The sequence below is a fragment of the Loxodonta africana genome, chromosome 22, assembly GCF_030014295.1.
Source record: "Loxodonta africana isolate mLoxAfr1 chromosome 22, mLoxAfr1.hap2, whole genome shotgun sequence".
In the NCBI taxonomy this organism is placed as follows: Eukaryota; Metazoa; Chordata; class Mammalia; order Proboscidea; family Elephantidae; genus Loxodonta; species Loxodonta africana.
The window spans coordinates 4,117,575-4,261,753 of NC_087363.1; the positions used below are offsets into that span (position 1 = coordinate 4,117,575).

General features: G+C 37.9%; 1 pseudogene; it reads left to right on the forward strand.

Moving 5' to 3' along the window:
* Positions 1-42,284: 42,284 nt before the first annotated feature.
* On the forward strand, positions 42,285-101,253 carry LOC135228538 (olfactory receptor 6C3-like; annotated as a pseudogene).
* The last annotated feature ends 42,926 nt before the right edge of the window (positions 101,254-144,179 follow it).

The following is a 144,179-nucleotide window of genomic DNA, read 5'->3' on the forward strand; positions in this document are numbered from 1 at the left end:
CATGGGACCTCGTCCTGGGAGTGCACAGGCTCAGGACCTCAGTGCAAAGCAGCTTCATGAAGCAACTCTCCCTGCAGCTTCTGTTGTGGAATGCCAGGCTGGTGGAAAAACAGTGCAAGAAATTCAGGCTGACAAAGGGGTCACATGCAAGAGGAACTGCTGCCAGGGCTTGGCCTGTAAGCACCACTTCACCCTCCCCGTGCGGTGCTGCAGCTCTGGGAGCCTGGGGATCCCCACAGTCTGATCGTGGCCTTCAATCTAGGGGTGAGCCCTTGGGAGGACTCTTCCCAGTGCGGTGCAGGTGGTGAGTCCTGACTGGAGAGAGGGTCCACCTGACAGTGTGGCCTCTTTGGCCTGGCCTTTTCCTCCTGGAAGTGCACCCCCCGGGGTTTCCTATGGATGGATTTAGAAACCCATGTGTGATCGCAACTCACTCACCCGTGCCTAGCGTCCTAGGGATACCCGACAGCTGACTGATTCGCAGCGGAAGTGCTGCGGGCCCGGCGGTGCACGCGGAGCTCCTGAAGTCCAGGTTCTGGGCCACCCCCTCCGTGGCATTGGCCTCCCCCTAAATTTTAGTGGTAGCAATGAGGAGACTGGTGGGGGAGACCCAGAGGGATGAGGGCAGGGGCTGAAGCCTGGCTGGCAGGCAGGTATGAGGGGAGCTGGCCCTTCGCCAGAGGCACCGGACCCCAGGCTCAGGTCCTCTGCCAGCCCTGCTGGGCGCAGGACTCCGTGACGCCCTGGAGCGCTCCTCTCCCCGCGCGCAGCACCCACTGTGGTTGGCCCAACCGCCCCAACTGCCTCTTCCTGCCTTTTAGTTTCACAATGTGCGTGCGTGTGTGTGTGTGTGTGTGTATAACATTTTTGTGCTTTAGGTGAAAATTTACATAGTAAATTAGTTTGCCATTCAGCAATTCATACACAAATTGTTCCCTGACATTGGTTGCAATCCCGGCAATGTGTCAGCACCCTCCCCATCCCCACCCTCCTGAAAAATGTGTCCTTTTGATGCCCACATGCAGCTGGACACCACAACATACCACACACAAAGGGAATCTCAGCTGGGTTTCAGACCCAGACATGAAAAGCACAACTTTAAAACAATTACAATACGGTATGAAAAAGAAATTAAGTAAAGACAAAAATAGAAAATAAAAGAATATTTGAAGACAGTATCCTCCCTATTTTGGACTCAGGAGCCTGTGGGCACGACACTGCTTGGGTAGCACACTGTTCATTTCTTTTCAGAAAATACAAAGTCTGAGAGGAGGGAACTGGTACCAGGAGTGGATGCAGGAAAGGACCTTTGTGGAAATGGGGAGAATCTGGGATTGATAAATGGGTTTGGATAAGGCTGAAAAGAGTGAATATCCACATAATCTTTAAAGATGGGTTTCTAGCAGCCTAGAGCACACATTGGAAACTTCTCTAATAAATTATTGCCAGGAGATTCCATGAAGCAAAATGGATTGTTGTTGTCGCTACTTGCCGTTGAGTTGAAAATGGATTAGAGTTAAAAATCTTCCTGCAAAGATTTTTGGCTCTCAGATTTCATGAAGCATGCAAAGAACAGTTAATTTTGGTCTTAGACAGGATCCATCAAAGAATAGATGAAGATGAAACTCTCCCCAACTTGCCCACGAAGCTAAATGCAATCATGGTCGGCAAGGTCAATGTGTTTGTTATCTACTGGTGCGCAACGAATTATCCCAAAACTTAACAGATGTGGGATAGACTACAAAACAGTCCATTCATTTTGATAAAATTCGCAACTAAACAAAGATAGCTATAATTACTTCTATCCCAGAATATAGTTTTGACGGTGAATGAATAAGCCAGAAATTTTAAATAACGAGGGTAACTATTAAAAGATTTTAAAACTTTTTTAATGCTGATATAATTGCAAACCTAGAGGACGAATATAAAATTGCTGATAAAGTGGCAGGATATAGGACATATATACCAAAATCAGTGCTATATTTTCGACCAGAAATAAGCACCCAAAAAAATGGAAATGGGAAGGATAGACCATTCTTTTTTCTCTGCTATTTGATTGTACCAAATAGTGTCAAAAACAATAAGATACTTAGGGAAATGTTTTGATAGAAACAGTAAGGAACCTATATGAAGAAAATAATCTACTGAAGTAAATAAAACAAAACCCGAATGAACGCAAAAAAATATGCCTGTTCTCCCAAACGTGAAGACTTGTAAAACAAGTCAAGTGTTTCAAAGCTAAGATATATATATAATGTGATTCCCATTAGAATATCAAAATAGTTGTCTGTTGAACTGAATACAGAGTAGAACTGCCACTTAGGGTTTTTTCTGAGGGGGAAGGAAGGGGGCTGTAATTTTTACAGAAGCAGATTCCCAGGTCTTTCTCCTGTAGAGCTGCTGGGTGCGTTCGACCCGCCAACCTCTCGGTTAGCAGCCAAGTGCTTAACCATTGCACCACCAGGGCTCCTTATACCAAAGAATAGACAATTGAAATATGAAAAAGGATAGTAAGTGCAGCCTTGTTTCATTGAATAATAGAACATATTAATACATTATACTAAACCAAAAAACCAAACCCATGCTGTCGAGTAGATTCTGACTCATAGCGACCCTATACGACAGGGTAGAACTGCCCCATAGTTTCCAAGGAGTGCCTGGTGGACTTGAACTGCCAACCTTTTGGTTAGCAGCCATAGCTCTTAACCACTGCCCCACCAGGGTTTATACTAGGAACTGAGAAATACACCAATGGAACAAAATAGAAAATTCATAAGGAGATCCTAATAACCACGAAGACAGAGTTGATATTTCAACTAGGCAAAATTATGATTTACATAATAAATGGTGCTGACTCAGCTGATTGTCCTTATAGAAAAGTGTGCCAAAATACCACATGGATTTACAAATTTAATGTATAAATCAACAACAATCTTAACAGAAAATTAGGAAGTTACATGTAAGATTTTCTTAACCTATATAGGAAATTCAGAAATTATAAGAGAAAAGGTAGATGTAATTGAGCATAAAACATTTCAATTATTGAAGAGAGGAAAATATCACTCGCAAAAAAAAAAAAAAAAAGAAAAGATAAACAAGCAAAAGATTTAAAAATTTGAAACGTAGATGACAAAGGACTAATAACTATTCCTACTTTAGATGAAGGAGACACAAAAATTTGGCATTTGGAAAATGAGCAATGATTTTTTTTAATGATATTTTATTATGTTTTTGGTGAAACTTTACGCAGCAAATTAGGTTCCTGTCTGACAATTTCTACAAAAAATCATTCAGATCTTTCACAGCGTGTCAACAGTGTCTTTAATTGTGTTCTGGTTGTTCCATTTCCAGTACTCTAGTTTCCTGCCCCCTTATCATCTCGTCTTTGCTTTAGAGTAATGGTTGACATTTTGGCTGCATATAATGGCTTTTTAATGGAGTGCTGTACTGATGGATAATACCCTTTATTTTGTGTGCCAGTCTGCTATTTCGCTAAAAGATGAACTCAGGGAATAGTTTCAGTACAAGGTTTAAAGAGTATCTCAGGGTGATAATTTCAGGGAGTCCTCTAGTCTCAACTGGTCCAGTAAGTCTGGACTTTTTAATAATCTGAGTTCTGTTCTTCATTTTTCTCCCACTTTTTCAGCATCTATGTATTGTGGCCCTCATCAGAACTGTCGGTAATGAGCAATTACCGACCATTCAGAAACTATCCAAATCCCCCATAAAAATAATCAAAGTTTCAAAAACACTGATAGTTAAGAAAATGCCAATCAAAATCCCAGTTAAACTGGCACAATTTAAAAATCAACACCACTTATGGCTGGGTGGGCTGTGGGAAGAAGGATGCCCTCAGACATGGCTGGAAAGGTGCTGTCATGGATGGAATTATGTCCCCTCCAAAAGGTATATATCAATTTGTCTGGGCCATGATTCCCAGTATTGTGTAATTGTCCTCCACTTTTGATTGTAATTTTACGTTAAAGAGGATTAGGGTGGGATTTTAACACCCTTACTATGATCCAGTGTAAATGGAGTTTCCCTGGGATGTGGCCTGCTCTACCTTTTACCTTACAAGAGATAAAAGGAAAGGGAAGCAATTGACCTGAGATTCCCACACTGAGAAGCTCCCAGACCAAGGAAAGAGTGATGACAAGGACCTTTCTCCAGAGCTAGCAGAGATAGAAAGCCACCCTGCATTTGGATTTGCAGCCTACTAGACAGTGAGAGAATAAATTTCTCTTTGTTAAAGCTATCCACTTGTGGTATTTTTGTTATAGCAGCACTAGATGACAAAGACAGGTGCGTTACTACAGGCTTTTAGGGGAAAGACATAGACATGGCTCTATACTTTTTAAAACATTCTTTGAACTGGAAATCTCACTCATTAGAATCTACCCGACAGATACAAATCCTAGAGTATATAGTAACCCTACAGGACACAGTAGAGCTGCCTCATACAGTTTCCAGGGAGCAGCTGGTGGATTCGAACTGCCAACCTTTTGGTTAGCAGCTGGGCTCTTAACCACTGTGCCACCAAGGCTCCATGTAGTATATGCAAAGGATGGTTATTGTTAAAGACAAAAAAGGAAAAATAAAATTATTGCCCATTGATGATGTGATATTATAATAAAATTTTAATACATAATATTCAAATATTCCAGTAATATTAGAATAATAATATAATAACCATATCATATAATAATATATGGTAGCCATTAGAATGAAACAGAGCTATAGAAGATTAGTAAGTGAAATCACTGTGAAGTATCATTGAAGAAAAAAAAGCAAGACAGAGAGAAGTATATATATAAAGTGAGCCCATATGGGTAAAACAATAACAAATAACCAAATGTATTTGAATATAAGCATATAAAAATTTTTTTTTATATGTATATATATATATATGTCCATAAATGAGTAGATGTGGTTATTTGCATGTATGAGTATGATAGTTAAGCAAGAATAATACGATAGAACACTTACCTGATTGTTGATATGAACTATCTTAGATTCAGTTATGGGAAGGGACAAGGGGTGGGGAGCTAGAACATACTGAAAAAACTATGCTTAATCGACTCAATGGCAGTAGATTTTTTTAAAGATCATAGCTGCTATGTGTTTTCATTTCTGTAGAGTTATATGAAAGTGCACATTGTCATTGTTCCCATTTATTTACATTCTTTGTGTATAAATACGAGTTAAAAAATTAGAAGAACCAAACAGCATTAGTTCCATATCTATTGACTTACAGGGGAGCCATGATCAAATGTCAAGTGAAAAAAGGGGCAAGGAGCAATGCGGGTAGACTGTGTTGAAGGTTCTGTAACAGCAAACATGCAAATAGATCTACATGGATATGTACAACTGTCACATGTGTCCCAGAAAAGAGAAATGTAAGGAAGGACACACATGTGTCTTTGAACACTGGACACCTTGGGAGAGCAGGAGCATCATACATATGTAGGGATGGCTTGTATTATAACTTCTTTACAAATTTGTACTGTTACGTATGTCATAATAAGATTATAAGATATTTGCAAGTCGTAAAATATGACATATATGTTTTTAAAACTATTTTTTTATGTTGTTGTTGTTGTTAGGTGCCATCAAGTTGGTTCCGACTCATAATGACCTTATGTACAACAGTAGGAAATACTACCCCATCCTGCACCATCCTCACACCTGTTGCTGTTTGATCCCATTGTTGCAGCCACTGTGTTAATCCATCTTGTTGAGGGTCTTCCTCTTTTTCTTGTAGGAAAAAAAAACAATCTTTAATGTCAGATCAGAGATTTTAATCCCTGGATAGAGAACACAAACACAGACTGTACAAAAGTCAGACTCTGCAGATTTCATGTTTGGTGTATGGAGTCAGTGACCTCTTCTGATCTCTATCCCTAGAAAGGACCAAAAAGAATTCTGCGAGGCTCAATATAGTAACTCTTAATGCATGTACACGTGTATACGCAAAGATGAGGGCTGAACACCATGTGCAATGTGCAATTGAGTAGGTAACGCAAGGCACAAAGAAGAGTCTCCTTGTCAGGTATGCTATTACCATCTTCCTCCCCTCATTGCTCTACTGGAAAACCCACCCTTGAGCACTCCAGGCCTTTTATCAGGACTCAATGGCAATGGGTTTGGCTTTGGTTTAAACTTAGAGGAAGTTAACTGGGAAATTGCTGCTTTTAGGATAATGAAGACTATGGCCATAAGTCTTTAGACAGGTGGACCTCTTCAGACACCTCTGCCCACCTTGTAAACATCAGGCCCCTGGCAGTTCTGTACCTCTGAGAACCATAGGCTTTCCTTTTTCATCCTCTGGTACTGGCAGAATTAATCCTGTCTCAAAGCTCTCGCTTCTGTCTGCCTCTGACCCCGTCCCTCGCAGGAGCCATTACTGTCACTGAGAAATATACACAGGGCAGCCTGTGGATGGAGATGCCCGTCCTGGAGGCCCTGCCCTCCCTTCCTTGCTCCTGAAGGCTTCCCTGTGCCATTTGGGGTCTTATCTCCCAGGAGGGTCAACATGCCCCTGGCACCTGCAGGGCTTCCCAGGGCGTGGGACATGATGATGTGTCTAAGACTTGGGCTTTTCTGTTCATTATACAGTCTGGGCCTGAATCTGCCCCTTGCTGGCCTCACCTCTAACCATCTGCGTTCTCCCAGGGTTAAGAGGCCTCGTCTGCCTTTGTTCCTATACTTCCAGCCCAGTCTTTTTCTTCCCACTCTCTGACCTCAGGATTGGCCAAATTGTACCACAGAAAAAAAGAAAGAACAAGCTAGTGTCATTGATATGTGCAAAATCAAACAGAAAAAGCTTTTTTAAAAGAAAAAAAAAAGTTCCCTTACATCCTAGGAACTCATCCTTTGCATGAGTTATGCAGACACTACTAGATCTACTGTTATACAGAAAAGGGACACCCAGGAGAGTTTTTCTAAACCATCTCCCACTCCAGTCCAAAGAGGCCCAGTACCCAGTGCCGCCAAGTCAATTCTGACTCATAGTGACCCTATAGGACAGAGTAGAACTGCCCCATAGAGTTTCCAATGAGTACCTGGTGGATTCGAACTGCCGACGCTTTGGTTAGCAGCCCTGGCACTTAACCAATACACCATGAGGGTTTCCTCCAAAGAGGCAACACTAAATCACAGCAATAAACCCAAATTCCCCCAGCGAGGGCAGTAGACTTGAATGCGGTGAGCTCTTTATTTCACCACCTCCTCCTCTTTGCCCAACCAGGACCTCTTCCTTTCTATGCTTGGAGGATGATAAGAAGTGACCCAGTGTCCTTGGTTAGGGCCTTATGCCCACTGCTCACCTACAGGCAGGTCTCCCCACAGCCTACTGTCTCTCTGGTTCCTTCTATGCAAAAAACTCAGTGACACCCCATTCACCAGCATACTTCCCTTGGAGCTGTCCTTCCAGGGTCCCCCTCAGCCTCCCAAGTCCCACTGAAATCCCATTTCTCCCCCCCTCCTTATGCTGTGCTCATTCTCAGGGTTCTGAGACCTCACCGTCCAGATCAGACCTGTCCTCTCCTCTCCTAGTTTAGGGGAACCTCTGAGCAGACCTGGTGTCTGCAGTCAGGTGTCCTGGGGCTCCTTCCATCCAGGTCCCCCTAGGATTGCAGCTCTCCATGCACTTGGAGTAGTTGGGTTGGGGCACAGGCTGGGAGGAGAGGTTCTTACAGGGCAGGTGGGTTAAAGGAGCCTGAACAGAGGCCTTAACAGAACAAAAACCTACTGTCTTGTTGATTTCAATGCATGGTGAACCCAGGTGTTTCAGAGTAGAACTGCACTGCACAGAGTTTTCAACGACTATGATAGTACAGAAGTAGATTGCCAGGCCTTTTTTCCGTGGGCCACATATCTTTTGGGTAGCAGCTGATGAGACAACCCACATTTCCCAGCACAAATGCCCTGCTCCTCCCAGTCCCAAGATGCTAGCAGGTCTTCAGGCTCTTCCTCCTCTGCTGTGCCCCCACCCTCTGTAGCCTGGCCTCCTCCCTCTGCAACCTCACCAGCTGGTGCCTCAACCTCCTCAGCTGCTCTCTCTGCTTCTCCAGCTGCCCCTCCAACTCCTGCAGATGGCACTCCTCTCCCACACGTCCCTCTTCTTGGAGGCCATCAAGTGGCCTTGGCCAGCTGGTGGCCGCCTCTGGGCTTGCGTGGGGGTGAGGGTGGCAGTTCCTTTTCCAGCAGCTCTTCACAGAGGACCTGGCAGCTGAAGCCCTGGCACACTCCATGCTCCACGTGAGCCACCAGGGCCTACTGGGACTTGAACAGAAGGCAGCAGGCCAAGCAGCGGAAGCTGTGCTCATGGGTCACTAGCCACTCCGGGGTGGCTGCGTGGGGGCTTTCCCCATGCTCCTCTCCTCAGATGCTGGGCTCGGTGGTGCGGGCCTGGGGCCCCTCCTTCCAAGTCCCCAGGGTGCTTACCAGGGACTCAGTGTTGGCCAGACTGGGGGCACAGCGACAGTGCTCTACTCAGAGAGCTCGGCCTCAAAGACTTGGGGCATCTGTCCCACGGGGGCAAAGGAGGTTTTGGTCTGCCAGGCCACAGCCACCCACTTGACCGTGCGCACCTGGGTGAAATATGCACACTTTACTCATCGCTTCTCTGGGGTAGCCCCTTAGCTGGGTGAATGAGATGTCTGCTCAGCGGAAGCTGAGGGAAAAGGCCTCTCTGATGGTAGTGGAGTCTTCCCGGCCCTAGAGCTTGGGTTTTTTGCTTGAGATATTGTGGATCCTTGGGCATTTTCCTTTTGGATAGAGACCTCTGAGAATAGTTAATTTATATGAGCTCTCATGGCCCTGATCTTCATATAGGAGCCCAAGGCTCTGGTCTCAGGAATCCCTGGAGGCCTCTCCATCACCAGCATCCTCCACCTCTGCAGACCTCATCCCTTCTCTCTTTCCACAGAAGCTACCATATTTTTGGGGGCATTGCTGTGAGCAATAAAATCTCTGCAAAATGGTACCAATGATAATAGCCATTTCCAAGCAGTGGATTCTGACTCATGGCTATACCATGTGTTACAGAGTAAAGCTGCACTCCATAGAGTATTCTTGGCTGTAATCATTATGAAAGCAGAAGCAAGGCCTCTCTTTCAGGACGCACCTGTGTGAGTTGGAACCACTAACCCTTCGTTTATCTGTAGAGCACAAACGGTTTGTGCCACCAAAGGTCCCCTTCTAGTGATAGTAGTGCCTTGTAACAAAAGTTCACGCCCTTTGAAAATAGTATTGTGGGGTTTCATATTTGTAAACAAAGAATCTTCAAGTTAATTTTTTCGTGGCATTGATATGTTGAATGCCAAGTGAATTCCCTCCTTTGGAACATGTAAATGTCCTCATTTCCCTGAACCTTTTTAACAGTCTGAAACTTCTCCTAAAGATTTCTTCTATGCCGGTGATTTTCTTACCATATTTAACAAGCAAACATTCAAACAGGAGAAATGCTCATCTCTTTTAACTCTCTTTGAAGGGAGGACTTTTATAGAGGCGCCGTACCTAAAGAGAAAGAAAAATTTGTATACTTTGTGAAAAATCTTACATGTATACCTCTTCCTTGTACCCTTCCTAAACAAGCAACAGAGGGTTAAACTTATCTTTCTGTAAACAGAAGTCCCCTCTACAGGTCCATCTTAGATGAACTCTTTCAAGGTCCTCAGGCAGAAAACAGATGACTGTATGTATCTGAGAGTCTTGATTCCACAGACGTCAGTGGTCAAATACAACTACCTCACCTGGGTGTGTCTGGGTGGGTTGTCCATGTCAGCCTAAAGGTCTGTAGGTTTTTCTGTATCTGAGGGAAGGACTGGAGAGCTCAGAGAGAAGAAAGAGATGGAGGTAGGTTGTGTGAGTTGGATGGACAGAAAACTCCAAGGTGAGATACAGGATAGAGAGGAGGGACCTCCCAGGAGTATGTTAGAGAGATACAGAGACCAAGGAGGGAGCAGAAAGCAGGGCTCAGCCACTGTGGGGCAATACAGGAGAAAAGCAGAGAAGAAAAAGGGGTGGGTGGTGGAAGAGGTTATAGTATCAGGGTGTGCCACCAGGATTTACAGCATAAGCTCAGGTTCAGTGTGGTAAAATTTTAAAACTTCAAGTCTAAATAGAACTTTAGAACTTGGAGGAAAAGGGCAAGTCCCTGGAGCTCAGGCAGCAAGTCGTGCCCAGACCTTCTGCTGCCTGAGTCCAGGCTGGGAACTGTTGGGGCTCACAGTGACCGGCAACTCTGGGTCAGCGTGGGGTTCTGTGTTCTCTCACACCACCCACTCCCAAAACTCCTCAGATACCTTTATTTCTTTTAGTTCATCACATGACTTATCAATTCGATCTCATTAGAACATATTAAAAATAAGTACAAGTCTCCATAACCACCCTTCTTCCTGGCCCTTCACCCACTGCCCTAGGTGACCACTTGCCTCCTTCAATCCCAGAGATAGAAGCATATGCCTAAAATATTGAGTGTCTTCTCCTCCCTACTCTGAAAAACCCTCAGGTTACAGTACAATTTTATGATTAACGCATTTATTCCTTCACATTACCTACTTTGCTTAATTGTCTACTAAATGGCAGGAAGTACTTTCCCAACAAAAACCTTAGTGAGCCCAGTCATCCCACATCAAAGGTTTCATCTTCTCTCCTTGTGGCCTTCTTTTTCAGGGAAATACAACCCCTCACTGCCAGCTCTAACTGATTGGGAAGAATTTTTCTCCCACCTCAATTCTTAGAGAAAGGCCTCTTCATTGCATTCCGCTGCTCCATCCCTGGGTGAAGATGAGCCAAAAAGGATGGTTTTCTGAAGGAGGTTTCTCCCTCCTCCCAGTTAGAGAAGATATCCCAAACTCTCACTAGCTGGACGACTCTGACTTAGGAAACACTCTCTGGCAACTGGTAGCTTAAGTCGCTCTCCCACAGAAGACCTCAGATCAACAACCTCTCCAAAGAGCCGTTGGGATCTGAGTGAACACCATGGCTTCCAGTAACTCTTGTGTGACATCATTGTTGACATATCTCAGTTCCAAGGGCCCATTGTGAATCCATACACGGCAACAAGAAAAATGTGGCAACTCTTCTGGCAGGGGTTAGGAAGTTATTTTAAGGGAAATAATATAGAAAGAATGAATTGAACCCTTCCCCTGCCCTTAAACAGGTTAATATCCACTGGGGTGACTTGAGAGTCCAGGGAATGATAACAGTATAAGGGCTGTTGTTCCCCAAGCCACTCCTCTGACACTGTTTGAACCACTTTGCTCCAGTCCTAGAAACACATGTCCACTCTGAAGCCCTCTCAGGCCTCCTTTGCAGCTGAGGCTTCACATAGGCTGTTCCCTTTGGATGGAAGATGTTCTCTCCCCTCCCTTCTTCTCCGTGGTGAACCATGATGGTGAAGACAGCAGGCCCCAGCCAAACTCCTGGGCTTGAGTCCCAGTGTCTCCATATACCTGCCATATGACCTTGGATGAGGCATTTAACCTCTCTATGCCTCACTTCCATCACCTGTCAGATTAAGAGAACTCTATCCTTCTCATAGGGTTGTTGAGAGGATGCCACCTTTAACAACAGTGACTGCTACAGACTAAGATTGTGTGAATGCTCACTGTTAGAGGAGCCCTGGTGGTGCAATTGTTAAGTGTTGGCTACTAAGGAAAAGGGTGTCAGTTCAAACCCACTTAGTGGCTTTTGGGGAGAAAGAGCTGGCTATCTGCTCTCGTAAAGATTACAGCCTTGGAAACCCTATGGGGCTGTTCTACTCTGTCACATGGGGTCAGTAGGAGTTGGAATCGAGTTGATAGAACATAGCAACAACAACAACATTGTTATACTTCATGTCACAGCTTGCTGAGTCTGCCTAAACTACTTGATATTCCTGCTCTAAGTATATCAGATCACTCTGTAATCCCTACATGATAACACTCCCCCTCCCCACCCCACTCAACTGTTCACGTGAGATCCTCATTTAAAAATCTATCTCCTTTAGAAGGATTATAAGCAACTTAGGGGCAAACACAAGGTCTGCCTTATACGTGTAGTCCTAGAAAGTAGGATAGTACTTGACACATAGTAGATACTTGACATATATTAGTTGGATCAATGAATGATGAATAATTAGTCCCCCAAAAGACCCATCCTTTATAGAAAATCAGGGCAGAATAGAACTCTTTGATGTGGTGCCTAAAAGCACCATCACTCATGGGTAGGCTGTTGACCCAAATTCATTGACCTTCCTGGCTCTGAGCCCCAGAATATGGTACACTTACCCCCTTCCCATGCTTTCTCTTGGGCCTTCTGGAAAAGGGTTAGCATTATGGCCTCACAGAAAAGCAATGAGTATAAGGACCTCCATGGTCAACCCACATGGGAGGCCTAGCAGAGCCCTCAGGAAAAAGCCCACTGTTCTCTGCTTTGCTGCACATTTGATTTTGTTCTAGAGCGCTGTTTAGAAAAGCAACCAGTAAAATTGTTGAAACCATTTGAGAAGGGGTTTTAGAAAGTTTTATTGGTGAACAGAAGGGAATCTGATAACTTGGGGGAAAACGGAAGGTCTCAGATGAGGAGGAGAGGAGGATTGTTTTGTGTGACTGCAAAGGGTAGAACCGGGACAAGCATCTCTAAACACAAAAGGACAAAAGAAGATCTTTCTTGCTCAGAAATGCAGCAAAAATGCCCCAATAGCTTCACCCTGTCTCCTCAGAATTTTTACGTTCATGATACCCATGCACTTGCACTGTGGCCTCAGGAGAATACTTGGGGTTTCCTGAATATATTGGGCCATTTCCTGCTTTTTAACCAGCTAGTGATATTTCCACATTTGGCTCAGCATCACTTCCTGGTAAACCCTTCTCTGACCCTACTGCTGGTATAACTCGTCACTCCCTGCTGTGTACTCCATTGTGTTTTAGAAACAATTTGTCATAGCTCAGAAACTTGATTGTATTTGCTTCTTGTGATTGATGGTAAAAGTGGCCACTCATTCTTGCTATCTCTGTACCTGTGCCCTTTTAATGTTTCAAGCATCATTTCTTTGTTGAAGCCTTTCTTGACACTATTCCTGGTAGCATATCCTACTCCCTGTTGCTGTTGTCTTTAGGTGCCATTGAGTCAATTCCAACTCATAGTGACCCTATGTACAACAGAACTATGTCCCACTCTGGGAGATTCTTGTACTCAAGAAATTCCTTACCATAGTTCAGAAAACACTCAAGTGCTTTTATTTATTGTACCTGAATACAGTATGGCCATATATTTTTCCTGTTTGTTTTCCATGCCTTTGGAAAATGACCTGGAAGCTGCTTTCATCAAAAGCAGAAGTCTGTCAACCTCTTGAATTGTGACTGAACTTATGACAGCTTTGGCCATTGGCCAATACCAAACCTGATAGAAGTAGAGAACTGAAAGGACTTGGGCTTTGGGGCTTGCCCTATAGCTGCTCTTCAAACCCTGGAAACTCATGGGTTTGAGCCAAGGCCAGTGTGCTGCATGATTTATGTCTTTCATCAAATTTGGATAGTGTCCGGCTGTTATTTTTGCTTCTGCACCTTTCTCTCTATCCTCTATTTTTGGGATGGCCGTGATGTGTTGCCAGGAAAAAAATATGGCAGTCTGCTCCCATAAAGATTTACAGCCTTGGAAACCCTGTGAGGGTGGTTCTACTTTGTCCTACAAGGTTGCTATGAGTTGGGATCGACTCAACGGCAATGGGTTTGGTTTCGGTGTGATATGTTTACTGGCGTGTTTGATGTCCCACAGGAAACTCAGGTTCTGTTCGTTTTTCTTATTCTTTTTTCCCCCTTCAGACTGGATAATTCCAAATACCTTGTCTTCAAATTTGCTGACCCTGTGTTCTGCCTGTTCAAATCTGTCATTGAGCCACTCTAGTGAATTTTTATTTCAGCTGTTGTGTTTTCAGCTTCATAATTTCCATTTGGTTCATTTTTATAGTTTCTATTCCTTTATTATAGAAACTATGTCATCATGAGTGAGACTATATCATAGAAACTATAAAAATGAACCAAATGGAAATCATGAAGATGAAAAGCACAACAGCTGAAAAAAAAAAGTTTCTGTATCTTTATTAGAGCCCTGCTGGTGCAGTGGTTAAGAGTTTGGCAGCTAGAATCCACCAGCTTCTCCTTGGACACCATATGGGGCAGTTCTCCTCTGTCCTATAGGGTCACAATGAGTCAGGTTCAACTGAATAGCAACCGGTTTGATTTATACCATTGTGGACATTTTCTGTTTGTTCATACATTGTTCTTGTGATTAACCTCTTTATTCATGGCTTTCTTTATTTCATTGAGCATATTTAAGATATTTGATTTAATGTCTTTAACTACTACTTCCAATGTCTAGGCTCCCTCAGAGATTGTTTCTGTCAGATATTTTTCTTTACTTTATATGAGCCATATTTTTCTGGTTTTTTGTATGCTTTGGAATTTTTTGTTGAGAAATGGAAATTTTGACTATTAAAATGTGGCAGTTCTGGAAATTATATTCTCTCCCTCATCATGGTTACTGCTGTTGCTTGTTGAGGGCTTCAGCCATCCATTTGCAAAGTGGATTTTTAAATTATGTATGTAATGTCTTTATTTCACCTGTGAGTGGTCAGTCAAGCATCTGTTCCGTTATCTCTGTGGTCAGTTTGTGACCTTACAGATATTTCCTTAAATATGGAGATTTTTTTTAAGGTGTGTATATCTCTTTAGAAACCCTGTTAGCACCGTGGTTAAGAGCTCGGCTGCTAATCAAAAGGTTGGCAGTTCAAATCCAACAGCTGCTCCTTGGGAATCCTATGAGGCAGTTTTACTCTGTCCTATAGGGTTGTTGTTGGTTGGAAATGACTCTATGGCAACATGTTTTTTTTGTTTGTATCTCTTTCAGCCACTGGATCCTGAAGGGGCTAAAACAGGGCAAAAACATCCTCAGTGTTCCCTCAAGTAACCACCTGACCCACCAAAATGTACAACTCCAAATGTTTGGAGGACAAGGTTCTTATAGTCCATGCTGGCATCAGTTAGCCACTCTAAGAATAAAAGCTACTGCCCGTATGTCTGTGGTCATGCTGAGGAATGGGTGCTGGTAGCTCGTTCCCCCATGTTGCTCTCTTACTAAGGCTCAGCAGCCACTCTCTTCATCAAGTAGTTCTCTGGTTGCCCTAAGTATCTGATTAGGTTGCAGAGCACTGCAATAGATGATTCTGACTTTTTTTTTTCAAGCTTAGCGCTGTTTTGCTGGAGAGACCAATACTTGGTGCTTTCTACTCTGCCATTTTCCATTACATTAAGTTTTTTCAACTATATTGTTTTTCGCATCACATTCACTGTCACTTCAAAAGTAGGATGAGGTTTCATTATTTCCTGAGCCTTTTTGGGTATTTACACTACAAATCAGGTCTCATGCCCTACTGACAGCTCAGGAATCAATGTTCTTGGTTGCCTCTCCCAGTCTGATACTTGCATATTAATTCCTTTAAAAATGATTTTTCTATGGCTATTTTTTATTTTAGTGGACTTTAAGGAATTAAAGGAGGTAAGTATGTGTATTCAATCTTCTGTCTTAAAGTGGAATCATTGACCTTGCCCATTTATTAATTGGGGATTTTATAGTAACCCATATTGATGTATTGCTTCTGTTTATTTAACTTTAAGTTTGCCTTTATGAGTGATACATTTTTATTTTGCTTTAGGTGAAAGTTTACAGCACAAATTATTTTCTCATCCAAAAATTTATACACAAATTGTTTTGTTGCCGTTGGTTGCAATCCCCACTATCTATTAGTATGCTCCCACTTTCCCTTTACACCTCAGGTTTCCCGTGTCCATTCCTCCAGTTGTCCTGAACAGGTGATGCCCATTTGGTGTCATACACTTGATTGAATTAAGAAGCATGTTCTTCATGTGTGTTATTGTTTGTTTTATAAGCCTGTCTAATCTTTGGCTGAAAGGTAGACTTTGGGAGTGTCTTCAGTTCTGGGTTAGCAGGTGTCTGTGGGCCATGATCTCTAATCTCTGGCTGAAGGGCGCACCTCAGGAGTGACTTCATTACTGAGCTAAAAGGATGCCTGGGGACCATACTCTTGCAGTTTCTCCAGTCTCTGTCAGGCCAGTAAGTCTGGTCTTTTTTTGTGAGTTAGAATTTTTTCCTACATTTTTCTCCAGCTCTGTCTGGAGCCCTCTATTGTGATCCCTGTCAGAGCAATCAGTGGTGGTAGCCTGGCACCATCTAGTTGTGCTGGACTCAGTCTGCTGGAGGCCATGGTAGTTGTGATCCATTAGTCCCTTGGACTAATCTTCCCCTCGTGTTTTTGGTTTTCTTCATTCCCCCTTGCTCCTGAGGGGTGAGACCAGTGGAGTATCTTAGATGGCTGTTCACAGGCTTTTAAGACCCCAGACGATACTCGCCAAAGTAAAATGTAGAATATTTTCTTTATAAACCATGTTATGCCAGTTGAGCTGGATGTTCCCTGAGACCATGGTCCCCAGGTCCCTCAGCCCAGTAATTTGGTCCCTCAGGGAGTTTGGATGTGTTTATGGAGCTACCATGACCCTGAGTTATACAGTTCTGCTGGTTTCCCCAGTGTTGTGTACTCTTTTATCCTTTGCCAAAGTTACTACTTCTCTATTTGGTTATATTTTCTTACACATAACTTATCACCTTTCTATTTTATGACTTTGAGTATTTTAGAATGCACTTCCTCCTTATCAGTTAAAAAAATAAGCAAAAATGCCATAGTTTCTTAAAAAATTTTATTTTTTGTATTTTAAATTTAAATATGTGATCTAACTGGAAATAAGTAGGTGTAAGCAACAAGTCAATGGATCAAAATATTTATTTTTAGAGGTTATTGTTTAGGTAGTTACCAAATTGCCCAGAAAACTACTTCTTGAATAAACCGTCTCGTTCCTCTGCTCCCCACCATCAAACAAATTGAAAAGCATTTTCAGAAAAAGGAAGCCCACCATTCTCACCATTTCATTTTAAATATATTGCTTTGGTGCAAAATATACCCTTTCTCTTTTTTTTTATTTATCCATCTGTGATCTTTTCTCTATTAAACTCACAAAAATTTTGAGGTGTGCGGGATTTTTGCAAAACTAACAAGCAAGGGTGATTTCATAACTGGGTCTATGTGTTCCAGCCTCAAAGCAGGAGAGGTGTAAATAGAAACCACAAGGATGTCTTAAGCCATGAGAACATGATTCTCTGGGATTTGCTATTTTGTTCTACAAAGGGCTCTAGATTTTTTCCATATGAAGATGAATCTGTATATCAACTTTACTATCCACAGGGAATAACACCCTAAGCCATAGGCATTTCTAAGGAATATATTCATGCCTTGGAGGATATTTACAAGTATATGTATTTTGGTGAACATATATTTTCATTTTTGATGGGTATTTGTCTAGAAGTAAATTTGCTGAATTATAAATTATAGATAGCTTCAAATAATTGTTTAAAATGGTTGTACCAGTTTACACTCTCCCCTGCAGTAGATTAGAGTTCCAGTTCCTCCATTCTACTCAAAATTTGGTATTTAGTATCTTTTTCATTTTACCCATCCTGGTTGGTATGGGGTAGTATAATATTGTTGCTTTATATTTGCATTTGCATTTGCATGATGACCAAAGATGTCTAGCCCCTTTTCTTGTGTTTATTGCTCACTAGGCAGGCCAAAGTGGGAGGTGAGAGTGAGGGCTGGGGTAAAAAAAGGAGTCAGAAATAATCTGCTATTTTTCCTTGTAGATCATATACTTCTGTCTGCTTTCCTAACTGGTAGCAGCTAAGCCCTGTATTAGAAATACTCCCACCACCATTCTGCTTGACTCTTTTAATGATGTTCTATTTTCTTTTTCCATACATATCTCCTGACCCCTGGTGGTGCAAAGGTTAAGAGCTCCCTGCTAATTGAAAGATTGGCAGTTCAAACCTACAAGGCACCTCCATGGAAGAAAGACCTGGCAATCTGCTTCCATAAAGATTACAGCCTAGAAAAACCTATGGAGCAGTTCTGTTCAGTCATATCAGGTCACTATGAGTCAAAAATGACTGGATGGCACCTAACAACAACAACTTCCTCAGTTTCTGACTAAATAATAGTAGTCAATTGATGAGATTTCCCTTTTAAGTATACTTTTCTCTAGTTTCTCGTTTGTTTCAATAAACACTCATTACTGTTAAGTCAGAGAAAATAAAACTTTTGCAATGTTAAAAGTGAATAATAATACCTATCTCACACACTGTATCAATCTAAGGGTGAAATGAGGAATGACATGTGAACATAGCAGAGGGCCAAGCCTCCTATGTCACTCAGGGAATGTGTTCTTCTCTCCTCTGGCTCTCTCTCTTTTCCTTATTGCTCTACTAAGACCTTGAGGGCTACATATGGCTACAGGGTTCATGACTTCGCAATTCTGTTTTCCATACCAGTGCACCGTAATCTTGGGCTCATGGGCAGCCTCTCCACAGATGTAGTGCTTCCATTTCTATTCACTTATTTATTAAGTCAAGGTTCCACCTCCAGCCATTTCAACTCCTCCTGGGTCCAGACTTATACTCAAATGTCAGCATAAATCTCTGTATCAACCTCTTCATGTATAAAATGTACATTATAATGATACATTCCTCATACAGCTATCATGCAGAACAAATATCGTAAGAAAGGAGAAGCCTTCACAAGGGTCCTGGCACCACCAGTGCATGTACTCAATAAGTGTTAGCTGTTAGTATCATTACCTGACATCTCCAGGTGGACGTCTAACAGTTATCACATGTTATCAAGGCCATGAAATAATTCTTGGTCCCAAGCCCTATTCTACTTTTATTAATGCATTTCTCCAGACTTCCATAATGGTAGTATGTGTTTTCTTCCACACAATGGATATGTTTAGGAAAGTTTGGCCGGGTCTTACCTAATGAATTGCTCAGACATTTGAATGGGCAAACTTTGCTACGAGCTTTAGCCAACTAATGTAGCAAACAATTAGAATCATCCTCAGCTGCTCCTGCTAGGACTCTCAATCCAGAATATCTGGTAAGACTATTGTTACGGACTGAATTGTGTCCCACAAAAATGTGTGTTGAAATTCTAACTCCCGCAATTGTAAATATGACCCAGCTTGAAAATAGGGGGCTCCCTTTGTTATGTTAATGAGGCCATAACAGTGTACGGTGGGTCCTAAACCTATTCACTTCTGAGCTATGAAAATGTGTGGAATAGACACAGAAATACACACGGGGCAGAGGAAGGCAGACGGTGGAGGGTGGAGACAAATGCCTCTACAGTGCAGGAACTCTAAGGATTGCTGGCAGTTTCTAGAAGCTGAAATAGAGGAGGAAGGACCCTCCCCCGGAGCTATGCTCTGAATTCAGACTTCTGGCATCCTGAACTGTGAGAAAATATATTTCTCTTTTAAAGCCACCCAATAGTCACTTTGTTTTTGTTGTTGTTATTGTAACTCCTACAGCTACCAAGATGATAAATTTAGCCCAAACTAAAGTAATGTTCTTTCCTCCTTGGTATTCGTTGTTGGTGTTAGCTGCTCTTTACTCAGCCCCTGACTAATGGTGATGCTATGCATAACGAGATGGGACTGTTGTGATTCGTAGTGTGTTCACTGGCTGATTTTCAAAAATAGATTGCCACCTCTTTCTTCTTCATTCGTCTTAGTCTGGAAGCTCTGCTGAAACCTGTTCAGCCTCACAGCAACAAGCAAGCTTCCTCTGGCAGATGGTGGTAACCGTGCGTGCGGTGCATGGGCTGGGAATTGATTGGGGTCCCCTGCATGGAAGGCAAGGATTCAACCACTGAACCACCCTGCCCCCTTCCTCCTCGGTGCGGCCCACCAGAATCCTGCTCTTTCCCTCTCAGTGTCCTCTGCTCTCACCCGAGAGCCTTGGCAGGGTCAGCTTCGTGCTGATGGATAGAAATTTGATTGATTGATTTTTAATTGTGGTGAAAATACATATTCTTATTTTATATTTATGATTACCTACTGCTTTCCAGTCAATTGCAACTCGTAGTCACCTTGTAGGACAGAGTAGAAGTGCTCCATATGGTTTCCAAGGCTGTACATTTTTACGGAAGCCGACTGCCACATCTTCCTCCTGAAGAGTGGCTGGTGGGTTGGAACCACCCATCCTTCACTGAGCAGCCGAACACAGAACTACTGGGCCATGAGGGTTCCTCATATGTATGATTAATTTTTATTAATTACAATACATTATATAGTTTTGAATTTTTTTCTATGGAGACTGCTCTGTAATCTACATATGATAAGTTATGCCTTTTCTTTCTTTTTTGTTTTGTCTTATTGTATGAGTTTGATCTCCATTTTAAATGTTTAATAAAAATAATACAAAGCATTCTTATTTTATTGCTAATTTTAAAGGAAATGTCCAACATTTCCCATTAATACCATATTAATTATAGTTTTCCAGGTCAGGCAACTCCTTTCCTGTTTCATGTTTGCTCAGAGTTCTTATCTCTCACAGTGACTGGATTTTATCAACTGCTTTATCCCATCTCTTCGGGTGACCCTATGTCTTTTCTTCTTTCACCTATACATGTGGTGAATTAAATTATTAAATCTTTAATGTTCTCTCAAACCTGTGTGCCTACAATAAACCATCTTGATCATGGCATATTATATGTTTTATTCTGTGCCGGATTTCCTTTGCCAGCACTTCACGTAGGTTTGTGCATCTCAGTTATTTAGTGTGCTTGTCCTGTAACTCTTCTTCTACCATCCTTCTGTAATTGGTTATCCTTATTAAACTAGCCTTAAGATCCAGTTGGAGGAGTGTCTCATGATTTTCTATTCTTTGTTGCCTATGTACAAGTTTAAAATCACCTGTTCCTTGCATGTTTGATGGTAACCTGACTGAAAATTATCTAGGCCCATTATTTTCTTTGTACAGAGATCTTGAACTATTGATCCATGTTGTTTAGTGATTAAAGGCCTCTTCTGGTAGTAATTAGAAAAATTTCTGCTGCCTGTTCTAGGCTACTAGAATTCTATCTTTAAATATTATCTTGATTTTCATGGTTTTCAGCCTCATTCAGACCAACTAATCAATGCCAAATTTTCCCCCTTTTCCCAAAGTCAGCCTCTGCAACTATTCCTGGCACCAATCCCCTTATCTAAGTCTTATTTCCAAAGAAAGATATCACAGTATGCTATCCAAGCAGTTTTGTGTGCACAGGCTCCGTGAATCCATAATGTGAGCATATAATCCTCTAATACTTATTTTTCTAATTGTTCTTTTGCTAAAACTTTTTTTCTTTACTTTCTTTTTTCATCCCTTCCCTCCTCCTCCATCTGGTAGTATTAAAGTTGTGGGTTTTATGTTCAAGTCTTCAACTCAGGTGGGATTGACTCTGTGTGCAGTGCGGTGCCCAGTTGCATCTATGCAGCAAGAGAACACACTTCTAGAACCAGAAGGCGGGGAGGGCGCCGCTTGGGCAGTTGGGGGGGCGGGGCTGCGCGGAGAGGGGCGCGAGGGTGGCGCGAGGCCCGGAGCAGCCCCATCGCAAACCCGTGGGGCTGCTGGACAGAGCTCGGCCTGCTGTGCCTTCTGGGACAGGCCCAGCCAGTCCAGCACCTCAAGGCCCCAGACCCCCGCCAGGCTACAGGTCCCACCAAAACTTGGGGAAGCCTAAGGCCACGGAGGGCAAGGCCCAGGGTCTGGCCCTGAGGACTTTTTCTGCCCCGCTTGATCACAATGCTCATACTGGGAAGGAGGGAAGGAGGCCTATCAGGACATGGGTCCAGAGGAGGACAGGAGGCAGGGCAGTGAGTTGTGGTCACCCATGGAGTCAGGGTCCTCCCATGGGAAGCCCACAGGGTGCCCTTCCAGGAGGAGAAATCAAAGCCACAGAGGCCACACAGCCTGGCCGCAGCCCCAGGCTGGACTCACTGCCTGCCCTGCTGCCCTAGTACAGGAAACAGCAGAGCCTGCTCTGGCTAAGGAATTTGTTTCCTCCCCTCTCATCACTGGCTGTGAGCAGACTCTTCTCTGTGCAGACAGAAGAGGAATTATCAAAATGAGCTACATACTCCAGATTTAAGTTAAGGATCATAAGTTAACACAGAGAAATACGAGTTTAGCAACAAATGCCTGCTTGGAGTCTGAGATGCATTAAAAAAAAAGAAGAGGGAAGAAGCGGGGAGAAAGGGAGGGATGGAGGGAAGGAAGGAAAGAAGTGACAGAGGGAGGGAGGGAGGAAGGGAAGGGAGGAAAAGCAGGAGAAAGGAAGGAAGGGGGAGGGTGTGAGGAAGGAAGGGAGGAAGGAAGAAAGGACTACTCAAGACCGCAGAGGGAGTGATAGGAGTCTCCTCCTTTTGCCACCCTCCCATGGTCCCAAGCTTTCTCATCTCCCACCTCTTAAGACTATATCAGCTGCTTTGAGAATTTTAGAATAAAGATCCTCAGGAATATCACTGCTCTCCCCCCTTAGGGTTTGCCCAGTGCTGGGTGAAACTAGGACTGAGAATCTTCCACAGGCTTCCCCCACCTGTGTATTGGGCAGTCAACACACTGAAGTTTGGAGCCACTTAAAGGAAGCTGAGACTTCTGGACAATGACCCCCCGCCCAAAGTTCTGCCCATCTGGGTCTAAGGATCAGTCAGGCCATCGTGTACCCTCAGCAATGTTCCTACTGAAGGACACTTAAGGGCACTGTGGGTTTGCTCCCTCAGCGGAGAGCAAGGAGCTACTGAAAGGACACCATTGAAACCCGCAGAAGCCACAGCCCAGGGTGCTGGGGGAATTTGGGAGGGAGAGATGAGGATGAGTTCAAAAGGCAGGTTGTGAAGGTGGCCAGGGGCCAGTGACCTGAAGCCACAAAGCTGACTTAAAGAGAAAAGCCTCACACCTGCCCCTCCTGGGCCCTTTGCTCCTTCAAAGGAGAAAGTCTTTTTCCGCAGTTATGCAACTGGGCAGTAATAGTCCTTGAGTTATGACATGAACGAGTCTCCAAAACCTCTTGGGGAGAATGATGGTCAAGGAGGTTCTGACAACCCCACCCTGTCCTTCTCTCAGGTCAGAGGACCAGAGCTCCTCCACTGGTCTAGCGATTTGAAACAGGATTTCACTGGAAGGCAAACCTGTCACAGACTGGAAATACTCCTTGGGTTCATCTTCTTATAGCTCATTGTCTGGTGCTATTACACAACTTAGATACGGGACCAGGAGAGGAGTTTGGAGCTTGACCCCTGACATCTTAGCACCAGTTCCTGTTTCTTGAGGAGGGAAGAGGTGAAAGAAGACAGAGTTTACTCTGTTCTTTTTTCTGAGCTGCTGGAAACCCTTACAAAGACCCTCTCAGGTAAAGACTGATGGGAAATGCCTTGGTTTACTATAACTTTGTCTTTGAGGCACTTGTTTATGTCATTTGTATAAAATGCTTTCCTCTCAAGGAGGCATTGTAATTCTTAGCTAGACTGTCTACAGAATGACTATATGTTAACCACTAAGCTTGGTACTTAAGCAAGTGGTTACCCTTCAGAGAAGGCCAGAGGAGAGGTATATAGCCTTCATTCCCTGATGCTGCCATTGCTCCAGATGTATTTGAAATGCCTCCCTGGGGAAGGCCTTCAGAGCCGGCTCATGGGCACATGGGAATTCAGACTCATTTTGTTTGTTTGCTACCATCTTTCATTTGGTGTCCAAAATGTTATTATCCAGTTTTTCACCAGATGTGGCTACAGACATCTCTCATATTTTCAAAGTAAATTTCATTCTCTAGTACTGATACGCCACCAAGAGTGTATTCCAAAGTGTTTGCACCAAGCTGTAAAGACTTTCCAAAGAGGCCAGTCCTGCGCCATGTTGTGTAGTGACAGCAAGGTTGGCATAGAATGTTCACCCAGATACTTAGCACTGTGCTGCTTTCTATAATTCCTGAAATTCCGAGTCTGCCACCTGAAGAACTTCCTTTAGTGCTTAAACTAAGTCTGGTGGTTATGAATTCTCTTTGGAGTTCCTTCAGCTGAGAATGTCATTATTTTCCTTTATTCCTGATGGATATTTTCACTGGATATAGAATTCTGAGTTAACGATTCTTTTCTTTCAGCACTGAAAAAATGTTGTTGCAGTCTTTTGATCTCCATGGTTTTGGATGAGAACTGTAGAGTAATTGAAAAATTTTTTCCCCTTTGTGAAATGTGTTGTTTTCTCTCTAAACTTCTTCCAAGGCATTTCATTGTCTTTGCTATTCTACAGTTGATTATAACTTATTTGGGCATAAAGTTCTTTGAATTTAACTTGTTGGCATGTCCTGAGCTTCTTAAATTCGTAAGTTTGTCTTTCACCAAAATTGGGAACTGTTCAGCCCAGATTTTTTCAAATACTTTAACACCTACACAGAATACCATCTACATTCTGCTATTGAGCCCATCAAGTGAATTTTTAATTTCTAAAAAAAAATTTTTTTATTAGTGTATTCATACCTAAATTTTTCTCACATCAAAAATTGTCATTTGTGAATACCTTCTTTTTCTTTAGTGATAATATTTACATTGCCATTTGTTTTAAAAAAAAAAAAAAAACTCTTCCTGTTACTTCTTAGAGCACGGTTACAATACCTTTTTACAATTTTTCTGTTATGCCAGTGCTGTGAGTCCTGCTTTATTTAACCTTATGGAAATTGTCATTTTTTTGTTTGCTTGTTTTAGCAAGAAATAGACCCAGTTATGTTCAGGCTGCAAGTTCTGTCTCATCTCCTGTATGCTGTGGCTCAAATGTCTTTTGAATTTTCAAAGCTTAAGAGGACGAAAATATTTTGAGGACTTATCTATGTGAGTGCCACTCAGTCTGGGACCTAGATGGTGTTCTAACCCATAATACAGTGCTCAAAGGTTTACAATGCTTCTTAGGATCAGATCTATGCATGTGCAACTTACGCATTGCTGTCGAGTCAACTTAGAGGTGACTTTATGTGCGACTTTATGAAATCCCTGTCTTGAGCTGCTTCCTCTCTATATCTGCCTTCTGAGGGGCTACCTTCCCAGTCCACTGGCAAGAATGTTGGGGCTTTAATCTCTTCATTCTGCCACGCGGTTAAGTGACTGGGTCTGTCTATGGGGCCAAATAATGGTATGATAGAGACAGAAAACGTAACAGACATTCCTCTACACTCTTTGGACTTAGAGTATTAGGTGTTTGCCCCCCTGCCTGCCTGCCCATGTCTCTCCTTTACAGACCGTCTTCCCCCCACATGAGAGAAAGAAGGATTGTCTTGGACCTATTTCTATCCACAACCTGAGTGTAGTTATGAGATTTGGGCTCATTTAATTTCAGCCTCTGGAATATTCATACTTTATATTCTGGTTTCCTCCCCCAGCCACCTTCAACCACTTCCTTTGCAGAGTCCTGAGATAGCATCCCATGCATTTGTCCAGATACTTAGTTGTCAGATACCAGCATAGCCACCGGGGAAGTGTTGGTTGTGGTTGGGGGGAGGGACTGTACACTGAAGGAGCTGCAAGACCTGGCTGCCTTGTGTGAGCAGGACCGGGGTGTGCTGAGGGACGAGTGCTGAAGGTGCTGAGTCAAGGGGAGTTTAATGTAAAGTTGGGTCAAGAAGAGTTTGTTGATATGGGGGAACTCTCTCCTAAAAAGGATTTATTGCCATTGTGGGGGTTCTGGAAATGGGTTTAATATGCTACAGGGATTGCGCTTGGAAGCTTAGAAAAGGCAATGGTCCACATTCTATGAAATCAAAATGCCGTTAGTGCTGTGTCAGATGTTGAAAAATGGGGGAAAGTCTCCAACACATGGACATCCAGAGTGAGTTTTCTTAAGACCATTTTTGAGAAGTCCTGAAGGACACTCCTCTCATCAGAACAATAAGGAAGACACGGTGGAGGGGAGAGGCAGCAAAGTGAAACTTAGCAATGTCTGTCCTCTGGAGGCTTCGGTTGTGGGTAGGAGACAGCTGCCTAGTAGCAATGGGAATAATGGGGTCCCAGAGCAGCAGAAGCCAGGTGGAAGCACTTAACTATCAGAAACAAGGTGTATGTCATTATTGTAACGGTCAGCAGGTCAATATATTATCTACTGGGGCATAAAAAATTATCATAAAACATAGTAGATATTAGATAAATGGAAAAATACTCCATGCTAATAAAATTTCTAAGTAGACAAATATACTGTTATTACTTTTATGACCCAACGTACTTTTCTAGGTGAATTAATGAGCTAGAAAAGTTAAGGAATGAATTAAATATTAAAACAGATTTTCTTCTTTTTATGATGATAATATAATTGCATACCTAGAAAATGAGAATAAAAATTTTGGTAAACTGACAAGCCAAATATACCAAAATCAATGACTTCTCTCCAATCTAGACACAGTGCCCAAAATTGGAAGTTTCAGGGTGGGAGGAATAAAGACAATTTTCTTTACTACATGATTGCATCAAATTGTGTCCAAAACCATAAACTACTTAGGAAAACATTGTTTTGACTGGAACAGAAAAGAACCTATTTGAAGTAGAGGAGGAAATAAAATTAAACCTTAATAATGCAAAAAATATGTTTTATCAAATGGGAAGTCTTGTTTAATCAATGACAGTCCCCCCAAATCAACATACAAATGTATTGCAATTCCCATTAGAATATTTACCTAGTTATTTGTTGAATTGTATACAGTGACCTTAAGATGCAAATAGTATAACAGATACGAAAGAACAGACAACAAAAACATGAAAAAGAAGGAGGCTGCTTCATCAACTAACGGAACAAATATTACATAGCATAGGAACTGAAAGCTAGACCAAGGAAACGAAGTAGCAAATCCACAAAGATTATCATAATAACCGTTAATACAAAGGTGGTATTTCAACTCAGGAAAATTATGGTTTATATTATAAATGCTGCTGACTCAACTGATCATTCTGGGCAAAAAAAAAAAAAAAAACTTCTAAGAATGTGTTACATCAGCGATGGATTTGGGAAATTATGGGAAATGTCGATGATAAGGATTAACAACTATTTCCATTTTATACAAGGAAGACAAAAATTGAGGACTTGCAAAATGAGCAATGAATTCAAAAGACCGTTCAGAGCAAATACGAATGGCCAATAAGCATAATCAAAGTTGTTCAAAAACACTGGTAGTGAAGAAAATATCAAAGTCCCAGTGAAACTGGCACAATTTAAAAATCTACACCACCTATGGCTGGGGCCAGGGGGTGCTGTGGGGAGAAGGATGCCTCAGACATGGTTGGAAAGGGGCATTATGACAGCCTTTAGGGGAAAGACATGGACATGGCTCTGTAATTTTGAAACATTCTTTGACCTAGAAATCTCACCCTTTGGAATCTATCCCATGGAAGCAAATCCTCTAGTATACAAAGGACGGTTATTGTTAATAATGGCAAAATCGACTGCCATGGATGGTGGAAAGATAGATAATTTATGGTAGAGCTAAATCAATAAAATTTAGGAGTCATTGGAATGAAAAAGAACTCTGGTAGTTAAACAGGAGAAATCTCTGTGAAGTATTATTGAAGGAGAAAATCAAGGTGCAGAGAAGTATGTATAAAACGAGCACATTAGGGTAAAGCAATAGCAATTGTTTGAGTGTGCTTGAATACCTGTTTGTGTTTATGTGAGTTTATAAATGAGGAGACGAAGATACATGTATGTCTGTGTGTGCTCGTATAAGCAAGGGTAAGAGAGACTACTTACCACATTGTTAACCTGAATTACCTTGGATTCACTTCTGGAAAAGGACTGGCGGGGGCGGGGGGGGGGAGTTAGAACATGCAGGAAGAGCGGACTTAGAAAGCACTGGTGATATGTGTTTCCACTGTAGTAGTGCTATGTATGAGTCTAGATAGTGTATACAGTAATTGTTCTCATCTATTTAAATGCTTTATGTGTAAATATGAGTTCAATCTTAGAAGACCCAAAAAGGCAGTGTTAGTGCCATACCTAATGACCTTCAGGGAATCAGCAATTTACAGAGCACTGTGGGTAGAGTATGACCCAATTTCCATTAAAGCAAACAAACCAGGGGATCTACTTGCGAACCTGTGACTGTGTGTATGTGTCCCAGCTGAGAAACGTAGGGAAAGATACACATGTGTCTATTAACATTGGACGCCTTGGGGGTGCAGGACCAAATTACATATGAGGGTGGGGCCATGACTGTAACTTTTTCCTTATACAAATCTGTACCCTTAGAGGTGTTATACAAAAGACTTTCGGAGCTTTGAAAGTTGATAAACATCATCATAGATACATTATTTTAAAAACATTTTGTTGGATTTTTTTTTTTTGAACAGGGGGAAAATATCTTTAACAACAAAGATTTTAATCACTGGAAGAAGAGCACACCACAGACTGCTCAACAGTCAGACCCAGCAGTTTTCTTGCTTGTTCTTGGAGACAATGAGCTCTTCTGGTCTCTACACCTGGAAATGACCAGCGAGAATTTTGTAAGGGTCCATGAAGTTACTCCTCAAACATCTCCTGCAAGTACATGTCTACAAATAAAGGAAGAAGGCTGGACACCACATGCAGTTCACTAGGTAACTCATGTGCCTCTAGAAGATTCTCTTTCCCTGATATGCCACTACCACTTCCTTCCACTTGTTGCTCTGCTGGAAAACGTACCCTTTGCATGCTACGCCTTTTCCTGGACTGAACATAGAGGAAGTTAACTGGAAAGATGCAGCTTTTAAGGAAAAATATTTTGACCAATAGCTCTAGGGACAGTAGGACCCCCTCAGCCAGCCTATGGCCACTGTGGGAATGCCGGCCCCCTCACTCTCTTGTACCTCTGAGCATCCAGGGCTTTCTGTTTGATCATCAGAGACTGCAGAATTCACCTCGCCTGAAAGCCCTCACTTCCTCCGCCTCTGACCCTGTCCCTCGCAGGAGAGTCTGTCACTCTGAGAAGTACAAACAGGGCAGCCTGTGGTTGGAAATGCCTGTCCTGGAGGCCCTGCCCTCTCTTCCTTGCCCTGAGGGCTTCCCTGTGCCACTTGGGGTCTTATCACCGAGGGAAGGACATACCCCTGGCACCTCCAGGGTTTCCCAGTTCCTAGTACTTGATGTTGTGGCTGAAACTTGGCCTTTTCTGCTCATTGTCGAGTCTGGGCCTGAATCTGCCCCTTCTCACCTTCACCTCTGATCATCTGTCTTCTTGCCGTCTCTTTTGCTATTTTCATCTCAGTCAGGCTTTTTCTTCTAGTCCTCTGATCTCAGGACAGGTCAGGTTATACCACAGAAAGAAGAAAAACCAAAAAATGTCATTGACATGTTCACAGTCAGAGGGTAAAACCTGTTTTAAAGAAAAGAAAGAGTTCCAAACTTCGCCCCTAACCTCCTGGGAGATGCTGTGCAGGAATTACCCAGTAATTACTGGATCTACAGTTTTCCAGAAAAGGAGGCCACCCAGTGGAATTTTCTATACCATCTTCTACTATACTCGCCCAAAGAGGCAACAACAATGCATCCTAATCATCAACCCAAACTCCCCTGTGAGGCCAGTAGTGGATGGGGTGAGCTCGCTTTACCAGTCCTTCTCTCCTCCTGAAAGGCCCTCCTTCTCCTTTGCCTGGAGGCTGCTGGGAAGGGAAACTGCAGTCCATGGTTGAGGGCTTTATGCCTACTGTTCACATGCAGGCAGGTTTCCCCACAGCCTGCCAGCTCTCTGGCTCCTCCTACTGTGAAGAACTCAGTGACACCCCCTCCACCATCACACCTCCCTTAGAGCTGTCTTTGCAGGGCCCCCTCTCAGCCTCCCAAGTCCCACTGAAACCCCATTTCTCTTTCCCTACTTACACTGTACTCATCCTAAGGGTTCCAAGACCTCACCATCCAGATGAGGCATGTCCTCTCCTCTCCTAGGCCAGGCGAACCTTTGAGTGGACCTGGTGTCCGCCGTCAACAGTCCTGGGACTTCTTCCATCCAGATCCCTCTAGGGTTGGAGATCTCCGTGCACTTGGCATGGGACAGTGGGGACATAGGGACAGGAGGGAAAGTTCTTACAGGGAGGTGAATTAAAGGACCCTGAATGGAGGTCTTGATAGACCAAAAACCTGTTGCCATGGTGGTGATTACCAGCTCCAGGATGTTCACAAGGGACTCTGTGTTGGCCAGACTAGGGGCAGAGCTGATTGTGCTCTCCTCTGAGAGCTCAGCCTCAAAGACCTGGAGCATCTTGCCCACGGGGGCAAAGGAGGTTTTGGTCTGCCAGGCCATGGCCACACCCTTGACTGTGCACACCTGGGTGAAGTAGGGCTCCTGACCCATTACTTCTCTGGAGCAGACCTGTAGCTGAATAAGTGAGAGGTCTGCTCAGCAGAAGCTGAGGGAAAAGAGCTCTCTGAAGGTTGTGGAATCTTCCTGGGCCCAGAGCTTGGGCTTTTTGCCGTGGACGTTGTTGGCTGCATGGCACTTTCCTCTTGGTTTGAGACCTCTGAGAACAGAGTTAATTTACCTGATCTCTGGGTCTTGGGAAGACTCATCTATGAGCCCAAGGATCTGGTCTTAGGGATCCCTGGGACCTGTCCATCACCACCATCCTCCCATCAATTCTCCCTCTGTCCTGGGACCCCTCGCTCCTCTTGGGGGCGCTGCTGTGGGAGACAGAATCCCCTGGGCACAGTGACACTAATGATAGTAGTACCTTATAACAAAAATGTTTACTCTGAAAACACTATGTCTTGGGATTTTATATTTGTAAATAGAAGATCATCCAGTGTGCTCCCTCCCCCCCTTTATTTGCTGAATGCTCAGAGAATTTGCTCCTTTGGAACACGGGAATGCCTTCATTTTGTTGAACTTTTATAATATTTTGTGACTTCTCTAAAAGGAGTTTCCTACGAAAGTGATTTTCTTAGTAAATTTAAACACGCAAATGGGAGAAACTTTCACCTCTTTTTAAGGGAAGCCTTTTCATAGAAGGAATTATACTTAAAAGTTAGAGAATAATTTGTATATTTAGTTAAGACCCTGACAGGTATACCTCTTCCTTGTACCGTTCTTAACCAAGCCACAGTAATACATTAAAATTGTTTTCTTTTGAAAACAGTTGAACAGAATCCCCTTACCATGTCCTTATTAGATGAGTGACTTCAGAGTGATGCAGAAAACATATGTTTGGCCGAAAGCCTTGATGCCACAAACCTGAGAGGCTAAGACACAACCACCTCACCTGTGTGTATCTAGGAGGGTTGTGTGTGCCAACATAAGGTCTATCTATGTACATTTCTGAACATGAGGGAAGGATTCGAGACCTCAGGATGAAGAGAGAAAACAGACGGAGCCAGGTTGGGTGTGTGAGTGTGGTGTGGGGTGGAAAGTAGCGAAAGCTCTCAGAAGCAAGTTAGTGGCCAGGCAGAGGACCAAGGAGGAAACAGGAAACGGGCTGGGGAGGTCCAGGGCAGCATGGGCAAGCAGCTGAAAAGATGGAGGAGGGCAGACACTGGCTGATGAAAGGGTGCAAAATTAGGAACCACAGAAGCTCAGGTTCAGTTTGTTGTTGTCAGTTGCCATGAAGTCGATTCTGACTTGTGGCGACCCCATGTGTTTCAGAGTAGAACTGCTCCATTGGATTTTCTTGACTGTAATCTTAATAGAAGCAGATCGCCAGGACTTTTCCTCCCAGTACTCCTACTTTTAGGTGAGCTGTCGAGCACAAACTGCATCACCTAGGCACCTTCACCTCCTTAACCTATACTTCAAGCTAAGTAGAGTAGGAATTTAAAATGCTATCCTGAAGTGAGGCTTTGCTGTGACTGGGTGTTAAGCCTTGGAAGAGGAGAAGGGAAGTCCCTGGATCTAGGGGGATGGGGTCTGTCCTGACCTTCTTCTGCCCAAGCCCAGGCTGGGGACAGCATAGCTCACAGTGGTACAGATACAGTGCTTCCTCACGCCACCCACTTTCATAAGCTCCTGAGAAATTTTACTTCTTTTGTTATTCCTGACATGACATATTAATTCAATCTTATTTGAAACTATGATACAAATGAATAACTGATCTTCCTAAACACCCTTTGCCCCCGTCCCAGTTGCCCAGTGGCTTTCTCAACATAAAGTAGGAGGTTCCCAAGCCCGAACAATTGAGTAGCTAGTCTGTGCCTACTCAGAAAGGCCCTTAGAGTTACAGTAGTGTTCTTTGGTTCACTCACTCATTCCTTTATTCACATCACAGTTTTGTTGTCTACTAAATGACAGCAAGTACTTTCTCTGGGAGAGCAACTTCATCTCCTCACTCAAAATCCATAACTTGTCTCCAAATCTTGTCTGGTGAAATCAGACTCTTTGCCACACACCTCCCGTCAATCAGGAAAAAATTTTTCTCTCACCCCTACCTCGAGTCTTAGAGGTTTCTCCTTCCCATATTGCCATTTCATCCTGCCTGGATGAAGGTAAACCAAAAAAAAAAAAAAGGTCCCCCAAGGATGTTCAGCCCTCTGTTCCAAGCTCTCATGAGTTGGGAACTCCGACTGAGGAATCGCTCTCTGTGAACTGGTAGCTTAAGTTGCTCTCCCACAGGAGATCTCAGATCGACAACCTCTCCAAAGAGAAGTTGGATCTGAGTGAGCACCAAGGCTTCCATAACACTTGTGTGACATCATTGCTGACATTGTTCAGTTTCGAGGGCTCAGTTAGAACCTAAACAAGACAAACATGGCAGCTTTTGGAGGTGTTGGGAGGATTGGGGGAAACTTAATAATAAGTATGTAATAAAAATGAATTGAAAGTTTTCCCTGCCTTCAAAGAGGTTATCATTCTATTGGGAAAAGAAATGTGAGTTCAGGGAATGATAATGGAGTGTGATGGGCTGTGGTTTCTCCCAAACCTCTTATCTCTGAATTTTAGATGGCTGCTTACTAGCTTTGAAGACCCCAGGTGCCATTCACCAAAATTGGATGCAGAACACTTTTCTTAATAAACTTTCTTATGCCAATTACCTACAAGTCCCCCAAATCCATGGTCCCCAGACGACCGCCCCTGCTATCCCGTCCCTCAAAGTATTTGGTTGTGATCAAGAAACTTCTTAGCTTTTAGTTTAGTCCAGTTGTGCTGACTTCCCCTGTATTGTGTTGTCCTTCCTTTCACCTAAGATGATATTTGTCTACAGTTACTGTTAAAAAACTGTCTTTGGAATTGGAATTGGGATTGCATTGTATCTGTAGATGGTTTTGGGTAGAAATGACATTTTCACAATGTTAGTGAATTTTCCTCTCCCTCACTCCCCACACTCTTAACCATCAAAGAATGTTTTCTTCTGCGTTTAAACTTTTTCATGAGTTCTTATAATAGTGGTCTCATACAGTATTTGTCCTTTTGTGACAGACTAATTTCACTCAGCATAATACCTTCCAGATTCCACCCAAAGTCCAGCTTAGGCCTGGACACTGCCACCAGGTGGACAGACGATGCCTGATGGCCACCAAGAAGAGGGAGGTAAGGGAGAAGAAAGAGGTCTGCAGGCACCTGGAAGAGCAGCTGGAGAAGCAGAGAGAGGAGCTAAAGAGGCTGAGGGACCAGCTGGAGAGGCTACAGAGGCAGGAGTTCAGGCTGCAGAGGGTGCAGACGCAGCACCAAGGCCAGAGGGGGAAGCACCAGAAGACCCTCTAGCATCCTTGGACTAGGAGGAGCAGGGCCTTTGGGCTGGAAGTGTGGGCCCTTCAGGAGAGACCTCCATTCAGTTTCGTTTAACCCAGCTCCCCTGGAAGATCCCCACCCTCCCACCCCAAGTGCACAGAGAGCTCCAGCCCTAGGAGGATCTGGATGGAGGAAGCCCCACATAGCTGACCGCAGACACCAGGTCCCCTCAGAGGCTCCCCTGGCCCAGAAGAGGAGAGAACAGGCCTCACCTGGATGATGAGGTCTCAGAACTCTGAAGATGAGCATAGCATAAGTAGGGAAAGGGAAATGGCATTTCAGTGGGACTTGGGAGGGTAAGGGGTCCCTGCAAGGACAGCTCTAAGGGAGGTGTGACGGTCATGGGGTGTCACTGAGTTCTTTGTAGGAGAAGGAATCAGAGAAGCCGCTGACTGTGCGGAACCTGCCTGCAGGTGAGCAGTGAACATAAAGCCCTAAACCAAGGACTCTGGGTCCCTTCCCAGCAGCCTGCAGGCAGAGAAAGAAGCAAGGCTTGGGAGGAGGGCAGGAGGGTGGGGTGGAGGAAAAGGAGCTCACCCCGGTCATGTCTTCTGTCCTCACAGGGTGAATTTGGGTTTATGGTTAGGATTAGGGGAGTGGAAGGGGGAGCTGGTGTAGCAAAATCCTCCTGGGTGTTTTCCATTTCTGGATAAGAGTTGATCCAGTGCGTGCAGGATATTTTCTGTATAGCATGTCCTAAGGTAAGGAGTAGAGCTTTGGAACTTTTTCCTCTCCTCTAAATCAAGCTATTCTTTCAGGTTTTTGACATGTTAATGAAACTTGCTAATATTTTTTCTTCTTTCTGTGGTCTAACCTGACATGTCCTGAGGTCAAAGAACTGAAGAAAAAGGTCGACTCAGATGAAAGAAGCAGAGGGCAGGCTTCTAAACCCAGAGAGAACAGCAAGAACACAGGTGATCAGAGGTGAGGGTGGGAAGGGGCAGATTCAGACCCAGACTAAGTAGTGGACAGAAAAGCCCAAATCTCAGCCGTAGCATCAGGTCCCAGGTCTGGACATGACAAGGGCATAGCCATCTCCCTGGAAGATGAGACCTCTACTGTCACAGGGAAGCCTTCGGGGACACAGGAAGGGAGGGCAGGACCTCCAGAATGAGCACCTCCAACCACAGGCTGTCCTGTGTGGATTTCTCATAGTGACAGAGACAGCTCCTGCATGGAACAGTGTCAGAGGTAGAGGGCAGTGAAGGCTTTCAGGACAGGTGAATTCGGCAGTCTCCTAAGGATCCAAAAGGAAAATCAGAGACTCTCAGAGGTATCAGAGTGGGAGAGGCTGGCATTCCCAGGTTGGGGAGAGGCTGGTTGGGGAGGTACTGCTTTCTGAAATCTTTTCATCAAACTCTCTTCTCTTCTTCAACTATCTCTCAGTTGATGTCATCTATGCTCAGTCCTGAAAAGGGCCTAGAATGCACAAGGTAGGTTATTCAGTGTGGCAAGATGGGGAGGAGGTAGTGGCAGCATATCCGGGAAAGAGAATCTTCTAGAGGCACATGAGTTACCTAGTTAATTGCACATGGTGTCCATTCTCCTTCATTTAGCTGTGGACGTGTGTTTGCAAGAGGTGATTGACTTCCCCAAATTATTTTTGGTCATTTCTAGTTACAAACACCAGAAGAGCACGTTGGCTCCAAGAACATGCAAGAAATCCACTGATTGTGATTATTACCGTCTGTGGTATGCTCTCCTTTCAGTGATTAAAATCTTTGTCTGTCACAGAGAATTTTCACCTATTTAAAAATATGTATCTATGTCATTTACTAATTTCCAAAGCTATGAAATTCTTTTTTATTACATGTCTAAGAATACAAATTTGTATAATGAAAAAGTTAACATGCAGAGTCCCACCCTCATATTTTGCTCCTGCTCCCCCAAGGTATCCAAAGTTAATACATAAATGTGTATCCTTCCCTAAGTGTCTCTGATGGGACATATATACACAGTCACAGGTACACAAGTAGATCTGATGGGGTGTTTGCTTTTATGGAAACTTGGTCACACTCTACCCACATTGCTCTTGCCCCTTCTTTCACTTGACATTCTATCTTGATTCTCTGTAAGTCATTAGATATAGCACTAACTCTATATTTTTATGTCTTCTAAGTTACACACATAATTTAAACAGATAATAACAATTTTAGTACACTTTATCTAGACTTAGACATGTTGTTAGGTGCTATCGAGTTGGCTCTGACTCACAGCGACTGTATGCACAACATAGCAAAACACTGCCTGGTCCTGGTTGCTATATTTGAGCCCACTGTTGTAGCCACTGTCAGTCAATCTCATTGAGGGTCTTCCTCTTATTCGCTGGACCTCTGCTTTACCAAGCGTGGTGTCCTTCTCCAGGGACTCGTCCCTTCTGATAACATGTCTAAAGCCATCCTTGCTTCTAAGGAACATTCTGGCTTCTTTCAAGACAGATTTGTTCATCTCATACATAACACTACTAAAATGGAAACATTTCATCACCCAAGCTTTTTAAGTCCACTCTTCCTGCATTTTCTAGCTCTCCTCCTCCTGTTCTTTCCCACGAGTGAAGTCAAGGTAATTCATTTTGACCATGTGGTAAGTAGTCTCTCTTATCCTTACTTAAATAAGCACACACAGACATACATGCATCCTTTTTTGTTCATTTATACACACACATATATGTGAACAGGTATTCAAGCATATTCAAACAATTGCTATAAAATTCTACACAAATGTGCTCATTTTTTTATGTACTTCTCTGCACTTTGATTTTTTCAGTAAACTTCAATAATACTTCACAGAGATTTCTCCTACTTAACTACTACAACTCTTTTTCATGCTAATGACTCCCTATGTTATTGATGATGTAGCTTTACCATACATTCTCTATCATTCCACCACCAATGGACAGTCAATGTTTTGTCGGCATCAATAATAAACATCGTTTGTATAGTACAGGATTCGCTTCTGTGGAGTAGACTCCACAGAGTGAGATTTCCAGTTCAAAGAATGTTAAAAGTACAGAGCCATGGCCATGTCTTTCCCCTAAAGGCTGTCATAAAGCACCTTTCCAGCCATGTCTCAGGGTTTCCTTCTCCCCACAGCCCACCCAGCTATAGATGGTGCTGATTTTTTAATAGTGCCAGTTTCACTGGGACTTTGATATTTTCTTAACTATTAGTGTTTGTACTAGTGTTTTTGAGCAACTTGGACTATGTTTACTGGGCATGTGCGTTTGCTCTGAATGATCTGTTTGAATTCACTGCTCATTTTTCAAGTGCTTAACTTTTATCCTTCTTGTGTAAAATATAAATTGTTACTAATCCTTGTCATCTCCATTTCACATAATTTTCCAAATCTATGATTTGTGTTTCACATTTTTGCAAGCTTTGTCCCCCAGAACAATCAGTTGAGTCAGCACCATTTATTAAATAAATATAATTCTCACACCACCTTTGTATGAATAGTTATTGTGATTTCCTAGTAGGTTTTCTATTTCAGTTGTTTACCTGTCAGTTTGTATGCTGTGTAGTATTGATTTGCTCTGTTACTTGATGAGGTAGACACCTGTTACTATTCTGTTATTTCAGGTTTTTCTTGTCTATTCTTTGGTAATGCAGCCCTGGTGTTGCAATGGTTAAGTGCTTGACTGCTAATTGAAAGAAAGTTTGGCAGGTCAAACCCACCCAGTGGCTCTGAGGGAGACAGACCTGGTGGTCTGCTCCCATGAAGATTACAGCCTATAAAGGCCTACTGGGCAGTCAGACGGGAGGGCTGTGAGTCATAAATCTTGTCCAAGGCTCCAACAACAACATTCTTTGTTATCTATTGTACTACTTGTAGCCTATGATTAATGTATACAATTAAAAACAACTACATGAATATTCTAATTGGAAATGCATTCCATTTATGTGTTAGTTTTGGGAACCTCCATTTAATTAACAAGGCTTCCCATTTGGAAATATGGCCTATTTTTTGCACATATTCAGGTTTTGTTTTATTTACTTTAATACATTAGTTTTCTTTATATATGTCCTTCGCTGCTCCAGTCAAAACTATGTTTCCCTAAATATTTTATAGTTTTGGACACAGTTTGCTAATTTTTTTGCTACAGTCAAGTAATAGGGGAAAGAGAACGACCGCCTTTCCCATCCTTGCTAATTTTAGTCCCTTATGTCCACATGGGAGAGAAACCATTGATTTTGATGTATTTGTCTTTTATTCGGGTATGCAATTATATCATCATTATTTTGAAAATCTGTTTTTATACTTATAGCAGTTATTTAAATTTTCTAGTTTAACCCTTCACCTTAAAAGTATGTTGAGTCTTATCAAAATCTTTGTCTAGTTCCAAATTTATCAGCATGAATTGAATATTTTTCCATTTATCTCTCATCTGCTAAGTTTGGGGATAATCTATTATGCCCCAATAGGTAACTAATACTCTGGCCTGCTGACCGTTATTGTAATCACGAACAACTTGTTTCTGACAGTTAAGTACTTCTACCTGGCCTCTGTTGGGCTGGGATCCCATTACTTATATTGGTATGAGGTAGCCCAGCTCCCACAAACAATCTCAGCAACAGAGAATTGTTGTCGTTTGTTGCTGTCAAGTCATTTCCAACTCATGAGAACCCCATATGTGCAGCGTAGAATTGCTCAATAGGGTTTTCCAAGGCTGTGACCCTTTAGAAGGAGATCACCAGGCCTGTCTTCTGAGGCACCCCTCGGTGGGTTCAAACAGCCAACCTTTCAGCTGGTAGTTGAGCACTGAAATGTTTGTGGCACCTAGGGACCCCCTAGAGAAGACAGATATCAGTCAGTTCAGTGTTGTTGCTGCTCCCCTCATCTCTGCATTCCTTATTATTTTGATGAAATGGGTGTCCTTCAGGACCGCCAAGGAATGGTCTTATAGAAACTAACTCTGCCACGGCCACATATTGGAGACTTTTGCCTCATCTTCCCACACCTGACACAGCAGGTCTGGCATTTCTATTTCGTAGATAGTGCGCCATTGCCTTTTCCATGCATCGAAGAACAATGCCACAGCTTACGAGACCCATTTCTAGAGCCCTTGCTATGGCGATAAATCCTTGTTAGGAGAGAGTTCCCCCATATCAACAAACTGTCCTTGACCCAACTTTATATTAAACTCCCCTTGACTCAGCACCTTCAGCACCCATCCTCAGCACACCCTTGTCCGGCTCACACAAGGCAGATCTTGCAGCTCCTTCAGTGTACAGTTCCTCCCCCCCTTACCACAACCAACACTTCCCCCGGTGGCTATACTGGTATCTGACAACTAAGTGTCTGGACAAATGCATGGGCTGCTATCTCAGGACTCTGCAAAGGAAGTGGCTGGCAGTGGTAGGAAACCAGAACATAAAGTATAAACATTCCAGAGCCTGAAATTAAATGAGTCCAAATCATGTAACTGCATACCAGCTGTGGACAGAAACAGGTCCAAGAGAAGCCCTCTCTCATTTCAAATGGGATAGAGGGTCCGTAAAGGAGAGCGGTGGGCAGGTAGGCAGGTGGGAAGAAACTTAAAACTCTGGAGGAAGAGATTCCTTCTCTCTGACCAGAGTATGTAAGGGCCCAAGAGTGTGGAGGAAGCTCCATTACCTTTTCTCTCTCCCTGTCTGCTGTTAGTTGGCATTTAGTCAATTCTGCCTCAAAGGGTGTGACTTTTCGAAAGCAGATCACCAGGCTTGTCTTCTGAGGCGCTTCTTGACAGGCTAATGCTGCCAACCTTTGGGCCGGTTGTGGAGTACTTTGGCCCCATAGGCAGAACCAGTCACTTATGTGCATGACAGAATGAGGAGATTAAAGCCACAGGATTCCTACCAGTGGGCCAGGAAAGCACTCCTTCAGAGCTCAGAGAGCATCAGAGAAATACAGAGAGGAAGCAGTACAAGAAAGAGATTCTTCAAACTTGCTATGAACTCCTGGTTCACCCCCCCCCCCATACATATGCCTTGCCCAAAAAGAAAATGGCGTACTGTGCTTAAGACAATACCTGGGAGGGGGAAAATGCAGTTGACAAAAAGAGAAAAATATATATAAAATGTGCATTATTTGCATAAAAATATGATATATCATAATCAATGGCAGAATAACAAAGACCAAGAAAATACTCAGGAAGAAGCTAGACAGAAAACAACACACTTCACATGGGAAAAATAATTCAAATAACTCTATAGTCATTATCAGAAGCCATGGAAGCCAAAAGATTGTGAAACATTTTTTCAACACAAAGAGGGAAATATTAATCTATATAGATATACAATTCTATATCCAGTCATACCTTCAGGAGTAAAGCAAAAGTAATGCCATTCTTAGGGGACGGAAAACTGAGAGAATTCATCACCACCAGACTTCTGCTAAATGAAACACTGAGAAAATTGGTTCAGGTGGTAGACTTGGAATTTCAGTTGTATTTAAGGAAAGCAGAAAACGTGGGAACTATGTGGGTAAATATACTATGTCAACACTGTAGTCACTGCACAACATGGCGCTGGACGTGCCTCTTTGGAAAGGTTTTCCAGTCTCTTGGAAATGCCTGGGAATACACTCTTGGTGGCAAATCATTATTAGAGGAGGGAATTAATTTTGACAGTATCTGAGAGCTGGCTGTATTCAAGTCTGGTGAATAAACTGGAAAATAAATTTTTGGACCCAAAATAAATTGTGGTAACAAAAAATGAGTCTCAATTCCCATGAGGCCATGAGCTGGTTCTGAAGGTCGGCCTTTCCCAGAGAGGCATTTCAGGCACTTCGGGAGCAATGCCTTCCTGTTGTTATTGCTAGGTGCCATCGAGTGGATTTCTGAGTCATTGTGGCCCAGTGTGAAAGGAGAACTGTCCCCACGGGGTTTCCTGGTGTGTAATCTTAAGGGGAGCAGGTTGCCACCAGATCTTTATTCCTTAGAGACTCTGGGTGGGTTCAAACAATTCACATTTTGGTTAGCAGCTGAGCACTTAACCTTTGCACCACCAGGGCTCCTTGGAGCAATGGCAGCACCACAGAATTTGGTATGAACCTCCCCATAGACCTTCTCTGAGAGGTAACCCCTTGCTTAAGGACAAAGTTTAGTTTTCATATATACTCATTCTGCATAAAATCTAGATAAGAATTAGAGTGCTTCCTTGAGAGAACAATACTTTATATGTGGTCATCAACAAAACATGTCTCAAGGGCAAAGTTTAAGAATAAACCAAGGTATTTCCCATCAGTCCTTACCCGAGAGGGTCTTCGTGAGGGTTTCCTGAGACTCCTGGAAAAGGACGTGGTAGACTCAGCCTTCTTTTTACCTCTTCTCTCCTAAACAAACAGGAACCGCTGCTAAGATGTCAGGTGTCAAACCCAAACTCCTCTTCTCAACCTGTATGAAACTTGTGTAGTAAGACCAGAAACCAGGCATTCAGCTGTGTGAAGAGAACCCAGGAGTATTTCCCAGCTTCCAAAGTTTCGAGCTCCGGTGAAATCCTGTTACAAGTCACTAGATCAGCCCAGGAGCTGGAAGACTGAAATTCTTGGTCCTCTGCCAAGTGGGAGCAGCAGGGGAGGGGGCGTGTTGGGCAGAGCCTCCCTGACCATCACTTGCCCCAAGTGGCTCTGGAGGCTGCTTCAGTTTATAAGTCAACGGCCCTCCCAGCCCAGTCGCATAAGTGCAGGGAAAGACTTTCTCCACTGAAAGAAGAGAGGGGCTCAGGAGCTGCAGGTGTGAGACCATTCAGCTTCTTGGCTTCAGGGCATCCTGGCCCCTGGCCACCTTCACAACTGGGCCTTTATAGCCTCTCCACCTCTCTCTCCCTCCCAGTTTTCTCCCAGTGCCATGGGCTGTGGCTTCTGCTAGTTTCAGTGATATCAGTGTTTCAGTAGCACCTCACCCCACTCAGAGGAGGCAGGTTTGCAGGGTGGGGGGCACAAACCCATAGTGCCGCTTAGGTGTACTTCAACAGAAACTCTCCAGAGGGGACAAGTTGGCCTGACTGATCCTGAGACCCAGATAGAGGGAACCCAGGGGGAGGGTCTTTGGTTGAGAAAGTGTCAGCACCCTCAGGGTCATGTCCCTGGGGTCATGCCTAATTGCAGGAAAAATGAAGTGGCTCTGAAGCTCAGTGTGTTGACCACACCAGCCCCAGGAACCTCTGGAGGATTCTCAGAATTTAGTCTAATCCAGCACTGGGGAAATCCTCACTGGATGAGAACAGTCATATTCCTGGCGATCTTTATTCTAAAACTCTCAAAGCAGTTGATACACTCTTGGGAGGTGGGAGATGAGAAAGCTTGGGGCCACAGAGCGAGGGTGGCAAAAGAAGGAGGCTCCTATCACTCCCTCTGGGGTCTTGTTCAGGTTTTATTTATTTATTTTTTTTGTAATGCAACTTGGGCTCCAAACAGGCATTTATTGCTAAAGTTGTATTTCCCTGTGTTAGTTTATGATCCTTCAATCAAATCTGGAGTTTCGAGCTCATTTCAATAATTCCTTCTTTAATCTGTGAAGACAGGAGTCTGCTATCAGCCAGTGGCCACAGTGCAGGAAATAAAGTCCCTAGTCCTGACCTGGGTGGGCTCTGCTGCTCCCCAAACTAGGGGTGACCTCCCTGGGGAGCCCTTCTGAGGGAGAAAGGGGGTGAGTGTGTGTATGTACAGTGTGGCCTGTGTGGCTTTGCCTTCTCCTCCCAGAAGTGCAACCTCGGGGCCTCCATGTGCGGACCCAGACTCCGAGGGTGACCACAACTCTCCCACCCTTCCTGGGGCATCCTCTAGACTGAAGTCCCATATGCCTCCTCTGCCCTCCTATCCCAGCATAAGCGCTGTGATCAGGCTCAGGTATGTACACTGGGTCTCGCTCTCTGTGGCCTCAGGCTTCCCCTAGTTCTGGTGCCACCTGTGAGCCTAGGGGGTCTGAGTTCAGGGCAGGGATGGGTGGGCTGGGACTGTCACAAAAGGCTCCTGGAGCCAGCTCCATCCTGCTGCCCGCGAGCTTGAGGTGGGGCAGCCCTGGGCATCGAGGATCCCTCAGGGCGCCCCTCTCTGTGCAGCCCTGCCCCGCCCCCACCCCCCCAACTACCCAACCTCCGCCTCAGGCCTCCTAGTTCTAGAGGCGCCTTCTCTTGATGCCCAGATGCAACTGGGCACAGCCCCTCCCCGCAGAGTCAATCCAGCTAATGACCTCAACCTGAAATGCACAACTTTAAAACTGCTAGATAGGTGGGGAAAAAAAAAAAAAGTAAATGTGAAGCACTTAAAAAAAAGAATAATTACAAAGAAGTTACATTATGTGGGACTGACTGTATTCTCACATCATAGACTCAAAGGAGGCTTGGTTGTATGTTTCTTTGCAAATAAGTCTTAGGTAAGGGAACTGGTACCAGGAGTAGATACGCAGTCTGACCTCGGGAAAATGGAAAATCTGGGGTTGATTAATTGGCCTGGACGAGGCTGAAAACAGTGATAACCGCATAATATTTAATGATGAAATCCTAGCAGCCTACAACATGCAGTGGAAATTTTTCTAAGTAAATCAGCACCAGAAATGGCCTTTAATCACCATACAAAATGGGTCAGTACTTCAAGATCTCCCTACGAAGAAGGAATCAGCTCGATGGCCACACGGTTTCCGGTTTGGGAGACCACTTTCAGGCAAGTTCCAGCAAACATGCAAAAAACAGATCATCTTAATCTTGTACATAGTCACCAAAGAAGAGAAAAATATGAGATGCTCTCCAACTTGATCCTTAAGGCTACTTTAATATTGATACCGAATTAGAAAAGAAAGGTATAAGTAATTGAGATGCAAAAACCTACATAAAATGCTGGCAAAGAGATCCAGCCAAGTGTAAACCATGTAATATGCCATGATCAAGGGGGCTTATAGTCAGCATGCAATCTTGAGTGAACATTAAACATTTAATAACTTAATTCACCACATGTGTAGGTTAAGGAAGAAAAGACAAGGCTCACATAAAGAGATGGTGAAAAGCAGTGAGAAAATCCAATCACACTGAGACATAAGAACTCTGAGCAAACTAGGAACAAAAAAGGAGTTCCCAAACTTGGAAAACTACAGTTAGCACGATAGTTCATGGCGAAATGTGGGACATTCTCTTTAAAATTAATTAGCAATAAAACAAGGATGCTTTCTCTTATTATTTCTATTAAATATTTAACAGTGGAGGTCGAAGCTAGAACAAAATGACAAGAAAAAGTATAACTGTTATTATTCATAGATTATACGAATGTCTTCACAGAAAAATTTAAAAGCCATAGAAAACACTAGAATTAATACTAGTTAATAAAAAAAAATTTTTTTAATCATAAATACAAAGTAAAAAATAAAGTGAATTTCTATGCCTCAGCATCAAGCCGGCTCTTTTGTAGCTCTCAGTGAAAGCAGAGGACACTGACAGGGAAACATAGAGATTAAGGGTAGAATACAGAATGTATAATTTAGAATATAGAAAAAATGGAACAAAGAATGTAGAATAGAGTACAGAATAAACAAATGGGAATAAAAGAATAATACACAAATGAGAATAGAGGAGAATAAAGAATATAGAAGAATTTAGAATATAGAATGTAGACTATAGAATACAGACCATAGAATATGGAAGAATATAGATTATACAACATAGGAGAATATTGAATGTACAATATAGAATATAGAAGAGTATAGAAAACAGAGCACAGAAGTATATAGAATACAGAACATAGAATATAGAATATTGACTATGGAATATAAATATAGAGTACAGAAAAGTATAAAAAACTACAGAAAAATATAGAATATAGAACATAGAACATCAAATATGGAACATAGACTACAGAGTATGGAATACAGAAAAATATAGAATATCAAATATAGAAGAATATAGAAAATAGAAGAATATACTATATAGAAGAATTTAGCACATAAAATGTAGAATGTAGAATATGGAATATAGAATACAGAAGAATATAGTATATAGAAGAATTTAGGACATGGGACATAGAATATAGAATACAGAATATAGATCTTATAGAATAATATGGAATATAGAAGAATATAGAATATACATTATAGAAGAATATAGAATATTGAAGAATAGAGAATATAAATTTTTAAATATAGAATATAGATGAGAGACTACAGAATATAGAAGAATATAGAATATTGGCAAATATGGTATATAGAATATGAGATATAGGATATACAATATAGAAGAATGTAGAATATACAAAGTAGAAGAATATAGATTATAGAATATAGAAGAGTACAGAATATAGAATGTAGAACATAGAATATAGATTACAGAAGAATATAGAATGCAGAGTTTAGAAGGTAGAATAAAGAATATAGAATTTAGAAAAATTTAGAATATAGAATATAGAAGAAAATGGAATATAGAATGTAGAACATAGAATAGAGAAGGGTAAAGAATATAGAATTTAGAACATAGAATGTAGACTGTAGAATATAGAGGACAGAATATAGATTATAGAAGAATATAGAATGTAGAATGTACATTATAGAATATAGAAGAGAATAAAACACAGAACTTAGAAGAATATAGAACATAGAATGTAGAATATCAAGTACAGAATGCAGAATATAGAATGTAGAATATAGAATATGGAATGTAGAAGATATAGAATACAAAATAAAATATATAAAATATGCAATATAAAAGAATATGGAATACAGAATATAGAATGTAGAAGTATACAGATTATAGAACACAGAAGAATATATAACATAGAATTTAAAATGTAGAATATAGAGCATAGAATAGAGAATATAGATTATAAAATATAAAAGAATGTAGAATGTAGAATCAGAATATAGAAGAATATAGAATATAGAAAAATTTGGAACACAGAACTTAGAGAGTATAGAAAATGGAAGAATACAGAATGAAGAATGTAGAATATAGAAGAAAAATGATTATAGAAAGTACAATGTAGGATATAAAAACAAAATAGAAACAGAATATAGAATAGAGATAATAGAAGAATATAGAATGGAGAATATAGAATATAGAAGGATATAGCATATAGTGGTATATAGAACATTGAACATAGAATAAAGAATACAGAGTATGGAATATAGAAGAATATAGAATATATAATGTAGAAGGATATAGAATTTGGAAGAATATACAATATAGAATTTAGTATGTAGAATATAGAGGATTATAGAATGTAGAACATGGGATATAGAAGAATATAGAATATAGAAGACTATAGAGATTTTAGTATGTAGAAAATGGAATAAAGAATATAGAATTCAGAAAATAATATAGAATATAGACAAATTTAGAATATAGGATGTGGAAGAAATATATAGAAGAATAAAGAATGTAGCATATAGGATAGAGAAGAATAAAGAACATAGAAGAATTTAGAATATAGAATATAGAACAATGAATATGGAATATAGAATACAGGGTATGGAACATAGACTATAGAAAAACATAGAATATAGAAAAATATAGAATATAGAATATAAAATGTAGAATACGAAATATAGATTATAGAATATAGAAGATTATGGAACATAGAATGTAAAACATAGAATATAGAATACAGACTATTGAAGAATTTGGAATATAGAATATGGAATATGGAGTATAGAATATGGAATATGGATTATAGAATACAGAAAAAAATAGTATATAGAAAAATACAGAACATAGAACATTGAATATAGAATACAGAACACAGAGTATGGAATACAGAACATAGATTATAGAAAAAATACAATATAGAATATAAAAGAATATAGAATACAGGAGAACATAGAATATCAAATTTTGAATAGAGAATATAGAATGTAGAAACAGAATATAGAATATAAAATATAGACTATAGAAGAAAGTAGATTATAGAATATACAAGATTATAGAATATAGAACATAAAATATAGACTATAGAAAAATATAATATATGGAATTTAGAAGAATATAGAATATAAAATGTGGAATATGGAATATAGAATACAGAAAATATAGTATATAGAAAAATATAGACTATACAACATACAACATCAAATATAGAATATTGAATATGAGTGTGCAATATAGAACATAGAATAAAGAAAAATATAGAATATAGAAAAATATAAAATATAGAAGAACATAGAATTTAGAATGTAGAACACAGAATATAGAATATAGAAGAATTTAGAAAATAGAATGTAGAATATTGAGTATAGAACACAGTATATAGAAGAACATAGAAGATAGAATACAGAATATAAAGGAATATAGATTATAGAAGAATATGGAATATGGAGTATAGAAGAATATAGAATATACATTATAGAAATAGAGAATATTGAAGAATAGAGAATACAGAATATAGAATATAAAACATAAATTTAGAATAAAGAATAGAGAAAAATATAGAAGACAGACTACAGAATATAGAAGATAGAATACAGAAGAATATAGAATATTGACCAATATGGTATATAGAATATAGGATATACAATAAAGAAGACGTAGAATATAGAAAGTAAAGAATATAGATTATAGAATATAGAGGAATATAGAATGTAGAATATAGAAGTGTATAGAATATGGAATGTACGATATAGAACATAGAAGAAAATGGAACATAAAATGTAGAACATAGAATACAGAATACACAAAAAAGAATAGAGAATCAAGAAGAATAAAAAATATAGACGAATTTAGAATATAGAATGTAGACTGTAGAATATAGAATATGGAAGAATATAGATTATAGAAGATAGAAGAATATAGAATGTAGAATATAAAATATAGAAGAGTGTGGAATACAGAACAGAAGAGTATAGAATATAGAACATAGAATATAGATACAGAAGAATATAGTATATAGAAAATTACAGAATATAGAACATAGAACATTGAATATGGAACATAGAATACAGAGTATGGAATATAGAATATAGAACATAGAAAAACAGAATATAGAAGAACATAGAATATAGTATTTAGAATACAGACTATAGGACGTAGAATGTAGAATCTAGACTACACAATAAAATATGGATTAAAGAATATAGAATATAGAAGATTATAGGTTATACAATATAGAAGATTATGGAATATAGAATGTAAAATATAGAATACAGAAGAATATCAATATGGAATATAGAAGAATATAGCATATATAATATGCAATATGGAATATAAAATATAGAATAAAGAAAAATATAGTATGTAGAAAAATATAGAACATAGAACATCAAATATAGAATTTGGAGTACGGAATACAGAATATGGAAAAATATGGAATATAGGACATAGAAGAATATAGAATATAGAAGAACATACAGTATAATGTAGAATGTAGAATAAGACAAAACCACACCAAACCTGCTGCCGTCGAGTCGATTCCGACTCATAACGACCCAGGTGGCATAGTGGTTAAGTGCTATGGCTGCTAACCAAGAAATCAGCAGTTCGAATCTGCCAGGCGCTACATGGAAATTCTGTGGGGCAGTTCTACTCTGTCCTGTAGGGTCGCTATGAGAATGTAAAATGCAGGATACACATTATAAAATATAGAAGAATATAGATTATAGAATATATACGATTATAGAACATAGAATGTAAAATATAGAATATAAAACATTGAAGAATATGGAATATAGAATAGGGAATATGGAAAATGGAATAAAGAATATAGAATACAGTATATATAAAAATACAGAATATACAACATCGAATATAGAAAAATATAGAATATAGAGGAACATAGAATACAGAATGTTGAATATTAAATGTAGAATATGCAATATGGAATATAGAATATATAATACAGAAGAATATAGTATATAGAAAAACATAGAATATAGAACATAGAACATCAAATATAGAATACAGAGTATGGAATATAGAATAGAGGGAAATATAGAATATAGAAGAACATAGAATATAGAATGTAGAACATAGAATAGGGAATATGAAAAATGGAATACAGAATATAGAATACAGAAAAATACAGTATATAGAAAAAGATAGAATATAGAACATAGAACATCAAATATAGAATACAGAGTATGGAGTATAAAAAAATATAGAATATTGAAAAGTATAAAACATAGAAGAACATCAAATATAGAATTTAGAATACAGAAGAATTTAGAATATAGAATATCAAATATAGTATTTATAGGATAAATTATAAAATTAATTTATATTATAGAATATAGAACACAGAATACAGAAGATAGAATACAGAACATAAAAGAATACAGAAAATGGTAGAATATAGAATATAGAAGAGTACAGATTATAGAAGATACATTACAGAATAATATAGAATACAGAATATAGAATAGAGACGAATAAAAATATAGAATTTAGAATATAGAATGTAGACTGTAGAATAAAGAATGTAGAATACAGAATATAAAATATAGACCAAAGAATGTAGAATATAGACAAATATAGATTATATAAGATTATAGAATACAGAATGTAAAATATAGAATATAGAATAAGGAATGTAGAAGAAAATAGAATATAGGATGGACAATGTAGAATATAGAATATGGACTATGGAAAATGAAATAAAGAACAATAAAGTATATAGAAAAATATAGAGCATAGAACATCGATTTTGGAATATAGAATAAAAAGGTATAAGAATATAGAAGTATATAGAATTCAGAATATAGAGTGTAGAATGTAGAAAACAGAATATAAAATATAGATTATAGAATTTAGAAGATTATGGAATATAGAACGTAAAATATAGAAGAATACAGAATAAAGAATGTAAAATATAGAATATGGAATATAGAATATACAGTATTGACAAATATGGAACATAGAATATAGAATATAATATGTAATAAAATATGTAAAATGTACAATATAGTAGAATACAGAATATAGTGTACAGAATATAGAATGTGGAAGTGTATACAATATAGAATACAGAAAATATAGAATTTAGAATGTAGAATATAGAAACTAGAACAGAGAATACAGAATACAGAAGAATATAGATTATACAATACAGAAGAATATAGATTATACAATACAGAAGAATATAGAATGTAGAATATAGAATATGGAATACAGGATAATATAGAGTGTAGAATATAGAATATAGAACACAGAATATAGAAGAGAGAAGAATAAAGAATATTGAGTAATTTAGAATATAGAATGTAGAATTTATTATACAAAATATAGAATAAAGGTTATAGAATATAGAAGAATATGGAATATACATTGTAGAATATAGAATGTGGAATATAGAACACACAAGAATATAGTACACAGAAGAATATGGAACATAGAAGATAGAACACAGAATAAAAAAGAATATAGAATATAGAAGGATATAAAATACAGGAAACTGAAGAATACAGAATATGGAAGAATATAGAAGAATTAGAATATCGAATACAGGAGAATATAGAATATACGTTGTAGAAGAATATAGACGATAGAAGATTATACAATACAGAATATAGAAGAACATAGAATATAGAATTTAGAACATAGAATATAGAATACAGAAGAATACAGATTATAGAATATAGAAGATGATGGAATATAGAATCTAGAATATAAAATATAGAATATGGAATATAGAGGAATATGGAGTGTCGAATATAGCATATAGAATACAGAATATGGAACAGAATATAGCATACAGAAAAATATAGTATATAGAAAAATTTAGAAGATAGAACATTGAATATACAATGTGGAATACAGGGCATGGAATATAGTACCTAGAATATAGAAAAATATAGAAGTAGAAAATAAAAGAATTTAGAATGCAGAATATAGAATACTAAATATAGAATATGGAATAGAGAAAATAGAAAAATATAGACTAGAGAAGAGTATAGAATATAAAATTTAGACTATAGAATATAGAATGTACAAGAATACAGAATATAAAATACAGAAAAAAGAACATAGAATATAGAAGAATATAGATTATAGAATATAGAAGATTATGGAATATAGAAGAATATAGAATATGGAATATAGAAGAATACAGAATGAAGAGTGTAGAATATAGAATATGGAATATAGAATAGAGAAAAATATAGTACATAGAGAATATAGGATATTCAACATAGAACATGGAACATCGAATATAGAATTCAGAGGATGGAACATAGAATATAGAAAAATATAGAATATAGAAGAACATAGAATATACAATTTAGAATGTAGAATACAGAATATATAGAAGAATTTAGAATACAGAATGTAGAATATAGAGTATGGAATATGGAATGCAGAATATAGAAGAATATAGTATATAGGGGAGTATAGAATATAGAACATAGAAGATAGAATACAGAATATAGAAGAATATAGATTATAGAAGAATATGCAATATACGAGAATATAGAACATACATTATAGAAAAATATAGAATATTGAAGAATATACAATACAGAATATAGAAGAATATAGAATGTAGAATATGGAATATAGAATATACAAGAACATAGAATATAGATTACAGAAAAATATAGAATATAGAGTTTAGAAGGTAGAATATAGAATAAGAAATATAGATTTCACAATCTAGAATAAAGAAGTATATAAACCCAGTGCCGTCGAGTTGATTCCGACTCATAGCAACCCTATAGGACAGAGTAGAACTGCCCCATAGAGTTTCCAAGGAGTGCCTGACATAGAATTTAGAAAAATTTAGAATATAGAAGAAAATGGAATATAGAATGCAGAATGTAGAACATAGAATATGGAATACAGAATAGAGAAGAATAAAGAAGAGAGAACAGTAAAGGATATAGAAGAATTTAGAATATAGAATGCAGACTGTAGAATATAGAATTTGGAATGTAGAATAGAGAATGTAGAATATGGACTATGGAATATAGAATACAGAAGTATATAGTATATAGAAAAATACAGAATACAGAACATAGAACACCAAATATGGAATATAGGATACAGAGTATGGAATATAGAATATAGAAAATACAGAATAGAGAAGAATATAGAACATAGAATAATATAGAATTTAGAATGTAGAAAATAGAATACAGAATATAGAGTGTAGAAGAATATGGAATACAGAATGTAGAATATAGAATATGGAATATAGAAGAATATAGTATATAGTAAAAAGAAGAATATAGAATAACATGGAATATAGAATATAGAAGAATGTAAAGTACAGAATATAGAATATGGAATATAAAACAGAGTATAGAATAATACATAATATAGAAAAATATACAACATAGAATATAGACTATAAAAGAATATATATATTGAATATAGAAGAACATAGAAAAAAGGATATAGAATATAGAAGGATATAGAATACAGAAGATTATAGAATATAGAAGAATATAGAATATACATTCTTGAAAAATATACAATACAGAACATAGAGTAAAGAATGTAGAGGAATATAGAATGTAAAATATAGAATATAGAGTATAGGAGAGTTTCAAATATAGAATACAGGAGAATATAGAATGTAGAATATTGATGAACATGGTATATAGAATATAGAACATATGATATAGAATATACAATGTAGAAGAAAGTAGAATATAGATAATACACTGTTGAAGAATATAGAATATGAAATATAGAAGATAAAACATAGAATATAGAATATTGATGAATATGGTATAAAGAATAAAGGATAAAGAATATACAATATAGAAGAATATAGAATGTAGAATACAGATTATAGAATATTGAAGAATACAGAATATTGAATACAGAATGTAGAATAAAGAATATAGGAGAATACAGAAAATAGAAGATACATTATTGAAGAATATAGAACATAGATACAGAACGTAGGAGAATATAGAATAAATAATAGAGAATATAGGGTAATATAGAAGAAAACTGAATATTGATGAATATGGTATATAGAATATAGCATATAGAATACACAATATAGAAGTATATAGAATATAGCATGTAGGAGAATACAGAATTTAGAATGTAGAAGAATATGGAATATAAAATTTAGAATGTAGAAGAATATAGTATATAGAAGGATATAAAATACAGATTATAGAAGAATATAGAATATACAGTTTAGAAAGTAGAACATGGAATACAGAATAGAGAAGAATAAAGAATACACAAGAATTTAAAATATAGAATGTAGATTGTAGAATACAGAATATAGAATATAGAAGAATATAGAATACACAGAACAGAATGTAGTATATAGAATATAGAAAACAGAACATAGAAGATAGAATATAGGATATTGATGAAAATGGAATATAGAATATAGAAGAATATACTATATAGAAGAATATAGAACGTTGATGAATATGGCATATAGAATATAATCTATCAAATGTACAATATAGAAGAATATAGAGTACAGAATATAGAATGTAAAATATAGACGATAGAATATTGAATATGGAATGTAGAATATAGAATATAGTATATAGAAGAATATAGAACATAGAACAAAGATGAAAATGGAATATAGAATATAAGATATAGAATTTAGAATATAAAAGTACATAGATTATAGAATATAGAAGAATACGTAATGTAGAATGTAGTATATAGAACAAAGAACGTAGAATATAGAATATAGAAGAATGCAGATTATGGAACATAGAAGAATATAGAATATACAAATATAGAATATGGAATATTTAATATAGAAGAATATACAATATAGAATATTGATGAATATAAAACATAAGATATAACATATGCAAAATAAAAGAATAGAGAATAGAGAATGTAGAAGTATATTGATTATAGAATATACAAGAATATAAATTATTGAATACAGAAGAATATGGAATGTAGAATATAGGATATAGAATATAAAAGAATAAGGAATACAGAATATAGAAGAACATAGTATACAGAAGAATATAGGATATAGAACACACAACAAAGAGAATATAGAATGTAGAATACAGAATATAAAAGAATATAGAATATAGAGTACACTATAGAAAATAGAATATAGAAGATAGAATATAGAATGTTGAATGTAGAATATAGAATACAAAATATAGGATGTAGAGTATAGACAAATATAGAAAAATATAGAGTAGAGAATATAGAGGAATATAGAATATAAAAAATCAAATATAGAAGAACATAGAATGTAGAATATAGAAGAATACAGAATATGGAAAATAGAACATAGATTATAGAATATTGAAGAATACGGTATATAGAATATAAAAAAATATAGAAAATAGAAGAATATGGAATATAGAATGTAGACTATAGAATATGGAATATAGTATATAGTAGAATATAGAATATAAAATATGGAACATAGAATATCATATATAGAATACGGAGTATGGAATATAGAATATAGATGAACATAGAATTTAGAATGTAGAATATAGAAGAATATAGAATGTTGAATGTAGAATATAGAATATGGAATAAATAATACAAAATATAGAAGAATATACAACATAGAAGATAGAATACAGAATGTAAAAGAATATAGATTATAGGAGAATGTAAAACACAGAATACAGAAGAATATAGAATATCGAAGAATATAGAATGTAGAACATAGAATATATGCCAGAATACAGAAGACAGAAGATAGAACATAGAAGAATATAGAATATTGATGAATACAGTCTATTGAATATAGAATACAGGATATAGGACATACAATATAGAAGAATATAGGATATAGAATGTAGAAGAATACAGATTAAAGAATATAGAAGAATATAGAATGTAGAGTATAGAATATGGAATATAGAACATACAAGAATACAGAATATAGATTTTAGGATGTATAGTACAGAATATAGAATAGAGAAAAATATAGAGTATAGAAAAATTTAGAATACAGAAAGTAGAATATAGAATAATACAGAATGTAGAATATAGAATACAGAACACAGAATATAGATGAGAGAAGAATAAAGAATATAGAAGCATTTAGAATATAGAATGCAGACTATAGTCTATACAATACAGAATACAGAATGTAGTATATGGAATAAAGAATATAAAATAAAGAAGAATATAGTATATAGAAAATATAGAATATTGACAAATTTGGAATATAGAATATAATAAGTAAAATGTGAAACAGAACATAGAATACAGAATATGGAATGTAGAGGTATATAGATTATACAATACATAAGTGTATAGAATATAGAATACAGAACATACAAGAGAGAATATAGAATTCAGAAGAATATAGATTATAGAATATAAAAGAATATAGAAGTATATAGAATATAGAATGTAGAGGGAGAATATAGAAAACATTAGAATATAGAATGTAGAATATAGGATATAGAAGAATAAAGATTATAGAATATAGAATGCACAAAGCAGAATATAGAAAACAGAAGAATATAGAATGTAGAACAAAGAATATAGAACATAGAAGAATATAAAATATACAAGAATTTAGAATATAGAATGCAGAATGTAGAATACAGAATATAGAAGAATGTAGATTATAGAATGTAGAATATAAAATATAGAAGAATATGCAGTATAGAAAATAGAATGTAGAATATAGAATTTGAAAGATAAAATATAGATTATAGAAGAATATAGTATAGAGAAGAATATAGAATATGGAAGAATATAAAATAGAGAACAATATAGAATAGAGAATGTACATTATAAAAGAATATAGAATACAGAAAAATACAGAATATAGAAGATAAAAGAAGGTAGAATATAGAATAAAGATGACAGAACATAGAAGATAGATTATAGAAGAATATAGAATAGTGATGAATATGGTATATAGAATATAGGATATGGAATATAGAATGTAGAATACAGATTATAGAATACAGAAGAATATAGAAAATAGAACGTAGTATGGAGAATGTAGAATATAGAATATAGAAGAATATAGAATATAGAGTTTAGAATGTGGAATATAAAATAAAGAACATAGAATTCAGAATATAGAATATAGAGGAATATAGAATACAGAAAAATTTAGAATAAAGAATGTAGAATATGAATATACAATATAGAAGAATACAGAATATAATATATAGACCGTAGAAAATAGAATACAGTATTTAGAATATAGAATATTGAATATAGAAGGATATAGATTATAGAACATAGAAGAATATAGAATGTAGAAAGTAGAATATAGAAGAATATACAATATGGTATATAGAAGAATACAGAATATGGACTAAGGAATATAGAATATAGAATAGGGTACATAGAATATAGAATACAGAATATTGACAAATATTGAGTATAGAAGAATATAGATTTTAGAACACAGAAGAATATACAGTATAGAGAACAGAATATAGAATGTAGAATTTAGAACACAGAAGATGGAATATAGAAGAATATAAGATATTGACAAAAATGGAATATAGAATATATAAAATGTACAACATAGAAGAATGTAGAATATAGAACACAGAACATGGACTGTAGACACACATAGATTATAGCATATAGAAGTATATAGAAAATAGAATTTAGAATGTAGAATATAGAATACAGAAGAATATAGATTTTAGAATATAGAAGAATAAAGAAGGTAGAATGTAAAATATAGGATACAGAATATAGATTATAGAAGAATATAGAATACAGAAAAATTTAGAATGTAGAGGAGAGAATATAGAAGAATATAAAATACAGAATGTAGAATATAGAAAACAGAAGAATTTAGAATGTAAAATGTAGTATATAGAATATACAATATAGAATAAAGAATACAGAACAGAATATGGATTACAGAATATAGAAGAATATAGAATATAGAGTACGGAACACAGAATATAGATCATAGGAGAAAGAAAACAGAAAATATAGACTATAGAACATTGATGAAAATGGAATATAGAATAAAAGATACAATATACAAGAATACAGAATATAAAGTTTAGAAGTATATAGATTATAGAATATCAAGGAATATAGAATATAGAATGCACAATGTAGAATATAGAATATAGAAAAATATAGATTATAGACTACAGAAGGATATAGAATGTAGAATATACAATATAGAAGAATATAGAATACAGATTGAAGAATGTAGAATATAGGATATAGAATACAGAGTATGGAACATACAACATAGAATATAGAATATAGAAGAATATACTATATAGAAGAATATTGAATATGGAATATAAGATATAAAATATCCAAAATAGAATACAGAATATAGAATGTAGAAGTATATTGATTATAGAATATAGAAGAATATAGATCCTAGAATATAGAAGAATAATGTAGAGTATACAATATAGAATACAGAATATAGAAGAATATAGAATATACAATTAGAACATAGAAGATAGAATAAAGAATATAGAAGATAGAATATAGAAGAATGTAGAATATAGAACATAGAATATAGGATATAGAATATAGAAGAGTATAGATTATAGATTACAGAAGAATATAGAATATAGACGATAGTATAGAAGAATATAGAATAGAGAATATAGAATAGAGAATATAGTATATAGAATAGAGAAGAATAAAGAATATAGACGAATATAGAATGTAGACTGTTGAATATAAAATATAGTATATAGAATATTTAATATAGAATACAGATTATACAATATAGAATCATGGAATATAGAGAACAGAACATAGAATATAGATTATAGAATATAGAACACAAAGATAAAAGAATATAGAAGAAGGTAGAATATTGGATATTCACGAAAATGGAATATACAATATAAGATATAAAATAAACAATATAGAAGAATATAAAATATATAATGTAGATTATAAAATATATAATATAGAGTGTAGAATATAGAACATAGAATATAGAAGAATATATATTTAGGAATTTAGAATTTAGAATGTAGAATATAGAAGAATATAGATTACAGAATATAGAAGAATATAGAATGTAGAGTATAGAATATAGAATACAGCTTATGGAATATGAAATATAGAATGTAGAAGAATATAGTATATAGAATACAGAATTATGACAAATATGGAATACAGAATAAAATATATAAAATGCACAATATAGAATATAGAACACAGAATACAGAATGCAGAAGTATATAGATTATAGAATCTAGAAGAATTTAGAATATAGAATGTAGAATATAGAAGATAGAATAGAAAATATGGAAAACAGAAGAATATAAATTATAGAATATAAGAGAATACAGAACATAGAGTGTAGAATGTAGAACACAGAACACAGAATATAGAATATACAAAAATTTTGAATATATAAGGTTGAGTGTAGAATATAGAGTATAGAATACAGAATATAGAAGAATACAGAATATAGAATGCATAATGTGGAATATATAATACAGAATAACATAGAGTATAGAAAATAGAAGAATATACAATTTAGAATGTAGAATATAGAATATCAAAGAATATAGAATATAGCATATAGAATATACAAGAATATAGATTAAATAATATCAATAAATATAGAATGTAGAATATAGAAGAATATAGAATGTAGAGTATAGAATACAGAATATTGAATATAGAATACGGAAGAATATAGTATATAGAAGAATATAGAATATAGAACAGAACACAGAAGATAGAATACAGAATATAAAAGAAAATAGAATATAGAATAATGTAGAAAATAAAATATAGAATATAGAGAAATATAGAATACAGAAGAATATAGTGTATAGAATATAGAAGAATATAGAATATCAAAGAATATAGAATACAAAATATAGAATAAAGAAAATAGAAGCATATAGGATATAAAATATAGAATATACATTATAGAAGAATATAGATTATAGTATACAGAATATAGAAGAATAGAGAATATAAATTTAGAATATAAAATATAGAACAATATGGAATATAGAATATAGAAGAATATAGAATATAGGTGACAGTATACAGAAGATAGACTATAGATATTGATGAATACGGTATATAGAATATAGGATATAGAATATACAATTTAGAAGAATAGAGAGTATAGAATTTAGAAGACTATAGAAAGTAGAATGTGGAATATAGAATACAGAAATAGAAGAATAGAGAATGTAGAATCAAGAATCTAGAAACTAGAATATAGCATATAGTAGAATATAGAATATAGAAGAGTATAGAATATAGAATTTACAAAGTAGAATGTGGAATATAGAATACAAAATATAGAAGAAATTAGAATATAGATTGTAGAATATACAAATTAGAGAAATATAGATTATAGAATATGGAAGAATATAAAATATAGAACATAGATTATAGAAAAATATGGATATAGAAGAATATAGAATGTAGAATATAGAAAATAGAATATAGAATACAGAAGAATATATTATGTAGAAGAAAATAGAATATAGAACATAGAATATAAAAGAATATAGAAGAATATAGAATTATATGGAATATAGAGTATAGAATGTAGATGTGTATAGAATATAGAATACTGAATATACAATATAGAAAATTATAGAATATAAAAGAATATAGAATATACATTATAGAATTTAGAATACAGAAGAATATACAATACAGAATGTAGAAGAATATAGAATATGGAATATACAATATAGTATATAGAAGAATATGAAATATTGACAAATATAGAATTAGAGATTTAAAATATACAATTTAGAATAAAAAATAGAATACAGAATACAGACTGTTGAAGTATATAGATTATAGAATATAGAAGAATATAGAGTTTACAAAGTAGAATGTAGAATAAGGAATATAGAACAAAGAATATAGAATATAGAAGAATATAGAATATGGAATATAGATTATGGAATACAGAATATAAAAGAATATAGAACACAGGACATAAAACATAGAATATTGATTATAGAATGTAGAATATAGAAGAATAAAAAATACAGAAGAATATAGGATATAGAATAGAGTATAGAAGAAAATAGAATATAGAAAATAGATGTAGAATATGGAATACAGAATATAGAAGTACATAGAATATAGCAGAATATAGAATAGAGAAGAATATAGAACACAGAAGAAAATATAATATCAAATATAGAAGACAATAGAAGATAGTACATAGAAGGCAGAAGATGATAGGAGATAGAAGATTGAACACAGAACATAGAACACAGCACAAAGAATATCGAATATTGAATATAGACTATACAAAAAAAAAAGTACAGAATATTTAATATAGAAGAATATTAAATACAGAATGTAGAATGTAGAAGAATATAGAGTACAGAATATAGAAGATAGAATATTGAAGGATATGGAATATAAGAATATAGAATGTAGGATACAGAATATAGAAGAATATAGAATATATAATAACATAGAGTATAGAGTGTAGAATATAGAATATAGAATACAGAAGAATGTAAAGTATAGAATGTAGAATATGAATAAAGAATATAGAATAAAGGAGAATATACAACATAAAATCTAGAATATAGAAGAATATAGATTATAGCATATAGAGGAATATAGAATGTAGAATGCAGAATACAGATATACATACAGAATATAGAATAGAGAAAATAGAAGAATATATAACATAGAATGTAGAATATAGAATATAGATTTTTAGGATATAGAAGAATAAAGAATGTAGAGTATAGAATATAGAAGAATAGAATATAATATATATAAGAATACAGAATACAACATAGAATATTGAATATAGAATATGGAATGTGGGATATAGAATATAGAAAAACAAAGAATATAGAGGTATATAGAATATAGAAGAATATAGGATATAGAATACAGAAGAGTATAGTATATAGGAGGATATAGAATATACAAGAATATGGACTATAGAATAATATAGGATATAGAATAAAGCAGAACATAGAATATAGAAGAATGCAGAATGTAGAATAGAGCATATAGAAGAATGCAGAATATTGAATATAGAATGTAGAATAAAGAATATAGAAAAAAGAAGAATATAGAATACAGAACATAGAATATGGAATGTGAAGTGAAGAATATAGAATGTAGAATATAGAAGAATATAGATTATAGCATATAGAGGAATATAGAATATGGCATGTAGAGCGTGGAATATAGTATATACAAAGCGGAAGAAAATAAAATACAAAAAATAGAAGTGTATATAATATAGAATGTACAATATTGAATATAGAATATATAAAATAGAACAGTATAGTTTATAAAATATGGAATATAGAGTACAGAATATAGAATAAAGAACATAGAGGATAGAATATAGAAGAGTATAGAATATAGAATATTGGCGAATATAGAATATAAGACATAAAATATACAATATAGAAGAATATAGAATAAAAATATAGATTATAGAATATAGATAAATATAGAATGTAGATTATAGAATATAGAAGAATATAAAATATAGAATGTAGAAAAAGGAATATGGAATATAGAATATGGAACATAGAAGAACAGTATTTAGAAGAATATAGATGAATATGGCAAAAAGACTATAAAATATACAATATAGAAGAATACAGAATACAGAACGTACAAGTATATAGATTATAGAATATAGAATGTAGACTATAGAATACAGTACACAGAATAGAGAATATAGCAGAATATAGATTATAGAATATAGAAAGTAAATGTAGAATATAAAATATAGAATATAGTAGACCATAGAATACAGAAGAATATAGAATAAAGAATATGGTATACAGAAGAATATAGAATATAGAACAGCAAGCATAGAATATTGAATATAGAATGTAGAATATAGAAGAATGCAGAATAAAGAAGAAAACAGAAAGTTGAATGTAGAATATAGAATGTAGAATACAGAGAGTAGAGTATAAAATTTAGTATATACAATATAGAAATAGAAGAATATAGAATATGGAAAAATACAGAAAAAAGAAGAATATTGAATATAGAACATAGAATGTAGAGTACAGAATATGGAATACAGAAGATAGCACATAGAAGCATACGGTTTTGGAAGAATATAGAATACAGAATATAGGACATAGAATATAAAAAAATATAGAATATAGAAGATAAAATATAGAAGAATATAGAATATGGCATATAGAAGAACATAGAATATAGGATACAGAATATAGACGAATAGAGAGTAGAGAATATAGAATATAGAAGACAGAATATAGAATAAGGAATATTGAATATGAAATATAGAATATAGGATTTGGAATATAGAATATAGAAGAATATAGAGTATAGAATATAGAAGAATATAGAATACAGACTAGAGAATATAGAAGATAGAATACAGAAGAATAAAGAATATTGACAATTATGGTATATACAATATAGAATAAAGAATATACAATATAGAAGAATATAGAGTATAGATTATTGAGGAATATAGAGTTTAGAGTGTAGAAGATAGAACAAAGTATATAGAATACAGAATAAAGAAAAATTTAGATTATAGAATGTAGAATATAGACTATAGACTATACAGCCATATACAATATGGAATGTAGAATATAGAGAATACAGAATAGAGAATAAAGAAGAATAAAGAATAGAGAAGTATTTAGAATACAGAATGTAGACAGTAGAATATAGAATACAGAATATGAAATATAGAGTATAGAATGTAGAATATAGATTATAGAATATAGAAGAATATAGAATATAGAGAACAGAATATAGAATATAAAATATAGCATATAGAACATAGAAGATAGAGTATAGAAGGATATAGAATACAGAATACAGGATATTGACAAAAATGGAATATAGAATATAAGATAAAATATACAATATAAAAGAATATAGACTGTAGAAGTATATAGAATATAGAATATAATATATAGAAGAATATGGAATACAGAAGAATATAGAATGTAGAATATAGAACATGAAATATAGAATATTGATAAATATGTAATATAGAAGAATATAGAATATACAGAACAGAATATAGAACATAGAAGATAGAATATAGGATATAGGATAGAGAATATGGAATACAGAATATAGAATATTGATGAATATGGAATGTAGACTATGATATATAAAATGTACAATATAGAAGAATATAGAATATACAAAACAGAATATAGAATGTAGAAGAATATTGAATATAGAATTTAGAATGCAGAATATAGAATAAGGAACATAGAATAGAGAATATAGATTATAGAATATAGAAAGCAGAATATAGAATATAGAAGAATATGGAGTATAGGAAAATTTAGAATATAGAATGTAGAGTGGAGAACATAGGATATAGAATACAGAACATACAAGAAAATAGAATATAGAATGTAGAATATAGATATAAAAGGGAGAAGTTAAAGAATATAGAAATATTTAGAATACATAATGTAGACTAGAATATAAAAAAAGATTATAGAATATAGAATGTAGAATATAGAATATAGAGGATAGAATATAGAATAGAGGATATTCAGGAAAATGGAATATAGACTATAAGACAAAATATACAATATAGAAGAATATAGAATAAAGAATGTAGAATGTAGAATATAGATAGTACAATACAGAACATAGAATAGAGAATATAAAATGTAAAAGTATATAGATTATAGAATATAGAACCTAGAATATAGAAAACAGAAGAATATAGATTATAGAATATAGAAAGTAGAATACAGAAGTATATAGACTATAGTAGGATATGGAATGCTGAATATGGAATATGGAATATAGAATATAGAAGAATATAGTATATAAAAGAATATAGAAAATAGAATATTGATGAATATAGACTATAAAAAAATTAGACATAAGAAATACAATGTAGAAGAATATAGAAAACAGAATGTAGAAGTATATCAATTATAGAATATCAAAGAATATGGAATATATACTGTAGAAAGTAGAATATACAATATAAAACACAGAATACAGAACATAGAATATTGAAGAATATAGATCATAGAATAAGGACGAATATAGAATGTAGAAAATATAGACTGTAGAATATAGATTATGGAATATAGAATACAGCATGTAGAAGAATATAGAACATAGAAGATAGAATATTGAATATAGAAAATAGAATGTAGATTATAAAATACAGAAGAAAAAATATATAGATTATAGGATATAGAGTATAGAATGTAGAAAAATATAGAAAAGCATAGGATATAGAAGAATATGGAAAATAGAATATGGAATATAGAAGATAATAGACTATAGGACACAAAAGAATACAGAAAATAGAAGAAAATATAATATAGAATATGGAATATACAATATAGAAGAAAATTGACAGAATATAGATTGAAAATATTAGATAGAAGCAGACGATAGAAGACAGAAGATTGAACACAGACATAGAACACGGAACATAGAATATCAAACATAGAATATGGAAGAATATGGAGTATAGAATACAGAATATAGAATTTAGAATGTAGAATACAGAAAAAAACTACAGAATATAGAAGATAGAATACAGAATATAGAATATAGGATATAGAATATAGAGTAGAATGTAGACTATAGAGTACAGAATGTAGAAGATAGAATACAGAATATAGAACATAGGATATAGAATACAGAAGAAAATAGAATGCAGAAGAATATAGACTATAGAGTGTAGAATGTAGAATATAGAAGATAGAATATGGAAGAGTATGAAATATATAATGTAGAATATAGAAAATAGAATTTAGAATATACAATATAGAAGAATATAGAATAATACAGAATAAGAATAATATAGAATATTGTTGTTTGGTGCTGTCGAGTCAGTTCCGACTCACAGACACCCTATGCACAACAGAAGGAAACACAACCCAGTCCTGTGCCATCCTTATAACCGGTGTTATGCTTGAGCTCATTGTTGCAGCCACTGTGTCAATCCACCTCGTTGAGGGTCTTCCTCTTTTCCGCTGACCCTGTACTCTGCCAAGCATGATGTTCTTCTCCAGGGACTCATCCCTCCTGACAACATGTCCGAAGTACGTAAGACGCAGTCTCGCCATCCTTGCCTCTAAGGAGCATTCTGGCCACACTTCTTCCAAGACAGATGTGTTCGTTCTTTTGGCAGTCCATGGTATATTCAATATTCTTTGCCAACACCAGAATTCAAAGGCGTCAACTCTTCTTCGGTCTTCCTTATTCATTGTCCAGCTTTCACATGCATATGATGTGATTGAAAATACCATGGCTTGGGTCAGGTGCACCTTAGTCTTCAGGGTGACATCTTTGCTCTTTAACACTTTGAAGAGGTCCTTTGTAGCAGATTTGCCCAAGGTAATGCGTCTTTGATTTCTTGACTGCTGCTTCCATGGCTGTTGATTGTGGATCTAAGTAAAATGAAATCCTTGACAACTTCATGATGTTGCTCATTGGTCCAGTTGTGAGGATTTTTGTTTTCTTTATGTTGACGTGCAGTCCATACTGAAGGCTGTGGTCTTTGATATTCAGATATAGAACATAAATGTAGAATATAGAAGAACACAGATTATAGCATATGGAAGAATATAAAATATAGAATGTAGAATGTGGAACATAGAATATAGCATATGGAACGTAGAATATGGAAAACAGAATACAGAATATAGAAGACTATAGAAAATAGAAGAATATAGAATATATAATGTAGACTGTAGAATATAAAATATATAATAAAGAATATAGAATATCAATTACAGAATATAGAAGAAAATAGAATGTAGAATATGAAATAGAGTATAGAATAAAGATGAATATAGAATATTGAATGTAGAATATATAATATGGAATATAGAATATGGAAGATAGGAAGTAGGAGAATATAATATACAGAACATAGAGTATTGAACATAGAATGTAGAATATAGAATACAGAAGAATAAAGAATATAGAAGTATATAGAATATAGAGGAATATAGAACACAGAATATAGGATATAGAATATAGAACAGTATAGCATATAGAAGAATATAGAATACAGAAGAACATAGAAAATAGAATATGGAATACGGAATATAGAAGAATATAGAGTACAAAATGTAGAAAATAAAAGATAGAATATAGAATATTGAAGAATATGGAATATAGAATATAGAAGAATACAGAATACCAAAGGATATAGAATATAGAAGAATATAAAAGGATATAAAATATAGAAGAATATAGGGAGAATGAAGGGAGAAGCAGAGAGAGATTTCATAAAGACACAAGCGGAGATGACAATGTGACCACAGAGGCAGAGACTGGATGATGCAGCCACAGCCATGGGATAGAGACAGCCACCAGAAGCTGGAAGAGGCAAAGAACAGATTCTCCCCTGGAGCCTCTGAAGAGTGTGTGGTGTGGTTCTGCCGTGACACCTTGATTAAGGCTCAGGTATTTTGGCTCTGACTTTGGATTTCTGGCCTCCTGAGATGTGGAAGAATAAATTTCTGTTGTTTTAAGTCACTCAGTTTGTAGCGATTTGTTATAACAGACACAGAAAATGAATTAACTGACCAATGAAAGATGTGGTAATCTATGCATCATTATAGGATTGTAATCTGATGAGGGTGGGTCCTGCCCGGCACGACCCCTTGAGTCAACTGAGAGACACCAGGCCTTTGAAAAAGAGAAAACAGACTTTATTGCAAGCCGGTCAAGCAAGGAGCTCAGAGATTAAGTCTCAAATCAAGCTCCCTGAGGTTGGGGATTCTAGTGCAGTTGCAGGGTTTGTGATAGGGAACTTATGCATGATTCACGAAGTTTCTGGGAACTGGCAGACAATTTCAGGAAATTAACACATGCAGGGGTGCAGTAGGGGGTGCAATATGGTGGCTGGGGGCCTGTGGTTTTTAGAGGGGTATGAAACATGAAGTTTATCTAAGGACAGCTTTGTGGCTTATTGCTCATGTCCAAATGGAGTGGGGGGAAGGTCGGTGGGTAGCAAAGCAAACTTGAGCAGAGAAGCAGTAAGATGGCCTTGAGCTGCTACACAGAATTTCTTATCAAAAGTGTGTGATGTGACCCAGGTGTGATGGGAGGAGGGGAAACATTTAACCCTGTTGTTTATGGTATCAATAATATATATTTTTTAAAATAATTTTTATTGTGCTTTAAGTGAAAGCTTACAAATCAAGTCAGTCTCTCACATATAAACTTATATACACCTTACTACATACTCCCATTTACTCTCCAACTAATGAGTCAGCCTGCTCCCTCCTTCCAGTCTCTCCTTTCATGACTGTTTTTGCCAGTTTCTAACCCTCTCTACCCTCCCATCTCCCCTCTAGACAGGAGATACCAACACAGTCTCACGTGTCCACCTTGATACAAGTAGCTCACTCCTCATCAGCATCTCTGTCCAACCCACTGCCCAGTCCAATCCATGTCTGAGGAGTTGGTTCCTGTCCTGGGCCAACAGAAGATTTGGGGACCACGACCGCCGGGATTATTCTAGTCTCAGTCAGACCATTAAGCCTGGTCTTTTTATGAGAATTTGGGATCTGCATCCCACTGTTCTCCTGCTCCCTCAGGGGTTCTCTGTTGTGCACCCTGTCAGGGCAGTCATCGGTTGTGGCCGGGCACCATTTAGTTAATAATATTTTTAATAAAATATCTAGACTTAAAAACTTAAGGAAGGAGAAGGCAGATGTTATGGGTTGAATTGTGTCCACCAAAAATGTGTGTCAACTTGGCTAGACCATGATTCCCAGTATTGTCTGATGGTCCACCATTTTGTCCACTGATGTGATTTTCCTACACACTGTAAACCCTACCTCTATGATGTTAATGAGGTGGGATTACTGGCAGTTATGTTAATGAGGAAGGACTCGATTTACAAGATTTAAGTCAATCTCTTTTGAGATATAAAAGAGAGAAACAAGCAGAGAGACAGGGGGACATCATACCACCAAGAAACAAGAGCCAGGAGAATAGAGTATCCTTTGGACCTGTGCTTAGGATCTCTTGACTGGGGAATATTGATGACAAGGACTTTCCCCCAGAGCCAAGAGAGGGAGAGGGCCTTCTCCTGGACTAGCACCCTGAATTAGGACTTCTAGCCTGCTATGCTGTGAGAGAAAAAATTTCTCTCTGTTAAAGCCATCCATCCACTTGTGGTACTTCTGTTATAGCAGCACTGGATAGCTGAGACAGCAGGTATATTGAAAAATACATTTCTGGCACAAAAAGCCTCAAATTGCTGAAAGAAATTAAAAATATACTTGTATTTTTGTATATTTGTGTGGGTATACGTGTGTGTGTGTGTATATATGTATATATGAGCTCTGGTGGGTTTATATATATATACACACCTATATATGAGTTCTGGTGGCACAGTGGTTAAGTGCTCTGATGCTAATCAAAAGGTAAACAATTTGAACTCATCAGCCTATTCCACAGGAGAAAGGAGTGGCAGTCTGCTTCCATAAAGATTTAGAGCTTTAGAAGCCCTAAGGGGCAATTCAACTCTGTTCTATAGGGTCACTATGAGTTGGGATTGACTCAGGGGCAACTGGTTTAATTTGGTTTTATATGTATGTATATATGCATATATATATATGCTGTAAGATGAATGATTGAGCTACTGGAAAAGTAAGAGAAATCTGCACTATCTAGAAAGGTATTGTGAATGAGTCCTGAAAAAGGTCAATACAGGTGACAGACATGAAAAGGTGTTGATATAGGTATTGGACCTCACCAGAACTCATACAATGGGGAAAGGAAGCCAAATTAAGTTCCATGCACACTGGTTAGTTATTGCACATGCAGAGATATCAGGCTGGGACCAGGAAAATTATTTTCTTAAAAAACTGAGTAAGAAAAAGCTACATCAGAGATAAATGAGGACCATGACTTCCCTTAACCATGGATGTCTGTGGAAGGGAAATAAAATTGCTTTTCTTAAAATTTCTATCCTCATTCCCACACTTAGTTATATTTGGAAGTATACTGCATACCACCATGTACCTTAAATATCACCACCTCAAAATTTAGTTAACATAGAGTCTGAGTGATGAGCAGCCAGTTACTGAGCAACTGTTAAGGACAATTCTCTTATTAGGATTCAAATATAGACATAGATAAATTTCTAAATGATATGACCTCAGAATGAAATATCTCATATTATATGTTTAACAGTATCGCTCTGGGCAAATTTGCTACAAAAGACCTCCTTAAAGTGTTAAGAAGCCAGGATGTCACTTTGAAGACCAAGGTGTGCCTGACCGAAGCTATGGTATTTTCAATTACCTCATACGAACGTGAAAACTGGACAATGAATTAGGTGTTGGTGAAGAATATTGAATATGCCAGTGACTGCCAGAAGAATGAACAAATCTATCTTGGAAGAAGTACAGCCAGAATACTTTTTTGAAGCAAGGGTGCCGAGACTTTCTTTCACGTGCTTTGGATATGTTATCAGTAGGGATCAGTCCTTGGTGAAGGACATTATGCTTGATAACGTAAAGGGTCAGTGAAAAAGAGGAAGACCCTCAAAGACATGGATTGACACAGTGACTACAACAATGAGCTCAAACATGGCAATGATTGTGAGGATGGCACAGGACTGGGCAGCTTCTCGCCCTGTTGTACATGGTGTCACTATTAAAAAAAAAACAACAACCACCATTGTCATTGAGTCACTTCTGACTCATAGCGATGATGGCAACTAACAACAACATATTTTTTTCCCAAGTATTGGGATGGGAAACAACCAAGGAAACAGAATCTTGATATATTGCCTAATAGAAAAAAAAAAAAAATTTTTTTTTTTTTTTTTGCCTAATAGAGACAAGAGAAAAGTTCCTTTTCGAGTTAAACATCTGACCAGTAAAATTACTCAACAGCCCCATTGGAGTTGAGAGTAGATTGCATACCACTACATAACTTAAATTATTACCATCTCAAAACGTATTTAACATAGGGTCCGAGTGATGAGCAGCCAGTTACTGAGCAACTGTGAAGGACAATTCTCTTATTACAATTCAGATATAGACATAGATAAATTTCTAAATAATATGACTCCATGGGAGTGGAATAGCAGAATATCGCTGGCATCTTATATAGTTTAAATCATTTCTGGTTATCTTTTGGGAGAATGTCCCCTCAGTTTTGTATTTAAAGCAATTGACAATTCTCTCTCTCTCTCTCTTTTTGTTTTGTAGGTAATTGGTAGACCTGAACACCAGTCTCCACAGGAGATTTCTTTTTCTTTTTTCCTTTTATTTCATTTAATCCCCTCGAGTCTTTTATGAGCAAACTGATAAAACTGTAGCAATTGTGCAATTTGTGCACAATTGCAAAAATAGTCATTCTTTGTTATGAAAAGTGGGTTCCTGTAATCTGAGAGCTTTCCTAAAATATCCTTCCTTTCGAGAATAATATTTTCATTTAGGTTTAAATATTTAAGGAAAAAACTGCAGAAAAGTTCTAGTAGAAAGAGTATTCTATTATCTGTAATAACTATGTCCTGTGATTTTTGTGGAAACCCTGGTGGCATAGTAGTTAAGAGCTATGGCTGCTAAGCAAAAAAAAAAGTCAGCAGTTCAAATCCATCAGGTGCTCCTCAGAAACCATATGGGGCAGTTAGTTCTACTCTGTCCTGTGGGATCACTGTGAGTTGGAGCTGACCCAATGTCAAGGGGTTTCATTTTGGTTTCAGGTGATTTTTGTAGTGAAATTGCATATACTTTCCAAATTGCCCCTCTGATTCAAATTGTGCTTAAGAACAGCATTGTAATTAAACTTCTTATTTAAATAATTGAATGCTTTTCTATTTGACTTTTGTTTATACCATATGCCCTTGGGGAGAAAGAACATCAATATACTCTGCATACAATAAGTCTCTTGTAATTTGGAATAAATATCTAGGTAATAAACAAAGGCAATTCCATGAATACAATGGTAATTAGCATTGACATCACAAGCATCATATATTTTCTATCTTCATGTAGAAGCAGTACTCAAACCTGCCTGACTATACAAGGGTGGATATAAATTTGGCATGATAGATCTGATTCTTACTCTATGCAATTGTGGTCCTTCAGAAAATTTTGAAGAGTAAAAATAGCACCTATTTTGCAGATTCTTAAGAAACCATTGCGTAGACTTGTCCTCTAGCAACATGATGTTAGCAAAAACTGTTTGACTGACTCTTAGAAAGCCCTCCTACTGACTGAAGGTGGAGTTACATTAGGAGGTGAAGTGATGACAGTGCTGATACATGTTCTTGGTAAATAAACACTTGTAGTTGCTCAGCATATGGTCTTTTCAGTAGGCAAGGAATAAAACAAAAACGTCTACTCTATTTGACTTCAGAATTTGAGATTTACAAAAATCAAAAGTTTAAAACTGTCTGCCTATCTATCTAATCTATTTTCCAAAGAATTTAAAAATCCAAAAATAAATATAAAATATTGTGGGGGGAAAAAAACTTGAAAATTGGAGCACCTTAGACTGTTGTAGCTATAGATTGTTATAGCACCTTAGATTGTTAATAGCTATCATTCAAAACTCACAACTGTCATAGGAAAATAGATATTTTGTCACATTAAGCAGAGTGAGTAAAATTGAAATTCAGGAAAAACTAATAAAATCCTCCCATGCTGATGGCACACTGGTTAAGAGCTCAGCTGCTAACCAAAAGTAAGTAATTTGAATCTACCAATCGCACGCTGGAAACCATATGGGGAATATACTCTGTCCAACAAGGTAACCATGAGTTGGAATCAACTTGACGGCAACAGGTTTGATTTTTGGATGCAGGAATAAAAAGAAATATTTTATTTAACTGTGATAACAGATTAAAAACATAGTGTAATGACATGAAAAATGAATAAAGTAATTATTTTTACAAATACCCCTATCTAAATACCATATTACCAAACCAAACCAAACCTGTTGCCTTTGAGTCAATATGGACTCATAGCTAACCTGTAGAAGAGAAGTAGAACTGCCCCATCGGGTTTCCAAGGAGTGACTGGTGGTTTTGAACTGATGACTTTTTGGTTAGCAGCCTGAGTTCTTAACCACTGTGACACCAGGGCTACTAAATACCATATGAGACCTATAAAATACCTTTGACTTTAAATAAGTCAACGATGAGGACTTCCGGCCAACATGGCACCGTAGCCGGAAACACCTCACCATCCCTCCACAACACACCCAACAAACTAAATAAAACAGAGACAAACATCATTCCTGGACGCCAAAGTGTCAAATGAAGAGATAAAGAACTCAGCCCAACACCAAATGGAATAAGAAACTGACAGAGGACTGAGAATGAGGAGAGATATTTGCCCAGAATCCTTATCAGCTAATGCAGCCTGGATCGGCCATCCTGGACTCCTGTCAGAGATTAGCTAACAGGGAGCATGGGAAAGCAGCTTCATGGAGCTCCTAGCAGGAGATAGAGCACCTGGTAACCAGTGATACATGCTTTCCTGCCCCCCATCATCTCCCCACTACTCTGTCTCCAAGCTTCCTGACTGGCTGTGGTGTCTTGGACAGCTGGGAAGTGCAGCATGTGCAGCTAGTACAGGAAAGCAGCTGCACAAAGTTGCCAGCAAGAGGCAGAGGACCTGATAAGGAGTTATATATCTTTCCTAAGCCCCACCCTTCTTCCCCTTCCCCCTTCAGCCTCCTCTGCTTCCTGCCAGCTGCAGTCTTTTGGCCAGGAGGCAACTGCTTCAGCCCCAAGATGCTTGGGTTCGCCCCATCCACACTGGCCAGTTCCCTGAGCTGGATTGCTACTTTCCGTCTCTTTTGGTTTCTTCCGTGCCTCCTACCACCTCCCTCTCATTTATCTTGAACACTTGGCTCCGTGTGCCATCTTTGCTTCTTCTTGAAGGGCTTTGAAGCCCCGCTCAACTGGGGATCCACTCCCCTGGCCTGAGACACCACACTGGCAGGATCCCTGGGGTTTTTCTTTTCTTTCTTTTTTAAAAAATTTGCTTGTTTGGTTTTTTTCTCTTTTCACACTTGGGAGCCCTTTCTAGCTGGGCTGGACTGCACAGCCTAGGAGACACTCCTCCAATCTGCATAGCTGAGTAGGCGGGATCCCTGAGGGAATTTCTTTTTTGTTTTTCTTTCTTTGTCCTTCTACCTTTTTCCCTTTCTATCTCTCTTCATTTCTCAGTTCTCATTTGTGTATACTTACCTTCTTTTCCTGTCTCCTGAATACTTGGTGCTATGTGACATCTATACCCCCTCTAGCCAGGCTATACTGCGCAACCTGGGAGACTTCTCCCATCTTCACGGAGACACAGGAGGGACACCTGAGGGCTTTTCTTTTCCAAATTTTTGTCTAGTTTTTTTTTTCTTCTTTTTCCCTTTTTCTTTTCCTTTTGCTTCTCTCCATTTCTTGGATTCTCATCTCTCCACACCAACAGCAAGCTCCCTTTGCACTCTTTTGTTGTTGTGTTTTTTCCTTTTTTTTGGCTCCTGTTTCTCTCTCCTCTTTTCCATACCCATGCTAGCTCTGCACACCACAACCTTCTCCGTTTCCTACCTACCTGCACTGTGCACTAAACATCACACCTCCGAGTAGCACAGGCACGGCCTACTGGAACCTGCCTGGCACTGATTCCTGGCCCTCCCTGTTGGCCCTATGTGTGCCACAAACCCATCCCAGGCCCTCCCCTTCAGCTGGACTTGCCCTGTTGCACTGTACCTGAGTGACTGGCCCCACCCATTGGACAAGTAGGTGAAAAGTATCGTGACTACAGATGAGAAAACAAAGAAGGCACAGCCCACCTGCTCAAACATAACCAAATAAAACTGTAAGACAAAACAAACAAATCAAGAAACAAAGAAAATAACTACTGAATGTCCTGAAGACAGCAGACAATATCAAAACGTATTAAAAAAAAAAAAAAAAAAAAAAAGATGGTTCCAGTAGGTGTCCAAAATAAAACACCAGATGACTTTCCAGTAGAAGAGAAGGCACTAGAACTACCTGACAGGGAATTCAAATCTCTAATATTCACAGCTATCCAAGAGTTGAAGCAAAAAAAGCATCAAAAATGAGGAAAAATACACAAATTTATGGAAAAAGCAGATGAATTCATGGAAAATACAGACACAAAAAAAATGGAAGAATTCAGGAAAATAACACAGGAACAAAATATCAAAATAGATTCACAACTAGAAGTCTTGCAAACTCAACAATTAGAAATCCAAAAGATAAACAACAAGATTTCAGAAATGGACAATGTCATAGAAGGACTGAGGAGCAGGTTTGAAATGATGGAAAACAGGATTAGTGAAATTGAAGACAAACACTTGGATACAGCTCTGAGGAGAAATCAGAAAAAAGAATGAAGAAAAATGAGGAAACCCTGAGAATTATGTGGGATATAATTAAAAGCAAAAGTTTGCAAGTGATTGGATTTCCAGAACAGGGAGGGAAAATAGAAAGCACTGAGAGGATCGTTGAAGAATTACTGACAGAAAACTTCCCTAATATCATGAAAGATGAAAAGGTGACCATCCAAGAAGCTCAATGAACACTATATAGGATAGACCCCAAAAGAAAATCACCAAGGCACGTCATAACACACTCGCTAAAACCAAAGACAAAGAAAAAATCCTGTGAGCAGCTCGAGAAAAACTAAAGGTCACATACAGAGGAGAAACAATAAGACTAAGCTCTGATTACTCAGCAGAAACCATGCAGGCAAGAAAGCAGTGGGATGATATATATAAAACCTTGAAAGAAAAACATTGCCAACTGTGAGTAATATATCTTGAAAACTTTCATTCAAATATGATGGTGAAATTAAGACATTTCCACATAAACAGAAATTAAGGGAATATGTAAAAACCAAACCAAACTTACAAGAATTATTAAAGGGAGTCCTTCGGCCTGAGAACAAACAACAGCAGACCACAGCCTGAATCTAGGACACAAGATAGTACCAGCCAGACACCAATGTAGGAAGGGAACTCTCAAGGACTATCCAAAACCAAAAGAATTACCACAGGAAACCAGAGAAGCTAATCTGTAAATGACAACAACATCAGAACAATAATAGAGGGGGAAAAATGGTGTAGGTATGGAGCTTTTTAATGGAAAGGAAAGTAAGTTGATACCAAGAAATAATAGGCTTGTTCAAACCTAGGAAGATAAGGGTAAATTTCAAGGTAACCACAAAGAAAATTAATAAACTTACTCATCAAAATAAAGAAGAAAAATAAAGTCTAAATAAAAACAAAATCTACAAAAACAAATGAAAATAAAAACCACAAACAAAAGGAACTCAGCACAGGAGAGTAAGAGGAACAAAGAAAATGTTAGCACCACAAAAAAAAAAAAAAACTACAAAATGACAGCAAAAATTTCACACCTATCAATAATTACACTGCATGTAAATGGCCTAAATGCACCCATAAAGAGACACCGTGTAACAGAATTGATTAAAAAAAAAAAAAAACCAGGATCCATCAATATACTGTCTACAAGGACACACCTTAGAAACAAAGATTTTAATTTATTAAAAATCAAAGGATGGAAAAAATATATTAAGCAAATAACTACCAAAAAACAGCAGGAGTGGCAATACTAATCCCAGATAAGAGATTAGATAGACTTTAAGGCAAAATCTACCATAAAAGACAAAGTAGGGCACTGTATAATGAGTAAAGGGACAATCCATCAGGAAGACTTAACCATAATAAACATCTACGCACCCAATGACAGGGCTCCAAAATACACAAAACAAACTCTAACAGCACTGAAAAGAGAAATTGACAGTTCCACAATAATAGTAGGAGACTTCAACACACCACTCTCGGTAAAGGACAGAACATGTAGAAAGAAACTCAAGAAAAATACACAATCAGCCAACTTGACTTCCTAGACATATATAGAACACTCCACCCAACAGCTGCAAAGTACACATTCTTTTCCAATGTACACGGAATGTTCTCCAGAATAGACCATATCTTAGGCCACAGAGCAACCCTCAACAAAATCCAAAACATTGGGATAATACAAAGTATCTTCTCTGAGGACAATGTCATCAAAGTAGAAATTAACAAGAGGAAGAGGAAGGAAAAAAATCAATTACATTCCTAGGTTTGAACCTGCTTAAAAACCACTGGGTAATGGAATAAATCAGAGATGAAGTAAAAAATTCCTAGAATCAAACGAGGATGAAGAGACATCATACCGAAGCCTTTGGGAGACAACAGAGGCAGTCCTCAGAGGTCAATTTATAGCAAGAGATACACACATCAAAAAAGAAGAATGGGACAAAATCAAAACATTAGCTACAGAACTGGAAGAGAGAACAGCAAAAAAAAAAAAAAAAAGGTGAATGTTAGGATAACACTTCAACATCTTCATTCAGTTAAAAGCTCTTTTCCACCATAGATGTATATATACAAGACAATCATCTACTGAACATAATGTAACCAATAAGCAATTTAGCAAACAATGGCCCTGTTCATCTGTAGAGAAAAGACTTACTTATGGATTTTAGAACAATTATGTTGAGTGACAAAAATGATATAGTTAGGATTGTAAGTTGAATATTTACTATCACTTCTGTACTTCTCTTTGACTAACCAAATAATTTAATTCAATTCTTTACTCCTTATTAAAATCACTCTCCTACTAAGAAGACAAAATTATTTATTATGGTCTGCATAAACAGGAAAAATGTACTATTTAAGAATTTATTAATTATCTGAATCTAACACAACAATCAAGTCACAAAATGCCTGATTTGTATGTTTCTCCTAAAAGCTGTATTTCTTTCCTCAATGTCTTTAGACTTTTTTGAAATTAGTAAATGCATCTTGAACATATTTCAAAATGATGAGTTTAAATGCTACATTTTCAAGAAGCCTGATGATTTGGAAGAAGAAAATAATAATAAAGGAAATAAGTCAAAGAATAATGAAGTGGTTCTGCATTGGAGCCAAATAATTAAAGGCATACGCTGAAGAATTCTAATCACACTTAGGGAAACCATGGAATAGCTGATATTACTATATGTTTCATAGATTTGAAAAAGTCTTTTCACAAGGTAAAAAATACTGAACATGCATAATAAATTGACACTGGCAAAACTGTCTAGATTTTATAAGAATTTATTGCAATCACTAATAAACATACACAGAAAATACATCTGAAATAATACTTGGGCTCTCTTTATTTAGAACATTTAAGCAGAATTCAGATCATTTAGATTTAAATTACCTTTCAAGCCTAAAAGGGGAAAAGAATAACTTGCTATTGTAATATGTAAAACTTTAGTGTATAAAGCCAATTGTAAGAATATGCTTAGTTTGTTCTGTACTGTAATTTTAGGTATCATCTGCCTTGTTAAACTGCAACAAATATTTACACTTGTTTATATTTCTGGATATCGGAAAAACTACTGTTATGTCTGCTTTTGGAGTTTCTTTCAATGTCAATTTAATAGGTCTCAATCTGAATTAAGAACCAGGGAGACAGAGCTAATTCTCTTGAGACTGACAGATGACCCACAGTCGCAAATTGTAGTTTTTATATTTTTCTTTCTCAACTACATTTTGAGTGTGATGGGGAACTTATCCATCATCCTCCTCAGCTTGCTGGATCCTCGCCTCAAGACTCCAATGTATTTCTTCCTCTGAAATTTCTCCCTGGAATTCTTGTTGACAACAATCTGCATTCCTAGATTCCTGACAACCATTGTGACTAAAAACAAAATCATTTCCTACAATGGTTGTGTATCTCAATTATACTTTTTTCTTTTATTAGGAGATGTACAGTTTTACCTTCTGGCTGCCATGTAGCTATCTGCAAACTCCTGCATTATTCAGTAGTTATGAGCAGCAAAGTGTGCTACCAACTTCTACTCATTTCATGATCAGCTGGCTTTCTAAATATCTATCTTTCCACCACTGGTCTTGGGACAGAAATTGTAATTCTGTGTTTCCAATGTAATGGATTGTTTCATATGTAACACTTCTCCACTCTTGCAGGTGTCTTGCACAGGCACTGTCTTCCTAGAATTGGCTTCGTTTGTTTCAGCAGGTGTAACACTTGTGGTCACATTGCTGTTAGTGATTTTTTTCCAGTACACATATAATCAAGACCATTCTAAAAACCCCTCTGCTCAGAAAAGAACCAAAGCTTTTTCTACTTGTTCTTCCCACATGATTGTAGTCTCCCTTACAGGTAGCTGCATCTTTACTTACTTGAAGCAATCAGCAAAAGAAAGTGTGACTTTATCTAAAGGTGTAGCTGTTTCTATATGTCAGTTGCCCCTTTATTAAACCCCTTTATTTATACCCACAGCAAGTGAAACAAGCTTTCAAGGATACACTGAGAAAGATTTTCATTTTTTTTTAAATGAAGAAATAATTTAAAAATCTTGATGTAAACATTGAGTAAAGGTTATTGCTCCTATGTTCATGTTTACTTAATCTATTCTTTCACTTACTTAATATTTTATAACATTTTAGACAAATATCTCAGGATGATTCACACTTTCCTACTTCTCTTTATGATTATTACTTCTTGCAGTGTCATAGAATTATCCCTGCAAGTTTTCAAGATAAATTTAAATACATTTTACTTCCCAAGACATGGAACTCCCCTTCACTAAAAAGAAAAAAAAATTAAATTATGTATTTATATATCCCATAATCAATTTGCCTGGATAAGTGTAGTTAACATCCATTTATTATACATAAGCTCATCTGTTTCTACATTAGTCATAATTTTTGTTCTCATTAGGATGATACAGTTTACTGTGGGGTAGAGAAATAAAGAAACCAAAATTATTAAAGAGTGCAATTTCTTTCATGACAGAGCTATATACAGAATTGTGTGATCACAGCAATATTTTATTATTTTAGTGAATCAAGTTTCATTATTTTAGTGAATCAAGAGTGCAGTTCAAAAAGAGGCAATTCTTGTGACAGTTGCAATATATAGAAAAAAGAGTAATAGGATGTTAAAGACATGTATATAATAACATACACACTGTTCAGGAGCACAGGAAGTAGTTCGAACATCACTAGCTACTATCACTACACTGATATTCAGGAGCATAGTCTGAGCCATCCAGCCAGGGTATAACTGCAGAATTATGCATAAGCATGGTGTCAAGTCTCTCAAACTCTTTGTTGCTGAATTTCTCCGTTTATGAAATAAACGTAATAACCGTTCTCACTTGATAAGTTTGGGAATGAATTGAGGCAGTACAAAAAAAGCAATTCTAGGTCAGCACCTGGCCCTCAGTGAGCTCTCAATAAGTGTTAGCTGCCCTTTGGGGGGAAAGTTTACCTTAGGTGGGATAAATTGTAACAAGAAAAAGAGACAGATGACAAATTTTAAAAACATAAATGCACTGAAATGTACTGGAACTTAATCTGGTAGGTGTACAGGCCCCAAAATTTAGTGTGAACAGAGTAGTGAGATGCAAATTCTTTGTGTCTCATACCTAAAGCAACTTTAAAATCACATGGAATATTCTAGAAAAATGAACCGTGGGTGATTCTGAGGCAGATAGTCATATAAGGGTTTCCTTTTTTAATCTTAGCATCTATGTGATGAGATATTTATCTTATACAGATTGCTCTGTCAAATGCGCTGAGAATGGATTTTTAGATGTTTAGAGTTAGGAAGACAAGTTAGAGTGCCAATACTTTAAGCTAAATGAGATATTTTAAGAGTTAAAAACACAATAGTGGGAGTGGATCAGAAGCTCCAGATGTGACCCCCAGATACATTTAGGAAAATGAACTGAGGGAAATTATTGAACGTTTCATATCTGGGATAAGTGAAAGAAGGTTGCAAGAAGGTTATAAAAAGTGATTCTTCTTGGGCTCTCCCTGCTTTCCACTTCTGCACACAAGCACCCATATATTTAATGCCATTTAAAAAAGGAAGTTCTAACCCTATGGGGAGCAAGGGAGAATGAAGAAAACCAAAGACACAGGGGAAAAATTAGTCCAAAAGACTAATGGGCTACAACTACCACAGCTTCCTCCAGCCTGAGTTTGGTGCCCGGCTACTACCACTGACTGCTCTGACAAGGATTACAGTAGAGGGTCCTGGACAGAGCTGGAGAAAAATGTAGAAAAATATGCTAACTCACAAAAAAGACCAGACTTACTGGCATGACAGAGATTGGAGAAACCCTGAGAATTCAGCCCCTAGACACTTGGTAGCTCAGCAATGAAGTCAGTCCTGAGGCTCACCCTTCAGCCAAAGATTAGAGGGGCCCATAAAACAAAACAAGACTAAAGGGGCACACCAGTCCAGGGGTAAGGATTGGAAGGTAGGATGGGAGAGAAAGCTGGTTGGTTATAGGGAACCCAAGGTCGAGAAGGGGAGATTGTTCACATCTCTGTTCACATCTCAGGGGTCGGTAACCAATGTCACAAAGCCATATGTGTGCTAATTGTTTAATGAGAAACTAGTTTGTTCTGTAAACCTTCATCTGAAGTACAATAATAATAAAATAAAAAAATAGGGAAGTTTTATTAGTATAGTTTCAAATTTTTAAAAAATCACCTACAAAACTTATGGGATTCTATATGGGATATAATTTGCCATATAAGTGAATAACTCATTAGGTGAATGATGGTGTAACTATTATATATGTGACCCTGAATATAAATCATTTAACTTCAGATTTGTGCTCAAATTAGTTTTACAAACTTTGAAAGGGAGAATTTTGAGTAATCTACTTTTCCTTGGGAGACATGGTGTAAGGGCACATGATTATTTCAAGGCCTTGAGAGCCTCCATCCACATAGATTTTGTTTCCTCAAGAAGCTCTTAAAAAAAAAAAAAAAGAACTAGAATCTTATCAGATACATGATTTGCTGGTGGAATTTTTATTTTCTTGATAGTGTCCTTGGATGCACAAAAACCTTTCCAATAGCTGAAGAAAAGAAAATCCTTCCTTTTAACATCTAAAGAAGTAGTTTGTATGACAATATTTTTTCAAAAAATGAGTGGACAGAGATATATTGCATATTATTGAAATTAAGACACTATCTGAATTAGTTAAGATGCTAACTATAATCTTCACAGAAATTTCTAAGAAAATAATTTAAAATATATATTGTAAAAGATAAAAAAGTAAATTTAAAAATTCACTAGGAATATTGATTTAACAAAAAAGTAGCCAGGGATCAATAAATAGACTAACTGAAAAAGAACTAAGACACATAAAAAACAAATTGCAAGAAGTAAAAGGAAATATTATCTGTAATTAAATTAAATTTAAATAGTGAAACAGCCCAAATGAAAGACAGATGCTGGAAAAATACATTAAATAGAAAATATGTCTCAAATAAAAACCACTGTGCATAGACACACTTAAAATTTAAAGACACAAGTAGTTGTTTGAAAATAAAGGATGGTAAAATGTATGACCTGTGTTATGAAATGAAAGTGTACCTGGAAGTAATATGTTGAAGTCCTAACCCCTACACCTGTCATCGTGGCCTTGTTTTGGGAAATAAGGTTATTCTTTGAAGATATTATCGATTAAGTCATATCAGAGTAGAGAAGGTCCTAATCCTAATATCTTCTGAGAGGTATTTATAAAAGGAGAGAACAGTTGGAGAGATAGACACACGGGCAAGAGAGAGGCTATGTGAAGATGCAGGCCAATACATCTATAAGCAGCCAAGGAATGCCAAGAAATGCCAGGGGCTACTAGAAGCTGGAAGACAGGAGGTTCTTCCCCTAGAACCAAAAGAGAAAGTGTATAACCCTAAATTTGGAGAACTGTGAGATAATAAATAAATTTGTTATGGCATCCCCAGGAAAATAAGACACCATGCAAGCAGTGCCAAAAGAGACTGGAATCAGCTATACTAATATCTGACTGTGACAGTTGAGATCGTGTGTCACCTTGGCTGGGCCATGATTCTCAGTGTTTACTTGTGATCTCCCCCATGATGGAATCTGCTGTGAGTAGCCAATCAGTTGAAAGGGAGTCCTTGGGCATATGGCCTGCATTTGAATCTAGGTGGGTGTTCTGGCTTTTGCCCTGTCTGGGATCCTACAGCCACCGCCTATTCACCTGATCTCTGATTCTTGGGACTTGAGCTAGCAGCTTATCAGCTGATCTTGGGATTTGTCAATCTTTACAACCTGTGAGAAAGAGCCCTGCTCTCCGACCTGCCAATTTTGGGTTCACCAGCCCCTGTGGCTACAGGAATCAGGAGAAGCCTCTATTCTGATCCATGGACTTGGGATGTTCCAGCCTCTACAATCCCATGAGCCGTTTCCTTGATATAAATCTCTCTGTATATTTATATGCTTTACTGTTTTTGCTTCTCTAGAGAACACAGGCTAAGACACTGACTATTAGACTTCAAGTAAAAACATGTTACCAGACACCAAGAACATTTTAAAATTACAAAGGTGTTAATCTGTTGGGCAGAACAAACTGTTAGAAACATAGACACACCTAACAACAATTCAACAGTAATAGTTGGAGACTTCAATACCTCACTTTCAATCATGGATATAAAAAATGAGCAGTACACATGGCACATTCTCTAGATTAACCATATGCCAACTATAAAACTTGACTAAATAAATAAAAAATATTTGAAGTAATAAAAATATGTTCTTTGACCCTGATGAAAGTAAATTAGAAATCAACAACAGAAGAAAACACAAGAAATTCACAAATATGTGGAAATTAAGCAGCACACTCCTAAATAAACAGTAAGCCAAAGAGTAACACAGGAGATAGTGGCTTAGTCAGACACACCATGCCATCCCACTACAGTAAAGACCCGAGAACCCAAGTGAAACAGATACAGATGACAATCTTGGAACTCTGAGTATCAAACTGAAGGATAAAGAATTAGATTGAACACTGACTGGAAGAGGAAACTGAACAAAAACAGAGAACAAGGAGAGATACACAGCAGAGGTGCCCTGCCAGCCTGACACATCCCCCTGCCTGCCACCTCACCCACTCGAAAGCAGCAGAGAGCACTCTGCACACTCAATCACCTGTCACATCCCCTCGTGCTGGGTGAACAGCAGTGAGCACACCTACGCCACTGGTCACCCACCATATCAACCCCACCTACCACCCAGTGCACTCAATGAGCATCATCAGGCAATCCCGTGCCTCCGAACCAACAGAGAGTGGCCTCTCCAGCCCTTCTTCAGCTACTTCCCACATCCAGTGAATAGTGACATATACTTGCCCTGCCTGCCACTGCTCCATCCACCTGGAAACAGATGGTGAGCCCTCCCATGCTGCAAGACAAGCAATCAATGCAGCACACCCGCCCCACTTGCCCTAATTAAAGAAAAAAAATCAGGACGAAATGAACAATCAATAAATAAATACATACATAAATCAAATAATACCTTAATGTCTTGGAGAGAGCAGAAGATAAAAAAAAATCATATGAAAAAAAAGATAAGCTTGTTCAGGCATGTGAGCAAAATAAAGGGAAAGAAAACCTTTCAGAGGAAAAGACAATGATAGAACAATTAAAGAAGGAATTCAAAAGACATATATTTAGAATTCTCAAAGAGATCAAGGAAAATACAGAAAAAAATCCTAGAAGAATTCAGGGAAACAATACAAGAACAAAATGACAGACTCAATAGACAATTAGAAACTACACAAAACAACAACTAGAAATTCAGAAAATTAACAATAAAATATCAGATATAGATAACTCAAAGGAAGAATACAGAAGAATTGAATCAATACAAGAAAGAATCAGCAAAGTAGAGGAGAAATTCCTTGATACTAAGTGACTTGAGGATCAATCAGAAAAAAGAATGAAGAAAAATGAAGAAAACCTAAGAGTTATGTGGGACACCACCAAGAGGAATAATTTATACTTCATAAGAATTCCAGAAGAGGGGAAAAAAAGATAAGTATAGAGAAAAACTTTGAAGACATATTGGCTGAAAACTTCCCAAATATCATGAAAGACAAGAAGCTTACAATGCACGAGGCTCAACAAACTCCAGACAGGACAGATTCCCCCCAAAATTACCAAGAAATTTCATAATCAAAATTCCCAAAACCAAAGACAAAGAAAGAATTCTGAAAGCAGATCGTGAACAATGAAATATCACTTACAAGGGGCACCACTAAGATTAAGTGCTGATTTCTCATCAGAAATCATGTAAGCAAGAAGACAATTGGATGACATGTATAAAATCCTGAAGGAAAAGAATTGCCAACCAAGAATAATATACCCAGCAAAATTTTCTTTAAAAAATGATGGCAAGGTCTTGGGTACATCAGCCCCTGCATCTACATGAATTGAGAGAAGCCACTATCCTGATCCACAGTCTTGGGACGTTTCAGTCTTTACAATCATGTGAGCTGTTTACTTGACATAAATCTCTCTACATATCTTTATATGCCTTACTGGTTTTGCTTCTCTAGAGAACCCAGCCTAAGGTGGTCTCCGGGAATGGCTTCTGTTCCAGCTGAGATGTGTGGCTTAGGGCCATGGTCTCAAGGGTTCATTCAGTCTCTGTCAGACCAGCAAGTCTGGTCTTTTGTGTGAATTTGATTTTTTTTGTTATTGTTATTCTACATTTTTCTCCTGGCTATGTTCAGGACTCTGTTGTGATCCCAGCCAGAGTGGTCGGTAGTGGCAGCTGGGCACCATCTAGTTCTTCTGGTATTGGGGTTGTGTAGGCTGTGGTTCATTAGTCCTTTGGACTAATTGCTCCCTTGAATCTTTGGTTTTCTTCACTCTCCTTTGCTCTAGAAGGGAAGAGATCAATTGTTGTACCACAGATGGCTGCTCATAAGCTTTTAAGACCCCAGATGCTAATCACCAAAGTAGGATGCAAAACATTGTCTTTACGAACTAACAAAAAAAAGAAGATGGTGAAGCTAAGACATTTCCAGAGAAGTAGAAACTAAGAGGATTTGTAAAATGCAGACCAGACTGACAAGACATATTAAAGGGAGTCCTTCAAATAAAGAACCAATGACACCAGACAACTTGAGATAAAGACCCACAACAACATCTTCCAGGTAGCAGCTCAAATAAAGACTTCGCAATAATAAAATAAAGCTAAAAAACTGATCACAGGGAACCAGGGAATATAAGCTGTAAATGACGACAACTTTGAAAGAAAAAGGGAGAATTAAAGATGTAGTTATATAAATTCCATATGGGGAGAGAGTCAATGAGATTTCTAGATGTAGCGAACTGTCTTAATTTTAAGGAGACTAAGGTAATATTCAGGGTAACATCTATGAAAAGTAATAAATCTACTTAAATAAAGAAGAGACCCAAAAAGACTCAAAAATGCAAAAACAACATCACTAGTTGGAAGGAAAAGAAAATCCAGATACAAAAAGAACCCAGCACAGAAAATTAAAAGAAACAAAGAAACCATGAACCTCTCAAAACAAACAAGGGTACAACAAAATGACAGCAATGAATACATACCTATGTTAATCACCCTCAATGAAAATGGATTAAACGAACCAGTCAAGAGACAGAGAGAGAGAGTGGCAGAAAGGATTAAAAAAAAAAAATACATCAATATGTTGCCTACAAGAGACACATCTTAGACACAAAGACATAAACAAGTTAAAAACCAATGATGGGAAAAAAAAATATACCAAGCAAACAGTATCCAAGAGAGCAGGAGTCACAGTATACAATTCCAGATAAAAAAGACTTTAAGCCAAAATTCATTATAACAGACCAAAGAAGGGGATTATATAATGATTAAAGGGTCAAACCACTAAGACATAACAATACCCAGTCCATTTATTCATTTAATGAAAGATCTCTAAAATACATAAGTGAACCAACAGAACTGAAAAGAGAAATAGTTTTACAATAATAGCATGAGGCTTTAACACAGTACTTTAGATGATGGACAGAACAACTAGAAAGAAACTCAATAAAGATACAAAAGAACTGAACCACAAACTCAAGGATGCAAATAATCCACAGGGCTAATGGGCCACGCGAACCACAGCCTCCTCTAGCCTGAGACCAGAAGAACTAGACGGTGCCTAGCTACCACTACTGACCGTTCTGACCAGGGACACAATAAAAGGTCTTAGTTTGAATGAGAGAAAAATATAGAACAAAACTCACATCTATAAAAAAGGCCAGACTTGCTGGAGTGGAAGAGACTAAAGGAATCTCTGACATTATAGTCCTAAAACAACGTGTTTTTTTTTTTTTTTTAAACCATGTTTTACGTGAAGGTTTAAAGAGCAAACAAGTTTCTTGTTAAACAATGCATATATCGTTTTGTGACATTGGTTACCATCCCCATGACATGTCAATATTCTCCCCTTCTTGGCCTTGGGTTCCACAATACCAACTTTCCTGTCCCCTCCTACCTTGTCATCCTTGCCCCTGGTCTGGTGTGCCCATTAGGTCTTGTTTCATTTTATGGGCCTGTCTAATCTTTGGCTGAAGGGTGAACCTCAGGAGTGACTTCATTAGTGAACTACAAGGATGTCTGGGGGCTATACTCTGGGGGTTTCTCCAGGCTCTGTCAGACCCGTACGTCTGGTCTTTTTTTGTGAGTTAGAATTTTGTTCTACATTTTTCTCCTGCTCTGTCCAAGGCCCTCTACTGTGATTCCTCTCAGAGCAGTTGGTGGTGGTAACCAGGCACCATCTAATTGTACTGGACTCCGTCTGCTGGAGGCTGTGGTAGTTGTGGTCTGTTAGTCCTTCAGACTAGTCTTTTCCTTTTGTCTTTAGTTTTCTTCTTTCTCCCTTGCTCCTGATGGGGTGACAAGTGGAGTATCTTAGATGGCCATTCACAAGCTTTTAAGGTCCCAGATGCTACTAACCAAAGTGGAATGAAGAACGTTTTCCATAAGACAGCTTTTTAAACTGGAATGGAAATCACTCTCGTAGGTCACCTTTCAGCCAAATAATAGATCGGCCTACAAAATAAACAATAACACCCTCGAGGAGTATCAACGATATGAGACCAAAAGGGTAATATTTGCCCAAAAGCAAAGATAAGAAGGCAGGAAGGGGTGGGGAAACCAGGCGAATGGAAACGAGGACCCCAGAGTGGAAATGGGGAGAATGCTGGCACATTACGTGGATTGCAACCAATGTCACGGAACAATGTGCATATGAATTATTGAATGGCAAACTAATTTAGTATGTAAACGTTCACCTAAAGCACAATAAAATGTCAGAAAATAAATTAAAAAAAAAACAGTAACAATTTGAGGAATGTGCTTCTTAGAACAAGCAACTATATGGAAACAAATGGGCAACATTTGCCCTAAAGCAAAGGTGAGAAGGCAAGAGGAGCATGGAAACTGGAGGGATGGATACGAGGAAGGCAGGGTGGAATTGGAAAGAGTGCTGACACATTGCGGGGATAGCAATCAATGTCACAAAACAATTTATCTATGAATTTTTTTTTGTCATACACAACTGTTTTTGTCTACGAATTATTGAATGGAAAATTAATTTTCTGTGTAAACTTTCACCAAAAACACACAAAAAATACTCAAAAAAATTAAAAAAGGATAAATCACAAGAGAAATTTTAAAATAAAATATTTAGATAAAAGAAATAGAATGCAACTTCAGAATTGTTTATAGAGAAATTAATAGCTGTAAATGATTACATTAAAAAAGAAGACAGATTCCAAATTAATAATAAACAAGTGTTATACTTTTGAAAACAAGAAAAAGAAGAATAAAATAATCACAAAGAGGACAAAAAGAGCATATACTATATGATTTCCTTTATATAAAATTCTAGTGAATGGAAACTAATATGTAACAACAAAAATTAGATCGACTGCCACCTGGGTGTGGCAGGGGGTATGTATCAAAGAAGCTGGGGAAGGGCCGAATGAGAGTGTACAAAATGGAACAGGAAAACTGTTGCCGATGATGAATATGTTAATTATGGTGATTGTATTGATGATTACATGAGTGAATACATACATCAACACGTATCAAATTGTACACATTTTAATCACGTGCAGTTTATTATATTCCAATTATACCTCAATAAATCTGTTTTAGAAAAAACAACCAATGTGTTATTATTTTCTACTAGATAATATATGCCAGGCTACATGTCTGAAGATTATTTTTTGCTGAAGATCATTCAAAAGCATCTGCAGCAATCTATTGACCGAGAACTGCCAGAAATTCAAGCCAGACTCTGAAGATGCTGAGGAACCAGGGATATCATTGCTGATGTCAGATGGATCCTGGCTGAAAGCAGAAAATACCAGAAAGATGTCTACCTGTGTTCTATTGACTATGCAAAGGCATTTGATTGTGTGGATCCTAACAAATTATGGATAACATTGTGAAGAATGGGAACTCCAGAACACTTAATTGTGCTCATGAGGAGCCTGTACATAGATCAAGAGGCTGTCGTTCGAGTAGAACAAGGGGATACTGCATGGTTTAAAGTCAGGAAAGGTGCGTGTCTTGCTTATCTAGTGTTGCCATAACAGAAATACCACAAGTGGATGGCTTTAACAAAGAGAAGTTTATTTTCTCACAGTAAAGTAGGCTAAAAGTCTAAGCTCAGGGTGTCAGCTCCAGGGGAATGCTTCCTCTCTCTGTTGGCTCTGGAGGAAGATCCTTGTCCTCAATCTTCCCATGCTCGAGGAGCTTCTCAGGCACAAGGACCCTGGGTCTAAAGGATGCACTCTGCTCCCGGTGCTACATTCTTGATGGTATGAGGTCCCCAACTCTCTGCTTGTTTCCCTTTCATCTCTTGAGAGATAAAAGGTGGTGTGGGCCACACCCAGGGAAACTCCCTTTACCTTGGATCAGGGAAGGGACTGGAGTACGGTTGATGTTACAGTGCCACCCTAATCCTTGCAACATAAAATTGCAATCACGAAATGGAGGGCAACCACACAATACTGGGAATCATGGCCTTACCAAGTTGATACACAGATTTTTGGGGGGACATAATTCAATCCATGACAGTGTGCATCAGGGTTGTATCCTTTCACCATACCTATTCTATCTGCATACTGAGCAAATAATCTGAGAAACTGGACTATATGAAGAAGAACGAGCATCAGAATTGGAGGAAGACTCATTAACAACCTGTCTTATGCAGATGACACAACCTTGCTTGCTGGAAATGAAGAGGACTTGAAGCACTTACTGATGAAGATCAAAGACCACAACCTTCAGTAAGGATTACACCTCAACATAAAGAAAACAAAAATCCTCACAACTGCACCAATAGGCAACATCATAACAAATGGAGAAGAGATTGAAGTTGTCAAGGATTTCATTTCACTTGGATCCACAATCAACACCCATAGAAGCATCAGTCAAGAAATCAAAAGATGCATTGCACTGGGCAAAGCTGCTGCAAAAGATCTCTTTAAAGTGTTGAAAAGCAAAGATGTCACCTTGAAGACTAAGGTGCGCCTGACCCAAGCCATGGTGTTTTCAATCTCCTCCTATGCATGTGAAAGCTGGATGATGAATTGATGAATAAGGAAGACCGAAGAAAAATTGACACCTTTGGATTGTGATGCTGCAGAACATTGGATACACTATGAACTGCCAAAACAACAAACCAAGCCTGTCTTGGAAGAAGTACAGCCAGAGTGTTGTTCCTTAGGAGTAAGGATGGTGAGAATACTTCTCACATACTTTGGACTTGTTGTCAGGAGGGATCAGTCCCTGGAGAAGGATATCATGCTTGGTAAAGCAGAGGGTCAACAAAAAGAGGAAGACCCTCAATGAGATGGATTGACACAGTGGCTGCAACAATGGGCTTAAGCATGACAGCAATTGTGAGGATGGTGCAGGACCAGGTAGTGTTTCATCCTGTTGTACATAGGGTTGCTGTGAGTCAGAACTGACTCGATGACTCCTAACAAGAACAGGTCTGCAGGTGTCTGGAGAGTGGTGCTGCCTATCACGATGTGGGTATTATGAGACATAGAATTGTGTGTTTGGGCAAGCCAAGGAGCAATGTATTATACAATGCATTCTGGACAGGCCTTAAGAAGTCTTAAAATGAAAAGACTTTATAGCACTTTTATAACACCTAATTTTACTTTGTTATAAAACTGATATAGTCTTGTTATTTTAAGACTTTCTGAAGCCTTATATCTACTTCTCTCCTCAGAGAGTACAAGCTCATTGATTCTTCCTATGGCAACTGACAAGGGAAGAAAATGTTCACGCATGTTTTATATAGATGGATTGATGTGATAAGTAATTCTGTTCTTAAATGGATTGTTACCACATAATAGTTCAATTTAGGGAAGATCTTAAAAGACTTCATATGTAGAAGAACTGGCCTGAGACGTCAATATACATGGACTCCTGGGCAGTGGTAAATGGCTTAGTTAGTTGATGAAAGTTCTGAAAGTATCAAGACTGCAAGTTTGGGGCAAGGGCTGTAGAAGTGGTGTGTGGTTCAATCTATGGAAATGAACAAAAAATACTCAAAACTTATTTTCTCATATCATGTCAACTCTGGAGTTTCCACTACAGAGAAGACTACCAACAACCAGTGTCATGTGGATGTCAGTGAGTCCTTCTTGTTAGCCATGTCAGTACTGGTGCTCTGTGCCAATGATCAGACTGGCCATGGTAAATAGTGTTGGAGACTGTGCATAAGCCCAATAGCATGGACTAACTCTCACCAAAGCTGATGCACTTACTACCACTATTGAATTCTCAACCTGCCAGAAGCAGAATTTGATGGTAAGCCCTGAATGTAAAATTCTTGCATTAGAAAATTAATGATAAATAATGGTACACAAAAAAGGCACTAAAAATTACAATGGCCTAAGAAAGTTAAAATAGCTAAAGAACAAACACCTTGAAAATGAAAGGTCTGGCAATCCTGACCAACAAAATTGCTGGCTCAGACTGAGGAAACCTAGACTGCTTGGTGAAGCAGGGTGACAAGGAATATCAACCATTCTGTTGGAATTAATGAAAGCAACACACTAATGAACTCGGAGTAGCAAAATTGGGACATCCATGCTTTCTTGCATTATGTTTTGTTCAGTGATTAAAACTGGCCTCTCCTTGAAGTGCCTCTATGGCTGTTTGAATTTGCGTATTTTTACCACAAGACGATGTTGAGTATATTGCTTTCTCGAAAATAAAGCCCCATTATTGTACCATGGGGGCTGGTTAAAATGGTAGGACTTCAGCTGATCTGAGTGTCACAATGAGTATACTGTGTCAGAAGACTCTGGTGTTTACATCTTGTGTACTACTTTAATGATAGAATCCAAAATAGGCTCTAGCTAAATTCATTTGGGTACAACCTGAAAATCTATTGTCTTTTATTGTATCATATGCCTCGTGCATCCTGTACTAGACTCTGTTGTTATTTCTGAGGCTAAAGATATTGCTGTACCTGCTCAGTTCGAAAAGTGAAGTACTGAGCAATGAACGCAATATAGGGCAAATCTTTGACCAATGGAAAAGCAGGTCAGTGAGTAAATTCTTCCTCTTCTTCCTGGTTGGATTCTTCTCAGACATATCCATTCATAGGACCTTTGAAAGAAGGTAACTAAACTAAACCAAACTCACTGTCATAGAGTAGATTTCGACTGATAGTGATCCTATAGAACAGAGTAGAACTGCCCCATAGGGTTTCCGAGGCTGTAAATCCTGGTGCATCTAGTGGATTTGAATCACTCACCTTTCAGTTAGCCAAAAGCTTTAACTACTGCACTACCTGGGCTCCTTTTTGGAAGAAGGTAGTAAGATCGAACTATCAGTTATGCTTGATAAATAACTGGCACAACATTTCAGTAATGAAGTTTAGACTGGCTTTCTCTGTTTTGCTCAGTCCCAATTTTCTTACCTCCTGTGTCTTTAATATTGTACTCCATAAAAAGCAGTAGCTTATAGGCTTCTTTTTATATTAATATCTCTGAAAAATTAACTAAGATATCACATCTATATCTATTTAGCTATCTACCTACATATATAGAAAGTTTTTCTTTTCTTTTTTTTACTTAATGCCAGTAAGATTTTTTGGTTAAACCAAAATGCTCACCAGTGGGAGAACAATACAGAGGTTTCATGTCTTTGAATAATTACAGAAATATTTACTGAGTGTAAATTATATTACTTCTACCAGGCACTGAAGATACAAATACACCCACTACTCACTTATCGAAGTGGTTAAGTTCTAAAGACCAGGTTGTTATGCAAAAGTAGGCATTATGAAAAATGAAAGATAACCCAGGACTCAGGATACAGGGTTCCCCTCACAGTCTTTGGCGAGCCTCGCGGCTGGTGGCTGGTGTGTCCTCTGTGGCACGTCTGCTTCAACCATTTCTTCCATTCATTCCCATTCCCTTCCTTCTCTTCCCTTGCTCCCAACTCCTAACCTTCCGCCTCTCCCTCCTTCCTTCCAATTCCTTGGTCTCCTCATCCCTCCACTCTCCTTTGTCCTTTGTGCATGGTTGGGAGCTAGTTGGAGACTGCGTGGGCAGGATGGTTGCACTGGTGGGACCCTAGCGCTCAAGCCCTGAGTGGGACTGCACCGATGGCGCCAGGGTGGGGGTCGGAAGACATTTTTTATGTTCCCAGACTGTTCTCCAGCCCTCCTGGCTTGCCCCTGCAGTGCTTTGTTGCCTGGAGCCTGGAGCCACTTGGCGAGTCACCCGTAGCTGGGCACCTGCTCCCGACCCTTGGACGGGAGTTCTGGGAGTTCAGGGCGCTTCCCGAGCTGGAGCTCGGGCTGGGGCTTGTATGGGAGGAGGTCCATGAATTACCACACTGTGTGACATCAACCCTAGTGACGCCACTGCAACCAGTGTTACTCTTGTCTCGCACCTCTGCATTCCTTACTGCCAGACATACATCGTCAACGTGCAAATTAAGTCAGTAGATTTTTCACTAATGACGTAAATGGGAAAAGTAGGTTAATGCGATAGTAAATGAAGAGCAGGTACATAAAATAACCAAGGCCTAATGCCTCCTCCTTAAGTTGCTTTTTAATAGAAACAGATTTCTCTACAAATAAATGCAATGGAGTAAGATAAGAGTACAAATTGTGGGGAGGGAAAAGAAGAGAAAGCATCTAATCCTGGTTTTACAGATAGGGAAGATTTCAAAGATTTTATGATATTTAGATTAAACATTAAAGGAAAGTATAAATTTGTGTGTGTGTGTCTGAAAATACCTCACGATTTGAAAAATTAGAGAAGATTTGATGATTTTAGAGCAAAGGTTATGCATCGTCTTGGTTCTGGAAAAGATGTCATACACTTGGCTGCTTCCCAAAGAACAATGAAAAGGAGAAATAACTGATTCCTTGGCACTTGTCCAATATAATTTTCTGCGATATATAAATGGTCTTTAATCTGTGCTGTCCCATACAACAGCCATTAGCCACATGTGAGCATTTAAAATGTGGCTAGTGTGACTGAGGAGTTAAACTTCTATTTGATTTCATTTAACCACATACATAGCTTTCTGCTGAGCAAGGATGATACCTGGTTAGTAATTCAAATACAATTACTGCTATAAAGATGAAGCACAGGGTATTATAAAAACACATAAGAGTTTGAGAGAATCAGAGAAGTCTTCTCTAAGAGAGTACAATTAAAGTACAAACAAACTGAGGTGCCAGAGAAGCCACATCCAGCAGGCAGAAGAGCATGTATGAATGTCATGAAGGAGGAGAGAAAGTGTTGAATTATTAAAACAAACAACAAAAACAAGAACAAACAAAGAACAACAACAAAAGCAGGTTTACTGGAATGGAAAAAGTCAGGTGAGATAGTACAAAGTGAGTCTGAAAGGGGAGGAGTGGGTTAATAATTACAGGGCCTTGAAGGCATTAAATTTAGTTATTTACATACTTTATAATGAGGGCAGTAGGAGCCCAATTTGTTCTTTACCTGAAAAGTGAGATGATATTTATATATTACATGCATCATTCTGGTTGCACTACAAGTTAAAAGATCAAGAGAGGAGTTTTTTAATTATGATATACTTCTGTCTCCACATGGAGGCGAAGATAGTTCCACGGATATTAGATAGTTTTTTAGACCAAGGTTCTATTTCAATAGACGCATCTCTATCTCCAGCTGAAGGATTATGTGTAGACCTTGTAGGTGAGAACTCTGGGCTAGAAATATTACTAAGAGAAGATAACACGACATTGGTGCTTATATTGTCTCTAGCCTAGCAGTGTTAGGGTAGGTGGTTTTGAGAAAATAGTAAAATTAAATCCATATCTCACAAAAACAAGAATGAATTATATATGAATTCTGTATGGATTAAAGATGTCAGTTTAAAAAGCATAGCCATGGAAGTATTAAATAGAAAGGAATATTTATATACATTGGAAGGCATGCAAACTACCACTGCAGAAGCGTTGCCTACTTAAAGTAGAGTCACCCTGAATGATGTGGTTGGAGACAAGCTTTCAGGACCTTCATTTGTGGATGTGGCACAATTCAAAATGAGAAGAAACAGCAGCAAATATCCATTTGTTATAGAAATGTGGAATGTCTGAAGTATGAATTTAGGAAATCTAGAAATTGTCAAAAATGAAGCAGAACGTATAAACATCAATATCCTAGGCATAAACATATATATCCTAGGACTGGTATTGGCCATTTTGAATTGAACAATCATATGGTCTACTATACCAGGAATGACAACTCGAAGAGGAATGGTGTTGCATTCATTGCCAAAAAGAATATTTCAAGATCTTTTTGGTTTTTAATACAGCAGGAAAGAAAGAAAAGACCAAAATGGATGTCAGAAGAGACTCTGAAACTTGCTCTTGAATGTCAAGTAGCTCAAGTAAAAGGAAGAAAAGATGAAGTAAAAGAGTTGAACAGAAGATTTCAAAAGGTTACTTGAAAAGACAAAGTAAAGTATTATAATGACATGTGGAAAGACGTGGAGCTAGAAAACCCAAAGGAAAGAACACACTTGGCATTTCTCAAGCTGAAAGAACTGAAGAAAAAATAAAGCATCAAGTTGCAAGAATGAAGAATTCCACAGGGAAAATATTAAATGATGCAGGAAGCATCAAAAGAAGATGGAAGGAATATACAGAGTCATCATACTAGAAAGAATTATTTGACTTTCAACCATTTTAGGAGGTAGCACATAATCAGTTACCGATGACACTGAAGGAAGAAGTCTAAGCTGCAATGAAGGCATTGGCAAAAACAAAGCTGCAGGAATTGACAGAATATCAATTGAGATGTTTCACACAATGAATGCAGTGCTGAAAGTGCTCACATGTGTATGGCAAGAAATTTGCAAGACAGCTACCTGGCCAATCCACTTGAAGAAATACATATTTATGCCTATTCCCAAGAAAGATGATCCAACTGAATGTGGAAATTATCAAACAATATCGTTAATATCACACACAAATAAAATTTTGCTGAAAATCATTCAAAAGTGGCTGCAGCAATATATTGACAGGGGACTGCCAAAATTCAAGCTGGATTCAGATAAGGACGCAGAACAAGGGTTATCATTGCTGATGTCAGATGGATCATGGCTGAAACCAGAAATACCTGAAAGATGTTTATCTGTGTTTTATTGACTATGCAAAGGCATTTGGCTGTGCAGATCACATCAAATTATGGATAACATCGTGAAGAATGGGAATTCCAGAACACTGAATTGTGACCCTCAGAAACCTGTACATAGATCCAGAGGCAGTTGTTCGAACAGAACAAGGAGATATTGCATGGTTTAAAGTCAGGAGAGGTGTATGTCAGGGTTCTATCATTTCACCATACCTATTCAATCTGTATGCTGAACAAATAATCCGAGAAGTTGAACTATAGGAAGAACGGGGCATCAGGATTGGAGGAAGGCTCATTAACAACCTTCATTATGCAGATGACACAACCTTGGTTGCTGAAAGTGAAGAACTTGAGCCACTTACTGATAAAGATCAGAGACCACAGTTTTCAGTATGGGTTACACCTTAACATGAAGAAAACAAAAAATCTTCACAACTGGACCGAAAAGCAACATCCTGATAAAGGGAGAAAAGATTGAAGTTGTCAAGGATTTCATTTTACTTGGATCCACAATCAACACCCATGGAAGCAGCTGTCAAGAAATCAAAGGACACATTGCAATGGGCAAATCTGCTGCAAAAGACCTCTTTAAAGTGATGAAAAGCAAAATGTTGAAGACTAAAGTGAGCCTGACCCAAGCCATGGTGTTTTCAATCGCTCCGTGTGCATAGGAAAGCTGGATGATGATTAAGGAAGACTGAAGAAGAACTGACAACTTTGAGTTGTGGTGTTGGCAAAGAATATGGAATATACCATGGACTGCCAAAAGAGTGAACAAATCTGTCTTGGAACAAGTACAACCAGAATGCTCCTTGAAAGCAAGGATGGAGAGACTACATCTTACACACTTTGGACACTTTCTCAGGAGGGATAAGTCCCTGGAGAAGGACGTCATGCTCGTCGGTAAAGTAGAGAGTCAGAGAAAAAGAGGAAGGAGATGGATTGACACAGTGGCTGCAACAATGGGCTCAAGCATAACATAGATTTTGAGGATGGCACAGGATTGGGCAGTGTTTCGTTCTGTTATACATAGGGTCTCTATGAGTTAGAACTGACTCAACAGCACCTAACAACAACAACATTTATATAATTTTGAAGTATGTGGGTAAGTCCTTGCTAAAGAGAATATGTCACTAAGAATTTATGATAGTTGTACAATCTTTTCGAGTAGAACTACAGAGAAAATTTACAAAATAAGGATACAAAACAGAGAAGACACACCATGTGTTTATATCCACTATATGTAATGTATTCTACCATGGAAACTCTGGTGGTGTAGTGGTTAAGAGCTCTCCTGCTAACTAAAAGGTTGGCAGTTCAAATCCACCAGGTGCTCCTTGGAAACCCTATGGAGCAGTTCTACTCTGTCCTATAGGGTCGCTAGGAGTCGAAATTGACTTGATGGCAATGGGTTTTTTTTTTTTTTTTTTTTTATCAATAAATAGGAAGACAATAAACCCAATGGAAAGTGAACAAAGGTTATAAATAGGCAATTCAGGGACAAGAAATAAAAATACTGAAAGTATATTCAATCTCTATGTGAATCAAAGAATATGAAAATATAAAAATAGATGATTTATGCATTAAGCACTTACTAGATCTCAAGTAAGAAGCCCTTGTGATACAATGGTTAAACACTCAGCTGCTATCCCAAAACATTGGTGGTTAGAACCCACCCAGCAGGTCCAGGGGAGAAAGACGTAGCAATCTGCTCCAGTAGAGATTACAGCCTTGAACACCCTATGGGACAGTTCTACTCCATCGAATAGGGTTGCTCTCTATGAGTTGGAATCAACTTGAAGGCAACTAACGATAGCAGCATATCCCAATTAGCATGCTAAACTCTCTTATGCATTATCTCATTGTAATTTTTATAATAGCCTATGACTTAGGACTATTAGTCTTCTCATTTTATGGGTGAAGAGACCAATGTTCAGAAAGCTGCATTAAAATTTGTGAGTTTGCAAAGAAAATGGATCTGTTTAATCTAAAAACCCAGGCACTGTTATCTCTAAGCTACAGTGTCTTTGCCATTAAATAAATTGTGACATTATTTTGTCTTTCTGCTTATAAAATTTTTAAATGACCAATAATATCCAGTTTTGACTCAAATGTGAAGAAAAGGGCTCATTCTTATCTGTAGGAGAATTTTTTAAAGTATCTATTAAAATTTAAAAATCACAGCAGTCAGTTTTACACATACGTAAATGTATAAATACGGATGCACTGTAACATCATAAGTAATAATGTGAAATTTGTCACAATCTGATCCCCTAAATCTTAAATCAGCAAAGTAATTATTAAATTACATGCATGTCACCTCTGGTATTCTATGCAACAGTTACAAAAAAGTTGATAAGGAATGGTATCCTTACATATTACATACCAAGAAAAAGATAATTATAGAGTATTTGGCATCATATAACGGCATTAATGTATAATAGCAACAGGAACAAATCTTCAAGTGTTTGATTGGGAGTGCTCCCATATTACTCCAGATAGAGAAAAAACATATCTTGAGAACATACTATAAACTCTTAACACCGGCTAATTTGAAGATTGGAGTAAAAATGGAGGATTCGTTGGAAATATTAGGGCCGTTCAAAATGCCACTCTATACTACTGTCACCTTGATTCTTATAACATTAAGCATGTATTAGATTTAAAATTAAAAAAAAGGAAAATCAAAACTAAATTTTCAAGTACTCTTCTGATATTCAAAGATATTGAAATCCCTTATTTTATTTATGTATTCATTCATTTTGCCTTATGCTGGTGGATATATATGAATGAATAAAACATAGGTAGCACTCCCAAATTAGGGTCCGCTGTGGAGTAGTTCAGTTCTGGATTTCACCAGACCCAAAGGGACTGAGGAGAAATGATCTCTTGAGTGTAGAACAAGTGCCATATGCATATTAGGAAAATTATACACAGTCAAAGGGAGACTAGGTTGATGGTACAAGCTGATTGGTATGTTTTTACTTTTACCTCATTATATTGCTTAGCTTTCCAGAAAACTCTATGTTATGACATCATTTACAGTTTTGGAATTTATCTCTTCTTGCACCTTTCCTTTCTTCATGCTAATCTCTGGGGAATTTATTCCATGACCAGAAAGGGTAAAATTGTTTTATTTTTGGGCAGTGTTAAATCTTCATCTTATCCAGAGAGCTTTGAAATGCTTCAACTTCCAGTCTCTTAAAGCATTATTCACTGGACATTTACCTAAAGAACTCTTAGTGTTAAAATAAGTAGCTCTTATTGGAGTTCAGGTCCAGAGCAATGTGTTTTTGTGGAAAGATAAGAGAAATTTATGTTACTTATAACAAAGGCTGCTAACAAACTGACATGAAGTCCAGTCTGTGTTTTCTTTATGCTACAGGCTCTTATGTGATAGAAGCAAGGGTGGACCAAATGACAAAAAGGTCTCCTGAAGGACATTATGCATGTATTATTTTTCATTTTTTAAATAAATTAAGAAAAACTCAGGGTAATATTTCTGACTGGAACCATCAGACATATCACAAAAGTGAGTATGTTTCTTATTATCAATGAAATGTTTGTCCCATCCATAATTTGATTTGGTTGGAATAAATTGCAGTGAGTCCCAAATTACCCCTTTAACATATTTAGTGTTATTAATTATATATGTAATATGCTTCAGCCATTGTTGAAAGCACAGAAATACAGTCTCTGCCCTTTGATATGCCATATTTTGCTGATATGTTAATGACCACATGTGCTTATTCCTAAAGAAAGTGCTGATTGCCAGAAAAAGAAAAAAGGATAAAGAAAAGAAGGCATAATATCATCTTAGACACTACTCACCCATCAGTAATACTAATTGTTGAATTAGGCAGAAGGGAACATCTTTCTACATGTTACCTTCATCAGTGCTGTATTACCAGTTCATGCTATGAAAAACGAAAGAGATTAATACTAGAAACATTACTGAGAACTTATACACAGATACAATTCTGGTTGTAAAGGATAGAGCAGTGGAAAAAAAAAACAGATAAGAATCGCTGAGCTTATATTTTAGCAATTTCTGTTTTCCCTATAGTAAATCCTAAAATATATGTATATACATATATATATATTTCCTGTAATCAGTCTTCTAAAAAGGAGACAGTGAGATATTTGGCATTAAAACTTTCTTTATGAGTTCATTCTTGTCCTCAATCAGGTTTAAGTCCAAAGAGAATAGTAGTAAAAAAAAAAAAAAAGTCCATTTAATAATTGTTAATTTTAATAAAAAACACAAACAATGATACCACCAATCATGTTATAGAAATGTATTAACGATAGGCTCTATCTGTGTGAGTATTGATTCATCTCTCTGGTTTCTGTTTTCTTTCCCATTAATGAAAACCAAACTTTACTCTTGTTTACAATCAAGGTCATTCTAGTGATATGTTTATGTGATTGGAAAACACCTTTATTTTTGTCGATTGTATTTGAAATAAAAGGTATTAAGAATAAAAATAATTTCAGATACTATTAAGTTCAGGGATTGCGATTGGGTTCCAATTACCACCAAAGCCCTAGTAAACAATAAAAACTTGTGTGTTTTGTTTTTGTCTTCTTCTTATTTTTTTTTTAAATTTATTGTACTTTGGATGGAGGTTTACAGGACAAACCTAATTTCTCATTAAATAGTCAGTACACACATTGGTCTATGACATTGGTTAAGAACCCTACAACATTAGTCAAGAAAATTTTTTTAAATTTTGGCACCAGGATAAATACTCAAAATTAGATTCATTCCTAAAATCATACAGTCTTCAAAGCTGGAAAACAATGTTTCAGTATATAAACTATATATATAATTCATTAATATTGGTGTGGAAATTTATGATTCAAGGATATACTGAAAATGTAGAAAATTTGACTCTATGTAGAGGTTATACACACTGACACTGATTTGGGTTTTAACATAGGTCTGTGAATACATTTTCTTTTCAGAGAGGCTCTAAGAAAATGTTCCATTTTAATAAGGGTGACAAGATATTGGAAAAGAGCTGAAAGAGAAAAAAGGGTCCATTGTTTAGTGTCATTGGGGTTATTAATACTAATATTTAAATCTTTAGTGTTTGCTCATTCTTTATGTTTTGTTTTTCACCAATAGATTTTGCTTAAAGAGGAAAATACATCAGTGTGAGAAATCACACAATGATTACAGAGTTTGTACTCTTGGGCTTATCAGAGGACCCAAAGCTTCAGGCTGTGGTCTTTATCTTTTTATTTAGAGCTTATGTATTAACCGTCACAGGCAACCTGACCATCATCGTCCTCACCGTGATAGACTATCGTCTAAAGACTCCTATGTACTACTTCCTCTGGAACTTCTCCTTCTTAGAAATTACATTCAGCACTGTGTCTATCCCCAGATTTCTGGTGCAATCATTACTAAAGTCAAGACCATTTCTTACAACAATTGTTTAGCTCAATTATTTTTCTTCATCTTTATGGGTGTGTCTGAATTTTTCTTCTAACGGCCATGTCTTATGATCGTTATGTTGCCATCTGCAAGCCCCTTCATTACAACACCGTCATGAACAAGAAAATCTGCACCCTTCTTGTTCTTTGTTCATGGCTGGGAGGATTCCTGACCATTTTCCCACCACTCATGCTTATCCTCCAGTTAGATTTCCGTTCTTCCAATGCCACTGACCACTTCTCTTGTAACCACTTCCCCATCTTACAACTCTCATGCACAGACACCTGGCCTTTAGAGATGATTGGCTTTTACTTTGCTTTTGTTACTTTGCTATTCACATCGGCATTAGTGATTGTATCCTACTTGTGCATCGCTATCACCACTCCGAGAATCCCTTCTGCCAGTCAGAGGAAAAAGGCTTTCTCCACTTGTTCTTCTCATATGATTGTCATTTCCATCTCTTATGGCAGCTGCATATTCATGTATGTCAAGACTTCAGCAAAGAAAGAGCATCATTGACCAAAGGAGTAGCTATTCTCAACACTTCCATTGCCCCCATGCTGAGCCCCTTCATCAACACCGTGAGGAACCAGCAAGTAAAACATGCCTTCAAAGACTTGATCCAGAAGATAGGATTTTCAGAAAATAAATGAAAGTATTTATTGGCATGAATGAATGTTATTATGAAGGTTCAATAAAGAATAAATGAAATTCTAGCCTTCTTCTAATCTTCACTATCCTAAATCCATCTCTCCACTACCCCTAATGGCGAGCTCAAATGCTTAAACTTTCTTTTCAACGCGGACGTGTCTATGTTGTGCCTTCCTTGAAAACTTTCAGTAAATTCCATTTAATCGTCGATTTATCATTCTGAATAGAAAGCCAGGGACTATAATATATAATCCATTTGGCTAATTATCCTGAACTTTAAAAATGGTTTACATTGTAATCGCTTAAAAGAGCAGTTTTAATTAACTAACTCTTAAATTTTCTCTGTTACTAGCACAATAGTTCCTTCTTAGAAATTATATAAAATATGAAATTTGACACCATGTTTTTTTACACTATCTGCAGTGTCTGTACAATTATTTCCACTTATCTGATGGACTTGGGTGTTATTTTCCTACTTACAAGTAATTAAAAATTCATAAATACTCTGTTTCCTAGTTATGTTGAAGACGTGTTATCTCTGGCTTTTTGTAATCTCCTCGTTATCTGTATTTGTTTTTGAAAATGTATAACAAAGATGAATATTTAGGGAGCCACTATTACCATTATATAACCTGGAAGTCTGATTGATGTGTAATAAATAATAATAGCTCTCCTGTAGAGAATACCTACCCTGTGCATTTACTCAACTAGGTAAGTTCTATACTATATTTTATTTACTAGGTATGTGGCATACTAAACATGATTATCTTCCTTTTAAAAATGTGTAAATTCACTCTCAATTTGAGTAACTTACTTGAGGCTACTGAGCTATAGTATCTAGTGTGATAGCCTGAAGTAAAAAACAAAACAAACAACAGAAAAAAAAAAGCTTGAGTTTGTTCAATTTTTATACATAGTTGGAACTCTGAAATGACCCACAGATTTTGTATAGATTCCGAAGAATCTGAACAATTTTTTTTTATTATTCAAATTATCTAATTTGAGTGTAAGTATATTATTGAACATAGGCAGGGAAGATACTAACTCCAATTATTATTTTGGAATATAAGTTATAACATTATTCAATCAAAATAAGGTACACTCTTCATTTTGCTATTGCTGGTGAGCAGTAGCAGAGTGATGACAAAAAATGCATAAAGTATTAGCAGTACATGGCAGCAAAAATTTGTATTAGAAGGCAGGTTAAAAATAATAAGATTTATATATGTATTTATTACAGTGTAGTAGACTGTCAGCTTTAAAAAATGGTATACAGTATTGAGAAGAAATCTGAATTTGGAGATAAGATACTTGGTTTCTTGTCTTTGTCTGGGGGGCAGGGGAATCAAGGGGAAAAACTTCAGACTTAACTGCTGTTGTTAGTTTTTATTCCCTGTCTCACAGGCTCTCTTTTCCAATTTCAATACTAATGTGTGTTATGTTTTATATTCCTTAGTGTTTTGTATACATTCCTCTTCTGGAAATTTTGATTCCCTGAATTAATCCCCTTGAGCCAGCGGCAGTTCAAATAGATAAAACGTTAAGTGTCTGTGCAAGTAAAATCTGTGTAGAAACCATGTCATAGAGTTTCAAAACACCTTCTGACATTTTTCCTCTTTTATATTTTTGCTCCTTTCTCACTCTCTGCAATTATATATTCCTCAAGGGTAAAATGAGACATATCTGTAATAGGGCATTATAAGATCCTATGTTCGGTGGGAAGGGGAGGGGATGGTTTCAGGAATGCTGGCTTCCCTGGATCACAACGATGGCATTTTTACCATCCTAGGCATTCTGAGTGTGTGTGAAACTATACGAATAGCAGAGGTAAGTGGGGCATATAAAAGGCAATGAAAATTCCCCATTCTTAGCATTGATTCGTTTTGTATCAACTCAACTTTTAATGAAATTAAATAGGATCTATAGGGGTTATAATTTAAAACCAAATATATTACAAAGTATTTTTAAAAAGTTGAGTATTATTTTATTGTATCAATTTATTTATTCCCAATTAATTAAAGGCAGACAACTGCTGTCTCCGTGTCTGTGTTTCTAATTGTACGTAGGCTGTGCAGTTTAAGGGAACAGAATTGCATTTCAGGTAGTCCGATATTACATTTAACACTTGCTAGCTATAGGAATTTATTTAAGTTGCATAACTTCTCCCAGCCTTAGTTTTTCCTTTAAGAATAAACATAAAAATTTCGTACCAATTGTTACAAAGAATAAATGAGATAAATTATAAAATCTTTAGTCTTTCAGTGAAATGGTGCCTTTGAAAATTCACAAATATGAATATCTTTTCCAAAGTCGAGCATTTATTCCAATTAAAATAAAGACAAATTTAATTAAACCGTTACTTTTAAGCACCAATTTAGTATGATAGAATTTATGAAACACTTTCATTTATGTTATTTCAGTTAATTCTCAAAAACACCCTTGACATTTCCACTTCATTTTTAAAAGAAATTCAGTAACTCACTCAAAGTCACAAATCCATGATGTGGCCTGTTTGGATTTTTAATGCACGTCTCTCTATCTGCAAAGCCCATGTATTTTCTAGGATAATAAATTGACCTTATAATACCAAAAGTGGAAAATTAATATTAAGTTTTGACACTATAACTTTATTAATAATTATTTCCTCTTCTTGTTTCCCTGGCAGGGAAGTGGTTAAGAGCTATGGTTGCTAACCAAAAGGTTGGCAGTTCGAATCCACAGCCACTCCTTGGAAGCCCTATGGGGCAGTTCTACTCTGTCCTGTAAGGTCGCTATGAGTCGGAATTGACTTGATGGCAATGGGTATCTTGTTTCTGTGTTAAATGGTCTATTATATTACAGGTGGCAAATTAATGAACTCAAAGTGTGAGGTTACAAGTTGATATTCTCCATAAACTCTTACATGTATGAATGTTATTGTTTCTGAAGTTATTATTAAATGCGACTTTGGGATGTCTATTTACCTTTTATTTGTTTCTATACACACTGGTATAAAATCTGAGAAATGAACCTGCCCATCTTTATTGAAATGAAGAAATATAAATTATTCAACTTTTTCCAGGGGAACAATAAAATTTCTATGAAAAATATTTACAAAATTTTTTTTTCTAATAAAACAATTCTGCCAGCAAGTCAACGCCATTCCCTGTAGAGACTTTGTTTCATTCAGGAAGAGGAAAGGTCTCAGATGAGCCCTGTGTTATTCAAAGCCAAGAATGATTGAGCAGTGCCAAATGTATATTTTAGTGTAATTATGAAGCTATGTTGAATGTTGCCCACAACACTGTATTAGACTCTTTTCCTTTTTCTAATGTATTAGCTTAAACACTAAACAAATCTTTAAATTCAGTAAAGTAAAAAGAAACAGGGTGACATGGTCAGTAAAGCAAATTGCTTTGGAGATTTGCTCTGTCCTTGTTTTTCTAATGGCCTTTAATGAGACTTAACTAAAGAAGAGAGAACTGAGTGAACATGGAGGAAGATGAAAAAAGTAGGCTTTCAAAGACATTAAATCACTAAATGGCATTCCCTCCCAGTGTAACATAAAGCACTAAAATGAAAAAAAAAAGAAACACCAGAAGAGAAGTGGAACCAGTCAAAAGTTCATCTTAGTTTGTCAAAGGTATATCCTTCGATCTTCAAATCTAATTTGACCTTTAAAATAAAGTTCTTTTCTTATTTTGTGCATCAAAGAAATTGTCTTCGGTATTCAAAGGGAGATGTTAGTATCTACTTGATGGTAGGGATTTTGGAAGAGCAGAATATAGGAGTGCTTTGAGAACAAAGGCCCTGAAGATCCTTTTCAGCCATTTTACTTAACCAGTGTTAAAAAAGAAAAAAAGATTACTGTTAAATAGTATTTTGAATGATTTCACAGAGTCTGTCTCAGGGGTCCTTTGAAGGTAGTTAAGAATTCATTTTGAAGAAATGGGTGGAAAGAAATGTAAAGCTTGGTAACATGACCCATGTTCAGCCAGGGAAAAATAGGGATCTGCACTCAGCAATACAAAGCTGAAATGTTGAGTTAAATTTTGAACATGTCCTTCACTACTCTGAGTACATCCTTGGAATGACTTAAGACTCTACAAATCATATGACCTTGTGGGACATTGAAGTTTATTTCTCTCTAAGGATTATGAGTGTTGAACATTTTTATCAGCTTATTTGATGTTGGTAAATAAATATAACTCATTGGATTTCCATAAACATTTTTGCATAAAAGTTTGGTGTACTGGCACTAATCTTATGGTGTTGGATCATGTCCTGCTAGAGTTTCTTTTTGCTAGGTTTTTTTTGTTTTTTTTTTTTTCTAGTAGTCCTTGCAGACTGGGTATAGAAGTGTTAATTCTTTGTGATGCTCAAGTAAACTATCCCTTCATAGGTTTCTTCACAGCTCTTTGTACACTTCTTCAGAGCTTTAATCAATCTCCGGAATGAGTAAGTCATGGTACCATTACTCAGAAGAATGCTAAAATTAAGAGGAAAAACAGACACTTTTTTTTAAAAGTTGTGTACATTTAAAAATACTGTGCAATGATACATTACTCACTGTATAATAGAAAAAAAAAAAAAAAAGTAGTAACAGTAACCGTTGGTCCCCAAAGCCAGTAAGCTATTGAAGGAACTTCAATCTTGAGATTGAAATAAAATCTTTTCTATTTGATGAGGATGCCCTTTGAGACTTTAAGTTGTTATGAAAAACTAGTGATTTAATGAACAGTGACCTCTGAAAAGGAAGAATGATGTCACTGAACTAGCAGAGTGAATTGAGAGGATGGATTGTAAAGTAATTTAAAGGGAAGTAATTTTAAAAAATGTTTTATCAAGTTTGTTTTTAAATTTTATATATCAATATTTTCTTTTGTTTACATACCGTTTGCAATTTATTCAATACAGAGAATTTGGGCCAAACATTATTGGTAAAGGGGAAAATAATTTATCTTGCAAAATATAGACACGAATTTAAGAAATGTCCAAGCTATAATATAGCATAAAATAGAGAACTGCACATGATGGCAATGTCTGGTTCAACAACAAACTCAGCTTCTGTTTGTTTGTTCATTTGACAAGTGTTTATTTTAAACCTACTGTATACTAAGCAGAAAACCCTGGTGGCATAGTGCTTAAGAGGTATAGCTGCTAACCAAAAGGTCAGTAGTGCGAATCCATCAGGCACTCCTTGGAAACCATATGGTTGCAATTATTTTGATGATTAGACACTGTCCTAACTCTCAAGAATGCACATAGTAGTGGGAAAACTCATAGATTTCAGAACAGTGAAGATCCATAAGTAGATTTTAGTGGATTAGCAGCTTTAAGTCCAATATCTAATTACTAATAGATTCCAACTTTGGCTATGCTTCTGTTCTATTGAGATGACATTTTTATTTTGTTCGCTCTGTTTTTATTACTGGAAATTCCAGACTATACTGCATGAAAACCTACTATTACAAGCATAAAACACAATTAGAATACACTTTTCCCATCCAGATTGTCACAGGCTTCCTACACTAATACTTCCCAGGAATAACAGTTACCGGTTAGGTGTACGAGTGATTCCTGGAGACATGAAGGTGTGGAAAACGTGATAAGTAAACAAGGATTTTTCACCCATGTGGAGCTGCATCTGAGTATTAAGTACAGATTCTAGGTACCGATAACTGGGCAGGGAATGTGAAGAGATGCAATGTATTTTCTATATTCTCCTTTTATACTTGTGGTCTTGGCAGAGCATCTAAGCCATGAACAGCTTTTTTCTTTTTCTTTTTGTAGATGTAGCATAAAAACCAAAAACAAAGCTATTGCCGTCGAGTTGATTTGGACTCATAGTGGCCCTACAGGAAAGAGAACTGCCTTATAGGTTTTCCAGTGAGCAGCTAGTAGATTTGAACTGCTGGCCTTTTGTTAGCAGCTGAGCTCTTAACCACTGTGCCACCAGGGCTCCAATGTAACTGTATCTGATTAATAATCAGTTTATTTTTTCCCCTAGAATCAGACAGTGTTTATTTTCTTGTGGCATTACACTGCCTTTTTGCCATTTCTGCCTTCATAAAGTACTACATTGTACAGTTGTAGGAGGCTACAGGTGAAGTCTTAAAAATATCACTTTAATATAAAATCTTAGCTTCAGAATTTAATTGCAGGTCTTAATTTATCAAAGTTTTATTTTGATAAGCTTAATAGCTTAAAAATGAATGAATTACCTTTGAATCCTGAGCCCAGCATTTTATTTATGATCTAGCTAAATTTGGAATTATATACAATTGACTGGAAGTTTGTAAGAGAGAAAAAAATCATCTCTCACTGGTTTTGTACGTCAAGGTCCAAAACTGACTTCACTTTTATAGTTCATTTAAACTCTTAGTTTCTGTTCCACAGCTTTGGATCGTATACGCAGCTTCCATGGAGTATTACATCATAAACGGTCATGTTTCTGAATATGGGTCTTTTTATATATCTTTTTTCTGGAGATATACCTACTCATATAATTTCTGATTTTTGTACCGTTTTATTTCTAGAATTTGATTGAGCTCATAAAAGAGAATTGAAGAATCATACAAAGAACATAGAGTTTATTCTACTGGGACTGACAGATAATTCCCAGTTACAGATTGTCATTTTCTTGTTTCTGCTTCTGTTACATGTTGAGCATGATAGGAAACGTAACCATCTTTGCCCTCACTCTGCTGGATTCCCATCTCAAGACCCCAATGTATTTCTTCCTTTGTCATCTCTCTTTCCTGGAAATCTCATTCACAACTGCTTGCATCCCCAGATTCCTAAGCACAACTGCAGCCAGGGAAAAGACCATTTCCTATAATGGTTGTATGTCTCAGTTGTTTTTTTAATATCTTTTTTGGGGTTACAGAGTTTTTCCTTACGGCTGCTATGTCCTGTGACCGCTACGTTGCCATCTGCAAACCCTTGCATTATACATCCATCATGAGCAGCAGATATTGTCGCCAGCTTCAGCTCTTGGGTAACCGCATTGTTGATCATTTTCCCTCCACTGATTTTCTGTCTTAACTTGGATTTTTGTGCTTCCAATATCATTGACCATTCCATTTGTGACATTTTTCCTGTCTTGCAACTTTCTTGCTCAGACACACATTTACTAGAATTGATTGCTTTTTTAATAGCTCTGATTACAATCATTGTCACATTGTTATTAGTAATCATTTCTTACTCCTATATCTCAAGACAATTCTAAAATTCCCTTCAACTCAACAAAAGAAAAAAGGCTTTTCTACCTGCTCTTCTCACATGATTGTTGTCTCCATCACTTATGGCAGTTGTATGTTCACCTACATAAAGCCATCAGCAAATGAAAGAGTTATTTTAAGCAAAGGAGTAGCTGTGCTCAATACTTCACTTGCCCCATTGTTGAACCCAGTCATTTAAAACAAGCTTTCAGGGCTGTATTCAAAAAGATATTTTCTGCTTCAGACAAATAAGGCTATCTACGGAAAAAAATTAACATGACAACATTAAGGAAACATTGAAAAAAATTTGATACTTCCAGTTTATGAAATTATATTTAATATTTAAGACTTTGGATTATTTAAACTTACTTTTTTAATTATACAAACTTTTCCATTCTATGCGTCACGACTTTAACTTTCTCTTCTTCAATATGAAATCTTGTCTATATTGGAAATATAAAATTGAACTATTTTAGTATCAAATGAATGAGAGGTTTGGCTGTATTATGGAATATAAATCCTCGGAGAGTATGAACCTGTTAGGTAAATAATGAGTCTGTTTTATTTAGAAGCCATGTTCTTGGAAACTGTTAATAAATTTAATTTTGTCATCATAAACTGTGTTCAAAATGTACCAAGAGAGCATAATCTTCAAAAGAATAATGCAGAGAATTATTTTTTGTTTCTTTTAGAAATGTTAACTGTCAACAAGAAAGCATAACTTCTTTGAAATGAACCATAAATTTCTTTTGTGTGATATTTAGTATTTATGCTGGATATATTTTCAAAGTTGCAGAAAAAAATAAAGTATGATTTTAAATACAAGTAACTTATTCAACACAATATTTTCAAGAACACATGAAGCAAGTTTAATCTCTTTGAACATGTTAATGAATATATTAAATAAATAAGAATATATGATGAGTTTTACGACTTACACTATAATGATTGGTTTTTAATTTTGTACAAGAATACCAAAGTCTTAAGCTTTTAATGACTTGTTTAAAGATAAAATTAAGTTTCATTTCTTCCAAAATATGTGTATGAAATTATCTATTTTTTAAATCTAAGTGTCTTTTTTTAAGTGTCAGTTCTTAGGGCACATAAATTCTATAATTTTATAATTATCTTATTGAATGTGCAGTATACAATTTTTTTTTTTTTTTTTAGTTTGGTACTGATTAAACCAGTAGCACAAGATTCTTCTCAAGTTGTATCAGTTGGCTATGCCAACAGTTACCATACATTTCTTGAGTTAATGTTCCTGAAAATATTTACCTATTAAACTTAATTACCAATGGGAAAAGTAAACATGAATAAAAAACCAAACCAAACCTGTTGCCATCAAGTCGATTCTGACTCATAGCAACCCTACAGGACAGGGCAGAACTGCCCCATAGAGTTTCCAAGGAGTGCCTGGTGGATTTGAACCACCAACCTTTTTGCTAGCAGCCATAGCACTTAACCACGCTGGTACCAGGGTTTCAAACATGAATAGATCAATGAAAATCTATTATTAGGCTATTGGTGGACTCTCTGGTCTTCAGGATAAATTATAAGTTCAAAGCTTTCAGGAAAGTTCACACAAAGTTAAAAAGATAAATGCAAGTTTGCCTAGAATAACTTGAGGAGATAAACTTGTAGGGTAATGTGCTGGAGAAACTCTCCATGTTGTTTCATTATCTGTACAGCCTCATTGAATAAGAAATAAAGCAGAATGCTCTGTCCTTCACCTTCACTTCTGTGGCAGAGCTGTTTTTCTAAAGGATAACACCACATTACCTCCTGTCCAACATGCTCTTAAAAGTGACTTTGACAGTTCTGTGAAGGAGAGGTGGGGTCTAAGTTTCTTTTCCCTAAATTAGGGCAGAAACTAGTAACAACTCTAATCAGTACAGTATCATACAAGACATGCCATATGACTTCAAGCCTAGGCCATAAAAAAGGCTACAACTCCTTTCTAGCCTCCTCTATTTGGAGATTTTTACACTTGGAAGCCAGCCGCCATGTTGTGAAAAAGCCCAAATAGCCCTATGGAGAGACCACATGGAGAGTCCCATATAGGAAGAAAGCTAGCCCTCAAACTTACAACCAACATCAACCACCAGATGTGTGAGTGAAAGTATCTTCGGATAACCCAATCCTCTAGTGTTTAAATCTTCCATGTGACACTCCGGACATCCTTAAGTAGAGACAAGCCTTGCTGAACTCTGAATAAATTCCTGACGACAGAATCTCTGAGCCCAGTAGATGGGTGCTTTAAGTCACAAAGTATTGAGGTAATTTTTAATGCAGCCCTATTAATCGGAATACCACCAGAATATGATGAGGAACTGATGGTACTGAAAGAAAAAGTCTAAACTACACCAAAGGCATTGGCAAAAAACAAGTCTCCAAGAATTTACTAGATAGCAATTGAGATGTTTCAAAAAAAGGGTGCAGCATCTATCTGAGAAATTTGAAGACAGCTACCCGGCAAACCAACTGGAAGAGATCCACATTTATGCCTATTCCCAATGAACATGACCCAACAAAATGTGAAAATGTAAAAAATTATTTTTTTTGCTTTGTTTTATCATTAATATCACACAGAAGTAAAATTTTGCTGAAGATCATTCAAAAGTGGCTGCAGCAGTGTATCCACAGGGAACTGCCAGAAATTCAAGCCAGATCAGAAAAGAACGTGGAAACTGGGATATCATTGTTGATGTCAGGTGGATGCTGGCTGAAAGCAGAGAATACCAGAAAGATGTTTACCTGTGTTTCATTGACTATGCAAAGGTATTCAACTGTGTGGATAGTAACAAATTATGGATAACATTGCAAAGAATGGAAATTCCAGAACACCTCATTGTGCTCATGAGGAACCTGTACATACATCAAGAGGCAGTCTTTCGAACAGAACAAGGGGATATTGCGTGGCTTAAAGTCGGGAAAGGAGTGCGTCAGAGTTGTATTGTTTCACCATGCTTATTCAATCTCTTTGCTGAGCAAATAATCTGAGAAGCTGGACCATATGAAGAAGAACAGGGCATCAGGATTGGAGGAAGACTCATTAAATCCTGCATTATGGCAGATGACATAACCTTGCTTGCTGAAAGTGAAGAGGACTTGAAGCACTTACTGATGGAGATCAAAGACCACAGCCTTCAGTGTGGATTACACGTCAACATAAAGAAAATAAAAATCTTCACAACTGGGTCAATAAGCAACACCATGATAAACACAAAAAAGATTGAAGTTGTGAAGAATCTAATTTCACTTGGATCCACAATCAACCCCCATGGAAGCAGCAGTCAAGAAATCAAAAGTCTCATTGCATTGGGCAAATGTGCTGCAAAAAAACTCTTTAAAGCATTGAAAAGCAAAGATGTCACCTTGAAGACCTGACCCAAACCATGGTGTTTTCAGTTGTCTCATATGCATGTAAAAGCTGGACAAAATAAAGAAGATCGAAGAAGGATTGATGGTGTTGGTGAAGAATATTGAATATACCATGTACTGCCAAAAGAACATGCAAATCTGTCTTGGAAGAGGCAAAGCCAGAATGTCCTTAGGAGCAAGGATGGTGAGTGAGAATGTGTCTGATGTACTTAAGACATGTTATCAGGAGAGATCAGTTCCTGGAGAAGGACATCACGCTTGACAAAGTAGAGGGTCAGCAAAAAAGAGGAAGACCCTAAATGAGATGGTCTGACACAGTGACTGCAACAATGGTTTCAAGTATAATAATGATTGTGAGGACGGCGCAGACTGGGCAGTATTTAGGTCTCTTATATATATATATATATATTTTTTTTATATATAGGGTCACTATGAGTCAGAACTGACTTAACAGCGCCTAACAATAGCGTTAATCAGAATAACAGCCAACACTTATCACCTGGCATTTCTCTTTATCTGTTCTGTAGCACCTGCATGTCTGATTATTGTTTAAATGGAAATATACTGGAATATGTTGTTATTAGCTGCTGTTGACTGGGCTCCTACTGATGAAGACCTTATGCATAAAATAAAAATGTCGCCTGATCCTATACCATCTTCATGATTATTGGCATGTTTGAGTCTGTTGCTGTACATATTGTGTCAATCCATCGAATTGAGAGTTCCCCTCATTTTCACTGACCCTCTACTTTACCAACCATGATGGTCTTTTCAAGCGATTGGTGTTTCCTGATTATGTCCAAAGTAAAAGAACCAATATCTCTCCATCCTCACTTCCTTAGAAGTGAACATTCTGATTGTATTTCTTCTAAAACTCATTTGTTTTTTTGGCAGTTCATGGTATATTCAGTATTCTTTGCAAATACCACAATTTGAATGTACTAATTTTTCTTCTGTCTCCCTTTTTGATTTCCGGCTCTCACATGCATGTGTGGCAATTGAAAAGACCATGAGTTTGGTCAGAGGCACCTTAGTTATCAAAGTGACATCATTGCCTTATAAAACTGAAAAGAGGTCTTTTGCAGCAGATATTCCCAATGCAATTCATCAATTTACTTATTTCTTGGTCACAGAATCCATGGACATTGATTGTTGATGCAAACAGAATGAAATTGTTGACAACTTCATTTTCTTCTTCACGTATCATCATGATGTTTATATAGGTACTTTCAATTGACATTTTTTTCTTCTTTATAGACACCAAAAGTAATCCACAACTCAGTGTATAAACCTTCAGGTGATATATTAATTTTGATGGATAATGGGGATGTTGCTTACATTAAACATCATCAAATTGAACACATATTTGTGTATTTCAGCAAATATAAACTTTATTTTTTAAAAAAGAATCCTAGTTAGTAGGTTTACTTTCAAAGTGATGGGGCTTATCATTTCTGTAATGATAATAAACACTGTTCTGTGTTTATTCTTACTGTGCAAATGAGAGATTGAAGAAAATGACTCTCAAGTCTCTCACTGTGGGAGAAATAAATATGGAGCATAAAAAAAATCTACTAAATACCCTATAAGGTGTTGTATCAGAATTAGTGATATCAGTATGAATATATATATATAGATATACATGTATACATATTTGAACAAGGGATCCTTGAGGAAATGGCTGTATTCAAAGCTAGATAAAGAAAAGTACAAGAGATCCAAGGTCATCCTGTAGTAAGAAAGGACACAAAAAATGAAAGGGACATATGAATAAAATCCAGAAGCCAATCTGAAGATGCTCCCTCTCTCCATAACTGGATAATTTGATCATCAAAATAAATGATGACAATAATGAATTGTAATATATTAAGTAAAATAAGAGCGTTGAATCAATATAAAATGTAAATGAATAAATATATGCAGGATAAAGTAAAATATGCCAACTAATAAATGTATAAATAATGATGACATTAGAAACCTTCAATAAATGCACCATCTTAAAGTGTTTCCCCATAAATTGTTTATTATTACAAGGAGAAAATAGTAACTTTTCAGTCTAGAGATAGCTGGAAGGTATCAACTTAAACAGATGACAAATTGCCATCACCAATAATGGGAAAAACATTATGTTTAATATTGTGCATTAAGAAGGATTCTTCATTATGTTTGTATTATTCCTGAAAAAAATAAAAAACAGAACCTTGTTTTAACCTTGAAGAAAAATCCCATTAGCTCCAATATCATGTGTTCTTCCAAAATCTCAAGACGAGAAGGTCAAAGATTGGCTGAGAAACTAGTCCAGATTAAATAATTAAATAGGCATAATAGCTAAATGAAATGTGCTGGACTACACAATCAATATGTAATCATTGATGCCCCCCCCAAAAAGAGAATACAAAGGACATTACTGAAAAAACTGATAAAGTTTTAATAAGGACTGTGAATTTTATTGTGTCAATATAATATAGACACAATAGTATTATATTAATGTTATATTTTCTGGTTTTGAAAATTAAAAGCCCATTGCCATTAAGTTGATTTTGAGTTTTAAATTATACTTTGACTATTTTTTTTTTATATAAGAGAATGTTCTTGTTAAAAAAATACACACTGAGTTAATAAAGGATAAAGAAACATGATGTCTTCAACTTAATATCAAATTGCTCACTGAGAAAAAATATGTACATATACATATATCTATCCATATTAAATATATAGATAGATGATAGATAGATGATAGCTAGATGATAGAGAGAGAGAAAAAAAATAACAGAGAATAATAAAGGAAATCATATGAAAACAATTAGTGAATTTACAAACTGGAATTTACAAATATGGAATTCTTTGTATTATTTTTGGAATTTTTCTTTAATTTTGAAATTACAAAAATATAACAAAAACAGTCTTATACAAAACAACAACTCTGAAAATATAATATGATGTATTGTTTATTCATGAAAACAGTTCTCTTATGCTCATGCTCACAATTTTAGGAAAAAGATGCCCTTTTATCGTGTTTTTCGTCTTAAGTTAATTGAAGTTTTGACTTAATCTTGTTTTCTCTTACAAATGATACATTATTGTTAGATTAAATTCATCCTCATTAATTCATTACTGTTTCTGTTTTTTTGTGTAACCTTAACAGAACAAAGGAATCATAACATCTTTTAGTGATAATTTTTTTACTACAAAATTCTCCTAATTAAAACTTACAGGTACTAGACTTACAACAACATTGCAATTTAAATAGGATGCAGCTGTATTTCTATTGCTAAAGTGACAACACTATCTCAGAAAAGAGTAAAGAATGTACATAACCTTCCCTATGGTTTGTTACAACCCTTAGGATCATCACTAGGTCCTTCAAACACTATAAAATCCATCTAACTGAGCTGTAGTTCAAACATAAACTTCTGCACAACTGTTCATAGCAGCAGTATTCATATAGCTAAAAAGTGGAAGCAATCTAAAGGTCCATCGACTGATGAATGCATTTAAAAAATGTACATTATATCCATACAAAGGAATATTATTAAACCATAAAAAGGAATACATGCTGTAACATGGACAAACCTTGAAAACGTTATCTTAAATGCATTAAGACAGACACTTTACAAAAAGCCACATATTATTTGGTTCCATTTATATGAGATGAGCAGAGTAGGCAGATTCATAAGTCAGGGAAATGTAAGCAGGAATCTGGAGTGACGATCATGTTCTTACACAAAGCTCAGGAGAGCAATTGACTGGTAGACTCTTGACTTAGGAAGTGGTGGTGTCTTTTTCTGTGGAGACACTCAAAGTTCTGTCTCACCTGGACCACACATTTGTTAAATGAGATCAAGCAGGAAATTATTTTCCTAACTGGTGAGCAATCCTTCCGTAGACTAACTGCAGAAAAGGCAGAATTAGCACATTAGTAGAGCAGGTAAAATATCAGGCATCACTTTCTTCACTCCATTTAGTTTTCCAGGAAACTTAGAGAATAAGTTGCCAGTTGCACAGCAACCGGCATTAAGAGGGGTTTGCTACATGGAAAGAAGTGTAAAACTTGATCCGTAAGATTTTATTTTGAATGTTAGGGTCTCCTTAGCTGTGAATGGGCCTGCTGGGTATTTATTTCTCAAATTCTTAATGTCTTATAGGAGCCCTAGGCCAAAATCCCCACCATTGGACCAATAAGCAACATCTTCATAAACGGAGAAAAGATTGAAGTTGTTAAGGATTTCATTTTACTTGGATCCACATTCAACATCCATGGAAGCAGCAGTCAAGAAATCAAAAGATGCATTGCATTGGGCAAACCTGCTGCAAAGGACCTCTTTAAAGTGTTAAAAAACAAAGCTGTCATCTTGAAGACTAAGGTGTGCCTGACCCAAGCCATGGTGTTTTTAATCGCCTCATATGCATGCAAAAGCTGGACAATGAATAAGGAAGACTGAAGAAGAGTTGCCTTTGAACTGTGGTGTTGCTGAAGAATACTGAACATACCACGGACTGACAAAAGAACTAACAAATATCTCTTGGAAGAAGTACAAACAGAATGCTCCTTAGAAGCAAACATCGAGACTACGTCTCAAATATTGTGGACATACTATCATGGAGTCCCTGCAGAAGGACGTCATGCTTGGTAAAGAAGATGGTCAGTGAAAAAGAGGAAGACCCTCAAAAAGATAAATTGACACAGTGGCTGCAACAATGGGCTCAAGCATAACAATGATTATGAGAATGCCACAGGACTGGGCAGTGTTTCCTTCTGTTTTACATAGGGTGGCTAAGTCAAAACTGACTCCCTGGCACCTAACAACAACGACAACAACAGGCCATTTCATGGTTTTGTAACTGGCCAATTTGTTAGTCAGAAAATTAACAAGGTTGAAGTAAAAGAGGAATTACTACTGTGTGGCAGACTGAGAATTCAGAGGATTGCCGGAACAGGGATTCAATGTAGAGAAACTATATTCTTAAAGATATCAAATGACTGAAAAATATGAGGGTTTGGAGGAGAGAGTTTTGAAATGAAGCTCCAGCTTCAAGATCTGGGATCATACTGGCTGCATATGTTGAAGGACACAGGCTGCGGAATTTGTGGCTTTGACAAGATTGATGCGTAATTTCAGTTCACTGGCACTGAAAAAATATTTCAAGTCTTATACTTTCACCAGTAAAATGAATTGTGCCACATACTGGGCACTACTTTGCTTGTTTGATACTTCAAATTAAAGTCTGAAAAAACTCCAGCTGTGAAAGCAACATATTCTAAACTGTCTGACCCTCAACTAGTATGTTCTTACGCATGGAGAAACTAGTGCCAACTCATCACATGGTTCTCAATCTGTGCAATAAATTACCAACCTGGGGGGAAAAGGAGTTTCCCTCTAGCAATGTACTTAAAAGTTACCAGATTTAAGGATGTTATTTTTCTTCTATAAATAACGTTCCAAACTTGTTAACCTTTTCCGTGATGAAAACGATGTCAGTAAGGCACCTAAAGGATATTTGAAAAAAATAACTACATTTGTCTTTTCAGGGCAGAGGTTATGCTTTAACAAAACGAAAGAGAGAGAGAGAGTAACAGCTTTTCAAAACAAACTCATGCTGTCCAGAGGCGAGCTGAGAAGGCAGAAAGGGACAGGAGCTGGTTGAATGGACGAGGGAAATCTGGGGTGGAAAGGGGGAGTGTGCTCTCATTATAGAGAGAGCAACTAAGGTCACATAACAACTTGTTTATAAATTTTTGTATGAGAAACTAACTTGAGCTGTAAACTTTCACTTAAAACACAATAAAAATAAATCAAACTCGTACGTTGGAGACAGTATACTGACAAGGGATGGTGGAAATGTCTCCAGTGTTACGTGATCTTGAGGCAGAATATTATGTAAGTGGGCCACCTATTAACATCATTTCTATGCTTTAAACGCTTGAAAACAGGGTATTCGAACCTCATAAAAAGCTAAAATAAGCTAATTTGTTAACAATATGAAAATGTAGAACCTTCCAATTATTTTGCAAGAATAACTGATTGATATTAGGAAAAATGGAAATTGTTAGCTGAATTTCAACAAACATTTTTGCATAACTGGTGGATAAGGCTGAAAAATGAGTATCACAACTTGTTAGGCAAAGTCCATAAAGCGTTTTTTCCATTTGGTGTCTGTGCCTGTTGCTGAAGTTCTTTTTCAAGTACTGAAATAAACTGAATTTAGAACTAAACCAACATTGTCAAAAAATTGAGCATATTTACCTTTGCTAAAACACACACACACATATATATATAACACCAAAACAAAACCAAACCGTTGTCGACAAGTCACATCCGACTCACAGCAACCTTTTAGGACAGAGCAGAACTGCCCCACAGGGTTTTCAAAGAGCGCCTGGTAGATTTGAACTGCTGACCTTTTGGCTAGCAGCGAAACTCTTAACCACTACACCACCAAGGTTTCCATGTATATATTCATGAACAACAAATAAAAACCAAACTGGTTGCTGTCAACTTAATTCCAACTTATAGTGACCCTAGAGGACAGAGCAGAACTGCCCCATAGGGTTTCCCAGGAGAGCCTAGTGGATTTAGACTTCCGACCCTGACCTTCGGGTTAGCGGCTGAATCTTCAATCCCTATGCCACCGGGGTTTATATACACACACACAGACACAGACACACAGACACACACACATTTTTAGTGAGAACAAAAATGTGCTGTGTCCTAATAAGTAAAATTAAAATATTCTATTTATTTGTTTTTACTGTGCTTTAGGTGAAGGTTTACATAGCAGATTAGTTTCTCGTTAAACAATTAATACACATATTATTTTGAGACATTGCTTGCCAGCCCTGCGATGTGTCAGCGCTCTCCCCTTTTCGACCTGAGGTTGGTCGTGCTGGAAAAAATAAAAACATTTTTTAAAGGTAGTTCATTTGATATTTATATTTTCTTTTCAAAATGTGAAACTGTAGTACTTGGACCAGCAGCATCAGCACTACTTTGAAGCATGTTATAAAAGAAGGTTCTCAGTTCTGACCGCAGGCCCCATGTCACTGCTTTGAGCTAAATGTAGGAATTACCTGCACTGATGAGTTTGGTATAAGTACAATCAGGAGAGGCCAAGGCTATTTACTGTTAGGTAGGGTGAGGGTCTGCTCTTCCAGTTAAAAGTTTTGAGGATGAAAAATAATTCTTGACATTTTGAAGTGAGTTTGTGTTAAAACAGATTTTCTGGGGTAGGTGGAGCCCCTAACCGAAAACAAAACCCAGTGCCGTCGAGTTGATTCTGACTCATAGTGACCCTATACGTCGGAGTAGAACTGCCCCATAGAGTTTCCAAGGAGCGCCTGGAGGATTTGAAATCCCAACCCTTTGGTTAGCAGCCGTTGCACTTAACCACTACACCAGCAGGGTTTCCGGTGGAGCCCCTACTAGGTATAAATTCCAACTCCACTTTTATAATGGCACTCAATAGTGGATGTATAGAATAATATTCAGAGTCCTGGTGGCCCAATGCTTGAGAACTCGGCTGCCAACCGGAAGATCAGCAGTTGGAATCCACCACCCACTCTTTGGAAACCCTATGGGGCAGTCACACCCTGTCCTATAGTGTCATTATGAGTTGGAATCAACTTGACAGCAAGTTACCATAACATTTATCATATGCCAGGCTTTTTATAAGTTCTCATGAATTACTGAATTTGACCCTTTCTGCAACCCTCAGAGGTTGGTGAGTCTGCTATTATCCTCAGTTTACAGATGGGGCAGCTGAGATACCGAGGTTGTTTGCTCAGGGTCATGTACCTAAAAAGTTGCAAAGCCAGGATTTGGAATATAGTCCATCTGACTCCAGAGCCCAAGGTCTTAACCATTACACTACACTGCCTAGGTATAAAAAGTATAAGTGAATAAATATTCATACATTGGAGGTATATACACAAATATTTTTATTGATGAGGAACATGATCAAAAAAATTTGGAGACCACTAGCCTAGAGGATATAAGCTCAATCTGTAGTGTGACATAAAAAGCCTTTTGTGATCTGGCCCCAACCAATCTCTCTGACCCCACCTGTTTCTCTCCTCCCTTGAAAACTGTGTTCTGACTTCTGCCAATTTGAACGAGCATCCTGGCAACTCCCTGAATTCCCAGTGGCTTCTCTTATCTCCTACTCCTCCTTGAATTTAGGAACTCTACCTGCCCTTCTCAATCCCCAGCTTCTCCACTTTCCCTCATTCCCCCTAACCCAATGCCAAGGCCAGCCCAAGTATCCTATGTACACTCCCAGCATTCTCTGTACGCTTCTCCATGACCCTTGTTTCACTAATTTGTAATTATCTCTTCACTTGTTTGTCTACCACCCTTGACTGCAGTGTTCTATCTTGTTAGTTTCTTATGTCTGGCATCTAGTGTAAGGTCTGGCATAGAGTAGGTGATGTTCATATGAATGAATGAAATATTGATGAAAGAGAAAGCAACCATTGCTCTAAGAGTTGCTCTTCGACCTGTTATTTGTATAATGGCCACCAGAGGGGGCGGACAAACAGGGTCCGGTGAACACCACACATTTAGAAGAATTAGGGGCCAAAACTTTAAAGAATTATCCTAGATCTGAAAGGGAAGTTGAGTGGTCATGTAGGCCATTGCAGTGTTTTATACAAAACTTTTCAAATAAGCACACTGATATTTAAAATTATTTTTGTTTTGCTTTTGTTTTTTTCTAGGCAGTTTTCCCACTACTTGTTTGCCAGTTTATTTTACCGTGGTGGTTTTCACATCGCTGTGATGCTGGAAGCTATGCTATCACCAGGATTTCGAATACCAGGAGGGTCACCCATGGCGGACAGGTTTCAGCGGAGCTTCCAGACTAAGACAGACTGTTATGAAGGACATGGTGACTTCTAAAAAAAACTGGCCAATGAAAATCTTCTGAATAGAAACGGAACATTGTGTGATATAGTGCTAGAAGATGAGTCCCTCGTTTTGGAAGGCACTCAAAAAACAACTGGGGCATAGCTTCCTCCGTAAAGCAGAGTAGACCTTAATGACTCGGATGGAGTCAAGCTTTCAGGATCTTTGTATGCTGATGTGGCAAGACTCAAAATGAGAAGAAACGGCTGCAAACATCCATTAATAATTGGAATGTGGAATGTACATAGTATAAATCTAGGAAAACTAGAAGTCTTCAGCAATGAAATAGAACACGTAAAGACTGATATTCTAGGCATTAGTGAGCATGAAATGGACTTGTATCGGTCATTTTGAATCAGACAATCATGTGGTCTACTCTGCTGGAAATGACAAACTGAAGAGGAGCGGTGTCACATTCACTGTCAAAAAGAACATTTCAGGGTCTGTCCTGAAGCACAGTGCTGTCAGTGATAGGGTAATATCCATACTCTTACAAGGAAGACCAGTTCATACGACTATGATGCAAATTTATACACCAACCACTAATGTCCTGTAGGGTCACTGAGTCAGAGTTGACTCGATGGCAGCAGGTGTGGTTTTTTCTTTTTTTAATCATTAATATCACATGCAAATAAAATTTTGCTGGAGAAAATTCCAAACTGTCTGCAGCAGTATATGGACAGGGAACTGCCAGGAACTCAACAGAATTAACAACAGGATCTAATTCATAGAATCTTTGTGAGGATTAAATGATTTAATACTATAAGGTGCTTAGCACAGCAATACCAACCTACCTGTTTATATATCAATTCCAAACTCAAGGGGGAACGGACAATGGCAAGTCAGATTGTCAAGAGCAAGGAGGCCAAGGGACGGGACACATCTCTCAGGAATGGGGTCCTGGGAACCATTAGAAACAGGCAGCATCACAACCCAGCTCAACATTTGTTGCTGGAGCGCAGAGGCTCCTTCCCTACCAAAGACCCCAGGTCGCACCATTGACATCACATGGACACTCCTATCTCAAATCCAGGGATGGGATTAAAAACAAAAAAAGAGAAACCTGTTGCCATTGAGTCAATTCCGGCTCATAGCAACCCTATAAGAGAGAGTAGAACTAATACCAGAAAGGGTTTCCAAGGAGCACCTGGTGGATTCGAACTGCAGACCTTCTCGTTAAAAGCTGTAGTTCTTAACCACTGAGATACCATGGCTCAAGGGATGGGATTAGTACATGCATAAACCAGTTGCTACCAATTTGATTTAGACTCATGGTGATCCCATGTGTGTCAGGGTAGAATTATGCTCCATGGATTCTTCAAAGGCTGACTTTTTAGAACTAGATCACCAGGCCTTTTTCTGAGGTGCCTCAGGGTAGACGGCAATCTTCAACCTTTTTGGGTAGTAGCCCAGCATATTAACCATTTGCCCCACCAGGGACTCTAGATGTGCATAAAAACTAAACTCGTTGCCCTTGAGTCAATTTCAACTCATACCTACCCTATAGGACAGAATAGATCTGCCCCACAGAGTTTACAGGGAGCACCTGGTGGATTCAAACTGCCAGCCTTCTGGTTAGCAGCATGAAGCTCTTAGCCACTGTGCCACCAGGGTTCCCAGTATGTGCGTAGGGAAGGAAAAACAAGGTTAGGTTCTTGTCCTTCTCAGCACCATGACATCCAGAGAGCTCTTCCCCTCAGCAGCAGCAGCAGCAGCAGCAGCAGCAGCACGTCTTCAGCCACACAAGAAAATGGAATTGTTTTCTTGAAATATTTTCTTGGAGGGGGGAAAAATCCCTTTTGGAGGGAAGAAGTAGAAAGGTCTTGGATATTAAAGCATCCATTCCCAGACAATATCCCAGGGGCTGCTGGGACCAGCAAAGAGGGCGTGAATGTGAGACCAAGAGAGGCTGGTCTGTTTGAGCAGCTACAGAGAGGACTGCACTCATATCACTAACGGAAAATGAGAGGAAGGAGGTGCCTAGTGATGCCCTGGATGAATGTCTTATTCACTAAGGTTGACAGGATGGCTTGGTGCCCTGGTAGGATCACAGGGAGTTTAGAAATGAACAGCCATTTTTTCCCGCGGTCCGAACGCTGACCGACGTCTCATGGTTCATTCTTCTCCTGAGATATTTTCCTTCTCTTGAGCTGACATGTTCCTTTCCAGAGCCCTCAGGTAGTGGGGCATAGGACACAAGTGTTCACTAAATAAAAGGCGTCTTTAGTCTCTGCACGTCTTTACCTTCTGTTATTATAAGGAATCGGTATTTGAATTTCACTTTTTTTTTCCCTCTAGTCCCACTCAAAGGAGAGGCATATCCTTGGGAATTCAAATCCTGCTTTGCATTAGCTGTTCTGCCATAATTATCAACAGCATCCCCGCACCCATTCACTCTCACAAGTGTCCTAGTTTGAACCATAAATTACATGATCATTTGTCTTAGTTTGGGTTCCCTCAGAACAGGAGTCTGAGACAAGGATTCAAGCACAAGAGATTTATTTGGGAAGCATAGGAAACACGCTGGTAGAAGAGTGGGGAAGTGAGACAAGAAAGGGAAGGCAGCTAAGAAAGATTGTGCTATTAAGCCAGTCCTAGAATACTCATAAGGAGCCCTGGTGGTACAACAGTCAAGTGCTTGGCTGCTAACCAAAAGGTGGGCAGGTCAAACCCACCCAGTGTCTCCGCAGAAGAAAAGACCTGGACATCCGCTCTCATAATGATTACAACCTAGAAAATTCTTTCAAGGCAGTTCTACTCTCACATGGTATTGCTATGAGTTGAAATTGACTCGATGGCACTCAACAACAAGAGCATTAAGCCAGCTACCACAGTGGGCTCCTGGAGCTTAATGCTGCAGGAAAACTCTGGGAAATGGTACAAAATGCATGGCTCAGGATTGTGCCACCCCAAAGCAAGGGCAAGGCAAGGGAGCTGGGGTGTTTATACACCAATTCCTGAGTGTCACAAGGCTATTTGTGGGGCTCCTAATTCCCCATCCCATCTGACCTACCTCATGGCAGAGTGGCTAGTAGTTTGGGGGCAATAAATAAATAAATAAATCTCTTAAGCAAACAGATGCAGATTTCCAGTTGAACCTCAGCCAGAACCCACAGGAAGTCCAAGGAATGTGGGTGAGCATTGACAGCATCTGCTGCAGCCCTGTACCTACAACTTATCCTTCTCTCCATCATCCAGTTACAGTCTCCCATCTCCAAGCGCACCAATAACTTCCTGTTCCCCAATCTCAATAGACTTTCTCTTCGAATTTCTCACTGGCTTCCCTGCCTCCTAAACCACTGCTTAACCTCTCCCTATTTTTTTTTTTTTTATTATTATTCAATCTCTTTGCTTCCCTGGCTGTGGTGACCCTGCATTCTCTTACTTCCTCGATCCTCTTATTGCCTCTTGCACTTATCAAGCCTCTCTTCTGAATGCCTCCTCTGAATGGCTGTCATGCTTCTTGGATGTGTTACTTATTTGTTGTTTAACCCCTCACGTCCTATGCTGTATCTTCTGTTACCAAAAGGGATGAATACTTTAATATTTTATTGAGTTTTTTAACTGGCCACATATTTAGACTATTTCTCCCTAGCTGGGCTGTTGTTGAACAATAAGCCCATGTCCTAGTTTATTTTTTATTCCATAAGACACCCAAACATGAGACCTTGTCCAGACTGGACTCAAAAATTGTCTGATTTGGTTCCTACTGGGCTGTCATCCATATAGAACACATATCGACCCGGGACATCTGGTGGGGAAAATGGTCTATGCTGAGAGGCAGGAGACCTGGCTTCTGATTGTCACATGAGCCATCAGACGTGGCCAAATCACAACTCTCTTTATTTCATGGATTTTCCATCTTGAAATAATGACAATAAAAATGTGTCCTAACTCTCAGAATTGTTGTAAAAATACACGGCAATGATAAAAAGAAAGTGCTGTATAAATGCAAGTTATGTTTATTCACATTGATAATTCAGAGAGGAAACCTAGATGTTACCAATAAGGTACATTTTCAGGTACAATTCTTGCTACCAAGTTTGCATTTACACAATTGTTTCCTTCTCTAAATGACTCCATTTCATCCGCAGAAAGCAGGAACCAGTGGTTAAGCCAACCATTTAATTAACCTTGAAAAACTTTGTGGAACTTTAAAGAACATCTAATAGAAAGCATTGGGTTCCAAAACTTTCTATTGGGAAAACGCATTCCACTTGGCAGCAAAGTGCTGATTGGCAAATCATAACTTTACTCCTGAGCGGATTTTTTTTTTTTTTTTTTTAGTAATTCTGGCAAGTGTTTTAATAACTACTTTCAGTAATGAAGTGTTGTTTTTTTTTAAACATCAACCTTTCCTTTCTCCTTTTGTTAAAGAGCCCAGATTCTAATTCTCTTCTCTTAATCAAGCTGCAAATTTTACTCACTGCCTTGTATGTTGTCTTAGTTATCTAGTACTGCTATACCAGAAATACAACGAGTGGATGGCTTTTACAAAGAGAAGTTTATTCTCTCACAGTCTAGGAGGCTAGAAGCCCAAACTCAGGGTGCCAGCTCCAGGGGAAGGCTTTATCTCTCAGTCAGCTCTGGGAAAGGTCCTTATCATCAATCTTCCCCGGCTGAGGAGCTTCTCAGTGCAGGGACTCTGGTCCAAATGACCCACTATTCTCCTGCCTCTTGTTTCCTGGTAGTATGAGGTCCCCATGTCTCCCTGCTCGATTTTCTTTTTGATATCTCAAAAGGGATTGACTTAAGACACAGCCTAATCTTTTAGATTGAGTCCTGCCTCATTAACATAACTTCCACTAATCCCACTTCATTAACATCATAGAGGTAGGATTTACAACACATAGGAAAATCACATCAAATGACAAAATGGTAGACAATCACACAATACTGGAAAGCATGGCCTATGCAAGTTGACACACATGTTTTAGAGGGACACTATTCAATCCATAACATATGCACCAGAAACAGTGTAAGGCACTGGGTAAATAGGGTCCAGTCCTTGCTCTCAAGGAGCATCTAGTCAAGTAAGAAAGACAGTTGGGAAAAAATCATTTTTAATTACCTACAATTATGCAGTTAACAATTATCTAACAGTGTATGAGTCTGGGTAGGTTAGCAGCTGTAACAAACAACCCCCAATTTTCAGCATATTAACATAGTAACTCACACAAAGTGCAGTGTGCCCGTTCTAGGTTGAGTGGTTCTCTTCCAAGTAGTGATGTGGTTATCCAGGCTCACTCTACCTTGTGATGTCACCATCTTCAACTCATGGCCTCCAAGTTCACCAGGAAAGAAGAAGTTAGTGTGGGCAATGTGCACTGGGTACTTAGCCACCTCAACAAAGAAGTGATAGACGTGACCTCTGCTCGTATTTCATTAACCAGGCCTAGTCACACAGAGCAATTTAGCTGCTGGGCAGCTGCTTCCTAGCCACAGATGCACTATATAGGAGGAATGCATATCTTTGGAAGACAACTAGTCACCTCTGCCAGGAGCAGGTACTATTTTAAGAAAATTGAGGAACTCACCCAAAGTCACAGAGCCAGTATGTGGAGAAACCAGATGTGAACCCAGCTTCGTTTGATCCAAAGCTCATGCTCTAGCTGCTCTATTACACACTCTACTGTGACCACTGCTCTAGACCACAGTGTGACTCTCATGCGCATGATCTACCTGTGGATCCCATTTTCTCTGGTTTGGACCCGTCTGCAAAACTGGTGTTGCTGCTGCCTTAGCTTTCTGGCCTAATTTTCCTTGGCTATTTTTTTATATGACCTGAGGTCCTGCTAACCAAACAAACCTACCGCAACTGAGTTGATTTTGACTCTTGGCAACCCTATAGGATAGACTAGAAGTCTCCCATAGGGTTTCCAAGGCCGTAAATCTTTACAGAAATAGACTGCCACATCTTTCTCCCATGGAGTGGCTGGTGGGTTCAAACCACCGACATTTTGGTTAGCAGCCAAGTGCTTTAACCACTGAGCTGAAAGGGCTCCTCGAGGTCTTGCTAGTTTACTGTAATTCTCTCCTTCCTGAAATGAATTCATAGTACTGGAGGAAATTTCCATCTTTGTGGCATGGAAAACAAAGGAACAGGATTCAGTTTTCCACAGCTGCTATCTGGATGGGATAGCAGTAATTTGGATATACAACTTCACACATCGTTGGTTATACAATGGTTACATTATTTTATAGTTCCACCTCCCAAAGGCTAGTAAATGGTCAGGGTTAAATAATACCCAGGGCTGTAGGAACTTAGATATAGAAGACCACATTGGATTTGAGTACAGAGCCAATTAATTTTGTGAAAAGAAACCTCTACACTGTGTTACAAACATAAGCAACAGTACAAACATGTACAATAGGCTCTTAATCTTTGATTTTTGAATGAAAGAAGGCAAACAGCCTGATGCAGATGTATAAGAGAAATGTCAACCCCTTCTGAAACAACTTGATTATGCTGAATTCCAATTACTATGCCCATATAAAAAATTACCTCAAAACTTCAGAGCTAATATAACCATTTATTATGCTCATGGATCCTGTGGGTCAGGCATTTGAGCAGCACACAGCAGGGATCTCTCGTATTTGCTTTGCAATTTCTGGGACCTCAGTTGGAAGACTCATTGACTGAGAGCTGAGATCATCTGAAGGCCTGTTCACTCCTAAGTCTGATGGTTGATAATGTCTATTGACTGGAGGCCTTGGTTTCTCTTCGTGTGGGCCTCTCCATGTAGTCTTCCTATGTAGGCTAGTATGGGCTTCCTCACAGCTGGTGACTGAGTTTCAAAGGTAAGCATCTTGATACAGAGAGAGAGAGAGAGAGGACTGGGAAAAAGCTGTATTGTCCTTTTTTTTTTTTTATTAACTTTTATTGAGCTTCAAGTGAACGTTGACAAATCAAGTCAAAATGTCACATATAAGTTTATATACACCTTACTCCGTATTCCCACTTGCTCTCCCCCTCATGAGTCAGCCCTTCCAGTCTCTCCTTTCGTGACAATTTTGCCAGCTTCCAACTCTCTCTATCCTCCCATCTCCCCTCCAGACAGGATATGCCAACACAGTCTCAAGTGTCCACCTGATACAAATAGCTCACTCTTCATCAGCATCTCTTTCCTATCCACTGTCCAGTCCCTTTCATGTCTGATGAGTTGTCTTCAGGAATGGTTCCTGTCCTGGGCCAACAGAAGGTTTGGGGACCATGACCGCCGGGATTCCTCTAGTCTCAGTCAGGCCATTAAGTATGGTCTTTTTGTGAGAATTTGGGGTCTGCATCCCACTGATCTCCTGCTCCCTCAGGGGTTCTCTGTTGTGCTCCCTGTCAGGGCAGTTATCGGTTGTAGCCAGGCACCAACTAGTTCTTCTGGTCTCAGGGTGATGTAGGTCTCTTGTTCATGTGGCCCTTTCTGTCTCTTGGGCTCTTAGTTATCCTGTGACCTTGGTGTTCTTCATTCTCCTTTGATCCAGGTGGGTTGAGACCAATTGATGCATCTTAGATGGCCGCTTGTTAGCATTTAAGACCCCAGATGCCACATTTCAAAGTGGGATGCAGAATGTTTTCATAATAGAGTTATTTTGCCAATTGACCTAGAAGTCCCCTTAAACCATGGTCCCCAAACCCCCTCCCTTGCTCTGCTGACCTTTGAAGCTTTCAGTTTATCCCGGAAACTTCTTTGCTTTTGGTCCAGTCCAGTTGAGCTGACCTTCCATATATTGAGTATTGTCCTTCTGTCCTTCCCTTCACCTAAAGCAGTTCTTATCTACTAACTAATCAGTTAATGACCCTCTCCCACCCTCCCTCCCTCCCCCCTTTGTAACCACAAAACTATGTGTTCTTCTCAGGTTATACTATTTCTTAAGATCTTATAATAGTGGTCTTATACAATATTTGTCCTTTTGCCTCTGACTAATTTCGCTCAGCATAATGCCTTCCAGGTTCCTCCATGTTATGAAATGTTTCAGAGATTCGTCACTGTTCTTTATCGATGCGTAGTATTCCATTGTGTGAATATACCACAATTTATATATCCGTTCATCCGTTGCTGGACACCTTGGTTGCTTCCAGCTTTTTGCTATTGTAAACAGAGCTGCAATAAACATGGGTATGCATATATCTGTTTGTGTGAAGGCTCTTATTTCTCTAGGGTATATTCCAAGGAGTGGGATTTCTGGGTAGTATGGTAGTTCTATCTCTAACTGTTTAAGATAACACCAGACAGACTTCCAAAGTGGTTGTACGATTTTACATGCCCACCAGCAGTGTATAAGAGTTCCAATATCTCCACAGCCTCTCCAACATTTATTATTTTGTGTTTTTTGGATTAATGCCAGCGTTGTTGGAGTGAGATGGAATCGCATTGTGGTTTTAATTTGCATTTCTCTAATGGCTAATGGTTGAGAGCATTTTCTCATGTATCTGTTAGCTGCCTGAATATCTTCTTTAGTGAAGAGCGTGTTCATATCCTTTGCCCACTTTTTAATTGGGTTGTTTGTCTTTTTGTGGTTGAGTTTTAACAGAATCATATAGATTTTAGAGATCAGGTGCTGGTCGGAGATGTCATAGCTGAAAATTATTTCCCAGTCTGTAGGTGGTCTTTTTACTCTTTTGGTGAAGTCTTTGGATGAGCATAGGTGTTTGATTTTTAGGAGCTCCCAGTTATCTGGTTTCTCTTCGTCATTTTTGGTGATGTTTTGTATTCTGTTTATGCCTTGTATTAGGGCTCCTAGGGTTGTCCCAATTTTTTCTTCCATGATCTTTATCGTTTTAGTCTTTATGTTTAGGTCTTTGATCCACTTGGAGTTAGTTTTTGTGTATGGTGTGAGGTATGGGTCCTGTTTCATTTTTTTGCAAATGGATATGCAGTTACGCCAGCACCATTTGTTAAAAAGACTCTCTTTCCCCCAATTAACTGACACTGGGCCTTTGTCAAATATCAGCTGCTCATATGTGGATGGATTTATATCTGGGTTCTCAATTCTGTTCCATTGGTCTATGTGTCTGTTGTTGTACCAGTACCAGGCTGTTTTGACTACTGTATGTATAATAGGTTCTGAAATCAGATAGAGTGAGGCCTCCCACTTTCTTCTTCTTTTTCAGTAATGCTTTACTTATCCGAGGCTTCTTTCCCTTCCATGTGAAGTTGGTGATTTGTTTCTCCAACACATTAAAAAATGACATTGGAATTTGGATCAGAAGAGAATTGTATGTATAGATGGCTTTTGGTAGAATAGACATTTTTACTATGTTAAGTCTTCCTATCCATGAGCAAGGTATGTTTTTCCACTTAAGTAGGTCCTTTTTAGTTTCTTGTAGTAGTACTTTGTAGTTTTATTTGTATAGGTCTTTTACATCTTTGGTAAGATTTATTCCTAAGTATTTTATCTTCTTGGGGGCTACTGTGAGTGGCATTGATTCGGTTATTTCTTCTTCGATGTTCTTTTTGTTGATGTAGAGGAATCCAAGTGATTTTTGTATGTTTATCCTCTAACCTGAGACTCTGTCAAACTCTTCTATTAGTTTCAGTAGTTTTCTGGAGGATTCCTTAGGGTTTTCTGTGTATAAGATCATGTCATCTGCAAATAGAGGTAATTTTACTTCCTCCTTGCCAATCCAGATGCCCTTTATTTCTTTGTCTAGCCTAATTGCTCTGGCTAGGACCTCTAGCACGATGTTGAATAAGAGCAGTGATAAAGGGCATCCTTGTCTGGTTCCCGTTCTCAAGGGAAATGCTTTCAGGCTCTCTCCATTTAGAGTGATGCTGGCTGTTTGCTTTGTATAGATACCCTTTATTATGTTGAGGAATTATCCTTCAATTCCTATTTTGGTGAGAGTTTTTATCATAAATGGGTTTTGGACTTTGTCAAATGCCCTTTCTGCATCAATTGATAAGATCATGTGGTTTTTGTCTTTTATTTATATGGTGGATTACATTAATGGTTTTTCTAATATTAAACCAACCTTGCATACCTGGTATAAATCCCACTTGGTCAAGATGCATTAATTTTTTGATATGTTGTTGAATTCTACTGGCTAGAATTTTGTTGAGGATTTTTGCATCTATGTTCATGAGGGAGTAATTTTCTTTTTTTGTAATGTCTTTACCTGGTTTTGGTATCAGGGAGATGGTGGCTTCATAGAATGAGTTAGGTAGTATTCCGTCATTTTCCATGCTTGGAAATACCTTTAGTAGTAGTGGTGTTAACTCTTCTCTGAAAGTGTGGTAGAACTCTGCAGTAAAGCCATCCGGGCCAGGGTTTTTTTTGTTGGGAGTTTTTTGATTACCGTTTCAATCTCTTTTTTTGTTACGGGTCTATTTAGTTGTTCTACTTCTGATTGTGTTAGTTTAGGTAGGTAGTGTTTTTGCAGGAATTCATCCATTTCTTCTAGGTTTGCAAATTTGTTAGAGTACAATTTTTCGTAACAATCTGATATGATTCTTTTAATTTCAGTTGGGTCTGTTGTGATGTGGCCCTTCTCGTTTCTTATTCGGGTTATTTGTTCCCTTTCCTGTATTTCTTTAGTCAGTCTGGCCAGTGGTTTATCAATTTTAATTTTTTCAGAGAACCAGCTTTTGGCTTTGTTAATTCTTTCAATTGTTTTTCTGTTCTCTAATTCATTTAGTTCAGCTCTAATTTTTATTATTTGTTTTCTTCTGGTGCCTGATGGATTCTTTTGTTGCTCACTTTCTATTTGTTCAAGTTGTAGGGCCAGTTCTCTGATTTTGGCTCTTTCTTCTTTTTGTATGTGTGCATTTATTGATATAAATTGGCCTCTGAGCACTGCTTTTGCTGTGTTCCAGAGGTTTTGGTAGGAAGTATTTTCATTCTCGTGGCATTCTATGAATTTCCTTATTCCCTCCTTAATGTCTCCTATAACCCAGTCTTTTTTCAGGAGGGTATTGTTCAGTTTCCAAGTATTTGATTTCTTTTCCCTAATTTTTCTGTTATTGATTTCCACTTTTATGGCCTTGTGATCTGAGAAGATGCTTTGTAATATTTCGATGTTTTGGATTCTGCAAAGGTTTGTTTTATGACCTAATATGTGGTCTATTCTAGAGAATGATCCATGTGCGCTAGAAAAAAAAGTGTACTTTGCAGCTGTTGGGTGGAGGGTTCTGTATAAGTCAATGAGGTCAAGTTGGTTGATTGTTGTAATTAGGTCTTCCGTGTCTCTGTTGAGCTTCTTACTGGTTCTCCTGTCCTTCTCTGAAAGTGGTGTGTTGAAGTCTCCTACTATAATTGTGGAGGTGTCTGTCTCACTTTTCAGTTCTGTTAAAATTTGATTTATGTATCTTGCAGCCCTGTCATTGGGTGCATAAATATTTAATATGGTTATATCTTCCAGGTCAATTGTCCCTTTTATCATTATGTAGTGTTCTTCTTTATCCTTTGTGGTGGATTTAAGTTTAAAGTCTATTTTATCAGGAATTAATATTGCTACTCCTGCTCTTTTGCTTATTGTTTGCTTGATATATTTTTTTCCATCCTTTGAGTTTTAGTTTGTTTGTGTCTCTAAGTCTAAAGTGTGTCTCTTGTAGGCAGCATATAGATGGATCGTGTTTCTTTATCCAGTCGGAGACTGTCTGTCTCTTCATTGGTGCATTTAGCCCATTTACATTCAGCGTAATTATAGATAAGTGTGTGTTTAGTGTTGTCATTTTGATGCTTTTTTTATGTGTGTTGTTGACAATTTCATTTTTCCACTTACTTTTTTGTGCTGAGATGTTTTTCTTTGTAAATTGTGTGTTCCTCATTTTCATAATATTTGACTTTATGTTTGCTGAGTTGTTACATTTTTCTTGGTTTTTATTTTGAGTTATGGAGTTGTTATACCTCTTTGTGGTTATCTTAATATTTACCTCTATTTTTCTAAGTAAAAACCTAACTTGTATTGTCCTATGTCGCCTTGTATCCCTCTCCATATGGCAGTTCTATGCCACCTGTATTTAGTCCCTCTTTTTGATTATTGTGATCTTTTACATATTGACTTCAATGATTCCCTGTTTTGAGCGTTTTTTTCTTTTTAAAATTAATCTTAATTTGTTTTTGTGATTTCCCTATTTGAGTTGATATCAGGATGTTCTGTTCCGTGACCTTGTGTTGTGCTGGTATCTGATATTATTGGTTTTCTGATGAAACAATTTCCTTTAGTATTTCTTGTAGCTTTGGTTTGGTTTTTGCAAATTCTCTAAGCTTGTGTTTATCTGTAAATATCTTAATTTCGCCTTCATATTTCAGAAAGAGTTTTGCTGGATATATGATCCTTGGCTGGCAGTTTTTCTCCTTCAGTGCTCTCTATATGTCATCCCATTGCCTTCTTGCCTGCATGGTTTCTGCTGAGTAGTCTGAACTTATTCTTATTGATCCTCCCTTGTAGGACACCTTTCTTTTCTCCCTGGCTGCTTTTAAAATTTTCTGTTTATCTTTGGTCTTGGCAAGTTTGATGATAATATGTCTTGGTGTTTTTCTTTTTGGATCAATCTTAAATGGGGTTCGATGAGCATCTTGGATAGATATCCTTTCATCTTTCATGATGTCAGGGAAATTTTCTTTCAGCAGATCTTCAACTATTTTCTCTGTGTTTTCTGTCCTCCCTCCCTGTTCTGGGACTCCAATCACACGCAAGTTATCTTTCTTGATAGAGTCCCACATGATTCTTAGGATTGCTTCATTTTTTTTAATTCTTTTACCTGATTTTTTTTCAGCTATGTTGGTGTTAATTCCCTGGTCCTCCAGATTTCCCACTCTGCATTCTAATTGCTTGAGTCTGCTCCTCTGACTTCCTATTGCATTGTCTAATTCTGTAATTTTATTGTTAATATTTTGGATTTGTGAGTGCTGTCTCTCTATGGATTCTTGCAACTTATTAATTTTTCCACTAGGTTCTTCAATAATCTTTTTGAGTTCTTCAACTCTTTTATCAGTGTGTTCCTTGGCTTTTTCTGCAGTTTGCCTTATTTCATTTCTGAGGTCATCCCTGATGTCTTGAAGCATTCTGTAAATTAGTTTTTTATATTCTGTATCTGATAATTCCAGGATTGTATCTTCATTTGGGAAAGATTTTGATTCTTTTGTTTAGGGGGTTGTAGAAGAAGTCATGGTCTGCTTCTTTATGTGGTTTGGTATCGACTGCTGTCTCCGAGCCATCACTAAGATATTGTAGTGATTTATTCGGTATTTGCTCACTGAGTCTTATCTTGTTTTGTTTTCTTTCAATATACATTTATGGGCTACTAGATTGTGCTGTCTTGATTGTTGTAGCCCTTGACTTACTTATGACCTATTACCAGCTGGTTTGGGCTGAGTCCATTCACTATTCTTGAGTAGAATCTGATTTTGGGTCATCAAGTGTGTGATGCACCCTGTCACCTACCCACCTTGAGAAGTAGTGGTTATAGTTGTGTGCACCAGATTCTAGTAGCAGCTGGGGTTCACACTCCGGGGGGGCAGGATGTTGACAGGCTTCCCCCAAGTGTCAGTGAGGTAGGTGTGTCTCTATTCCTAAAGCACCTTGGTGGGAGGGCTCTTCAGGTGTACCTTAGGCCCCCAATGCAAGTACCTCTACAGATTGGTAGGTGTCACCCTCCTTAGTCCCCTAAGGCAGGAGGCTAGGTGGTCTGGGGGGAGCTTCAGCCCTCAGTTCCCAGTTATGGGTCAGTGAGGGCTCTGTTGAATACACAGAGATATCAGACCTGGGAAACTTGTCTTTCCAGTAAATCCGCTAAAAAAAAAATGCAGTCAGATCCCTATCAGAAATGCCTTTGCATTATAATAGCCACCTTGTTCCCTGTAGGGTTGAAAGCCCGAGACTGTGGATCACATATGCTTGGCTGGAGCTGTTCTGTGTTTTTAGTCCAATTAGGAAAGGATTTTTGGTCCCTGGGTTTTTTGTGGTTGCTTATCTCAGGCCAGAAGAATGGGTTAGGAAAAGACCCCCCCCCCAAAAAAAAGGGAAAAGAAAAACCGTGGAGCAGTTCTCCCTCTGGCTCAGGAAATTCCAATGTTAATGAAGCTGCCTGAGAAGGGGAGGGGAGGGTTCAGAAAAACAGGAGAGAGTAGCACCCCGGAATATAGACAAAGTTACTTATCTTGCTTGGGATGACTATTTTATCTGAGATTCCCGAGGGGCGTGTCGCCTATGTGTGCTGGCTGGGTAGAGATTGCCCCCAAGGGTCAAGCCCGCAGAAGCCACGGTCAGTTCCTCCGCTGCCAGTCCAAAGCCCAGCGTCAAGGTTCCCGGCTGGGACGCTGCACTCCCGGCTCCAAAAACAGTCGCGGCCTCCCAGGGACTTCTCCTCCTGCCAGCGGTGTTGTGGCGCCGTCCGCACTGACTGGCTGGGCCCCCTTCCAGTGTCAGTTCAGGGGGGTAGGTCTGCGCCCCATGTTTGCACCTTCACAGGATGTCCTGCTCAGCTCCCCTGCACCCAGTCCAAAGCCCCGAGCCTAGGTTCCCCGGCTGGGACGCTGCACTCCTGGCTCCAAAACCAGTCGCTGCCTCCCGGGGACTTCCCCTCCCGCCAGCCACGTTGCCGCCGCACCCGCGCTGACCAGCTGGGCCCCCTCCCGAGGTCAGTTCAGGGGGGTAGGGCTGCTCCCGGTGTTTGCACTGTCACAGATGTCGTGCTCAGCTTCTCTGCGCCCAGTCCAAAGCCCGGCGCCAAGGTTACCTGACTGGGACCCTGGCTCCAGGCTCCGAAAACAGTCTCTGCTTCCCTGTAGTTGTTCATTCTCCTTCTCTGTCGCTCAGGCAGCTCTTTAAATCTGTGTTTGTTGTTCAGAGTTCGTAGATTATCATGTATGTGATCGATTCACTTGTTTTTCCGAGTCTTTGTTGCAAGAGGGATCCGAGGTAGCGTCTACCTAGTCAGCCATCTTGGCCCCTCAGCTGTATTGTCCTTTTTGATCTAGCCTCTGAAGTCATGTAACACTGATTCTGCCATATTGTTTGTTTATTGAAGTGGTCACAAAGTGTTGTCTAGGTTCACAGGGAGGGGAAATAGACTCTGCCTCTTGATAGGGAGAAGCAAAATTCTGGAAGAATGAGTGAGACTGGAAATAGTGCTGCAGCCAATTTTGGAAAATATAATCTGCCACACTTTGCTTTTATTCTGATCCTTAAATCTGACTTAAATCTTAGCTATCATCTACTTGGTGCCCATGTGCCAGGCCCCTTATATTCATTAAATATCATCCTGACCCCTACTCTGCAAGGTAAATCCTTTTGCCCCTTTTATAGTTTAGGAAACTGAAGCCCAGAAAAGTTAAACCAACTTACCCAGCCAGAGACACAGAGCTAGCAAAAGGTAGAGTCAAGCTGCAAAGCTAAGCCTGGGCAACTCCAAATCCCATACTCTTTCCCACAGTTCTTATATGATTCCCAAAGGGATGACTCATTCCTTTAACCAAAGTCAGGTTTGTCAGGGGAATGCTGGATTGGTGGTGACGGGGTAAAGGGAAGTTCAGACACTTTGGATTATGATAACTTCTATGAAGGTTTCTGATGATTTCTACCTTCTATAATCGGCACGTCCGTAAAGTCCATCAAGTCAAGGCAGCGTACTTTAAAACCCTCCCTGGTTTTCAAACAGCTGTAGTACATTTCCTTTGATTCTCCAAAACAAAAACCAAACCCACTGCCATCAGTCAATTCCAACTCATAGCGACCCTATAGGACAGAGTAGAACTGCCCCATAGAGTTTCCAAGGAACGCCTGATGGATTTGAACTGCTGCCCTTCTGGTTAGCAGGTGAAGCACTTAACCACTATGCCATCAGGGTTTCCTTTGATTCTCCAGCATGTATAAAACATTCCTCAAAGACCACAGGGGAAGTAAAATGCTAGTGGACAATGAAATCCGCCCTCTTTCAGGTGGGCTGACGAGAAACCCTGGGAGACTTCCCCAGAGTGATCATCAGGCTGTACTCTTAAGAGTTGTGTCCTTTACTGATGTGAGTTATACCTCAACTGAAAGTCAATAGGGCTGCAAAGAAATGAAAGTTATGCGAGGACAACGGGCATAAATGAGTTCTGTCTTGGGCAAATAGGGCTGGATGGACGTTATAATCTGTTGCTGTTGAGTGGGTTCCGATTCAGTGACCCTGTAGGACAGAATGGAACTGCCCCATAGGGTTTCCAAGGCTGCAATCTTTACAAAAGCAGACTGCCACATCTTTCTCCTGTGGAGTGGCTGGTGGGTTCAAACCACTAACCTTTCAGTTAGCAGCCGAACACTAAATCACTTTACCACCAGGGGTCCTTATAGTCATTACCAACTCCCAAGCCAACCTCACTGGGCACAAGGGGGTGTTAGTGCTCAGAAATGATGGAGTTTTCAAAGTTGAGATGCCTAAATGTTACATCTTTGGATGCATAGTAAATGCACACACTCACATAACTTACACTCACACACACATTCACACTCACACCCACTTACACATAGACTTGTACACTCACATTCACACCAGGCAACTTATACTCACACATAGCTACTCTCACACTTATACGACTCACACACATTCAGGTACTTATATTCACATGTTCACATACTTGTGCACTCACGTTCAAATGCACACGTTACACTCATATTCATAGTCACACACATTCATATTTACACTCATGTTTACAAACACAACTTACACTGGCACACTCAAATTTACATTCTCTCTCTTTCTCTTTCTTAAAGCCCTGGTGATGCAGTGGTTAAGAGCTCAGAGGCTAACCAAAAAGTTGGCAGTTCAAATCTACCAGCCACTCCTTGGAAACCCTATGGGGCAGTTCTACTCTGTCCTATAGGGTTGCTATGAGTAGGAATCAACTCAGTGGCAACAGGTTTTTGCTCTCTCTTGCTAACCCACCCACGCATATACTTTATCTCAGTTTTTTGAGAAGGACTCAGCTGGAACCAGAATGGGACAATTACAACTTTTTCCACTTTAATTTTACCACATGGGCTATCTGCTAAGGGGTCTTGTCATTGCTGAATTAGTTCTTCTGTCCTTATTTGTGTTTTTCATTCAAAGAATCTCAGGTTTTTTGTCCCAAAATAAAAATTTCTGTATCATTGCATATAAAATTTACATAAACACAACAGTGCTTCTTGCTAAACTTCAGAACATTAAAAAAAAATACTACACTCAGTCCCAATGTCCAGAATTTGTTTTCCTTTCCATGTGTATACTTTATATGTTTTAGACAGCGCCTCTTTTGATATTAGCGACTTAAGTGTTTTAAAAATTAAAAACTCCTCAAGCTTCAGCTAATAGCCCCAGGCAGCTGGGGGCCCTAGGGACACAAGTCTGTCTGGGGCCATTTGTGTCACTAATTTGTGCTCATGGTGGCAGTTTCTCTGGCTCTATCTTCGTTCCAGGCTAAATTCCTGGGTCCCAATTGAGCTGGGCAGTGTGTGGGCTGGAGAACTGCCTAGGCAGCCTGCATAATAGTGGGCATGAAGGAGTTAAACAACAAAACATAAAAATGAAAACGTCAGACAGCTGAAGCTGGGTGGGGCGGGGGGCGGGGGGGAGGATGGTTCCCAGGGCAACATCCAATTCATCCCAGAGCTCATGATGACTCAGGGGAGGTCTTTGTAGGCTGTTTACATTCCTTTCCACCCAATTAACAGTACAGGCTTTAAGACCCCCTCATACTCCGGTGACACAGATCAGAGCGTGCAGCAGCCAGAGCAAGGCAGAACGCCCAGCAGCGCAGGCAGTACAAGGCCATTCCCAGTGAACCTGGCAGCAGCAGCATTTCACAGCCCACTTGGAAAAGGAGGCATGATGCCGTTAATGTCCCGATAGGAAAAGATAAAGCTATATGAAAACCCAAACAAAACCTGTTGCTGTTGAATCAATTTCTACTCATGGCGACCCTAGTTGTTACAGAGTAGAATCAGGCTCCATAGGGTTTACTTGGCTGTAATCTTTATGGAAGAAGATTGCCAGGCCTTTCTTCTGGGGCACTGCTGGCTGGTTTCAGATCCCCAAACTTTTGGTTCGTAGTCGAATGCAAACCGTTTGCGCCACTGCAGTGTGATGGATCACTTTTGTGTGGCCTTTCTAGCCATGGTCTTCTTACTCCCACCCAAGCAATTGGGCAGGACTGTGCAGATATGGTAATTGTGGCCTACCAAAGGGATTGGTCTGGTTTGCCATTCTGCTGGACTTGAAATGAGCCACCCCAGAGTCAGGAAAGAGAGGATCCCACCAGCACCAAGGAAGAATAGCCAGGAGCGGAGAGCATGTCCTTTGGACCTGGGATCCCTATGCTGAGAAGCTCCTGGAAGCAGAAGACAGAGAGAGAGAGCTGTAACACTAAAGGCAGTGAGAAGTGGCAGCAGAGACCTGGCAGCAGGGAGACTGCACATTGGGCTTTCCAGCTCACAGACAGAGAGTGCCTTTGGGCAGAGGCCTAGGGTCAGGGAGAACTGGGCCTGCGAGTATGGCTGGGAAGAGGCTGCCCTATGGAAGAACTGTATCCTTGAGTGTTCCTGGAGCTGAACTGTAACCTGTCAGTTCTCTAATAAACCCCATAATAAGAAGTATGGGCTGTGAGTTCTGTGTGACCACTGCAATGAATTATCGAGCCCAGCAGAGAAGTAGAGAGTGCTGTGTGAAGGACGGTTGGTGTCAGAATTGGTGAAGACAGTGGAGAGAGGAGGCGTGTTTGGCCTCCACCTCATGGGGCCAGGCTTGGGCCGTTGGTCTTGGTTCTCTTCCCCTTGTGAGGTTAGAGGAGGTCACTCACCATCCCCGTGCTGTTTCCACAGCCACCGAGGGACCTTAAAGCTACGTGAACACAGCTGATGAAGCTCTGTACCTTCAGGCTGGAAAAGAATGAGAATCCTCTGCAATCTCAGTGTAAAAGCCAAAACAGACAAAGAACTTGTATTTAAGAAAGCCCCTTTCCTAATGCCTGAGAGCTTGATGTGGAACAGCGTGGCACACAAAGGAGGACCAGTGAGGACTGCAGAGCCTGGTGACAGAAGAAAAGATTGGGCCAGGACAGAGAAGTCCTTGCCACACCCAGGTGAGGAGTCCCTTGATTCTCAGTTAGTAGGGATTGGAGATTAATGCCAGGACCACATAGTATGGGAATTGTCTCTGACTTGTATTTCACTTCCTGACTCATTCTTGCTCTCTTTTTATTATTTGAGGTAGGATTAATGCGTCTCAGTCAGACCCTAAAGAGAAACCCTCAAGCCTTGTCCACTTTCTGGGAATATCTGAAAGTCCAGCATTTGTGTCTAATCACCTTCAAGACTCACCCTCACCAGGGGCCATTTGCCCACTTGATTATCTCATCCCACTCTTTCCTTGGGTGATAGACTGTCCCATGACAGTGAGATTGGGGTAGTTTTGGGAGTCTTTTTGCTTAATAAGCTGATTGAATTAAGATTCATGGACACAACTTTCCTTTAAGAAAGGATAATGCTCTGTTTTCTCAGACTTAGAGGGTCTGAGTTCCCCCAAACCAGTTGTATGTTATTTTTCCCACATATTTTTTTTTTTTTTTATACCTCAGGGTGCAAGTAGATCTCAAGATCCATAGCCTCAAAAAGAAAAAGAAAACTATCACTCCCGTTCTTCTCTCCCCTTTTAGGGCCAAGGAAAGTCCATGTGTTCTCTCTCTCTTAGAACTTTATATTAGGGTCGTGGGCCAATGGGCCTAGGCCAAAATTCATTTCTTCAAACTTAGAGATCTGAATCACAGGGGAAGGAACAATGGTGAATGTGAGGGTGGTAGTGGTAGTGGTGACAGGTTTTGTAATGGAGGTGGTGATGCTGATGATGTTGATATTGAGAGTAATAGGGGTGGTTTTGGTGGCGGGGGGCTCCCTGATGATGGTGGTAAAATTGATGATAAGAGTGATGGTGATGGTGGTACTGGTAATGATGGTGGTGATGAGCTGTGTAAGGGAGGTGGTGAAGGTGGTGGTGGGTAGCATGATGATGGTGGTGACAGTAGGTGGTGTGATGCTGCTGGTGGGTTGTATGATGGAAGTGGTGATGGTGATTATGGTGATGATTATGGTTGGTGCTATGATGGTGGTGGTGGAAATGATAGTATTGGTGTTGGTGATGGTGGTGACAGTGGTAGTAGAAGTGGTGGTGGTGGGTTGTATGGTGGAGATGGTGATGGTTATGGTGGTGGAGGTAGTGGTGGTGGTAGTAGTGGTGGTTGATGCTGATGTTGGCCATGGTTGGTTGTGATAAGATACATTCAATTCCTTCTCTCCCAGGAGACCCCTGAGTTTCTTGTGTAACTTGTACAAATCTTCCTTAGACTTCTGCATGCTACAAGAGGAGCTGCTTTCCTAGTAAAATACAAATGTCTTACTCATGGCATAAAAGCCCTTAGCCTACATCTGCATAGCAAAACTGGATCTCAAGAGCTGCTCAAATATGACTTGGCAGCTTCATTTCTTGAAGAAGAGGGAAAAACTACTGGTGGTCTACTCACTACACAATTTTGTTAATCACAATAAACCGTATATAGTTCCCATTTCATTGTATGGGTTCAGACATTCCTTGTCAAACCTGTACTTGTCCCAAGAAAGACTCCAGTAAATACCTGAACCTCTTCAGGCATTGAAGATAAGGGGCCTGGGCATGAAGGACCTAACTGACAACTATTTCGTAAGGAGTCTGATGTCCTGGGTGACAAGAAATCCTTCCCTCAACTTTACCCTGCACTCCCAGATTGAACCTGCATACAGGCCACCTTTCCTGTATCTCTTGCTTTAACTCCCATTCATTGATTGCCTACTATGTGCTAGGCATCATTCTGTGTGCTTCACCAATATTTCAGTGTAATCCTCAACAATAGTGATGTGAGGAAGACAGTATTAGTCCCATTGTAAAGCTGAGGAAACCAAGGGTCAGAGAGGGGCAGTAATTTGCTGAAGATCTCACAGCTAATAAGTGGGAAAGGCCCTACGCATATTACTATCCCTCTCCTCATTATTCCAGTTCAGCAGATCACAGGATGAAACACCCAACAATGATAATTTCAATCCACAATGGTGCTTAGGGCAATAATGGTTTTTGTCTGCCCTAAAGGCCCAATGCAGAAACACGGGTCCCTGGTAACAGACAAGGAGTCACCACTCATTAATGTGAGTTCTTTGGCCCATTCGGAGAAGTCTATCACAAACCACATTCCCGTACTCCTTGACTCCAATTCCCCAATCATGTTCCTTCCAAGTCCCTGGCTATCCAGCCAAACCATTGTCCACAGCCCATGAATCAGTGTACGGCTGCATATCTGGCCATTTATCCTTCCAAGCAAGGTGAACAACCAGGTGCACTGTTTGAAGTTCTGCCATTGGGAAGATATCCCTTCACCACTGTCCTTCAGGGAAGTCCCAGAAATGGGCTGCAGTGGTGCCGCTCTGCACATTCAAGTGGTTCCTACATATTATGCAGGACAGTCAATACGCCAGGCAGGAGTTTTCTCTTCCTCAGGCAACTGATCATGAGGCAGTCCCACTGAGGCCATAGGTGCAGCCTGGGAGAGGGTAGGTAATATGACAGGAGTGGGGACCATGAGCATTTGGGCCATTTTTTTATACAAATTACTTGAGTGTTCAAGTCATGCTCAGGCCCTTTATTGTATATACCTCTTCCATTTAATGATGGAGTGCTGCTGTGCACATCCAGCTTTATGGTTCTATGGGTCAGACAACACCCAATTCATGATGGGCAACTCAGGACACATGGTCATTTGGTGGTGCACGGTTAAGAGTTCAGTCTCTACTAAGACCCAGTAACAAGGCAAAAGCTGTTTTGCAAAAGGAGAGTAGTTATCTGTGGAGGATGGCAGGGCTTTGCTCCAAAATCCTAAGGACCTGCACTGTGATTCATCAATAGGAGCCTGCCAAAGACCCCAGATAACATCCTTATTTGCAAGTGACTCTTCAAACATCATTTCATTAGCTGGATCATATGGCTCAAGTGGCAGAACAGCTTTCACATTAGTCTGAACCTCTTGCAAGGTCTTCTCTTGTTCTGGGCCCCACTCAAAACTGGCAGTTTTTCAAGCCATTTGATAAATAGGCTGGAGTAGCACACCCAAATGAGGGGTATGTTGCTTCCAAAATACAAAGACGTCCAGCAGGGGCTGTGCCTCCTTTTTAGTTGTAGGAGGAGCCAGATACATCAACTCGTCCTTCACTTTACAAGGAACATCTTGACATACCCACACCACTGGAGCCCTAGAAGTTCACTGAGGTGGAAGACATCTGAATTTTTGGGGAATAATTCCTACCTTCTAGCAGGCAAATTACTCTACCAATAACTGCAGAGTCATTGATACTTCTTTCTTACTATGTCCAATCAGCATAATGTCATCAGTTTAGCAGACCAGTGTGACATACTGTGGAAGGGAAGGGCGATAAAGGTCCCTATGGGTTAAGTTATGACATAGGGCTAGAGAGTTGATATACCTCTGAGATAAGACAGTGAAGGTGTACTGCTGGCCTTGCCAGCTGAAGGCAAACTGCTTCTGGTGGTCCTTCAAAATGGGATGGAGAAAAATGCATTGGCCAGATTAATGGCTGCATACCCCAGAAAACGTATTAATTTGCAGGCCACGTTCCCAAGGAAATGCCTCTTCCAACTGATTGGCTGCTCACATCAGATTATAAAATGGAGTATGATTACATAATGTCTGCCAAATCCCTGAGAATCATGGCCTACCCAAGTTGACACATAACGTTAACCACCACAGTGGTGATGAAAATGTTCTGAAGGAGACACTGTTGATGGGGAATAAGATTGTGAAAGTACATAAAGCCACTATATTACACACTTGCAAGCTATTACAACAAAACTTTATTTAATGAGAAATCTACCAGTTAAAATACAATAAACTATACAGAATAAATTGAGCTGGGAAAATACTACAACAAAACCAAAAACTACCCACTCAGGTGAGGAGAAATAAGGGTCTGCTTCTGGAGCAGATGTTCCCTGGTTGTCAATAAGGAGTTGCTGTGGAGGAGGTTCAACAACTAGTTAGGCCTCTGGTGCCCCAGACTGAGCTGGAGATGGAGGACTTAATGGTGTATGGGGCTCCAGTGTTGGAACGGGAGCTGGATCAATATCAGCTGTTCATCTGGGAGCCAGGTGGAAGTGGTCCAGGATGGAAATCCACTCCTCCAGCTGGCCCTTCATCTAGTGTCGGTGATGAAAATGGAGAAGGAATACCTGTGCCGGTGAAGCTTTGGTTTTGGTGCAAGAGTGGGTTCAACATCAGTAGGTGGTATAGGAGCTCTTCATCTGGTGTCAGTGAAGCAGCTCATGATGGTGGTCTAAGGAGCTCCAGTGTTAGTCCAGGAGCATAATCAACCTCACCAGGTGGTACAGCAGCCCATTATGGTGTTGGCCGAAGAAGAGAATCCGATCTTTCAGCAGGCTCTCTGATCAACTTGCTGATGGAGGACCTGTTGATGTATCCAGCTCCAATGTTGCTGCAAGGACAGAATGTAACTCATGGAGTTTTCCTTGAATGTGTTCTGGAAGTCACCCAGGGTAAAAATCCAGCTCTCCATGTGGTGGCAGTGCTGGAGCGGGTGATGCTCTATTGAGTTTCGGTGTCCGTTCAGTACCAGGATCCACAGCACCGGGTTGT